Below are 144,179 nucleotides of genomic sequence, written 5' to 3' on the forward strand. Positions count from 1 at the left end.
TCATCCCAGACTGTTGACTCTAATGGTTTTTCTTCAGATGACAACAGTGACACTAGTGTAAACAAAATTTTACTTATTATATTCTTCTTTCTTGGAGGTAACTGAATTACTACATTAAGTATAGTAAAACATATTTTATGTTCCTTCATTTACTTTTTATTATCCTATGTATAAGTTTTGCATAAGTGTGGGATATTTTATAACAGAACAAACCTAAGAAACATGTGTAACTCCAAAGTTATTTGATACCAATATATCTGTTTAGAAAAACTGACCAAAATATTTTGAATATAAATAGCACCCTAACTGTAACTGCTTACAAGTTACAGTAGTAACATCCTCAGTTGTTAAATGCAAATTACTCTAAGTTTTTAAATACTTGAATGTATATCATTCTTCCCACCCAAGGCAAAAGCAGATATGCTGATATGCAGATATGCTGCTCTTTCTTCCCAGTAATATCAAGTTCTTTTTGTTAACTCACAAGGTAGTCTAAGATTAGTAAGAAATCTTTAGCAGACACAAAAGATGAAAGATGAAACTGCAGCAAGAGAGCATGGCAAATCCAAAAGATCTATTAGTGCATAAATCTACTGGAAAAAAAAAACAACAAGAACAAAAGAGATAGAATTAACAAGCTACAATAAAAGTTATGTCTTTAAAGCAGTAGATTATAACAGGGTGGGAAATGTTTAATATGTGTCCTCCTGAAAAGCAGTTACCATCTTTTAAATTAAAAAAAACCAGCTGGTATATTTTCACAGCATCTAGATTTATTTATGGTATAAAGCCATAGAATTGTAATATTATTACTCCTTTCCCACCCTGGCAGAGAATAAACATGAATTCAGAAGCACAGTGGAGTGAAAACAAAGAAGAGGAGAGAGAAAAGGCAGCAGAGAAAGACAGAAAAGGTGAATATAGAGCTACAGAAGTGTTTATTGAGCATGCTACAGGGGTAAGCAGAGTACACACAAAATGAAATTAAACAACCATCAAACCTCCCAACTTTGTTAGAAAATTAATTTTTAATTGTGCCGCTTTCAAACTATACTGAATTTTACATTTCTAAAGATGTAAAAACTCAACTAATAGAAAATATACATGACCATTCTGTCTACATAGATAACAGAATCTATGAATCTTGAAACTAAGTACATCAATTTCAAAAAGTATTGGTCATTTAAACAGAATCAACAATTCGGATTGACAAGAACTGTTCAAATTAATTTGACCTGTAGATTCTGAGCCATGTTTTTATTAAAGTCAGATCTATTCCTAAATACAAAATATTTTGAAGATTTATTAAAACTGAATATTACAATGCAAGGTAAATTAAGACTAAAGGCACATAAACTTTGGTCCCACCTGGTTGTCAGTTTTAGAAAACTGCCACAAAATTAATCTTCCTGCATATTTTCGCAGTACACTTTCTTTATCTTTGAAAAATACATGCACCAGTTCCTGAACTAGCTAGACCAGTCTGCACATGCTCAGAAATCCACAACCATATTCCAAATCTTAATTACAAACTAAGGATGGCAATATATATTTAAATGCACGTAAGTCATGTCAACTTCAAAAACATCTACGAAAAATATTCAGCCACAAACAAGACATTACTTAGTGCTGACATTTATATGATACGTCCCACAAGAGTGTGTACAAAAAGGTTAAGATTCCACAATGCTTTCCACATAGGGCTCAAACTTACAGAAATCACTTTGTTGTCTTAAGAAATTAATACTCTGCATCTTGTTAATTTTAACTAATGCCTACATTCATAACTGAATCTAGACCAGAATTGTGAGATACAAAAGGCCAATGTTGTTTTCAAAGCAATAAAGCCTAAGGTAGTAAAAACTAAAAATGCTGCTTTATTCTTTCAATATCATGTATCTTATTTGATTAAATAGAAAAAAAGGTGACAAGCCAGTAATTCAAAATAAGTTCCAAGCAGGAGAAACAAAAACTTAACCTTTTTACACACCCCTGCCTAAACATATTTTAATTCCCATATAACAGTGTGCCCTAAACAACCAATTCCTTTTTTCTAGTAAATGCACAATAGCAACACTAGTTTTCCTTTTTAAGGCACATATGTCAACTAAGTTGAAAGGAAAAAAAAAAAAAAAAAAGCAAAATTAAACTGAAATTTTAAACAGACAAAATGGCTTCCCTATAGAACAGATGAAATATAGCAGTTAACAACTCTGCCTTTACATATGCCATTTCATTTTATAACCAAGGAATGATAACAGCATGGAAAAAAAAGAAACCCCAAAAAAACAAAAACAAAAAAAATCAAACTCTGGTCCCCACTTTTCTGAACAGTCAAATAGGTGATGACATTGAACAATGTGATTCACCCCCAATCTTCATCTTCCCATTTTTAAATTGTTGACTTGGAGAAAGACACTCTCAGATGATGGTTTTCTCCAAGGTTATAATTATGAAGATCAATCAAGGCCTGAATAGCTTCTTCCACTGTTGCCATCTGAAGAAGAGCCATTTTGTGATCTCTTCTGAAACAAAATTATAAAATTAGATACTTCATACAAATTAGAAAGGGCTTATTAAATACTTGAATTTTGGCCATTCCGGAATCAAAAATTTCTATAAACGAAAAGAACAAAAACTACTTAAAGAAAAATTTTATCAGGTCACTAATTTAAAGATAAGGAAGCTTGCTTACTGAAAAAACTTAAATGCTTTCACAGTGCCCCCAGTGTTAGCGAACAGTGTTCGTAGATCCTCTTCTGCTACTGATGGACTAGGAAAATTGAATGGGAAGAAAAAGTGAAGATTAATAATAAATTTCATATTTTATCAAAATAGAATGTATCTCAATACACTCTAGCTTATATACTTACGGGATATTAGATAGGTGAAGGGTGGCAGAAGGAGGAAAAATGTTTTGAAAATTTTTGGATCCAGGTTTCTTAAAACGATGCAATGGGGAATTACCAAAATCTTTTGTTAGCCCTTGATCATCAAGTCCCTCTCGAGGTAGCTGTACAGTCTGATGTTTAGACAGAGTAACACGAATAATTTTTCCATACATTTTCTGTCCATTAAGATGATTCATGGCTATAAAAAGAAAGCATGTCTATTAACAAACAATATCAAAGCTCAAAACAAACATAATTCTTTTAACGTAACAGTTTAAAAATCTGAATTTTCTTATGATTTTAAAATAAATCACCAATTTACCCTGGCCACTGGTGATAAGACTTAAGTACATTTTCATTTGAACTAGACAAGGCATTCTGGCAAAAAAGCCAGCTACTTTCATAGAATGAAAATCCAGATTATGAATATCTATCTTCCTCAACAATCCTGCTAACAAATCGTATAGTGAGCTACACAAGAAAGAAACTTAATAAGCATCCCTAGCTCTTTTTCTCCCTTCTGTTACACATCCTAATTGCTAAATATTGTGATAGCCTTCCTCCTAATTGTCCCTCAAATTCATGATCTGTTTCTCTACTTCTCGCTGACATTATTTTTTATCTGGATAACTCAGTCTCATATTTGTCTTCCTGTTGGATATTTTTTTCCAATCCATTTTCTATACAGCAGCTTCATGACCTTCATAAATTACAAATCTGATCACGTCAATACCTGCTTAAAACCCTTAAGGACAAAGTTGAAACTCATTCTTTAACATGGCTTATACCTTTCCCAGTCTGTACAGGTTGAGTATCCTTAATGCAGAAATCTGAAATCTGAAATGTTCCAAAATCCAAAACTGAGGGCCAACATGATGCTCAAGGGAAATGCTCATTGGAACATCTCAGATTTGGGAAGCTCAATTGGTATAATGCAAATATTCCAAAATCCAAACCTTTGTCTCTACCCCAGAACATAGTGCAGTGTGTGAAAACAGAACATTACATGACTATTTCTTGACATAGCTGCTGGATCATTTTTAAACTAAATGAACTGGTCTGATGCTAGAAAGTTATATGTTTTATTCACCAGTCAAAATAACTAAAAAAGACCATTTCTAATATGTCATGCACTTTGGCTAAACTGAAGGTCTAAATGACTACAATCAACTAGATAAAAACATTAAAGTATTAACAGTAGATGCCGGGCGCGTTGGCTCACGCCTGTAATCCCAACACTTTGGGAGGCTGAGGTGGGCGGATCACAAGGTCTAGGAGTTTGAGACCAGCCTGGCCAATATGGTGACACCCCATCTCTACTAAAAATACAAAAATTAGCTGGGCGTGGTGGCTCGTGCCTGTGGTCCCAGTTACTCAGGAGGCTGAGGCAGAATTGCTTGTATCCAGGAGGCGGAGGTTACAGTGAGCTGAGATGGTGCCACAGTGCACTCCAGCCTGGGTGACAGAGCGAGACTCTGTCTCAAAACAAAAACAAAAACAAACAAAAAACAGTAGAGTTACAGATAAAGACAATGTGGAAGATCAGGAAATTAAGAATAGAACATCCACTTTCAAAGAGTTTCTAATATAAACAGTATACTACAGTATACATTTTGACACAGAAGATACAAAGAACTGGTTAAATCCATGAATCTAATCATACTTACATGTATAATAAACCAATTAAATATAAAACAGATCTGAAAAGGATAATGCTGTCAAAATATGAGGTACCATTCAGAAAAGAAACAAAAGTAAAATTCTTATTTTACCTATAACTTCCTTAAATTTTTCTTATTATGATAACCACTAGCCATTGAACTTACTTCCCTAATTTGTTTTAAAAAATTTAAAAAAAAGAGTCCACTCTTCCTGATTGTCACTCCAGTGTTATATATTTTAAGTTTTCTCAGATTTTTCGCGAAGGCTAAGCACAGAAAAAAAACAAAACAATCTTCTCACAAGTCTGAATTTTCTCATTTGTTTCTCACACTGCATTTCACATACTTAATTTCATATACTTGCAAATTTACGCTTACACCTGTAAAACCAATTATCTACAGTGACAGTACATAAAATCCTTTTACAATAAAACCCACTGAATTATAAAATTTTAAAGTTCTATAACTATTTTAAGTGAACAAACTTTTGTTTAGATAAACTACCTCAGACAAAATGTGTTATTAAGTGTGAGTTTGAGAAATTAAGTGATATAAATAAGTAGACTTCAGGTTGTCAGAAAAAAAGCTGTCTAAATAAAAAGACAGCACAAACAGCAGAGCTTTGAGATAATGGAGGGAAAGAATAAGAAAATAAGTCCCAGGCATAGTAATTGCATACAGAACAGATGAGTGATAGAGGAATGGGATTAAAATAAAGCTAAATAACCAAACAGCTACCTCAGGAAGTAGCCAGGTAACAAGAGAGTTCTAGCCAGCTGATTGCCGACAATAGGATCTGAAGTGATCTAAAGGGGAAGGGGGATGATAATTAGAATACCAAAATTTTTAAGTAAAAAAGAAAACAAAAGCTTTGTCAAAAACTGAAAGTACACAAGGAGTAAACAGAGCAGAAGGAAATTACCTGAATTACTAATTTTAAATGAATAAAATTTTAAACAATGTGAATCTTACACTTGAAGTCTCCTATTCCAAGAAATGTGGCATAAATGGACAAGGCAATAATAAAGAAGGAAAAAGTCAATGTTTCACAATTGAAATGACATTTTTGATTTAATATAATTTTTTACCTTTCCCTTAATCCATCTATGAAAGAGATTATTAACGAATAATAAAAATTTTAAAAGACCTCAAGAAATTTACAGACAGAGTGGTGTTTATATGATGTGGAAACTGGAGCTTTATCAATGCTTCTTCCCTTTATAATTCAAAAAAATTTTTTTGTGTTACCACTCTCATTTTTTAATCAATCTTTAGATGTTTGTCTATTTTTTTAGTCTTTTCAAAGAATCCAACTTGTGGCATGTTTTTTTCTCTCAACTGTCTTTTATACCATTGATTTCCAGTCTTGTCTTTAATATCTCCTTCCCTGGGGGTAACACTGTTATTCTTAAAGTTAAAACTTCCCGTCAAGACTTCTCTTTCACTGTACCACATATATCTAATTTGTATGTAGTACTTTACCGCTTAATTTTAAGTATTTTATATTCCCATTAAAATAACTTCTGTCTGGGCAACACAGTGAGAACTCATCTCTACAAAAAATAATAATAATAATAAATTAGCCGGGCAGGTGGTGCATGCTTTTAGTCCTAGCTACTTCGGAGGCTTAAGTGCAAGGACTGCTTAAGCCTGGGAGGTCGAGGCTGCAGTGAGCCACAATAGCACCACTGCACTCCACCCTGGGGGACAGAGCAAGACACTGGCTCAAAAACAAACAAACAAACAAACTTCTGACTCATGCAATACTGAGACTTATTTTTAAATCTCAGGATACAGATTTTATATGCATCTTTTTGTTATTAATTCTAACTTACTTGTGCAATGGAGAATGAGGTCTGTATGATACTCTGAAATTAGCTGAAGCTTGCTTTATGGTTTAGTATGTGACTGATTTTTCAAAAATGTTCCATATGCGTTTAAAAACTGTGTTGGATGCATAACTTAGACACATAATTCTGTTAAGGTAATTGTATTGTATCATTTGTATCTTTGTTGATTTTGTCTTTTTTTGGTCAGTTTGACATGTAATTCAGAAAAGTGAATTGAAATCCACCACTATAATAGATTTGCTCAAGTCTACCTGTAGTTTTATCTACTTATTATTTATATATTTTGAGGCTATTTCACTAGGCACACATATACATAAACTGTTATATCTTTCTAGTGAACTAAATCCTTTATCAATTCTGTCTTAATAAAGGTATTTAAGTTTTGTCTTGCTTACTATCTGTCCAGTATATTAGTATCTCTTTACATCCTTTTCCTTTCAATCTTTCATATTCTTCTGCTTTACATGTCTCTTGTAAAAAGTATATAGCTAACTTTTTAAATACCAAGTTTGATAATCTTTTTAGTACACCATACTAAATAGTACACCATAGAGTTTTGTGTGGGAGTGTGTGTGTGTGTGTGTTTGTGTGTGTGTGTTTTAAAGGAAATGATGGTGTCAGTACATACTTTTATGGTCACACAGTTCAAGAAAGCAAAATCTACCTAGCAGCAATGAGAAATGATGAATTATTTACCACTACAGATAGTCCAAAAATTATAAGCCCTACTAGCAAGTCAAAACTTTAGTGACAATATCTTATAAAATTTGGGATAAATGATTTACAAATTTAAGTACTATTAACTGAATTGTGTCCTCCCCAAATTTATATGTTGAAGTCCTAACCCCCAATGTAACTGTACTTAAAAACAGGACCTTTAAGGAGGTAATTAAGGTTAAATGTGGTCATTAAGGGTAAAGCCCTGATTCAACAGGACTAGGATCCTTACAAGGGGAAGAGACTCTTAACGTGCTTGCACAGTGGAAAGGCCACATGAGGACACATGGGGAAGATGGTTGGCTGCAAGCCAAGAGAGACCTCACCAGAAACAATCTGCTAGCAGTTTCATCTGGGACTTCTTGACCCCAAAGTTTTATTTCTCAAAACTTTGAAGAAATACATTTTTGTTGTTTCATCTACTCAGTCTATGGTATTTTGGTTACAGCAGCCCAAGCAGACTACGAGTATGGCAAAAAATTAAAATATTACATAAAACAGTCTTTACATAAAACAAAAACTATCTGGAAGATCTGAGGTAATTCTACCACAGGTAATTACCAACCATAAAGACTATGCATCCCTTATTTAAATGACACAATGCCACCCATACCTCAAACAATTAGGGAAAAAAATGACATATTTGAGAATACTCCTATTATGAAGTACTGTTAAGTGCTACTTACAACATATATGAAAACAACAGCAATGACTATTCCAACCAGAGTACAGAAGTGCACACAGAGAAAGAGGAAAATACGTACTAAGTATCTTGACATAATCAGCACTTTCATATCTCTTTAAAACACATACCACCATTTTAAAAATGGACAGCCAGATGGATAGTTTTATACCTGATCTGAGTTGCTAAGACTATTGCCAAGAAACACTAAAATTCAAACCTATTATGTGTTTGAAATTCAAAATTTTCTATGTGATGTCAAAGGCCAAAATTGGTCTAGTATAGCAAGTTGTTCATCTCTGAGCAAAAATACACTCGTCCTTACATCAAAAATGGCAAATTTACAAATTAACAATGTGAATACAATCAGTCTGAGGCACCATTATCCCTGAATCTCAATGAACAGAAATGTAAGAACATCCTGGCATTTACAGTCAATCACTGGTGTGAATGTGCAGGTGTGTTCTAGATTTATGTATTCAAGTATGTATGAAGTCAAACGACATAAGTTTAATTAAAATAATCAATTACTTATTTAAGTAATGATATAAAGTGTAACCTGACTAAAGTGCCTTTTAAGATTCCCAAAGGGATTAACAACAGTGTTTTTAGCACAAGCTTTTCATCTTCTAAGAACCTGGTATCGCAAGCCTTTAGAAGAATTAAAATAACATGGCATTAAGAAGGATTCTATGGACTGTATGAACAGTTAGCCTCTATTAACAAGGAGTAGCTAGAATAAAAATCACTATGAATCTTCAATATAAATGATATAATTCTCATGTGAAACTATTATTACAATTTTGAAGCTAAAATCTCTTCCTATTATGAGTGCATTTGAAAAACAGTAGGAGGATAGCAGAAAAATACAAATATGTTCGTCACATACAACTATTCACATTAAAATGACATTTTGAGCCCTGGCCATTAAAATAATTTCTTACTGATGTAAAGGAGTTTATTTTTATTCGCAGATTCACATTATGCATTTGAAAGCAGAAGTGAAGATGTATAGATAAAACATAGTTTAATCTTACCAAGTTGTGATTGGTTTCCATCAGCCATCTGTATTAGAGCGCTGTCTTTCTTATTGTACAAAATCTTCACACGCTGCACATCTCCATAAACACCTTTTTTGGAGCCACAGAGAGGTAATCCAAAAATGGAATTAATTTTATGTGGAAGTCACCTAAAGATTATCTTTCTGACATATCAATGAAACATTCAGACATCAACATGATCACTCAATCTCATCATTCTCACAAATGAATAAAGAAGATCAAGATTTTGAACAGTGAATTTTGAAAAGAATAATTTTTGATAAACCCTCAAAGCTATGTGAATGATATTAAATTAAAGACCATGCAAAATAAATTAGCATGCATTAAAACAAATTTTGTGTCTATGGAGAGTTTTAAATAGCAAAGAAAAATAGCAAAAGATTTACTATTCAACTTTAAGCCAAAGTGCTAGCTACAAATAAGAATTAAGGTGAAACAAAAATCAAATCAATAATAAAAGTATAGTGCTAACAATAACATACCGAAGAGGGTAAACAGACTTTGGGGCGTAACCATCTTTAGAAGGAGAGAAGAGCAAGCAGCGTAAGACAAGAAGAGAGAAGAGTCGAGGAAGAGCGGAGATGAACAGATCATCCATAACGAAGGGTGGTTCCCGCAGAATGGTGAGGTGGTCATGGATCATGGTTCAAGGCGGTTAATTGGGGCAAGTTGGTCCGAGGAACATTTGTTCAAGCACAGAAGCATGAACATAGGGAATGGAGACAGGGAATGAAGACAAGGACAAGGAAAATAAAGGATAAGACAGGGAAGGGAATGGGCATTTGGGAAAAGACAAGGAAAGGGAAGGTGAACACACAGGGAAAAGGATGAAATGGGGAAGGGAAACAGCAATGCAGAAGAAAAAAATAAGGAATTGGGGAACAAAAACAAAATAAAATATAGGTCAGTACATAGGAAATGCAGGAATTTGGTCAGAAAATGGTTGGTTTATGTACTGTACAAGAAAAACTGAGTAAAATGTAGTCATCCAAGACAAATATGGGTAAAGTACATCTATATCAAAGAGTAAATTACAGCATTTCATCTCAACATAGGGAAGGAAAGCATGCATAGGAATTTTAAACTTTGAACTTTAACTGCATAAGCATGGCTGGTTATGAAATGCAGGCAAAAGTCTTAAAATAAAAACAAAGGCACTCTGATTCAAACATTTTAGCATGCAGAACTGTGAATGATAATAGTATTAAATGGATAAAATAAGCTAATGTTCATATTAACAGAGGCCAATTAAAAATGAAACAAATATTCAAATTAGACATCATAAACTGATACACTGAGCTTCCCACATTTCATACCAGCTTTCATAGCATTCAAAATAAAATATACCAGACATAAAATGTACAACTAAAGAAAATAACTTAGCAATAAATTTTATTTAACTGGGTGGGGGGGGTGGTAAGGAAGGAAGGGGTGGGGGAATAAAGTCAAAAAATATTTTTAGAAGACAATGACTAATAACTGCAAAGAAAAAATTACTAAGAAAGACGGGAAGAGTGCCTCGTCAAGATCTTTGGAAGAACCTTCAAAGAAAAATGTATTAGAGTAGTTCACATAAAATAAGATTTAAAAAAAATGCAATGACATATAAGCATGAAATGAACAAGCAAATAATTAGAAAAGGCAAAGAGCAAAATTGTTTTACAGTTAAATTTGCAAATTAGATCACATTTGCCTTTGAGAACAACAAAAAGATAAGCCAAACTACAGTACTTCACCATATTTTTCTTAGGAAAAATAGGTTAGGTTAAAAAATATACATATATATAGATATAGATATAAAGAGACATGACTGTTTAAGGAAATAAAGTATTACCTAAACCATACGTAGATTTTATTCAGAAGTAGAAACATACAGAAAATACTTTGACTAATGAATGTACATAAAAAGAAAGGCAAGTGCAAAATGAAATAAACATGAAAAACTTTCACAAATGAAATGGAGTTAAAGAATAAACATTAGAGATTATTTTACTAACCTCTTCATTTAAATTGCTAACCAACAGGACTGTATTGCCACCAGCTGAGACTCCAGGCATACCCACTCGGCCAGCAGCAGCTGCAGCAGCTGCTGCAGCAGCATTTGGAATGGCCAAAGGACTCAGAGCTCCTGGAACAGCTGCAACAGGAAGCCCTAATTTTAAAATAAAGCATATTTTACGAAACACACACAAGTCGTTTACAAAAACCAATTTAAGCACGATGGCTGCATGGCTTACGGCTGACCATTCCAAATGGTTCCTGAAAGTTAATTTTTATAGTGTTTAGAAAAATTGTTTGCTGATGTGTAAAGAAAAATAATTGATTCCAACAAAACAATTATTTGAACTAAAGTACATACCTGTATTATGTTAAAATATCAAATATATAATACTCTATTTCCTCTGGAAAAGCAAACAAAGCATGAAGAATATAATTCCAAGTCACAGGCTTGGAAAATTCACTTCCACGATTTACAGTAAAAGGCCAAATGTAAAAAAGTATCACTTTCGACATAATGGTAATTCATTTTTTTCCGCAAGTGCTATCTTCTTCATAAACTCACACTTGAAATCAAATAATTACAGCTTATGAAACAAAGGTAGTAGTCTTTCAGCTCCTAGAGACAAATCACTCTGAACATCATTATTTAATTCATGCAAATAAAGAAAATCTTAGCAAAATGTGCTTGCCTTCTTAATTATACACTCAAGTAATTAAAATGAATACAAGTTCCTTCAACACAACACTCTCCTGGTTGAAAGAACAAGAAACCATCACTATACAACACAGATTTTGTTTCAGTATTTTCCTATCCTTTCCCAATCTATGTTATCATTTCCTTCTTATTTTATTGTTCTAATTTCCAGTCTTATTGCTGTCCTACTATCTTTAAGTCACCATATTTTCATTTATTCTAGACAGAATTCCCTTTTGTGTTAGCACCGTTCATCTACTTTTCAATTACCAATCAACTTGGAATACTTTCATCCCTTAAATTCTTACACACCCAGCTTATTTCTCATAAATACTGGTTCACTCAAGAAACGAATTATATGTTCTTTTTTATCTTCCCAACATAAAGGAACAAACACCCAAAGTAAATGAATTTGATTTCATAACATACCTGGGTAGAACAGGCCCTTACCACTCTTGTTCTATAAGTTCACATTTTATTTCTTCTTTCTTTCCAGCTTTCTGGTGCATTTCGTAAGAATCTGCTGTTACCTTTGGTTTTAGAGATCTTACTCTTTTAAGTCAAGTTTTTGATCTTTTTACTTTATAGAAACTACTATGACCTTTCATTGGCAGTCTGAAGTGCTCTTTAATATTCACAATCCTTAACCTAAGTTTTTGACTTATAAAACTTTCCCCTCCATCTCTTTTTAATTCAGCCTTTATCTCTTCTGAGAACTCTGTCAGTGGCATATGTTTCTCATTTAATACTCTTGCTCTTGATGAGTTTCTTTTCACAGCTTTTTGCCTGTACCTTTTTTTTTAGGCTCTCCTTTTTTTCTTACTTTGCTCCCTTTTTTTTATGGCTATACATTTTGTTTTGGAAGATTTCCAACATATACAAAAGTAAAAGTGACTAAAATAATGCATCTCTATGTAGCCATCACCCAACTTTAACAATGATCAACTCATGGCCAACCTCGTTTCATCCCCTTTTATTCTTAAAGTAAATCTCAGAAATTAGGGTCCAATTTTAAAATTAAGAATTCTCATGTTTAATACTTACTAATGCACAATAGTCTTCAGTGTGTCTTTGAATACACCAATGTGGATCTTTTCAACCAAATATTCTACTATATTACTAACTTTTCCATGTTAAATACTATACCCCTCACTATCCTCCCCATAAGTTGTTCTCATTTAACATTCAATGGATACGTTCACTTGTTGTCAAGTATACATTCCTAATTCCTAGGCAAGCATTCCTACACACAACAATTTTTTTTCTTGCAGTCTTGAGAAGTGACCTCCCCATATTGTAATAGTATTTGTCAGTATTTTCAGATAGCTCTGACTGAATGCACAGAATATTCGACTAAAGTTGACAATACAATTATTTATTAGTAGCAGAAACTCCAGATGTAGTCATTATATTGTTACATCATTCTATTTTCCTGCCTTTAGTTAGCTACCTTTTAGGAAAAACAGTATCTTAAAAATTCTATTAAATTCCATAGTCTGTATGAGATCCCACTGATGGCAAACAAACAAAAAACCACCAACTTCAATATGGCATGCAGAAGAAGTTCAGTACCAAGCCTCAAATTCCCTTTTTAACAATAAAAAGTCTGTTTTCAAAAAGTCCATCAAAGATACTTGGACTAGATCTTTGCCACAATAAAAAAATTAAATCACTTTAATTTCTGGTTTCACTTTTAATTCTAACAGGAAGAAGTAATTCTAAGGGCCCACTAAGCCAAAAAATCTTAACTGAGGAATTATAATTAGTTACCAAAATTAAAATAATCTAAAAACTCTAATCACTAGCATTTTCTCTGTACATCTCTTGACTCTTATAACCATCTACTGTTCATTAAAATACTCTGTTTCTCCTGCTTATTTAACTATAATTGTCTTAAACTTTGTATCCCACAGTGAAAAAGTTCTCAAACTTTTTGGTCTCAGCTCCCCTTTATAGTCTTAAAACTATGGAGAATCACAAGGAGTTTTTGTTAATGTGGGTTCTATTAATGGTTGTCATTTCCAAAATTAAAACCAATAACTTTTTTTTTTTTTTTTTTTGAGATGGAGTCTTGCTCTTGTCCCCCAGGCTGGAGTGTAATGGCGAGATTTTGGCTCACTGCAACCTCCACCTCCCAGCTTCAAGTGATTCTCCTGCCTCAGCATCTCGAGTAGCTGAGACTACAGGCACCCACTACCATGCCTGGCTAATTTTTGTATTTTTAGTAGAGATGGGGTTTCACCACGTTGGCCAGGCTGGTTTTGGTCTTGAACTCCTGACCTCAGGTGATCCACCTGCCTCAGCCTCCCAAAGTGCTGGGATTACAGGTCTGAGCCACTGCGCTTGGCCAAAACCACGAACTTTTTAAAGCACATAAACACACATACTATTAGCCTTCAGTTACCGCTGTATGCTATTAAGAGAAAAAGTAAAAAGAGGCAAAATACACTTTAGTATTACCGTGAAAAGTAATACTAAACTTTGTGGGCCCCCTATGAAGATCTCAGGAACTCTCGCAAATCTCTGGACATTTGTAAAATGCTACCAAATATTCACATGCTTTATACATATGGAGTGCTCAAAAATTACTAAGGAATTTAAAAAGATACATTTACTCACTTCAAATAAAAGAAAATGCTGTAATATATGACACATATTTTTTAAAAGAATGCTGAGTTAATTGACACTCCCAAACTTTAAGCTCTCAGTCATCTCCTACTCATTTTTCCCTCTTGAAATCTCAGGAAAAAGTATAAATTCATAAAATATATAAAAAATTATCAATCTATTTAAATACAGTATTGATCTAAACATACCAGCCTAAGGTTAATACTTTATTTTTATGAAAAACTGCTTCATATCTTGAGATACAACCCTACCGTGCCACTATACATTTTAACAATCTAATGAAAATCACTTACCAAAAAAATTTAAAGATGGTTAAAAACATGTTTAAAAGAATTTTAAATATTTAAGACATAATTGTTTTCAAAATACATTTTTTTTTTCTTGAAATCTGGGTTTTCCAGTAGAGATAACTTGGTGGTATAATACTGTTTAGAACATCAAGCCTTTTCATGGAAAAATAGTAATTGAGAATTAAAGTAATTAGTTAATAATTAAAATAAATTTATAATGGTAATTGAGAATTAAAAGTCTAGGCTAAAGCTTCCCCACCCTTTATTTTTTGAGACAAGGTTTGCTCTGTCACCCAGGCTAGAGTGCAGTGGCATGATCATGGCTCACTGCTGTTTCTATCTTCTGGGCTCAGGCAATCCTCCCACCTCAGCCTACTAAGTAGCTGGGACTACAGGCACATGCCACCAGGCATGGCTAATTTATTTTATTTTTAGTAGAGACTGAGATCTCACTATGTTGCTCAGGCTGGTCTCAAACTCCTGGCCTCAAGCAATCCTCCCACCTTGACCTCTCAAAGTGCTGGGATTACAGGTGTGAGCCACAACACCTGGCCTAAAGCCCTTTTTAGTGTGACAGATCTGAAACATTAAAAAAAAAAAAAAAAAAAAAGCCAGAGAATGCTACCTTTTACTAAATAATCTTGTACTTTAGTAAAAATAAGACTACCAATCTTCTAGACAGAAAAATTTGGGCTCAAAATAGATGAATTTACCTCTTTCTAAGGAGGTAATAAAAATCTTACCAAAAAAGAGAATACAAGGTGTGAGGTCCCCACTGTCTGAATGCTAATTCAGTGTCCTCACTTGTCGATTTACTTCCACCATTCCGGGCCACCTTGTCAGATAATCTATTATGTCCAATGATCCTTCCTTTTACACAGTTCACAGTATGGTGTAAGAATGCTTTAATAGGTAAAAGAAGCCACCACGTGTCCTTAATGCCACTCGTATGTATTTCTCTTTCATTATTTCCTTCCCGCGGCTGATAACTTAGAAAAACTACTTAGGCTATCTTTACACAGTTCTAAATCACTGGAGTAGTCTAAGATTTTCCTGGACTTTTAAAGCCTCTGAAGATTCTCCAATTTCCCTCAATATACTTTTGTCTGAAAAACTACTTTGTCAATCAGGTATTTTTAGGTTTAATCTAAATGCTGTCTGCTGCAATAAAAATATAAACACCTACAAAATATTTCATGATGCACTATTTATATAATTAATACATTCTAGAAAACAGTTCTGTTCTTAACTCCCAGCTAAATGAGAAAACAATAAACTTACCACGGGCCCTTTGAGAAAGTTATAGAAAGCATATTACACATATTGTATACACTGGCTCTAACAGATTACTTTTAGCTACATAAATTATAATTTCAACTTTAATGATTTGCATCTTTAGCTAAGGCAGCAGATATGTGGGGGAAAAACTGTTTACACATGTTGATGAGGAGGGATAAAAATACTTGATCTATCACAAGGTCAGGAGATCGAGACCATCCTGGCTAACACTATGAAACCCCGTCTCTACTAAACATACAAAAAAATTAGCTGGGCGTGGTGGCAGGCGCCTGTAGTCCCAGCTACTCAGGAGGCTGAGGCAGAAGAATGGCACGAACCCGGGAGGCGGAGTTTGCAGTGAGCCGAGATCGCGCCATTGCACTCCAGCCTGGGCGACAGAGTGAGACTCCATCTCAAAAAAAAAAAAAAAAAAAAGCTTGATCTATTCTGAGGATTGCTATAAAGATAAAACAATGTAAAAGAGCTTCATAAACGATCATGTGCTAAAGAAAAGAAGGTGTTGCAGGAATCTTTTTCATGTGAAATGGCCCTCATCAGCTGGGTCACCCAGACATTTTGAGTGACTCAGTAATCTCCTAAAATTCTCATGTTAGTTCTGACACTATTATTCCTAACCTTTCCTCCACTGAAGCTGATGGATGCCCAGTCATGTATATGACAAGAGACCCTAAGTCCAGAGAGAAGTGATATAAATTATGTATCTATTCTTTTCCTTTCAGATATTACACTGAAACACACAGGTATCCCTAACCTTGCTCATTTCAACTGAAGAATTAAACTGGTTTTGTTAATTAAATCATTTAGAAATTGTATCTATAATTTTTAGCTATTTTAAAAGGTTTAGATTTACAAACAAATTTAAGACATTACAGAGTTCTTATATAACCTGGAAACCGCAGTTCCCCCATTATTAGCATCATACATTAGTATGGTATTACAATTTATTAGTTCTTGCAATTAATCAACCAATATCGATAAATTAACAAAAGTCGATTCTTTATCAGATTTCCTCAAATTGCATCTAATGTCCCTTTTTTGTTGTTCCAGTATCTCCTATTACATTTAATCATCTTGTCTCCTTAGGTTCCCCTTACTTTAGAGAGTTTACTCTATGATTTTGAACAATGTCAAATTTATCCCTCCATCTGCCATTCTAAAAGTTCCATCCAAAGTAATTTATGATTTCTTTTGGTCTTACTTCTTTTCCCTGTTCATAACATCTCGTAGTTATTCGTCTTGTGTACTACTAAACAGAAGAGCATTAGTGGTGGGACTCTAAAGCCCTTTCTAATTATTTTTGTATTTTTGAGATGGAGTTTCACTCTGTCACACAGGCTGGAGTGCATGGCATGATCTCAGCTCACTGCAACCTCCACCTCCTCGGTTCAAGCAATTCTCCTGACTCAGCCTCCTGAGTAGCTAAGATTACAGGCGCCCACCACCACACCTGGCTAATATTTGTATTTTTAGTAGAGACAGTGTTTCACCATGTTGGCCAGGCTGGTTTTGAACTCATGACCTCAAGTGATATGCCCACCTTAGCCTCCCAAAGTGCTGGGATTACAGGCATGACTGGGATTATAGGCATGAGCCACCACGCCTGACAGCCCCTTCTAATTCTTTTTTTTTTTTTTTTTTTTTTTTTTTAGAGACAGAGTCTCGCTCTGTCGCCCAGGCTGGAGTGCAGTGGCACGATCTCGGCTCACTGCAAGCTCCACCTCCCGGGTTCACGCCTTTCTCCTGCGTCAGCCTCCCGAGTAGCTGGGACTACAGGCACCCACCACCACACCCAGCTAATTCTAATTCTTAAAGTATAGTCAGCCCTCTGTATCTCTGGGTTCCGATTCAACCAACCTTGGATCAAAAATATTTGGGGGGAAAACAATGGTGTACTGCAAATGTATAGAAAGTTGTTCTTGTCATTATTCCCTAAACAATACAGTATAACAACCATTTACATAACATTTATATTGTACTGGGTAATATAAGTAATCTAGAGATGATTTAAAGTATACATAAGAGGTTGTGTATAGGTCATATGCAAACACTATACCATTTTATACAAGGAACTTGAGCACCAGTGGATTTGAGTATCCAGGGGGTGTATGGGGTCAGAGGGTGGGGGATGGGACTGTGTGTGTCCTAGAACCAATCTCCCATGTATACCACCAAGGGGTCTGGAAGGCACATTTTACGTTTTATTTCCTGATTTGAAAATAAAAATTTTACTTTTCATAAGGATGACAACTGCTATTCTTTCTTGAAACAATTCAATCCTCTTCCTCTTCCACCAACCTTCCCTTGAGTTCTTATTTTGCCCTATGGAATCCATTCTCTTCTACCACTAACAACTACACTTTTATTCTACCTGTTCCTCAGATTAACTTTTTAATTAAAAACTTACTTTTCTTCTAATGAAACCTCTACAATCCCCTCAAAAAGTCATTTTTGGTCTCCCTCAACTTTTCTCCAAAGGAAGAATAAGGATGCATCATGCGCCACTCTACCTCACCGCACAATGTTACTTTCAAACTGCTGTTCCACCACCATCAACGAGGATGGCTTCCGATGTCAATGCCACCCAATCATACCACACTCTTTCCCATCAAAATAGCCATTGGATTACTGGAACATCTCCTCCCATTAGATAAAGACTTCAGCACCTGGCTTTATTTCCCTCTTCTCCATTCCCTGCATCATCCTATGACTTTTCCAAGACTCTGGTCTCATGATTTCTTAAAAACATCTACTTTGCCATCCATATTAGCAACTTCTTTTGATACATCTTCATTTTTCTTTCCTCCGTCTCTTTTTGTAATGGTCATTCAACACTTATATCTCCTTTCCTAACTTCATTCTTTTCTTGATCCGCCTATTCCCACACAACCACTAAACCCACTTTTGACCTTTATGGTGACCCCCTTTCTATTCTCCCTTGACTTGACTTTACCATAGAGTCAAGCTTAGGCTCAAGCTTAGGCTTGAGCCAACACTCTGCTCATTTGCTACTATTCCTTTAATGTTACACAATTCCAGACTTAGATAAATCCAGTCTTACATTCTGTCTATGCTTTCATCTGAGCTTGACAAATACTAGAGTGAAAACACACACACCCCACAAATGCTAATTCTAGAAATATTTTGTTATCCACTTTTAGCTGAATTTCCAGTCCATTTTTGAGAGTTTCCCCAAATCTAGTAGAGTCTTAAGTCTACTTTCCTACTTTCAACTTGTTAAACAAGTGCCTTATAATTTTTAGATCAGAATTCAATCAAATCTTTCAACCAACTTCAAAATCCTCACTTCTTTCATCTGTTCTTCTTTCTCCCTTGCTTCATAAAGACATATAATGGTGACAGGAAAGAATAATGACTGTAACACTGATGATTTCGGTTCTGCTTCCAGCTCTGCACCTACTTCTTTTTTTTTTTTTTTTGGTGGAGACGGGGTCTTAATATGTTGCCCAGGCTGGTCTCAAAATGTTGGCCTCAAGCAGTTCTTCTGCCTCAGCCTTCCCAAGTGCTGGGATTGCAGGTGTGAGCCACCATGCCCAGCCAATGCACCTACATTTCTGTGTGAACTTGATAAAAAATCTCTTCTGGTTCTAACAATGGTCCTAAAAAGCATCTCTATATTTAAATATTTAAATCCCAACATGTCCACTATACTCCTGATCTAATCCTTGCAATCAATTCTAGGACTTAAACTAGCCTTAGAAACAAATACTAGTTAATAGGTAGCAAGCATTTATTATATACCAGGCACTGTGTAAAGTTATTTGCACATTAACACATTTAATCCTCACAACAGCCTTAAATGAAAGGGATTATTATCATTATGTCCATTACAAACATGGAACCTGAGAGGACTCCAAACCCATGTTTTAAATGATTATACATACTGCCTCACAGCAAACACTCCCCCCACTGGGTCCTGCTTTACTTCTGATCTACCATCCTATTTCTTCTTCCTTTCTATGGCAAACTTCCGCAAAGAGTACAGTGCATACTTTCTTATCACGTTTATATCCTTAATTCCTTGTAATTTGATTTATATACTCTTGTGAATAACAGTACGTAACTACTGTACTGAATGATCACTACTAATTTTAATCCTATTTATTTGATCCCTAAATTTCTTATCTTATCTATAACATAAATATGCACTGCTTAAAGTTTAATTACAATGCTTTAATCCTCTTGCTTTCTTATACCTGGGAAATCTTAAACCAAAATTTTAAATATCACATCTCTGGCCTCTGAATTCACAACTCCACAGAACTCTTACCCAAGTCTTAGGCTGAATTTCCTACTGTCCAGTGGACTCCTCCACATGCTTCATTTTTCTCATAATCAATCACATCAATAAGATGCCAAGTCCTATTACTTTTCCATATAATTTTCCCCATATTTCTTAGTTTGCATTCTCATTTTACGTTCCTAGCTTAGATTTATAATTACATCTTAATTAGACTAATAGTCTCCCACCTGTTATTCCTAGTCTCCATTTTCACTTCTCCAACATACTCTGGAGCCACAGTCAGTTTCTTAAAACTAAATTGGTCATTTTTACCCAACTGCCTAAAAATAGTTGATGAATCCTTCACAGCAATGGTTCTTAACTCATCCCCCGCTTTGATAACCTGAAAAAAGCCAAACATCTAAAACTTGGTATATAATATCATCAAATGGTCACAGACACTCTGATGCTCATCTTCCAGTCATAAAGGAGTTTAAGAATTCCCATATAAAATTCATACTCCCTGGGTAACACTGGTTTTAAGATCTTGTCCCATAATACTTTCTGGCATCATAGCCTTTCATATTTTTTCAATTATCCTATTCGTCACACATAACTGAATGTTCATCACTCCTAAAACATGACATATACTCTATCACATTTAATCATGCTGTTTTTGGCCCATAAAACCCTCCCAATTTCTCCTTTTGTTGATGGATCACTCATTTGTGTGCTGATAACCACACTAACTCCACTATATATTTCAGTTTGCCTCCAATTAGATCTAACTCGTATGTTTTCTGTCTCTGATAAGCTTCATGAGAACAGAAACCCTGTTACTCTTCTGAATCCCTAAAGTGTCTAGCATAGTGTTAAAATGACTGCTGAATAATACAATAAAGAATAAACCAGGATGACACTGCAATGAGCCAACATCCTTCTAGGGCTATGAAATGTTCATGGCAATTATTTGACGGTAGCCTTTTAGAGCTGCTAGTGAAAATCTTCTGCATAACCTTTACCTCCCTGGAAAGAATCATATTTTATACTTTGGTCACAAACATATATAGTTTTTCTTCTACTAAATGCAGAAGCAACAGAAGTATTTTCTTTGTTTTAGCCATACAATATATATTTGTCAACTCTTAAAAACACAATTTCTTCAATAAAATCTGCAATCTGATTTGATTTAAACCTATCTTTATGCAGAAGATTTCATTACGCAAGGCTGGAGTTGATTACCATAGAATTTAGGCTGTTTGGCCTTAAAAATATTAACCCTAAGATGAATACAAGAGAGGTCTTCAAGTATCAACAGATTGTCACAGAAAAGGGGAAGGTAATGGAAAGTAAGTATTAACAAATGAAATAAATTTCTTAAAACTACAGCTGAGAACAATATAATGGGTAAACATAATGGATCCATTTAAGCAAGACTATGTGAAAAGTTTTTAATGGATGATCAGATAGTCTTAAGTATCTGCCCTGGACAGTTAAACCTTTGAAAAACATTTTATAGTCCTATAGTAATAAGCTTATTTCATTGAAAATGCTGGTCAGTATGTAAACACGAAATGACGTAGTAACATTTTTTTCTCATCTGTAGCCCGTAATACCTTCAAAGTTCCCAACTACCATCAAACATATTTCCTTTACTCAGATGATAAAAATCATTCCAGATGTAAAACACATTCATTCAAATATTATTTATAATGGAATTACGAGTTGAATAAGCTCTCTAAAAGACACAGCTTCAAATTAATTTGTGACTCAAAAATAAAAATTTTACCCAGTGTTAAAAAATTTTAAATGAGGCCAGGCACGGTGGCTCATGACTGTAATCCCAGCACTTTGGGAGACCAAGGTGGGCAGATCACGAGGTCAGGAGATTGAGACCATCCTGGCTAACACGGTGAAAGCCCGTCTCTACTAAAACTACAAAAAAAATTAGCCAGGTGTGGTGGAGGGCGCCTGTAGCCCCAGCTACTCAGGAGGCTGAGGCGGCAGAATGGCGTGAACCCGGGAGGCAGAGCTTGCAGTGAGCAGAGATCGCGCCACTGCACTCCAGCCCAGGCAACAGAGCCAGTACTCCAACTAAAAAAATAAAATAAAATAAAAAATAAACAATTTAAATGAACAACTCTATCTACTTTAGCTCTTCCAATGTTTTTTCCAAAAGACACATTTTAAGACTTCAAAATTAACATTTTAAAAATTCAGCTACAGCAAAGCAGAGGACAGTTCAATAATCCAAAGAAGTCAACATAATTTAAAATTGCACATATAAAGAGGCATGCTCCAACTATTTTTTACTTCTTAGATATTAAAACACATGAAATGAGAAAGCCGAAGTTATGGGACAGTTAGGACAGGTATTATCATGTGACCTCTAACCAAGTATTTCTGATTTATGTTGAAAATAAAATATTAATTTTTAATTTACATGTATTTTTTAGTTTGGTGTTACTATGGCATTCAGCAATGTGCTTCAAAATCTATGTATTTTTAATATTTCTGGGAAATACTAGCATGTTTAGGTATGTGTGATTACTTTGGTCTTTCTTGGGGGATAGCTTTCAAATATGTCTGCAGTAGATGAGTTTTTTGGTTTAATTTTATGGCTATTATTTGCTATAATTAGTCTTAATAAAATATAGAAAAGGATTTTGAAAAAATAAGATTGACATAAATTTTAACGTGTTGTCAAAAAGATAAAAATATAAGTTCAATTTATTATTTGCATGTTACATATCTACTCCTGTTTTGTACCCAATTTTGAATCAATGCATGAACAATACACATTTTTGGTATTTTAATCAATAAGATAATCAGGCTAAATACTTAATGGACTTGGTAACAAAAAAATCTTAGTATGTAAAAAAAAAAAGCAAGCTAAAATGATGGGACTTAAATTTTTACTATATGTATATTACTATTCTTGATAACTATTCTACAGGTGAGAAGACGACAGGCTAAAATGTCAAGCTAATCTAATTTTATTCCACTATTTATTAGTTAGGAGTACGGACTTTGGAACCAGACTACCTGGCTTTCAGTGCTAGGGCTCGGCCACTCAAAAGTTAAAGGAATCTGAGCAAACTGTTCTTTGTACCCTACTTTCCAAATCTATAAAATGGGATCGATAATGGTAACTACATTTAGAGATGATGTATTAACTTACTTGTAAAGGGCTAAGAACAGTGCCTGACACAGAACACAAAAATGGTTAATATTAGTATTCATATTCATCAAACTTTTGGCTCCTAGGATTGAGACAATTTCATTCTAAGCTACAGTATTTTAAATGTTTGCATCACAAAATAATTACATAAAAAACTCTAAGCAGGCTAGGCACGGTGGCTCACGCCCATAATCCCAGCACTTTGGGAGGCCGAGGCAGGAGGATCAGGAGGTCAGGAGATCAAGACCATCCTGGCTAACACAGTAAAACCCCATCTCTACTAAAAAAATACGAAGAAATTAGCTGGGCGTGGTGGCGGGCGCCTATAGTCCCAGCTACTTGGGAGGCTGAGGCAGGAGAATGGCGTGAACCCAGGAGGCAGAGCTTGCAGTGAGCCGAGATTGCATGCCACTGCACTCCAGCCTGGGTGACAGAGCCAGACTCTATCTCAAAAAAAAAAAAAAAAAAAAAAAAAAAAAAACACAACTCCAAGCAACAGAGGTGGAATCTAAGTAACCAGTATTGTTAATAATTTTTGAGCTATTCCTAGGGTGGCAACTATTGCAAAGGGATCTATCTAAGCATTTTGATAGTGGAGCCAAACTTTATACAGAGATCCAATGGTGGCAGAAAACATAGCGAATCCCTTCTACCAATACCAATGATCCAAAAAGATTAGTTCTTAGAAACCAGTATATATGTATCTTCAAAACCCCTCTCCTCTGGGGTTTCGTTTTAGAAAAGTCTACTTAATGGCCTACATCACAATAATTAACTAAAAGTAGCCTTACTAAACCATGAAAATACCATGCCATATTTTTGTTCTTTCTAAGTTCTGGTTCAAGAAACCCAAAAACTTAGAAGCAGCATTCTTCTTTGTAGGATACTGAAACCCTGAACAGCCTAAATTTATTAAATTATATCTAAAAGACTACAATGAATCTTGTTTAAAAACACATACACACACACAAAAGTAAAGAACACAGGCATCACCTACATATATTTTAAGAAAACATTTGGGTATTGCTCTATTACCTCACTACTGCAATACTAATTTACAATCTGTCTAGCTTTGTAGTTTTTCCCTTCATCACTGTGTATGAAATGCAATAATGTATTTAAGAAAACCACATTTCACAAAAGATTTTTTTTAATTGTACATATCATCCTATTCAAAAAGAATAAACAGGCAGACTACACAAAAGTACACATACGACAAAAAACACCTGAGAGATGTATATCCTCTCAATGAATAAATAACACGCATACCTGGATGGTTTTTTTTTCACAATTATGTATACGAGAAAAGTGACTTATAATCTATTGGTATTTACCGAGAAAATATGAATGTATCCTGGTCTTTGTTTTATGGGCATGAATTCCTTCTGAGAGAAAAATTTCTAAATTTTAATTAATTTTGTTTAGTCCTTTATCCACCCCACCCCCTTCCTTTTTTGGGCCACTGGTCAAGGCCAAATTAAATAATTACATACATCTGGGCTAAGGTCACCATTTCAAACCACTCTGGGCTACCAGAACCTGCAAACAACTGACAGTTTCAAAAGTTTAAAGCAGACAGTGGGAAGAATCTATACTGTACCTGTTCATAAGCTGGTTTAAGTACTTACCTGAAAACAAAAGCTGGGCACCAACTTAAAATTAGCAAACAAATGCAAGAATTTAACTAATTGTCCTGCACAAATTGAATTACAAGGTTGATAATTCTAGTTGATGAAGGAAAATTCTACTTTATAAAGATTTTCAGCTAATTAATGTAGAGAAGGAATATGTGAATTAGGGGAGAAAAAGCAATATTTGCAACCCACTAGTGAAATTAATTAAGGCAGCAACCATTATTGGATACTAAAATCATTAGAAAAAAAAGTAACGAAAGGATCAGAATGTCAACACCCAAATCCACAATCAGTCTTAAAGCATCATTAAAATCACTAAAAGTGGGGCAACCAGATATTAGATGTCTCCTACTGAGACACAATAGGAAGCACAAGAAACACTTCAAAAAAAAAAAAAAGGCTCTAAATCTTATCAAGCCTTTGGAACTAACTTTAAGTTTATATAAGAAACGCAGCAGATAGAGGAACAAGTTAACATGACACTCTAAAGAAACAGCCAGACTAGTCTAATCTGTGAAACTTTCTAAAAGGAAACATCACTTCATAAGTAAATGAACGAGACTGGGAGTAGAGAGAGGGAGAGGACTATTACAGACTGAAACAGACTAATGAGATATAACAACCAAATACTATGTGCGGCCCTCCATAGGACCTTGTTCTGAACAAATCAAACTTTAAAAGCATTTTCAAAATAATTGGGGAAATTTTAATGTAAGCTGGGTATTTGAGGACATTAAGAAATCATTGTCAATTCTGGTAAGTGTAATAATCATATTACGGTTTGGTAAGAAAATGTAATTATTTTAGAGATACTATGGTAATATTTGAGAAGACATGTCACAATGTCAAGGATTTGCTTTAGAACACAAAAGAAAAACTGAATAGATAAAACTAAGTGTCAGCGCTATTGAACCAAGATGACAGGTGTATGGGATTCATTATATTAGCATATAGCTGAAATCTCTAATAATAAATTAATAAATATTACCAAATGAATAACCCATACAAATGTAACAAAGAAAGAAAATCAAAGTAAGTTTTGCAGTTAGTTTTATGTATCACAAACATATAGAAAATTATAAATTCAGTTTAACAGCTAATTAAAATTGTGCCAGCAGAACTGTACCAAAATAGATTTAAATGACATTAAGTTACAAGCTCTTTTCTGTAGCAGTAATTCTCAACTCTTGCTACATAGTAAAACCATCTTGAGATCCTAAAAACACAGGAATGCCTGTGACCCACTCTTTAACTATTCTCAGCCTGGGGTAGAATCTGGTGACTTCAACGTGCAGCAAAATTTTGAGAAACAATGTTCTATAAGACCTACATGTTTACCTTCATGAATAAATGTTGTATCTGTTCACAATTATAACTATTTTAACGTCAGTGATTTCCTAAAGTCTGCTTTGCCTTTCTTTTAAAAACTTTATGATGAGAATGCCTGTTATTCAATTTGAAATACAAGGAAAGCTCTAAAATAAATACTCTTTGTACACACTCTCTCTCCTAATTTTTAGAATGTAGATAACATGATCATGAAAAATTACTTCCAGCAATTTTTCTAAAAGTGATCTACCCCTTAATAAATTAACTACACCTCTTAACATGATAAAATGATCTATTATAATGATGTCTCAATTTATAATCTGAAGGATTTTTGATCACTGTGTTCTTTGAAACAGAATATGTGAATGACTAATAGTTGGCCACATTTGTGATTATGTATTTTAGATGTCAGATTTTAAACTCATTACAAAGCACTCAGTCTCCTTTCTTTGAACAAATTACATTTTCTGAGACACTGTGATACCTAGCATTAAAGGAAACAGAAAAGCCAGACATAAATGTTAGTCTTAAAAAATTACTGTGTAAAATAAATCAATTAAAATTTATAGTACTGATTCTAAAGTAATTAAATTCAGTCAAGTAGCTAGATCTAATATAAAAATCATACAAGGTAAAGTGAAGCCCCCCACAAATTTTAGCAAAAGAGTATCACCTTATATTTGTGTTCTTACAAAATTTTTGAAATACTCTATCAATTATTTCATTTTGAACAAGTACTGTTACTGGAAGACTGAGCAGGAAGTTAATCCCACCAATATTAGTTTGCTGAAGTCATCTGATTAAATAATTAGAAGAAAGATTCAGTTATTATTCTAAAAGGCATGACCTCACTCATGCAATATTGGATATCACCGTAAACAATGTTTAAAAAGCAAAAAGAAAAGTGGAAACTGAGATCAAAATATTCACCAAATGTATGAAGAAGAAAATTGTGTCTTCATGTCCTACAAATGAATACTTTGGGATTGAGATCAATTATTTAAAAAGATAGATTATTGAAAAATACTTTTCCAAAAACTGACCTAACATAAGTGAATAAAGCTGAAGGCTTGGCTCATCCAAAATATGCATATTAATATCCTTACTATGCATTTTATAAGAATTACCATACATCCTAACAGAAAGAATGCAGGCAAACAATTTAGCGAATTGTGACTATCAAATAAACATTTAAAGACTGTAAACTAAATCTTAACAGAAATTAAAATAACAGACATTTGCCTATCAAATTAATCTTGTGAAATTAAAAAATAGTATGCTGGCAGGGGAAAAAGTAGGACACCCAGCCTCATATATAATTAATGTTAGTTTAAGTTAATATCACCTTTAGATGAAGAAATTTGCAAATAAAGTAAATACGCTTTAACATTTTCTTTGACCCAATAATTCTAATTCTAGGAATCTAGTCTAAGAAAATAATTTGAGAGGCAAAAAAGTACAAGGGTGTTTTAATAAAAAGTATGGAATAGCCTACATGTCCACTTTCAAAGGTATGGCATACCCATGAACATGCTACGCAGGTATTAAAGCTATCTTTTAAAACAAATTCTAAGTAAAATGTCAATTACAATAAAACATAATGCAAATATGCAAATACAGAGCAATTTTAATTTTGTAAAGAAACATGTATTTACATAAAAAATATGAAAATAAATGGTTATCTCTTGTGAATTATCAAAACCAGGGTCCATTATCTGATTTTTAAAACCTTTAACTCACCTACTTTTAACCTATTTTTGAGTATAGTTAAAAAGCCCAGTTATAACAAGATGCAAAAACATTAAAACAGATAAAAAAAAGAAGTCACTTAGGAAAGGCTAAACACTTTTTCCTTTTTCTTATGAGGCAGAGATGAAGAAACAAAAATGCGTTATACTAAAAAATTCAACACAGAAGTGGAAAAAGACACTAGACAATTTTTTGGCGAAGGGAGCAACTTAATTTACACGCCTTTAATGTAAAAATGTACGCTCAAAAAATGAAAAAAAGCGGCCAGGCATGGTGGCTCACACCTGTAATCTCAGCACTTTGGGAGGCTGAGGCGGGCAGATCACCTGAGATCAGGAGTTCCAGACCATCCTGGCCAACATGGTGAAATCTCATCTCTACGAAAAAAGACAAAAGTTAGCCAGGAGTGGTGGTACACGCCTGTAGTCCCAGATGCTCAGGAGGCTGAGGCGGGAGAATCGCTTGAACCCGGGAGGCGGAAGTTGCAGTGAGCCGAGACTGTGCCACCACACTCTGACACGGGCGACAGAGTGAGATTCCATCTCAAAGAGAAAAAAAATGACTTTATTATTGTTTTAAAAGTTTCAGCAAGGTCATAAGATCACAAGAAAAATGGTGATAAATTCCCTAGAAGAATCCAGGTGACTTCTAACCAAGCCTCCCACCCAGGATCCAAGCACATCTAAGTATATCCAGATAGGCAAATACACACACCTCAGTAGGGTCCAAAGAAGTGATTATTGTAGTCCATTGTTAATACTAGCTGGAGTTTCTTGGTATTTTATCTTTAGCTGGAGTTTCTTGGTATTTTATCTTTAAATTGTTTCTTTGATGAGTTGCATGTGAATTTTTCAACTTCTTAGAAACTATATGTAAAATCTTGATGAGATCATCTATTTTAACAAAGTAATGTATCTGCCAAGTGCCTAGCTGAATGAATATGACCTAGAAGCTACTCAATAAATTTTGATTCTTTCTAAAACAATGTCTATCAGTAAAGAGTTTAATAATCTATAGTAATAATTATAAGCAAAAACCATGTTTCACTCTTTCATTCCTGACTTTGCCTTTAAAAACTGCACACTGTGAAATACTCAATCTTATTAACTTGAATTACGAATTAAGCTAGACACACACAGAGGTAGAGATTCTGTCAGGAAAGAGTGTAAGTGACCTAAAGCATCTACTACAGTCATAATAAACACTATGACTTCTGCTAGGATATACCAGAAAATTCGAATAAAGGGTCAGATTTGTTTGCAGCTGCCAGAATTAACAGGTAGTTAATTCTGATTAGTTACCAGAATCAAATACCAACTGCCTTAGAGTATCTCTCTCTACATATATACCACTTACAGATTTCATATTCACAAACTGATGGCATGACTGTTATATATTGGGAAGTAAATATTTCCAATAACTACTTAATTATACTATTTTTTCTTTTTGAAATGACAGACATAAACTAAATTGTAAAAGCTAGTTTGTCAACTATCAATTTTGAGTTCCATATATATAAAAATCATGACTTAAAGATAATCTTACCAATACTAGAAATCAAGAAATACATCAAATAAAAGGAAACTCTAAAATTCCATCTTAACTTATAAATCACTTTGCACATTTTACTTACAAAGTAAGATTTTCCTTTATTTTTTTCTTCATCTTGATTTCACTCTATCAACTATAAGTTGCATATGTTTGCACTGTATTTTTATTAGGTGGCTCAAGTCCATTGTGGTACAAAGTAAAATATAAATGATTAAGACAAAATGCAAAGAAATAGCAAAATTAATTTTATAGAAAATTTCTTCTAGTTTAAATTGTTTTTTTAAAAGGCCACTACAATATGCTTCAAAAAAAATCCCATATGTCTCCACCCATTATGTATGTTTTGTCTCTTAACATTTCACTGTTTCCATGCAATGCTAAATTAAAACAATCAGATCAGCACTGAAAAACACGCACAAGAACTTTAGGCCTAGACTCAGGCATAGTGACATCAAGTTTAAAGTGTAAATATGGCATTAAGAATTCAACAGTATTTCTTCATTAGAGCTTTTCTTCTTTTGTTCTGGGAGAGTGGCATGGAAGAGAAGCTGAAGGTATTAAAAGGAACAAAACTAACATATAATTTTAATTAGACTTATAAAGAATACTTTGGGTTTTTCTTAACAGTATTCATATGCCTTCTCACTTGAGAAAAAGAAAACTCACGAAACCTAACACAATTTGGTAAGGTCCAAAATGGGGGGATTCATTATACTTACTGGTACTTTTCCATTTGGCAAAATGGGAGAAAAGTGGTTAAGACAATAAAAATCATACCTAAGAGGGATGTCTCCTTGGCAAATGCTGCAGCAATAGCTGGGTCCAATGCAGGTTGTCCATCCCCAGATGGAAGATCAGGTCGAGTATAATCCCTACTTTTATCATTGTTGTATTTTACATTCAAATTCACAAGTTTGGAAAAATCAATCCTTAGGGTACAGCAGGCATTATAAATATTCTGACCATCTAGGGCCTGTAAAAGTGAATAAAGCATATCAGCAATCTTAAACAAAAAATAAAAATTAGTGAAAGTATAATTTTAGTAATAAAACTCAACAACAAAAACTCGAACTTAAAAGCTACCAGGAAAAGGATTCAAATTTCATATATCAAATTTTGCTGTTCCAGCTGTCCATGTGTTAGTTTCCCCCAAATATTATCTTCCTTAAATAGAAAATGCTACTTCAACCTAAAATACAACCAGCTAAGCATCCATGCTAATACTTTCAATTTTTAAAAATTGCAAATAGGTTAGTTTAAAAAAAAACTAATAAGGATCACAAACAGGAAGTCCTACCAAAGTAGTACCACACTACTCTGCTCAATAAGGTTAATTTTATTATACATACATTTATTGCTGGATGGCAGTACTTATATGATTCAGTACAGTTTTAGAAGGTAACTGCTATTTGATGCCACATTGTACAAAGTTGCTTCAAACCAAATTATCCTAACACATAATAGCAATTCCCATAAAATGAGGCAAAAAAGAAAAAAACTAGTTTTTTTCTTTTAAAAAAACATTTCCTTAACCTGAAATGTTCACCCCCAATCAGATTATCTTGATGAAATTAGCAAATCCAATGTCATTCCCGAAAAGTTCTGAAACTGACGAGTGCCAGGTCTAGGATTAATTAAAAGCCTAGACTCTTTTAGGTCATCTTAAGCAAGTTATCTGACCTCTCTGAATCTCAATTTCTTAATCGGGAAAACAGGAATGATGACAATGGCTGTCATGCTTCTTCACAGGGTTATTAAGAGGAGTAAATTAAAGACAACATATGTGAAAATACATCATGAATTATAAAGGACTATGTTACCGCTATGATTATCTTGTACTTTTTCTGCTCCTATATAACCACCATTTCTAGTTCAGCTGGATATAAGCTGGAAACAAACTAGAGAACAGGTGAACATACTGTTAACTTTTCATTAGAAGAATAAACATGTCGTGTTATGGAAAAAGTAAAACTCTACAGTTGCTTAAGTATATAAAGCTTTTAATTCAAATATTCTCACCTCTGGGAATATAAAACCTTTTCTCTTAATATACGAATTTTTTTATGGACTAATCTACCTAGCTAAAAACTAACCTAGAAAATAATTCAACACAGATTCATCCACTTCAATACAGCACTGGTAAAAACTGAAAGAGAGTTCATACACATCAGGATTTGAATTACATTTGGGTTAGGCAAGGTACCTATCATCACATAGAAGTGGAAGCCATGTATCAATCAACTTTATCAGCCAGAATAACATAACTATTAATTGAATACCCTGGTGTAAAGGTGAAGAAAGCACTGAAGATAGGTATTCATTTACTAATGTAGCATTCCTATAGGGAAAATGTGAGATAAGTAATAGAACTGATGTTTCTACACAATAGATAAATATCAAAAGATAAGTAGCAAAATTCACTCTTAGGTGACTACTTCAATGTTATCAAAGAGAAAATGATACCTTATGAGAAAGAGCTGGGTTTGAGTCACAGTATCTAGGTTAATGCTAAAAGTGCTGATACAAAATTACTAAACATACACTAAGTTTTTTAGGAGTTGAATTCTTTCCCAGCAATACTGAGGTCCGACTGCCAAATTATCTAACAATGAATATGCCAATTGTTAGAAAGCCCTCCAGGACCCTTTGAAATTTTCCCTCTGAACATTAAAAACAAAAACAAAAACTTCATGTAGGTGGAAGATGCAGAAGTATACCTAAGGTACAAGAGCTAGAGAAATAAGCAAACAAGATGTAAATTAATGATCTGTTGGCAAAAGAGGAAAGAAATAGGAGCTGAGGGTGTATGAGAGCAAAAATCCAGGTATTTTAAATAGTTGGTTAAAGGAGGTGACCACAAATAAGAAAGGGAGTAAAATCAAATTTAAAAAATATATGCAAGCTCACTTCAAGCTCATGTATTTGCAAAATCCCAAGAAATAGTAGTAGCACACAAACCAGTCCTGTGGTTCAGCAATCAGGAATGTGGTGATCTTGTTGGAGCAAAGATTTCTGACATTAAAAGCTCAAGATAATTTGCAGAAAGACCTTCCAAATGTGCCTACTCACAGTGAAGGTTTAGACAGTAAGCAAAAACAATCAGAAAAAAAAGTTTTCATGTAAATTTAAAGTTTATGGCTAAAACATGGAAATCAAAACACAGGAAAGATATTAGGCACAGAAAGCATAATTAAAGCAGCACAATGAAACACTGCATATGGACTGAAAACATGAAAAGCCAAAATAAAACTATTTCCATTTTTCTCATTGTTTACTATTTATAACTTACTTTTTTGAAGAGATTGTTGGGGATCAGATTTAACACACACTGAGAGAAACCTTAACTTCCAAATTCTTTAAATATCTACTTTTTAATATTTGGCAAGTCATGAAAAATTATCAAAATCAACAACACAAAATTAAGCTTATAATACTAATGTAATACTTCAGACTAATTATTTACCAATATCAAATAACCCCACCCTGGTAGATTATGCAGGATTTTCCTAAAGCATCCTAAAACCACTGATTTCATCATAAATTCTCCATTAATATGAATGTAAAATATACAGATTGTAAATTAAGCAGATGTCAAGGAGAATCTTTGCCCAAGAAATTAGGAAAGGATAATTCCATTAGGTCTCTCAAAGAATCTGCATAAAGCAATGTGTACTCTGTGAGAAGGAAATGAATGACATAATCTTACTGCTGCAAATGTTTTATCTCATATTTATTTTTATTATCAGTTAGTGATGAAATGGAATCTCCTGGAAGAAATAAAGAATAGGAAACAACCCACTTATATGTTAAAATAAAATGATCATATAAACAGGACTTCCAGAAGACACAATATACTGTCCAGTGTCAACTAAAGATATTCCTAATAAAGACATGTTTCTGAAAAGCTGTTTCTAATAACAAAAACCAAAAAGAACCATTTCCTACTTATGTGTGTTATAATGTAAGGACTATGTAAAAACAATTTTTAAATCCCAGGTGAAAAGGAGATTACATTATATGTCTTATTATACTATTAAAAAGATTGATATTTTTATGCATCAAGTAATTATATTCCTCAACATTATAAAAGCTGAATTAGAAAGCCAAGAGAAGACGCATCTTTGCCTAATACACTACTTTCCAATACATAAACAAGATTTTCTGAAAGGTATTAAGGTGTTTTCTTTAATAAATATGAGGATCGCATAAAATACTTTTTATTGATCATTAAGATTGTTACTATGACTTCTGATTTTCACCCTGAATGTCAATGTTTAATAAATACAGCAGAAAGCAAAGCAGACATGGTACTCAGAACTTACAGTCCGACAGAAAATATACACATTTAACAAATTATAAATTTTATGTGTGATACTGAGAACTAAGAAAGGAAGGGATCTAATCTAGTTGAAATGTTACAGAAGACTTATCTCAGGAAGAGGCTTCTAAACTGATACTTGAAAGACAAAGAGAAGCAGAAGTTGGGCATAAAGAGATGAAGAGAAAAAATAGTATTAGCAAATGGAACAGCAATCTGTAAGATCGAGACATCAGAGAAAATACAGTATATGCAAGCTATTTAAAGAAGTCCAATATAGCTAAAAAGGCATGAGAGGAGAATGGAGAGGCAAGCTGAGGACTGATTTAGAGTCTTATAAGCCATGATAAGGACTGTGGACTTTATTGCAAGGACAAAAAAGTCACTAAAGGGTATTGTGATTAGAAGCAATATGACTTGACGTTGAGATGATTCTTAGTACTCTGTGGAAAAATAATGGAGGTAGGGGAAGATGTCAAAATGGTGAGTTCAGTCAGAAGGCCAAGGAAGTGGAGATATGAAAGAGAATTATTACTACATCAATGCTACTTAAATTATGATTGACGGTCCAGAAGCCCAGGCTACTCTGCATGAATATAAGAAGTCTGTGTCAAAATTTATGCCAATATTGACATTAAGCATACTGTTGCTAGAAGTATGCTGATTTCAGTTTGACACACACTACTACCTTGAGAGATCAGCATCTTGAATAACACTGGCTTAGACTGCAGTGGTAGCAAGAGTTGGAGAAAAAAGGCCAGATTCAACAAAAATTTAGGAGGTATAATCAATAATATCTGATGACAGGTTGGAAGGAAGGGGAAAAATACCATGTTTACTGGCTTGTTAATGAGACTGAAGTTGGTATCTTGCACTTTACTAACACAGCGGACACCAAAAACAGGAGCTAGATTGAACACACTGTTTGAAGATATTCATTAGTCCACCAGGTTCTTAGTGTGGGTCTCTTAGGAGAGGTCTGAGCTAGAAAATGTGATGTGAACTCTGTCTGAATCACAGAGGTTTAATGGAGCTGTGACAGCAGGTGAGGCCTCCCAGGTAGAAGGGGAGTTACAAGACAAGGAAGAAATAGAGAGGTAGGATAAATCCAGGTGAGAAGTATCAGAGACCAGGAAGAAAGAGAATTTTAAGACAATGGTGCACAGTGCCAAATATTATCTAGGTATTAAGTAAGACAAGGACTAAATCATATCACTAGCATTTAGCTACTCTACTAATCACTGGTGATGCTGAGGAAGAGCAATTTGGGTCAACAGTGCTAAAACCAAATAATAGTAAGTAGAGAAATGAGGAGATAATAAACAACAAAGATAGCCTATTTAAGAAGTCTGGTTATGAGTGAAAAGGGAGAGGGGAGGCAGGGTGATAGAAAGTATGTAGAGTTATAGATGGATGGATTGAAAGTTGAAGGTAAATTCATTTAAAATGAAAGAAGCTGAGAATGCTTGAAACTGGTGAAAAGTGGCCAATATAGAGAGAAATAAATGAGAAAGGGGACGACAGATAGTGCAGTCTCTTGAGAGGCAGAAGACGATAGGCTTTGGTGTTTATTGGTCTTAGATAACTAAACATCTATGCCTTTTATTAAAAGAGAAAGACAAGTGTGAGTATTAGCAGATTTTGCAAGAAAAGCTGATGAAGCTTCCATGTGATTTTCCTCTTCAAGCAAGTGAGAGTGAGAAGAGACATGGTAGAAGGGAAAATTTCTATCTGACATAGGCATTGTGAAAAACAGAAAAACTGTTGACTGAATAAATGGGAAGAGATTTTTAAAGTAGAGTAGAGGGCTTATTTGTAGTTGATGTTGATGGATTTAAACCGGTACCAATTGTCAGATTATGTAATATTGTGTGATATTCTCTAAGTAGAGCCCAGATGCAGGCAAGTAAAATGAACATTACTGTAGTTATCAAAAATGCAAATTTTACCAAAGGGTCTAGATTACAAGGTACTGGGGCAAAGCAAGTTTAGGAAACAAATTTCTTTTTCCTTCTGTAATAAGTGAAGTGTGAGTTCTGATACCAGAATAAGTACTTAGTAAAACAATTATCTACTCTCTTAGAATTATAACTTTAGATCTTTGTCAAGAAGACCTGAGTGCATACCTGTGCACAAACATCAATATCATAGTTGGATGCTTAGTATCTGTTCACAGAAGATTAAACAAAAATTTCAAACAGTTGACACAATTGAGGTACTTTTATGAGATTTAATGTAACTATGTATTACTTCAGACAAGATACACATATAAACAATTTTCCCCATAAGAATTATAGCTCAAACACAGTATAATCCCCACTCAAATTTCATTTAATTGGTCCTCTAACAAATACTTTTCTTTGGGGTCAGAAGAGCAAGGAAAATATTCCACACCAAGAAAAATGTAGACTATATTTAAATGTTTGAAGTTGTGAAAAATGTCACAGAAACCATGACTTCTAGATTGTCTCCTATTCATAAAACCTCATACCACATTGATTTTGGTAGCCAGGGCATGTGAAAGGAGGATAATCATTTTTTGGAAAAAAAAAAAGAATTCTAATTATTAACCTATGCCTGAAGCGGAAAGCACAGTAAGATTAGATTATACCCGAGAACCAGTGAGAAGCAGCATACTGGAGAGAAAGGCTAAGACTGAAAAAATGTCTACCTTATAGGTGGTGTTCACTGTAAGTAATTCACCTCTTTAAATCTTAGCATCCTCTTGTAACGCAGGGGAAAACCCTGTTTTGTTGACAATATAGAGTAGTGGTCAGAAAAAATGAGACTACAGCACTTGGTAAACTATTACAATTATGCTATTATTACTTGTATAGCCTTTCTGCTACCTACAACTAATTTTGCTCCCAAAATGAGGTTGTGTGGATGGAAATGCAATGAAACAATTGTAAAAAATGGTCTGGGCTCCACAGAAGTAATCTTGATCTGGAGGAAGCATTTAAGTATTAGTGACAATAATTAATCTGAAAGTAAAAGAATGAATGAAAGGAAGAAAACCAGTTAAGATAAATGTAAGCTTATTAAATGGTTTCATAATAATGGCTTAATAATGAATTTTTAATGGCTTAATAATGGAATAGTAATAATAATGAGATACTATGGCACAAAAAGTTAAAGAGACAGAGCAAAAGTAGATTTAAGATATACAAACAGAAGATTAAGGTACTTGGAAGCAAAGATGTGGTATGCAGTTTTCAGTGGCAGCCTTGACGGGAAATTTTACATCTCTCAATGACCTTACATCCTCCATATGTAACAATGACAAAAAAGATAAATGATATGAATAAAAAGTGACTAGAAACCTATTCATAAAACCTTTAAAAAAAAAAGACATTAAAGAGAATATATAGTTTTAAATAAACTGAGAGCCTATCATAGCATTTGAGCCACATCTGTATATTTCAGCCAAACTCTTTTGAAAACTAATTACTTTGAAATTCCCAGCAAAAGCCACTTCAAATCTTATGCTGGTGCACATTCACAATATAGTCCTGCTTTTTTCTTAAGAGTACAAACTTTTGTCCTTAAATTAAAAAAAAAAAAAAGTAAAATAATAGAAACCCACATTATGGTTAACTACAACTATGATTTTCCTAAAAATAAATTTCTCTTTTATGACAAATATTAAGGTTTCTTAATATTAATGCCATCAATTTCTACTATCTGTAATGCTACAAGATATCATTAAGTATACATACATATATATATATTTTTCTACATATACATTTCAATAAAAAAAAATCACCATCTCAAAAGAAAGACTTACTAGTTTTGCTTGTTGAGCATTTACTGGATCACCATACTGGAGCAAAGCTTGAAACTGGTTATTTTTTGTAAATGTGATTATCTTCAATACAGCACCAAACTTAGAAAATATCTGTTAAAACATTAAAATCAAAACATTACTTATTTACTATATTATTATTTCTCTAATTTATAGGTAATTATGCAGATTAAACTTACTTGGTGAAGAACATCAAGTGTTACAGGGTAGTACATGTTGTCAATAATTATTCTAAGTACTGGACTCTGGGCTGGAGTCACTGCACTCTCGCTAACTGTGGTGCCACTAAGAGGAGTATTTGCTGTCTGGACAGCTGTCACAGCTTGAAGAACTGCTTGAGCACGCTGGAAATTAAGATTATGTAGTTTAGAAACATACCCATTATTGTCACATACTTTGCTACCTGTTACACTACTAGTTCACTTTGTTCCTAGAACTTACACAGATTAAACAAAATTAAATGGCCACTCAACAAATATTTTTAAGCACCTGCCATGAGCCAGGTACTACCTGTTTAATAAATCAAATATTCTACTAGTATTTCATTCAAAAAAATTATCCAGGCTTTGGGATCAATGTTGAACAAGCAAAGGTATGATATGTAATTTATTCTCAAAAGAACATGATGTAGTTTTAGAAACACATGTACCATCAGAAAATGTTTTAAACAGAAATTTAGAGAACAATAAAACTTTAACATTAATCACTCCATAAAACAGGTACATTGTAAATCTCAACAAGGGGGTTACTGAATTATCCAAAAGAACTCCCATAAAGCTTATTATTTCTAATACAATCTTAAAATAGGAACATTCAGAAAATACATTTTTCATACTACACTTAACTTCTGACACCAAAATTTTTAGAATAGAAACCAACGTGTAGTCTAGTCCAAAACCACAAAATTCTCAGGTAAACTTCAAGATATAATATGAAGAATATTTCCCATACATTTTATGGTATCAAATACACCATTAATTATAAAATGCACTATTGTTTTATGTATGACTAATAAGATGTTGCCAATTGAACTATGGAAGATAGACTATTGCAGGACACATCAAATTTCTGAGATTTTAAAATGCGAAAAAATATACCCATAAAATTGAATAAACACAGTATTTGTAGGAAATCTGTCAATCAAATATTATGTTAAATGCTCCAAAAGACTGCCTTTATTACTATTATCCCTTTCCTGTTATTATTATGACAGTCTATGATAAGGAAATAATTTCTTTCTACCTTATCTGTGGTCAAAAAACATACAAAGGCAAATAGTTCTAAAATATAACAATGACAAATACCACAAATACCTATACATAGGTTTACAGTTTGAAAAATCTATATCAACAGGTTAATGAAAGAGAATATAAAAGAATTAGGACACTCAGGAGAATAAACAAGAAAAGTCATTTTACTAAAATATTATATAACCACAGATCACACGGCTTGAGAGTCCAGATATATATCTAAACAATCATTTAAATGCTACTTAATTTTATCTATAAATTTATGTATTAGCCAAAATGACTTACTAATTAAAACTCAACATTTTGAAATGTGATAGATTATTTTAGTAGACATCTTGATACTATTATTGAAAAAATAATTGTAAATTGGTAAAATTAGATTTATAGAGCAGTATCTATTCAAATGTTTAAATATATTTAAAGTAGCTCATTGCAATATTATCTTCTTCATTAGTGAACATGTTCTTACTGTATTTATCTATAATAACAAGCATAGACTACCACAACTTAGAAAAACACTAACATCTGCTTCAAATAATAAAATGTTTTCTAAAATAGGAATCCATGATCATGGTATAAAAGTGGTATTAAAGATTAAAAATTCCCCTGCAACTCTGTCACCCAGTCTATTTTCCCCTACCAACCCCTCACAGCATTATCTTTGATATCCTTCCAGAGATACTAGCTACATCTACAAGCATATATATATATAAATATTATACTTAGTCCGTATTTTTTTCAATACTATTCATATTTTTATTCAATACTATTCATACTTTTAATACTATTCATTGTTCTCTATCTTCCTTTTATGGCTTAACAATCATGTTCTCTCACATCAGTAACAAATTACTTCATACATTGCTTTATGATTTCATTTTTAATGACTTCATATATTTTTTCTTATAATTCATGGAGCAGTGTTGGCTTGCAAACCTAGATTTTAATAAAACTTCTTATCAAAATATTACACACACACACAAAAGGACACAAAACCTAAGTATAAAGCTCCATAAAATACCACAAATTGGACATCTCTGTGAAATAATTACCCAGATAAAAAACAGCATATTATCAACACTCTAGAAGCCATACTCACGCTTCCTCCAAGTTACATAAATGGAATCATATCAGATGTATTCTACTTTGGTTTGGCTTCTTCCAATAATTATGATGTACACTACCCATGTTTTGCAGGCAGCAGTAGCTTGTTCATTTTTATTACTATACAATATTCCACTAAATGAATACACCACAACATATTCTGCTGCTGTTGAACATTTGGATGATTTATAGTTTTTTGGGCTATTACATACAGTGTTCCATGAACTTTCTTGTACATATCTTTTAACATACCTATGTACATGTTCTCAGGTATGTTAACTAGGAGCGAGTTTACTACGTCAAAGAATAGCTATATGCTCAACTTTAGTAGATATTTCGAGTTTTCAAAAATGGTTGTCACCAGTATTTTATTACCTATCCTTTTAATTTTAGCCACTCTGGTTATGTGCATAGCAGTATCTCATTCGGAGTTAACACTCTCAATCCAAACCTAATCTACTCTTTGCTTATCAGGGGATAGCTTTTAGGAGAAGAAATAGCTAAAGGGAGACCTCAAGATATTTAACACTGGCCATGTGAAGTGTGAGGTGGAGGAAGGGTGGTGCAAAAGGCAGGCCAACCCACAATATTCCATGCATGAGAGCAGTGACATAATGGCAGCAAACGACTGACATCAAGAGAAAACATGCCAGGTTACAGGATGCACCATTACTTTTGGGACAGAAGCATAAGCAAATAGGGTGGGAGTAGTCATAAGACAAGACAAAAAGTAGTAAGCTCAGAAAGGGCCTTTAGCCTGAGCATGAACAGGACCTACTGCATGGGAGTAACTTAGATATGTGCATTTGAGAAAGATACGTACTGGCTGTACTAGCGAGAAAAAAATTCCAGAAGGGAAAAGAAAAAGAAAGTAGTTTATAAAGAGAACTGTCGTAGTAATATAGCCAACAGGTGAGTGTGTTTGAGCAATACAAGTAGCAGGAAAGATGGAGAAAACCAGGCAGATAATTAAAAAGTGTGAACTAATAGGACCTGGTGATTTCATGAAGGGATGTGGAAGAATTCATGGTTAATGTATACTCATTTGCATGTCTTCTATTATGAAACTCTATTAAAATGCCTAGAAGTGAATGAATATAAAATAAACAAACACTGAAGGGAGGGAAGGTTATCATTAGCTGAGAATAATTTTATCAAATTCCTGGAACACAGAAAATGAATGGAACTAAATGGACTGGAGACACAGTGAACACAGAGCAAACAGGTGTTATACTGGTAGCAGCCACAGGAACCAAATCAGAAATTGGCAGGTTCACAGGAGGAGGGAGTGGGTGAAAAACAGACGAACAGAAAGTCTAGTTCATTAACAAAAGAGCTAAATTTCTCTTCTCCCTCCTGTGACCAACTTGTACCCTCACCATTAAAAGAAGAAAACAACAACAAATCTCCCTTAAAGGAACCAGAATTTCTTCCTTTTTTTTTTTTTAAGAGACTGTTTCTCGCTTTGTTGCTGAGGCTGGAGTGCAGTGGTGTGACCAGTTCACTGCTGCCCTGAATTTACCTCAGCTTCTCAAAGTGCTGGGATTACAGGCATGAGCCAAAGTGCCCTGCTTTGGTACCTGCTTTGGTACCAGGAATTCTTTTTTTTTTTTTTTTTGAGACAGAGTCTCGTTCTGTCGCCCAGGCTGAAGTGCAGTGGCGCGATCTCGGCTCACTGCAAGCTCTGCCTCCTGGGTCTGCACCATTCTCCTGCCTCAGCCTCCCGAGTAGCTGGGACTACAGGCGCCCACCACCACGCCCAGCTAATTTTCGTATTTTTAGTAGAGACGGGTTTTCACCATGGTCTCGATCTCCTGACCTCGTGATCCGCCCACCTCAGCCTCCCAAAGTGCTGGGATTACAAGTGTGAGCCACCATGCCCAGCCTGGTACCAGAAATTCTAAAGGGAGTTTTGTTGACCCAGAATAAGAGCCTCTTTGGTATTTGGGGGGAATGGGGGTAACAGCTTAGTAGACACTCTTCATTACTTTATCCTAGAGGAAAGCATACAACTTTAACAAAATCTAATTGTCCATTCTGAAACACGAAAAGACAACAAAGGGGGGATGAAGAGAATGAGAACAAGATAAACATAAATGCTAACACTGAAAAAATAACTCAGCATATAGTGACGTATTTTTTAAATACTGTAACTAGTATCCTCAAAGTACTGTTGTCTTAAGGCATAACCAACTACAAAAAAAAGATGACCAAAGGAGACTGAAGGGCTTTAGAAAATGAAAAATAAAATTATAAAAGCATTTTTTTCAACAGAAGGAACTTTGCATTGATTATTCCTTCTGTCTGGAATAAGTGGCTTATTCCCTAACCACTTTGAAGTTCGTTATTCAAATATCCCCTCTCAATGGGGCTTCCACTAGTCATCCTAAGTGCCCCTCCCTCCACATCCATCCATGTGTAGGCCTCAGCTTTATTCTTTTTTTTTTTTTTTTTTTTTTTTTTGAGATTAAGAGTCTCGCTCTGTCACCCAGGCTGGAGTGCAGTGACGCATCTGGGATCACCGCAAGCTCCACCCCCCCGGGTTCAAGCAATTCTCTCTTGCCTCAGCCTCTGAGTAGCTGGGATTACAGGCACCTGGCACCATGCCTGGCTAATTTTTTTTTTTTTGTATTTTTAGTAGACTCAGGGTTTCACCATGTTGGTCAGGCGGGTCTTGAACTCCTGACCTCAGGTAATCCACCCGCCTCAGCCTCCCAAAGTGCTGGGATTACCAGTATAAGCCCCTAAGCCCAGCCCCCAACTTTATTCTTTACATGTTCCTTTCGTTTAATCTTTTAAAATGAGAATGTACTTGCAAATTACTTAAATAATAACGAACTAGAAATGGGATATTAAATGTCATTTTAAGAGGACACTGTGTGTGCTAAGTGAATAAGTCAAACAAAGAAAGACAAATACCACATTATCTCACTTACATATGTAATCTAAAAAAGCTGAACTCACATTAGTAGAGAGTAGAAAAATAGTCACCAGAGGCTGGGGGAGGGAGGAGTGAACAGGGAAGGGGTGATGATGGTCAAAGTACAAAGTTTCAGACAGGAAGAATAGGTTCTGGTGATCTACCGCACAGCATGGCAACTACTGTAATGCATAATATTGTATTGTGACATTGTAAAATAGACATTTGGTCCTCAACCCCATTTCCTGGCATACAACTCTAAATTCCTAATAAATCTCCAAAATGATATATTTTGTATGCTAATGAGTTGACTGATGGCTGGCAGCCCCACTTTAAGATGGGGACTGGTCACCTGAAAGATCAAGGCATGATTAGAGGCTTATGATCCTTTTTAATATCCTATATAATAAACTAGTAAATCTCAGTAAATGTTTCCTTGAGTTCTGTGTGCTGCTCTAGCAAATTAATGAAATCCAAAAAGGGGGTTGTGGGAACCCCAACTTGAAGCTGGTCAATCAGAAGTTCCAGAGGCCTGACTTGCTGGTGTCTCAGGAGATCTTGTGGGACTGAGCCCTCAACCTGTGGGATCTGATGCTATCTCCCGGCAGACAGTATTGAAACTGAGCTAAGTTGGAGAACACTGCAGACCTGACTGCTTGCTTGGCGTGGAAAAAAATTCCCCCACATTTGAGGCCACAGAAGCCTTCTGTGTTGATTGTTGTGGTGTGAGCAGAGGAAAAACAGTTTTTCCACATTCCACTGTATACTTCAAAATAGCTAAAGGAATTTTAAATGTTCTTACCATAAAGAAATTGTAAGTACTGGAAGAGATGAATATGTTAACCAGCCAGATTTGATCATTCCATAATATATATGTATTAAAACATCACATTGTACACCATAAGTATAAACAATTATTTGTTAAAAATAAGTTAAAAATGCAAAAAAATCTAAGTAAAAAGAAAGAAGAGCAGATATTTTCTTTTGGTATTCTTCCTCTTGATAAATTATTAGAAGCATACATTCCTTTTCAAAAGAAATTAAAAACTCATCATCAAATTAAAAAAACAGCTGAAATTTCAGTCCTATCTTTTAGGTAAAAAGTTTTACAAGCTTATTTTCCATAAACTAACAAAATGATTTTGTCACTTTGTAAAGTGACAAAAATCTATGAGGAACAGTTTTCCATTACATTTTTATTAAGAAAAAGTTTGTATTTTACTGACAGAGAAAGATATCATTAGTTTTAAAACTATATTAAAACAGCTAAAGTTTTAGATCATTACAGCAGTCTTATAATGTAGGTCAGAACACATTCTAATGCTATTTTTGAATACATTAATTTTAAACAATATCTTCTATATTACATTTTTAAAACATCAATACATTCACATATTCTTCATCCTTAAGATTTCTTTTCCAGGAAAACCATTAACACATCTTCAAAAAAAAATTTTCCGTAAGAAATTAAGACCTATAAAAAAAATCAAATAACCAAAGGCACTGAACTTCTTACCTTAAATTCTAAGCAGGAGAGTTGTATAAACAGTTTATGCTAATAATAAATCCTACCCGATAAGTTTCTACACAAAAATTTTAACTTGCAACAAGAAAAAGAACATTTGACCAGGGGGTTAAAGGAATTCAAAATGACATAGTATTTAATACTTAGAAACATTCTGCATGAAAATACCTTAAAAATAACAAGAAAATGCCTATAAGGAACATCTGAACAGGTAAACATTTCCTTCCTATTAATGTTTATGAGATTCACAATATGTTCTAGGCCATTTTATTTATGTACCTACACATACTTACTTGGTTTAATGTATTATCTGTCTTCAGTTCTTTGTGATTCGAGTACTGGATATATATTGGTTGGTTACGAAGATGAGGTGTCACAGCAGAATAGTAATTAACCATGGTAATAGCTGCTTCCTCGGTTGCTAGTTCCAAAAATGCCTGAAAATTTAAGTAGCACAATTTTTAATACTATAAATTCAAATAAAATTAATATCTAAGCAATCTATTCAGATGATTTTAATCAATTATCTAGAATATAATCCTTCAGGTTACTTTTAAATGTTCTAATAAGTAGAATTAGAAATCTCTTGTTGAAGTTTAGGTATACAGTTAAAGCTAACCTCAGAAGAAAACCGAGTACACGCTGCTTCTGCCTTCCACCTATGATTTTTCACACCCACAAATCTATTCTTGCAACAAATGCTAGAGAAAATGTAAACATTTTCTAGCATCAGAATTTTACCACTTCTACCCTAGAGAATGTAAGATTTCCAAGTCATTTTAAAAGCAGTATAATTATATAGAGACAAAGAACAAAATTACAAATTAAATGTCAGATTAACCTCAAGTATATAAAAGGGAGTGTTAAATTTCATAAACTCTTCTAAATGGTATCATTTAACATTTTTAAATAAAATTTCATATTCTCATAAAGCTTAAGGAAAGATGCGACTAGTACCCCTACTGATTTCTGATATCAAAGAACAGAGCCACAGTAAAAGAAATACTTCATTTGTATTTTCCACAATTTCATAACAATTATTCAATTAGAGCCCTAAAGTCAATTCAAAAGACAAAGTTTAAAAACTATAGTGATTCATTCACTTTGGCTACCTAGCATTAGTTTCCCACAGACATCTACTCGAAAAAGTGAGAATAAGACTTCTGTTCTTTAAGAAAAATAACCTACTATTTTCTCCCTTTTACAATTAATTCACACCTGCTGGGTAGTTTGGGGTTTAACATTTCATAAACCCTGAAAGAAGTGTACCTGATTTTTTCCTTTCAGCATAAGGATGTTGGTCACCTTACCAAAAGGTAAGCCTAAAGCAATAACTTCAGTTTCTGTTACTTCCCCAGGTAATTTTCGAATATGAAGTACACGAGAAGGAGCACCATCCATTTTATCTTCTCCTTTAAATTTTTTACTATCATTACCATTGGCTGAAAGACATTAAAAAACAGTCCTTATATATCAACAATAAAAGAATGTATGAATTTTCCTATTTGTGTAAAAAAACTACAAATTTCCAAAAGGAACTTAAAAACATAGCTGAGACTACTTAAATAATTCTTGAAAATTCAAATGCCAGCCTTTCAAAGGAATAAAATCATATCCACCTATTATTAAATGAAATTATCAACTATTTAAGATTGCTGTTAATGTTTCTTAACAGTATTATAAAGAGTAATTATTAATAAGCAACAACATTAAAATGTAATCTCATAAAGAAACTGTCCAATGACTAAAGAATACAATCACAGTCATGTGCCACATAACTACATTTTGGTCATTGACAGGCCACATATACAATGGTGGTCCCATAAGATTATAATACCATATTTTTATTGTACCTTTTCTGTTTAGATACATCAATACTTATTACTGTGTTACAACTGCCTCCAGTATTCAGAACAGTAACATGCTGTCAAGTTTGTTGCCTAGGAGCAAAAGGCTACATATACCATATAGCCTACATGTGTAGCAGGTTTGTGCAAATGTACTCTATGACATTTATGCAGTGACAAAATTACCTAACAATGCATTTCTGCGAGAGTATCCTCATCACTATCCCCAAGATTTATGACTGTATCTTGTAATTTAATCATCTTATAATGAACTAATATGAACATTTTTAAAAAGTGAAAAAACTGGTTTGACCAAAATTAGGAAGATTATAATTTTACCTGAGAAATTATAAATTGTTTGATTTGAAAAATGTACTTGAAGGTGGGATCAAAGAATGTAAAGTTTATAAAAATGATAATGCAGTCAATCCATATTATGGCTTATCTACAATGAGCCTCTCCTGATATATTACTATTACCGTCTAAACTACCTAATATTTTGTGACTATTAACATCAATATACTCTAAATCACTCATGAACTTAGTTACCTTATTCTGTTATCGTGAGATTTAAAGTAACATAATTCAATCAACAAATTAGTTAACTGTCTTCATTCCAAAACTTCACCAAAAAATAAAAATATTATTCAAAATGCCTATAAAATAGGTAATATTTAAATACAGTTGTTTGAAGGACTTGCAGTATATCTACTACGCCAGATCAATGGTTCTTAGTCTTTTAGGATCTCAAGGATATTTCTGAGACTTAGCTAAAATGAAGGATCTTGACACATTCAGAAATATACATGTATACTCCATTTTGTATAAAACTTTAGGTAATTTATGGTATTTCCTAAAACATTCAACACAACCTATAAACTATATAATGTGTTTGTGTATGTTCAACAACATCTATAAGACTGTCAGATTATCTTGGTCTCCAAAGTATCTTCAAAATTAATTCACTCATTAATTCCTTAAACATCTACTGGGTATTCAGGGATGTGTCTAGCAATGTTTTACGTTCTGAGGGTACAGAGAGTGAACAAGATGATTATATGATTCCTGATACCTTATAGTAGGGAGCTGGACTAACTAGTACCTGAACCAGATACTTTCTACGGTATGTGCTGTGAGGTAAAACAGTGATGTGCTTAAAAGTTACTTTGTCTAGGACTGGAAGATTGATAGTAGTAATGACTTTATTGGATGATCAGAGAAGGTATCTCTAAGAGATAATATATGGACTCAAGCTATACTTAAGTCATATTTTACTCTAGGAGTTTCACTTAGGTTTATATACTTGAACGGCAAGCCAATGCATTTAAAAATCCCCTTAGGTTGTCTTTGTACAGAAGAGTAGGCTCTGGCTTCTGAATATATTACCCTGAAAATCTTGTCTGGGTAGCTCTTCACCACTCCAGAAATATGAAAAAACTACAGGAAGCTATCACATGTCCTTTCACTACTGACAAAGATTTGTGTGCGCACAGGGCACCTGAATTTGTCAAAAGGAAGAGGCTGAACTTTGCATTTTGTAGTATCTTATCTAACAAAATCATCTCTAGGCCCATTAATTGAAAATGTAAGCTAAAGCACAGAATCCAAAAAATACACATATGCTTTAAAACACATAATGGGCACACACAACAACCGGCATCAGTCAACAAGGAACACTTATTATTCTGATACAGGACTAAGACCTTTTTTTGACAAAGCAGTCTGAGTACAGAAACTTGATAATTTGTTCTTGTTCATTAGTTTGTTTGAATAACGAGAACAAATACTTCACAATCCAACCTAAAGCCCCATGTGTTATAGTTATGGTATCAGGATACTCAAAAAAGCAAATTTCAGTTTCTCCTAATTTGGTCTGTCCTTTTCCTTCTGGGAGAAAGACAAGGGAAAAAAAAAGACCAATAAAGATACTACCTATCACTGTACCCATAAGGAGAAAAAAGGCGTCCCCTTTCAAATGATTTTCCAAAAATAATTCCCAAAAGGCAAAAGCCTGCCTAAATCTATTATTAAGGAAATTAAATAATTTACTTTGGATTTGTGTTGGATGTTTTCTGGATAGTGGATATTAAGCAAAAGTAAAATAGCTGAATAACACAGAAAGAACGTAGGAAACTTCTGAGAATCAAAGGATAAGACAAAGATCTTGACTTCTTGGAAAAAATATAGAAAAGATGTAATTTTATTTTGCATCAATATTTAATATTCACTGCTAATTAACTACATGCCAGGCAATTTACAACTCTCAGATTGCTATCATTATGACCTATCAACCCCATTTACAGGTAACAATTAGTTAAACGCCCAAGATTAGATAGTTACTAAGTGGTATAGACAGGAAGTAGTAGAGAAAGGATTAAACTCAGGGAGCATGATTCCATAGTCTGTGCTCTTCAACAACTACACCATAGTAGGATCTCAGAAACAAACATTACATTACATACAGGTTGCCTAAAAAAGATCTGTCCTCTTCTCCCAAAGACCAAGCCAGTTACTGTAGTAAACTATCAACATTTACACTACCTGACACTCCCTCAGTTAATAGCTTCCATGGGGTGACTACTAAGTATTCATATCTTAGTGCCAAATATTATAAAAGTCTTCATTTTAAATAAATGATACTATGAGAATGTGAAACTGGGAATGGGGGCTCCTTTAATAATATAACAAAGCCTATTTTCAAATATAAAAACACTCCAGCAACATCGAAAAAGGGTCCAAAAATGGAAACATTAGCTTATGAAGCATTAGGTCTGCCTGTGTTACAGTTCTACAATTCTTCAGCATCTTCCCATGATCCTGAATGGGAAAGGTTTACTGGGGGAATGAAAGAGATCTTTCCCTTCCATTCCTCCAGTAAACCCAGAACTTTTGTTTGGGCGTGTAAAACCAGTAATAATTCAAATGTTTATGTTCAGTTAAGAAGGCATGAGGTAATGCTTTTATTTATGCATATAAATTTTATTCATTGTATATGAATGTAAAAATCTTTAAGCACACCATTTTCCATATATTAAACTCTTTCAAAGCCTCTTGCTTAGGGAAGATATTCATGTAATCACGGATTCAAAGCAAATAAAATTTTAAAATGGTTTCTACTTGAATACTTCTCTTCTAAACTCAAAACCAGTTTTTCACCTCAATTCTAAAGCCAGCATCTTCACCTCTGATCAGTACATCACTTTTCTCCTGCTGACTGACCTTTGTTCTCCACTAGCTTTTACCTGCAATTTTTACATAAATGGGTGTCGGCAAGATCATGGGTAATTTGTTAAATCACCACATCCATCAGTCAACAAGGAACTGTGAACCTTCTCTTCCTCACTGAATTTCTCTAATAGCACCCCTAAAAACTTCAATTTCTACTTTTCTAATTTCCCCTGACTCATCTGATACTTGCTTTGAATCCTGATTACTCATTCATTCCCCCAAACTGTTAGTTTCCCATGCTGTTTTTGTTCCGATACTCTACCTATCTTTACTTATTAAATATAAACACTCTAGCACTGGGTTTCACAGTATCTATCTATCTATCTATCTATCTATCTATCTATCTATCTATCTATCTATCTATCTATCTGAGACAGAGTCTTGCTGTATTGCCAGGCTGGAGTGCAGTGGCGTGATCTTGGTTGACTACAACCTCCACTTCCCAGGTTTAAGTGATTCTCGTGCCACAGCCTCCCATGTAGCTGGGAATTCAGGTGTGCACCACCACACCCAGCTAATTTTTGTATTTTCAGTAGAGATGGGGTTTCATCATGTTGGCCAGGCTGGTCTCAAACTCCTGGCCTCAAGTGATCCACCTGCCTCAGCCTCCCAAAGTGCTGAAATACAGGCATGAGCCACAGCACCTGGCCTACTTTCTCATATAATTTGTAAATTATTTTAGTCCTACTCATTCACCGTTATACTTTCAACTGTGTACAAATATAAAATACAACACGGCAAAACCTTATACTTCTGTCCAATGAAAACCAGTGACAAAACTTAGGTACATCTTCATTCTCCAAGTCTTTCAGAGACACACATTTATGAAAGTTTTCCTAACTCTCTTTATCAAATATGAAACTGAGAGGCAAAGCAGTTTTAATTCTAAGCAGTTTTAGACTTCAAGGCAAAGCAGTGTTTTCTAGCTTTAGAAAAACAAAAAACAAAATAAAAAGACTCTAAGCTAAGAAAAAAAAATGAATGCTGCTACTCTTTCCTGTATGAGAAACAAATTCCAAAGAAGAGTTAAAGAGAAAAAAAGCAGGTAGATGCAGATAGGTGGTACTTCTGCTATTCTGTTGGCTGTTTCTGCAACAGCCACCACACAAAAAGCCTCACTAGGTTTCCGTAAAAGGTAACTATTAACTCTTATATTTCCAAGTAGTTGTGTGGCGTAGTTGTCAAAAGCATATTAGGCATGAGCTGGAAAAACACAGAAGGCACCTAGAGAAGGCTCTCACTACCTTTATATACAAGAAGATAAGTTGTTAAAACCCTCATAAATAGTAACACTATGAAATAAGGCTCTCACTACCTTTATATGCAAGAAGATGAGTTGTTAAAACCTTTACAAATAGTAAAACTATGAAATAATCTACTGGAATACTTTCAAAACATTATAGCAAAAAGAATGACATCACCTCAAAAATATGTCTGTAAAAGTTAAAATGAAAATCTTAAAAGAGTTCTAAGTAAAATGTTCCAGACTCTATGGAATGGTTTAACTGCTTTCAGGTAGAGCAAAATGTCATGTTTAGCAATAATTTTCAGAAAATCCTGCTATTACAGAGTAACAATCAGCATTGGCAGAAATATGTATACCTAAAGGGATATTCCAGTTCCGTAGCTACAAAGAAATCACTAGAAAATTATAGAGACTGTACCTTAGAATTGTCAAGCCTCACAGTCACTGCTAAATAGTTACAAATTTAACAAAATCAAATTCTAATGCTACTTAGGAACAGTTGTATTTTTGAAATATTTCACTTTAATATCTCTTGAAGGAACCAATTCATTAGAAAATGTCCTTACTGTATCAATTTATTAAACATTTATTTACCTGAGATTAAGTTTCTAATAACATGAAATTTTTTCACCTGTAAAATTAATTTTTTCTTCAACAAAAAGCACCTAATTCAACAAGTACAGAGAAAGAAAAGTCTGCACAGATAAGGGAAAGGCTGTTGAGACAGATGCCTTAGGAAACAATTCTACAGTAAAATCTATTACAAGAAATATTTTAGATAAAGCTGGAAGCTGCAACATAAAAATGAAATCCTGTACTATATCTGATAACCATAAAAGTGTCCTTGTAACATTGTCTACCAACGTCCTTTTGAGTCATCTGAATTACATGGAGTATTTTTCCAGGCAAATATAATCACCAATTTTTAAAGGTCTTTTATGCTATTTGCTCTTATAAGCAACAGTATTCAAATTGGTGTCTCTTAGAATATATGCAGACTTTCATCTTTGTCAGAAAAAAAAATAGAAAAATCTTAAAACTCAGTATTTCCTCTGTACATGGAGGTTAAATAAACTGACTTCTTGTATTAAAACAAGGCTTAAAGGAATTTTATGCCATCATTACAAAAAGATTAGATTGATTCCTTGGTCATGAAGTACATTATATATCATCTCTAAAGCACAGTTAAAAAAACAGAACAGTAGCAGATTATTCTTTTTTCCCACCAAAAACGAGTCTCCTTTTCCTACTTTCCCCCCTTTGTTAATGGCATCATCTTCTCTTTAATATTATTCCAAACTTGTCTTCTTCCAGATAACTCGTTTTATCATTTCCTGCATATTATCCTTCCAAGACCCTAAAATTCAGGACCTTGGTATCTTTGGAATGAACTACCGTAATGTTTTAAAACTATTCTCCCCTCTATACAATACTGATCCTACCTGTGAAATACAAATGGAACAAAAATCTTTCTAAAATGTAAATCTGTTAAAGTCCAAGCTATACGCACACACACGCACACACACACACACACACACACACACCAAATCCCACATCTAGGCCCCTGCTACATGGACTCACCTAGTCATTCCCAATCTCATATTTCTCATTACAGCATGACACAACTACTGGAAATTCAGAGTTCTCAGAGATAATCTACTGCTTCAAACAAATTTTGGATTTGTTTTGCAACTTAGTTTATTAACATAGGACGTTTCCATCACACCAGAAAATGCCACCGTTTTCCCTTTCTGTTAATCTCCAACATTCTGGTTTCTAAACAAAAAATTAATGATCTGCTCTTAAACTTTCAAGAAATGGAATCACACTATGTACTCTTTCAGGTCTGTCTGGTTTCTTTTGCTTCATACAATGCTTACTATTCACCCATGTTTTCGCATGTACTACTAACCATTCTTTTGTTATTAGTAAGTAGTAATATACTATATGATTATACCACAATTTATCCATTTTCCTGTTGATAAACATTTGGGTTATTTCAAGTTTGGGACCATTATCAGTAAAGTTTTTGATACACATACAAGTTTTACAGCAAACAGGTTCTTACTGGGTAAAAAACTAAAAGTAGAAGTTATGGACCATAAAGTAGGTTAATGTTTAACTCCGTAAGAAAATAGCAAACTAGGTCAGACGCAGTGGCTCAGGCCTGTAATCCCAGCACTCTGGGAGGCCGACGTGGGCGGATCACAACGTCAAGAGAGCAAGACCATCCTGGCCAACATGGCGAAACCCAGTCTCTACTAAAAATACAAAAAATTAGCCGGGTGTGGTGGCGTGTACCTGTACTTCCAGCTACTCGGGAGGCTGAGGCAGGAGAATCACTTGAACCCAGGAGGCGGAGGTTGCAGTAAGCTGAGATCATGCCACTGCATTCCAGCCTGGTGACAGAGCAAGACTCTGTCTCAAAAAAAAAAAAAAAAAAGCAAACTATTTTCCCAACTATGTTATATACTCAGCAGTAATTAAAGACAGTTCCACATCTTCATCAACATTCGGTGTTGCCAATCTATTTAATTTTAGCCATTCTAGTTGGTGTAAATTCTATCTCTAATGGTTTTGACTTGTGATCACCTGATGACTAACATTATCTTTTCATGTGCTTGTTACCCATCCTTATAATGTCACTTCTTTTGCCACTTAAAAAAAAATTGGGCTGCTCATATTTATTGATTGGAGGAGTTTTTTTTTTTTTTACAAGTCCTTTGGGATACAAGTCCTTTGTCGTTGATATGGTTTGGCTGTGTCCCCACCCACATCTCCTCTTGAATTCCCATGTGTTGTGGGAGGGACCTGGTGGGAGTTAACTGAATCATGGGGGCAGGTCTTTCCAATGCTGTTCTCGTGACAGTGAAGTAAGTCTCACGGTTTTAAAAAGGGGAGAGTTTCCCTGCACAAGCTCTCTTTTCTTTGCCTGTTGCCATCTACGTAAGATGTGACTTGCTCCTCCTTGCCTTCCACCATGATTATGAGGCTTCCCCAGTCACATAGAATTGTAAATTCATTAAACTGGTTTCTTTCATAAATTGCCCGCCCAGTCTCGGGTACGTCTTTATCAGCAGCATGAAAATGGACTAATACAGTCATATGTATGTATTGATACACAAATATTATATTCTCCAAGTCTGTGCCTTGTCTTTTCAGTGTCTTAACAATGTCTTCTGATTAAGCAGAAATTTCCCATTTTGATGGAGTCAAGTTTATATATTCCTTTAAGATTTTTCTATTTTAAGAAATCTTCATTTATCCCAAAGTTGCAAGTATATCCTATGCTTTTTCCTAAAAACTCTATATATTAGTTTTTATATAATTAATCTCATTGTTTTATACAGAATGATGTAGGGTTTAAGTTTCTTTTGCTTTTTTGTATGTATATTCAGCTGTTCTAGCACATCTGTTCTAGCACACCCTTCTCTTTCTTCACTGAGTGATCAAGGCAACTTTAATGCATGAGTTATTCCCTGAACGCTATTCTGTGTCACTAACTATGCTAGTAGTAAACTGTTTTGGATTAACTACAGGTTTGTAGTGAGTCTTGAGAACTGTGGCAAAATTTACTTTTTCAAAATGGTTTTAATTGTCCTAGCTCCTTTTTATTTCCACATAAATTTTAGAATGTACTCTCAATTTATAAGTCTTTATAGATTCAATGCCATCCCAATTTAGGGAGAACTGGCATGTTAACATATTGAGCCTTCTAATTCATGAACATGGTCTACATCTTCATGTAAGTCTTTTTAAAACTTCTCTTAGCAGTGTTTCATATTGGTGTAGATGTCTTACATATCTTTTGTCAAATTTTTTTCCTGATATTTTGTCTGATACTTTTATAAACAGATTTTTTAAAATTTCATTTTCTAAGAATTTGCTGCAAGTATAAGGAGACTATTTCTGTACATAGAACTTGTATCCTATAATTATTCTAAATTCACTTATTAGTTCTACCAAATCTGTTGTAGAGTCTTCAGGTCTTCTACTTTAAAAAGCATGTTGAATGGTGAATAAGACAGTTTTCTTTCTTCCTTTACAATCTTTATGTCTTTTATTTCACCTGCCTTAATGTAAGCAGAAAGCTAAGGGGAAAAATTGAGAAAACAGACATCCTTGCTTCATTTCTGTTTTTAAGAAGAAAACATTCAATATTTCTCCATTAAGTATGAAATTTGTTGTAGGTTCTTAGTAGATACCCCTTATTTACATTGTAAAAGCTCCTTCTCTTCCTAGTTTTCTGAGAGAAATTCTTCTTTCTTCATTCTATCATTGTGACAAATTACACTGAGTTCATTTTCAAATGTTAAACAAACCTTACAATCCTGCTTATGATAAGTCTCAGAATTGTCTCTCATATTCTACCGGAGGTGATTTACCAACATTTTCTTAAGAATATATGCATTGAGGTTAATGAGAAATACTAGTCTGAAATCTTGATATATTACCCTTGTCAGGTTTTGCTGTCAGTTATAGTGGTTTCATAAAGTGAACAGGGTAGTATTCCCTCCTCCATTTTCAAAGACAGCTAGTATTCCTTTAAAATTTCATAAAATTCAATAGTGAAACCATCTATGACTAGAGTAATCTTTGTGGAAAGATTTTTTTAATTATAAATTCCAATTTGTATAATACAGTAGTATATAGCTGTTAAGCTATATACTTGTCAGTTTTGCATTTGTCAAGAAACTTTTCATCTAAGTTGCTGAATTTGTTAGCCTTAACAACATTAGTAATATTGACTTATTTTCCTATTATATTCTATATATCTCTGCTTTTATTGAAAGTGCTATCTCCACTTTATATTATTTATGTTATACTATTATACTCTGCATATATCCACTTTCTCTGAAAGTGATTATCTCGACCTTGATTTCCAGTATTGGTAATTTATGTCTTTTTCCTTGGTCACTCTTAAATTGGGAGTTTTAAACCTTTTTTTGTAATATAGGTATTTGAAGACATACTTTTCACCATACATACCCTTGGGTAGTATCCAACAAATTTTGATATATTTTCATTCAGTCAAAAATATGTCCTTGTGGTAACACTTCTATAATCCATGTATTGTTCACGATTGTGTAATTTCTAATATTTGGTACTTTCCTAGATGTCTATTTTTGATTTCTAATTTAATTCCACTATAGTCAGTCAGATACTACATTAGCTGTCAATCATTTGAAATTTATTGAGTTATTTTATAATCCAATATAAGGTCTACCATTGTGAATGTTCTATGTACACTTGAAGTTATTTTACAGTTACTGGGTATAGTTTTATAAATGTTAGTTAAGCCAACATGATAGCACTTTTCAAATTATGTATCTTTTTATTTGGGGGCTAGGACGGTACTATCCTATCAATTACCATAAATTATGTTTTAAAAAACCAGGCTATGATTGTGGATTTCTGTTTCTCTACTTAGTTCTGTGATGTTTTTCTTAATATACTTTAAGTTGTTATTATTGGCATACAAATTAAGAAATGTTTTCTGATAAACTGACCCTTCAACATTGTGAAATATGCTTTTTTATATCTGGTAATATTTGTCTTAAATTTTTCTCTGTCTAGTAATATAATCATATCAACTTTCTTGTGCTTACTGTTTGCACAAAGTATCATTTTCCATCTTTTTACTTTCAACCTGCATCTTGATATTTCTACCTGACCCTCGTATTGACAGTGTAGTTAGGCCTTGCTTTTTAATCAAGTCTGACAATCTTTGTCTTTTAACTGGACTACTTAGACCAGTAATATCCAAAAGAAATGCAATGCAAGCGCATGAGTAAATTTTCAATGACATTTTTCAGAGTAAGTTTAGGTACACAGCAAAATGGAGAGGAAAGCAGAGAGATTTCCCTGCCTCCTGCCCCAAATAGCCTCCCCTTTATCAACATCTCCCACCAGATGGCACATTGTTACAACTGATGAACCTACACTGACACATTATAATCACTCAAAGTCTGTAGTTACCTCCAGGTTCACTCCAAGTGTCTTACATTCTATGGGTTTGGAAAAATGTATGACATGTATCTATCATTATAGTATCATGCAGAATATTTTCAGTGCCCTAAAATCCTCTGTACTCCACCAATTCATCCCTCCCTCAACCCCTAAACCCTAGCAACCACTGATTTTTACTGTCTCCATAATTTTGCTTTTTCCAGAATGTCATATAGTTGGAATCACATGGTATGCAGAATTTTCAGAGTGGCTTCTTTTATTTAGTAATGTACACTGAAGGTTCTCCATGGCTTGATAGCTCATTTCCATTTAGTGCTGATTAACATTATACTGTCTGAATATACACCACAGTTTATTTGGCCATTCACCTCCTAAAGGACTTCTTGGTTGCTATGAAGTTCTGGCAACTATAAAGAAAGGTGCTATAAACATCCATGTGCTACTTTCTGCGCAGACTAAGTTTTCAACTCCTTTAGGCAAATACCAGTGAGCACAACTGCTGGATCATACAATGAAAGTATATTTGAGATGGAGTCTCGCTCTTGTTGCCCAGGTTGGAGTGAAATGGCGTGATCCTGGCTCACTGCAACCTCCACCTCCTGGGTTCAAGTAATTCTCCCGCTTCAGCCTCCTGAGTGGCTGGGATTACAGGCATGCACCACCACGCCTGGCTAATTTTGTATTTTTTAGTAGAGATCGGGTTTCTCCATGTTGGCCAGGCTGGTTTTGAACTTCCGACCTCAGGTGATCCGCCTGCCTTGGCTTCCCAAAGTGCTGGGATTACAGGCGTGAGCCACTGTGCCCGGCTGTATAGTTTTCTAAGAAATTGCCAAATTATCTTCCAAAGTGGCTGTACCACTCTGCATTCCACTGAGCAGTAAGTGAGAGTTCCTGTTGCTCCACATCCTTGCCAGCATTTGGTGTTATCAATGTTCTGAAGTTCGGCCATTCTAGGATGTGTACATGTATTTAAATTATAAAATTTGACAAGTTTTGACATTTACATACATCCATAAAACCACCATCACAATAATTTATATGTCCATCACCCCCGAGTTTTCCTGTGTCCCTTTGCCACCCCTCCTGCCTGTCCTTTCCCACTCTTAAACTCCTAAGAACCATGAATTTGCTTTAGATTAGTTTGCATTTCCCAGAGTTTTATATAAATGGAATCATACAGGATGTAGTCTTTTTTTCTCCCATCTTTTACATAACATAATTGTTTGGAGATTCATTATTGCTGTTGTGTCTATCAATAGCTCATTCTACATGGCTGTTTTATTCCACTGTATGGAAAAGCATATGATGCCAAAACAGGAATCTACTTATTAGTTCATCTGTTGATGAATGTTTGTTTCACATTTTGGTGATTACAAATAAAATGGCTATGAACATTAACATGAGAGTTTTTTAATGAATAGATGCCTTCTTTTCTCTTGGGTAAATGCTTAGGAGACAAATAACCTGGATCATGGAGAAACTACCAGATTGTTTTCCAAAGTACTACGATTTTACATTCCCATCAGCAGTATTGTGAATATTAACATTCTTCCACATTCTTCCCAACTCATGCTTTCCAAGATGGCACTCTTTTTAATTTTAGTCACTATTAATAGGTTTGTAATATTATCTCACTGTAGTTTTAATTTTCATTTCCCTAATAACTAATGATGCTGACCAGCTTTTTCACGTGCTTACTTACCATCTGTATATCTTTTGTGCTGTACTACCTGTTCAAATATTTTGGCCAATTCATTGAGTAGTTTGTTGCTTGACTGCTGATTTTACATATACTGAATCTTTTAATATTCTGGATAGAAGTCCTTTATCAGCTATATGCTTTGTTATGATGTTCTTCCAGTTTATGGTTTGTCTTTTCATTCCCTAGCAGTTTCTTTTGAATGGCAGAAGATTTTAATTCTGATGTCAAATTCCATTTTTTAATAGATTGTGCTTTTAGGGTCATATCAAATACATTTCTGCTTAATCCAAAGTCACAAAGATTTTCTGTATTTTTTTCTAGAGATTTTATAATTTTTGGTTTTACATTAGGCCATGATCCATTTGGAGTTAATTTTCATATGCAGTGTGAGATACAGATCCAAGATCATTTTTTTGCATACGGATAGCTCCAACTGCTATAGCACCCTTTGCTGGAAGTCTACTTTTTCTCCACTGAATTGACTTTGCACCTTTGTCAAAAATCAGTTATCCATAATTGTGTGAGTTAACTTCTGAACTCTCTGCTCTGTCTCACTGACCTATTTATCTTTATGTTATTATGATGCTATTTTTAATTACCGTAGCTTTGCAGTAATTCTTGAAAACTGGTAGTCAATGCTCCAATTTTTCCTCTATTGGCTTTTCGTTATACTTCTTTATATCTTTTTAAATGAGATTACACTTAGAATTTTGATATGCAACCTTAACGGAATCTTTTTATGTTAGAGTTAACACTGTATCACTTCAGGTAAAATATAAGAACCTTACCACTGAAGAATTCCATTTATCTTCACTTTGTACTAACTGTTGTCATATAAACATCCATTTACATAATAAACCCCATAATACAAAGTTGTTGTTTACATAAAGGCTTTCAAAGAAACTGATAGGAAAAGAGAGAGCCCTTTTAAAATTTATACACATATTAACCATTCCCAGTACTCCTCTTATCCCCTGTAGAGCCAAGTTATGCCATTCAGTCTAAAGAAATTCGCTTTTTTTTCCCCCTTTAATACAAGGTGTTGGTCTCCTGTTAGACGTTTTTTTCGCAGCTGTTTAGCTTTGCTCTTCATTTCTAGTTTTCAATATTTTGACTACTATGTGTCTAAGTGTGGTTCTTTTTATTTAGCCTACATGAGGAGTTTACCTGAGCTTCTTAGGAATGTAAGTTGATATATTTTATTCAAATTTTAGAAGTTCTCAGTCATTACTATCTCAAACAGATACATGTTTTATTCCCCCACATTCTCACTCTGAAATTCAACTTACATGTCAGACTGCTTCATTGTCCATTAGGTATACTTTCTCCTCTCTGACAGATTTAATCACTGTATTCAACAGTATTCAAGTTCACTAACATTTCTTCTATTGTCTCCAATCTGCTATTAGTTCCAACCAGTGAATTAGTCCCAACTATTTCAAAAACTGTATTTTTCAATTAGAATATTTCTACATGCTTTCTTTATAGTTTTTTATCTCTTCAACACACTCCTCCATCACTCATTATTTCAATCTTTTCCTTTACAGCTTAAAATACTTATTGTCCTTGTCTGCTAATTCTAACTCTAGGTCATTTTGGAATCTGTTCCTATTAAATGTGTTCTTTATATTTCATGGGTTACTTTCCTGCTTCTGCACATCACTTGTAATTTTTGATGGTATACTAGATATTATGGAAGATAGTTGCAGGACAACTATATCATGTCTTTCTTGGGGGTGTTGTTTTGTTTTGGAAGGCAACTAAATTACTGATTAATCCTTCATCAGTTACTGGTTAGATTAACTGGTGAATCCTTCACTTCCTATCGGGCTAGGTTTCTGGTTTTTATCTCAGTCTTATAGATGGCACTTCCTATAGGGTGTGATCCTTTCTATTCAGGTCCAGGCTTTCTGTAGTCTAAATGGAGTGTTTGAAGTACCCTGCAAGATGTCTGCATTCTGACTTCTCAGAACTCCAATGTTTCAGAGTACCGTGCAACCTATGGAATCACCATTTAGCCCCAGAGCAGACAATTTCTGATAGACCTGGCAAAGCCTCAACCTGCACACATGTAACCCAGTCATTATCCAAAACTGTGAATGAAGTGAAATGACCATACTAAATTCTGCCCCCTGCTCTATTCCTAAACCCCTAGACAGCTCTCTTTTCTCCAGGACTTCTCCATAAATTCCAAATGATTGGGCAGCCCTGACACCCACTCTTGGTCTCTTCAGCTCAGTGAGACCTGTATACTCTGGGCTCTCCACTTCTCTGTGGTTTAGAGCAGTAAAATAGTCCAAGACAGAAAGCCAGAGTGTTCATGATACTTACCTCACCTGTACCCCTTCTCTCAAGGATGATCTTATACTGTCTGCTCATCACTTCCAAACAACAGTTGTTTCACGTATTTTATTCAGTTACATACTTTTTGGTTTTGGGGGGAGACTGAAAAAGGGGCCAAGGCTGCTACTAGTTACTCTGTCACTAGCCCTAAATATTTGGAAATTAATTCCAAATTAATTTCCCATTATCGATCACAGTATGCATTGTAAAAACAAAGAGAGAAACCGACAAACCAGAGTTACACACTTCTGCCTATTTGTTCAATTATGTGTACATGGTACTTTGACTATCAAAATCAAGGCCCAGTGATTTTGCTTTGTAATCATTACATAGCAAAATCAATGATAATGACCTGTTGACAAATTTATCTTCACATCATGACTATTATCTGTTAAGTCCTTATAATTTTTAGTTAACTGAATTGTCAGAGATGTGTGTTTGTGTTTGTGTGTGTCAAGATGTATGTATACATTAAGCACAGCTACCTAAGGGAAACCAAAATGTCTTCTAGTCTTTCATGATCCTTTTATTGCCAAATATAATTTGTTCTTCAAGCAAATAATTCAAAGTTAAAATACAGAAAAAGGAACTTTGGTTTCAGGTAAATAATGTAAAATGTGGAGTTGTGAGGTAAATTCATTTGATAATAATAATAGTCAAATTCAAAATTTGGCCCATTCAGATGAGAACACGTCAATTCAAGCAAAACTAAACAAAATACAAAAAAAAATTTGGCCCATCAGCCATAAAACTAAGGTCTAAAATTTGGTCTATATTGTTTTACTGACAGATGCTACAAACAACATTATTTCAGACATATACAATTTTTTTAAACTCTAACTTTGAAGATTAAAACAAATCATCTTAAATATGCAGGTAGACAACATAAAAGGATCAACTCAGAATTAAAATACTGTTTCAGCAAAAAATTAGTTAAAACCATAGCAACTATGGTTGCAATGGTTTTAAACAACTATGTAGCTGAATTCTTCGGTTTTTACTTAAAATTTGGGTTTTAGGGTTTGTGGCATAAATACTTAAAGTAAAAATATTATATGACACACAAACACAAAAAATAAAAACAAAATAAAAATACCAGAGGGGCAGATGAAGGGGCTATAATGTGAGACAGAATTACATTTGTGGTTCAAAAATGAAAAGCAATCAAATTTAAGAGTAACTTGTTCACCAAAGTTACCAGCTTCAGGTTTTTTTTTTTTTCACTCGGCTCATATATACTTTAGTAAAATTTACTCTAAAATGTTTCAATACGCATTTAAAAAGAAAGGCTTTCCTGGTATAACAGGGTTAAATTTGAGTTTTAACATTCTGCCCCCTAAAATGGCAAATGACAGACTGCTAAGAGAGTAACACTTACCTGTAACTACCATGCTGCTCATATTAGAGTTCGGACTACTGAGAACACTGCCTGAGAGTAGTTCGTCAGATCCTCTCTATGAAAACAAAAACAAATTAGCATAAGACATCTTTAAATTTAAAAATATTAATCTAAAAGCCTTTCACTTAAATGTCAAATGTTACACTATTGGGAATAGTTAAAAATGTTAATCCCTATAATAAAAAATTAACTTCATCCTTCTACTCTCCCATCTATCCCTCTCCCATTCTCACAAAGGCAACAGTGTTCCCTTCCCTTCTTTAAGCCCAAAAGACAATAAATAGAAAAAGTGATTAGATTTTATAAGCAAAAGCTTTGGAAAGCTATCTCAATTGTTTACAAACAAACCAAAGCCACAACAGCTAGACTTTCTCAGAAACGTTCTATAAATCCTCCATCCCAATGGTCCTTTATTCATCCAGATAATTCAGGTCTTTAGAAAATTAGAACTTCATTCTGGTGAGTTAGATATCAATATCATCATCATTATTAAAATTAAACAGGTATATACTTCAGTGGCTAGAACACTGAAAGCAAAGGCAAAATCTTTGGAATGAAGAGATTTCTTTCTGCAAAAAAATAAGGTCATGTCTTAAAATTCTTTACAGAAAAGGTTATACATTCATCTCTTCGGTAACTGCACAGTTGTTCAAACCAGCCAGTGACATTTTAGCTATTTTGAAAATGTTATGTATTTACAAAAATATGAATGGACTAATATTTAAACTAGCTAAAATCAACTGTTTTGACTTAGTTATGGATATTTACATACATGGATATTAGTATTTAAAATAGGTTAAATTAATACTGGCTGATTTAAAAAATCAGTACAAAGAAGTTAAATGCAACCATCAAAATGAAAAAAATGTGCAAAGGAGGCAATGAATTATCAAAGCATTTCAGAAAGTCCAAAAAATCCAAATTAACCATAAGCTTTACGCTAATTTGTATTTAAACTCATAATGAATAAACTGTATTACAACAAATATGAGAACAGTAAACAGATATCCATAGGTTGTCTCCCTTAAATATTTTAAGAGCTTTCTACTTATTAGCATCAAATGCACAAAGAAAAAAAAAAAAACAGAAAAATACAACCAGTTTCAAGCCACATTGATACTGTATTTACACCAAGCCTAATTTCTTAACCAATTTCTAATCAAGATATGGAAGATCTGGCATGGCATAGTTTTATAAGAACATGATGAGCAGAATTGTATACATTACTGATTCTCACAGTGTAGTCCCTAAGATCTAATTGAATACTCTAATGATTCTCAAAGTGTGGTCCCTAATCCTAAGATTAGACCTGGAAGCTTACTGACAGTATATGTTCTCAGGTCCAATCCCAGACCTACTGAATAAGAAACTCTGAGGGTGGGATCTAAAAACCCAGGTTAAAAAAAAAAAATCCCCAAGTGTTTCTGATGCATGCTAAAGTTTAAGAACCACTGATACACATTATTGGCTCATTATCAACACAGAAAATGTTTCCTAGCTTTCTTCATGTTTTCATGACAAGTAGAAAATACTGTATTAAGAAAGGGTGCTCTGGAGCTCAGCTTCCACTTATCAGTTAGGTAACAGTACTTAATCATTCTAAGCCTGAAGTTCTTTATTTGTAAAACAGGGATAACATCTACATCACAGCCCTTAGGATTAAATTATACACGAACAGTGATTACCAGGCAAAGTGCCTGGCTCACATCAGTAGTGCTCACTAGAATATTCCCAAGTGTCAACCAAGTACAATGTCCCCACATATTTATTGACTAAGTAAGTGAATTACGTTATTAACTGTTACATATTTTTTGGCCTTTGTTCTCAGACCAAAAAAACTGAAGGTCAAGTTACTCCGCATACAAAATCAAAGTTTGCCCCTCCCACAGGATAGAGAAATAAAGCCAGCCCTTCCATAAATCCACAGAAGTCCAGATCAGATATTCTAACAGTAACAAACAAAAACAAAACTTAAGCTTAAAGTTTTACTCACCTGAACAAAATTCCTAATCAAGTAAAATATTGTCAATGCCTTATTTGTTCCTTAGTTCACAAAAACACTTTAACTCTCCTAGTTTTCAAAAATATACTTGACCTCTTTTCAAATGTATTATTATCAGCTTATTCTTCTGATGTTTGACTATTTGTGAATTCAAATCCTTCCATACACCTAGAGTATAACACTGTAAAACTTGTGATTGCAGTGGATCACAAGTAACTTTGGAAGACGATAGGTGGGGAATCTTGGGTCTACTCAAGTAGAAAAGCAAGCCTCTAATACTGACTTGTGGTGTGCTATGAAGGACACTCTTCCTCCTTCCTGCAATGCATCTTTTTGCATGGAAAAGTCTTTCCATTTTTTTTTAAGTTTGTATTTATGAACTTTTTTCTTCCTCAAATGATTTCATACCTGCCGTTAAGAGAGGAGATTTAACAGCCTTCATTACTGAGAATAACGTCAAATTATTTGCAATTTTGAGATTTTACAAAAATTACTGGAGTATTTTTACAAATTACATTTTTATTTAAAAAAAGCAATTATGCCTGTCTTTGCATTGAGCAAAAAGCTTACCACTATTATGCCCAAAAGAAGTGATTCAGCACTACTGATAAATGTTAACATTACCACATTAACTGACAGAATAATTTCATCTGAATTATTTCAGCCTGGTCATTTAACTTACAATGTATATGAAATAAATGATCAATGGTAGTGATTGATGACTGCCCCACATTAATGACTGTTGAAACAAGTCAAATTAGTGGTACTTAGAATCAAAATACTAAAGAATACATGCTCTTTAAAAAATTTTTAATTCATCTAAGAATGATATCAATTTTAGATTCAACTAAAAGAAATTAAATGTTAAGACTAGCATAGATATCTCTTATTAAATCTGACCACAGAAACTTTTCTTCCTGAGTAATATCAATGACCATTTCAAGAGAAACTAACATCCCATAGAAACAAGAAAATTCAGAAATAAGAAGATACACTCTACACGTCAGAGAAAGAAACCACTTAAAAAAAAAATGTGCAAAAGCAAGTACAGATTAAAGGCCATTTAGCACTCATTTCAATGTTACAAATTTCTTGTTTTTTATTCTCATGGTTATTAGATACTCTGTTTATCATAACAGTCTAGTCCAACTATTAATACCATGTATCACTTTCAGGTGGAAGAGCTGCCAGGTCTGCGAAGAAGGCAACCAAGGACTGAAGGCTGAGGGTGACAAGAGTCTCTGGGCTCTGCTATGGTTTGGGACTGAGAACTAACCAAACATTTTCTCCTGTGGAGATGGCAGCCTAGGGAACCATGACAGAAAGACACAGGGCAAGGACACAAATATTAAGTTCCTGAGGAAAAACAGATTATCAGAGAGGAAGAAAGGTACGTACCCAGGTGAGTATTCCTGGTCTCCTTAAACAGAGGTGCCACCAAGATGATGAAGAAGTGGACTGAATACCACCTACCTATTAAAGACTTGCAAAAGCCCTGACTCACGCAACCAATAAAAATAGAGAAAACAATGGTACAATGAAGAGGATCAGTAAAATCAAAAGCTGACTTTTTTTAAAAAAGACAATGAAATACACAAATACAGGGAAAACTTTTTTTTTAAACAAGGAGAAGAGCACAATCACACATCAACAGACCACATAGCCAAGAACAAAAGCCTAGGGATCAGTGAAGCAACAATATGAAAGAAACTTGGCCCAGTGAATAACCTTATGGAGCAGACTGATACCACTTTCTTATACCAACAGGACTTTTGCTATGACAGAAAAAGAAACAAAAATACTCTTTTATTTATGCCACCATATTCTGCATTTTGTTATGATAGTTTTTTCAGCCTTTGCCTTACGATATATATACCTGTAATATGAAAAAGTCATTACAGAGATTTCAATTTAATTGACTATCTTAATAAGGGCAAAAAAATGAAACCAGATCCCTACTAAATACAATACACAAAAATAATTTTCTGATAAATATAAAAAGCAAAATTTTTTAAAATTTCAGAATATAGTATCTTTATGAACTCTGAGTATGTAAGGATTTTTAAATTAAGACACAAGAAAACTGAACATGAAAGAAAATACTGATAAATTCTACTACAAAAATCTCTATAAGAAACCATATCACAGCAACAGTTGAAAAGCTAAAAACTGTTATTAGGGATTGCCTTCAAGACTTCCAGCAATCAACATGGAAGATGTCCAAAAGAGCAAAGGAAAATTTGGAATGTGTAAAGAATGGGATCATATAAATTATTTTTATCTAAGATGCAAAGGGAATTTGTGGTCACATTAAAACTCTATACATTAAGAATCTGTATTAATCCGCAACAATATGCACTGGGAACTAGTGGTGGGGGGAGGGAGAAAGGATTGTAAATCTAACTGTTGGGTACTGAGCTCACTCTCTGGCTGACAGGATCACTTGTATTGCAAACCTCAGCTTCAAGCCATATACCCATGTAACAAACCTGCACATGTAACCCTGAATCTAAAGTAAAGTAGGAAGGAAGGAAGGGAGGGAGGGAGGGAGGGAGGGAGGGAGGGAGGGAGGGAGGGAGACAGACAGACAAGACAGCATAAAGAAGTGACAAGGCAAGCTACAAACTGGGAAAAGACACCAGCAACACAAATAACCAAAAGACAGTCAGTAACTGTAAAACACACACTTTTTTTTTTTTTTTTTTTTTTTCAGACAAAGTCTTGCTCTGTCACCAAGCTAGAGTGCAATGGAACGATCATAGCTCACTGCAGCCTCAAACTCCTGGGCCCCACAAGCAATCCTCCTCCTTCAGCCTCCCAAAAAGCTGAGATTACAGACGCAAGCCATCGCCCCCAGCAATTTTTTAAAACTACAAAATCAGTTAAATAATAAGCTCACATTTTATCAAGCAAAAAACACAAATACGCATTTAACAGAATTTCACAAAAGAGAAACATCCATGGCCATAAATATGGGGGGAAAAAAGATGTAAGACCTCATTAATAATCAGGGAAAGACAAAGGAAGACGAGAGAATATACTACACACCAAATTGTTAAAAATTAAGAAATTAAATACCTAGCCAAGTGCTGGTGGGGATCTGAAACAGCAAGAACTCCTACGCACTACTGGTGAGAACATAAATAGGAACAATACACTGGAAAATAATCTAGTACTGTCTCATAAAGTTTATTTTACACACTAGTAATATATACCTATACCTTTAAATATACCCTCTCAAAAACGCTTGCATAAATGCACCAGGAAACAAGTACAAAGAAGTTCACAGCAGTATTGTTCTTAAAGTCAAAATCTTTTTTTGTTGTTGTTGTTTTTGTTTTGTTTTTGAGATGGAGTCTCAGTCTGTCACACAGGCTGGAGTGTAATGGCACGGTCTCAGCTCACTGCAACCTCCGCCTCCTGGGTTCAAGCGATTCTCCTGTCTCAGCCTCCTGAGTAGCTGGGACTACAGGCACCCACCACCATACCCCGCTAATTATGGTATTTTTAGTAGAGATGGGGGTTTCACTATGTTGGCCAGGCTGGTCTCGAACTCCTGACCTTGTGATCTGCCCGCCCTGGCCTCCCAAAGTGCTGGGATTACAAGCTTGAGCCACCACGCCCGGCCTAAGTCAAAATCTTTAAATATTCAAATGTCCATCAACCCGAATGTCCAATAAAAGATAAAATGGGTATTTTCACAAAAGAGTATATCACAGCAATGAGTATTATAAAACTATCCAAAAAATACGGCTTATTAGAATCATTATTGAATTAAAACACAAGACATGGAAAACATTATATGGGCATACCATTTCCATAAACTAAAAAAAAACTAAATATATTTTTGTCATTTACATGAATAATCCATATTGAAAAAATAAGGCAAAAGTTGTGGCAGCCACCTACCCATGACAGGGTAAGAAGGGGGATTAAAAAGCAATATTGGGCTGGGCGCAGTAGCTCACACCTATAATCCCAGCACTTTGGGAGGCCGAGGCGGACAGATCACGAGGTCATGAGATCAAAACCATCCTGGCTAACAGGGTGAAACCCCGTCTCTACTAAAAATTCAAAAAATTAGCCGGGTGTGGTGGCAGGTGCCTGTAGTCCCAGCTACTCGGGAGGCTGAGGCAGGAGAATGGGGTGAACCAGGGAGGCGGAGCTTGCAGTGAGCCAAGATGACGCCACTGCACTCCAGCGTGGGTATCACAGCAAGACTCTAAAAAAAAAAAAAAAAAAGCAATATTGCTGCATATGGAATATACAATAGTATTGGTAACATTCAAGTTTTTTTATTTGAGTGGTAGGTTCATGATGTTCATTTTCTTATATTTCATAACATTCTCACAAATAAACTTTGATTAATATAACAAAAAAGATTCTAGGGAGAAAACTATAAGGATAAGGTGATCAGGTATTTTGTCACCCAAAATGGGATACATTTGTGAGAGGACAATTACACCTGAAAACAGACATAAAACATGACAATAAGAAACCTGAATAAGAAAGAATAACAATCAGAACGTTTAAATAAGATATTTAAGTAAAACCAGGCATGTTATAATAATCATTTTTATCATAATTTAATAAGTATAAAGGCTTTACTAACAAGCGGAAATAGTAAAAGAATGATCAAACCATAATCAAAATGATAGATTAAGATGATCACATTATTTTATAAACAATGTACACAAAAAGTAAGAATAAGGATAATTTAAAGAACTTAAGACACTACATAGATAGCCAATACTATCACCTACAAGAAAGATAAGATGCTCTCTGAAAGACTACAAATGATTTTTAATACATGACATACTAAATGACACCTCCCACAAATAAAGCTATCCCTAAGTTATGGTTGTTTTGCTAGCTAATCTTCACTGATCAAGACGTAAGACGTGGAGAGCTAGTATTCTGGTCTTCTTTTCTATGTAATAAGACATTTTTAAAAATAGCATTTATTGCATATTTTAATACAGGTATATATACAACAGGGGGACTCATGGACTACAATCTTTCTCCCCAGATAACCCCATTGACATTTTCTACGTTAAAAAAATTCAAACATTAACTGAGAAAATTAAAAATATATATATATATAAAGAAGTTCTCGTTTACTTTTATTAATTATCCTGAATTTTCATACAACTCTTTTCCTCAAACTTACATATATACACGGTTTTGTTTTTGAGATGGAATCTCAGTCTGTTGCCCAGGCTGGAGTGCAGTGGCGCAATCTCGGCTCGCTGCAACCTCTGTCTCCCGGGTTCAAGTAATTTTTCTGCCTCAGCCTCCCCAGGTTCAAGCAATTTTTCTGCCTCAGCCTCCCGAGTAGCTGGGACTATAGGCGCGTGCAACAACAAAGGGCTAATTTTTGTATTTTTAGTAGAGACGGGGTCTCACCACATTTTATTTTTAGTAGAGCCAGGCTGGTCTCAAGCTCCTGACCTTGTGATCCAACCACCTTGGCCTCCCAAAATGCTGGGATTACAGGCTTGAGCCACCGTGTTTTTAACATTCATACAAAAAAAAAAAAAAAAACCCACACACACACACACACACACACCATACAAGCTGCTTAGCATTGTTCTCTTTTCATTTAATAAAACAGCTTAGAAATTAAAAAAAAGAAGAATGATTACTGCAACACACTAGAAAATAAATGTTATTAAACTCTTTGCTGTCGCGACGATACTAACAGCAACAAAAAGGAACTCATATTGATTATACTGGAGGTTTTAGGGTAACAACTCATCAGAAAACTTAAGAAGTCAAATTCTCTCCTGCTTTTCGTATAAAAAGGGTACTTACGTATGACCAAACAGTTGATGGATATAATTCTTAAGAATTCTAATATACGCAGAAAAAAAGAATAGCGCCACTTTTGCAATACCTAATAAAATTATGCAATCATTAGCTACTAAAATCTATTAGGTGAAAGGATGATGCACTCTGTAATAGATGGAGCAAGCTGACATACAACAGGAATTACATAGAGTACATCTGCAAAATATTCTTGGTAAAAATTACACCAGAGTCTGATCAACCCCCTGTATTTCAGGTAAACTTGTTTACATGAAGAACATATGAAATGACAACATAGCGGTACAATCAGCAGAATCTAGAAAGTGGAATTTTTTTTTTTTTAAGACGGAGTCTTGCTCTGTCACCCAGGCTGGAGTCCAGTGGCGCCACTGCAAGCTCCACCTCCCGGGTTCACACCATTCTCCTGCCTCAGCCTTCCGAGTAGCTGGGACTACAGGTGCCCCCCACCACGCCTGGCTAATTTTTTCGTATTTTTAGTAGAGACAGGTTTTCACTGTGTTAGCCAAAATGGTCTTGATCTCCTGACCTCGTGATCTGCCCGCCTCAGCCTCCCGAAGTGCTGGGATTACAGGCGTGAGCCACCATGCCCAGCCAGAAAGTGGAAATTGTACAGATGACTCAGTTTATCTAACAACAACAAAATAGAAAAGGCAAGAAAAATAAAATAATGAAAAAAAAGTATTCTGAATACTGGAGATTAGACGACATTAAGAAATTATTTTAAACTTTATAATGGTACCAATGTCACATTTAATAGAGAGACACACATTCTGATATATCTGCAGATTATACGAAATGATCTGAGATTTGCATTAATATTATCCAACAGAAAAAAAGTGTATTATATACCATTCCCTCTACTTTTGTGTAGCTTAAAACCTTTATAATGAAGTTTACAATAAAAAGAGAACTCTAAAAGTAAAAAAAAAAAAAAAAAAGGCCAAAGCTATCAGCTGATTACCTTTAACCTTGAATGCATTTTAAAACAAGAAAATAAAGGAGTTCAGGATCAAATTAAAGTGAATCCCTCCACTGCCCCCAACAAAAAAGAAAACAAGTAAAAAGGCTGGTTCTTTGAAAAGACCAGTAAAATAAATTCTGTGACAAGACAAATCAAGAAATAGGAGAAAACATAGGTGCTTGATATTAGTAACAAAAGAGAGAATTCAAAAATGCTATACAATTCTGAGAAATTTGAAGCTTTCAATAAAACAGTTTTCTAGGAACGTACTCAATAAATCAATAATTTTAGAAATATTGAAATATTAGTCCAAGTATCCCTGTTCCCTCATCCCTTACATATAAGCTGTTTAAAATCCTTTTAACATATTTTCTGCATTAAGCATGTCTCTTAGGGAAAATACCATGAAGAAGAAAGTGGAAAATTCTTCAAAGAAATGTTATAGTTCTCTGCCTTTCAGCTCAAAAAAAATTGCCATTTTATTTTGATAATGCAGCTATAATGTTCTCCCAATTAACTACTAAATTTAAGGCAAGTATAAATAAGACCCAAAGAGCCTTCACAGAACTTAGCCAAATGATCTTAAAATAAATGCAGTGAAGAAAACACCAAGACAATTTTGAAAAACAAAGTTTTGACACTCACTGTACAAGATTCCAAAACTTAATGCTGATGCCATAAGTAATTAAGACACTGTTGTACTGCTACAAGACATAGCACAGAAATGGTTCTGTGAATATACGGAAACCTGAAGAGCTGAGAAAGCAGATCATTGGAGAAAAGCTGAGCTATTCAATCAAGTACATACTAAACTTGCTATCCATATAGAAAAAATAATTAAACCTGTAACATACGCTACACAAAGAATAAATTCCAGGTAGATTAACGCCATAAATGTGAAAATCAAAATTTTAAAACTTTCAAAATAAAATACACAAGCCTATACGTAAGGCCTTAGGTTAAATGTTTTTTTAAAAGAAAAACATAAATGTCCCATTAAAATTTACAACTATTCATCAGTGTAAAAAAAACAGGTCAGCGAGAGGAGAGAGTTATCTGTAGGACATGTAACTAACAAAACAGGCCAGGCACAGCGACTCACGCCTGTAATCTCAGCACTTTAGGAGGCCAATGCGGGAGAACTGCTTGAGCCTGGGAGTTCGCAACAAACCTGGGTAATACAGTGAGACTCCATCTCTACAAAAAAATTGAAAAATTAGCTGGGCATAGTGATGTATTCCTGTAGTCCCAGCTACTCAGGAAACAAAGGTGAGAGAATTGCTAGAGCCTGGGATGTCAAGACTGCAGTGACTGTGACCGAGCCACTGCACTCCAGCCTGGATGACATAGTGAGACTCTGTCTCTCAAAACAAAAACAAAAACGAAACAAAACAAAACAAACCAACCAAAAAAAATAACAAAACAATTAGTCTGCACAGTATATAAAAACTCCCAGGAATCAATGTTTTTTTTTTTTGCATTAATAGGGAATGCAAATTAAAACCACAAGATATCCTTCCCATGTACATTTGATCAGCAAAATTAAAAAGTCCAACAATGCCGATTTTCAAAGAATGTATAGAAACAAGAATCTACATGCAGCGCTAACAGTATAATTAATATAATTACCTATGAAAGCAACATGTTAATATTCAATCGATTTGAAAAGACACAATCTATGAGAAACTCTAATATTAACACGTTAGAATATGCATATTAATGCTTACAGTAGCAGTTTGTGATGGAAAAAAATTTAAAATATTTGACAAATCAATCTCGTCAAATATTAACTCATTTGTCAAGATGATATATTCATATATCATATAATATATGGCAATGAAAATTATATATATATATAAACTTAAAAAACAAAAATAACACTGAACAAGAAAAGCAAATTACAGAATACATACAGCATGATAGTACATCTATAGTTTAAACATGCAAAACAAAACCATATATTGCTTAAGATAAAAATACATAAACATGTAGTAAATGAGAAATTTATGGGAATGGTAAACATCAAATTTAGTATTGTAATTACCTGGAGTGGAGAAGTATGGGTCAACTATATGCAGGGTATTATCAACTGAATGCTTATGTTTCCCCAAAAATCACATGCTGAAGTCCTAACCCCAAATGTGATGCAATTTTGAAACAGGGCCTTTAGGAGTTAACTGGAGGATTTCATGAGATCATGAGAGTAAGGCCTTCATGATGGGATTAATGCCTTTATGAGAAGAAACACCAGAGAGCTTCTGCCACCCACTCCCCCAAAGTGTGCTCACAAAGAAAAGGTCATGTGAGGCACACAAAGTAAAATGGTGGCCTCACTTCAAGAGAAGTGGCCTCAGAAGGAAAGTTGCCTTGCTGGTACCTTGATCTTGGACTTCCCAGTTTCCAGAACTGTGAGAAAACAAATTTCTGTTTTTTAAGTCACTCAGTCTATGGTATTTTGTTATGGAAGTCTGAGTTATGACACAGGGGGCTTCAAATGAACTTTTGTGTACCACAATGGAATGCTATGTAGCCTTAAAAAGGGAGGAAATCTTGTCACATGCTACAAAATGGATGGACCCTGAGGACATTATATTAAGTGAATATAAGCCAGTCACAAAAGGACAAACACAACCTGAGCATTCCTAATCTGAAAATCTAAAATCCAAAATGCTCCACTAAGCACTTCCTTTGAGCATCAAGTAAGTGCTCAAAAAGTTTCAGATTGGCCGGGCGCGGTGGCTCAGGCCTGTAATCCCAGCACTTTGGGAGGCCGAGGCAGGCGGATCACGAGGTCGGGAGATAGAGTCCATCCTGGCTACAGTGAAACCCCGTCTCTACTAAAAAAAAAAATATATATATATACAAAAAATTAGCCGGGCGTGGTGGCGGGCGCCTGTAGTCCCAGCTACTCAGGAAGATGGCGTGAACCCGGGTGGTGGAGCTTGCAGTGAGCAGAGATCGCGCCACTGCACTCCAGCCTGGGCGACAGAGTAAGACTCCGTCTCAAAAAAAAAACACACACCAGTTTCAGATTTTGTAGCATTCAGACTTTGGATTTTCAGATTAGGGATGCTTAACCTATACTGTATAATTCCACTTATGTGAGGTATTTAAAGTAGTCAAATTCATAGACACAGAAAATAGAATGCTGGTTACCAGCGGAAGGACAAAAGAGGGAGTTTTAAAATCAGTATAGAGTTTCAGTTCTCCAAAAAGTTCTGGAGATGGGTTTTGCAATGTAATATTATTAAGTACGTATAAGAATAATTAAACAATTTAAGTGTACACTTAAAAATGGTTAAGATAGTAAATTTTATGTGTTTTTTGTACAATTAAAAATATTTATATCAAGTTATGCAACGTTTTTTAAAGAAACAAGAAAATATCAGGGTTTAATCAATTAAGCAATATTAATAACTTTATCAATATTAATAACTTTATCATAAAATACTTAAAATGTGGAATATAGAGAAAATATATAAAGAATTACAAAAAACTAATCCCATCAACCTGGAGAAAACTACTCTATTTTGGTACACTGCCCTCCAGCTTTTGGGGACACATATAAATTGTATGCATTTGTCAAAGTTATTTTTAATCCTACTTTTCACACATATGAAAAATATTTAAAAAACATTTGTAATGTTTATGAACAGAATTTATTGTCTTATCACTGAACAGTTATTTCTACTATTTAAATAATGCTGTAATCAGCATCTAAAAAATATACTTATCTGATCATTTTTTCCTTATGAGTTACTAGACATAAAATACTAGGAAAAGAATATGAAACAAAGCATTATTTTCTAAAGCACTACTCCTACATTAGAAGTGTCCATTTCAGCCCAGATTTTTTAAAGTGGTATTTTGGTATTTAAACCGACATATATTTGAATTGTACATAAGAGAGAAAGATTATAAAGAGCTCCTACCAATATCATTGTCTTATTTAATCTTCACAACAATCATGCAAGTTAGGAATTATTATCCTCAATATTACAAACTAGGAAAGGGAAATTCAGATTATAAAAGACTTGTTCATAATCACTTAAGTACAACAGGGGCTCAAACCCAATCAATCCAACAATGCAAAGTATTTCCGAGGCGGGCGGATCACGAGGTCAGGAGATCGAGACCATCCTGGCTAACACGGTGAAACCCCATCTCTACTAAAAGTACAAAAAATTAGCCAGGTGTGGTGGCAGGCACCTGCAGTCCCAGCTACTCGGGAGGCTGAGGCAGGAGAATGGCCTGCAGTGAGCCGAGATCCCACCACTGCACTCCAGCCTGGGCAACAGAGCAAGACTCCATCTCAAAACAAACAAACAAAAAAAACTCACCTTATTAACTCAATCAAACCAAAGCCAAGCAAGAGTTTATACATATATACCACTCCTTTTTATAATAGTTGAACTATTAAGACAAAGAACTGGAAATGGGTGTAGTAGATGTTTGCTACAATTTGAATAAATGAGGGAAGAGTTTGCTTAAAACAAATAGCAAACACATGTCTTACCTGAAACCCTGCTAATAGCTTGCCTAGACAACTATCTGTATCAAATAGCAAAGTATCTTTCTGAGAAGTTAAGGAAAGTGGAACTGTGTTTATTGGAGTTCAACACTTACAAAACCTAACTCTTCCTCAAAAGTTCATCACAAATGAAGATTAGAAGCCTTAAAATGGCCCATAAATATTTAATCAACAGCGTGGCATGAAAGCAAGCTAGTAAAAAAAAGAAACGTTACTACAACAGTAGTTATGAAAACATATATAACAATACTCACAAAGAATCAAGTTTATTTAAACATAAATACTGATAGGAGAAAGCAGGTTCAATTTTCAAAGGTCCTCACTGCAAATCCTTTGCACTCAAAGCTCTCCATATTACTGTCAAAAACTACTTTTTAAATTTTGTCTTCTGCTACTCTAACTCAACCTACATTCCAAAAAATTACTTACTTCCTCAACATGTCCCAATTTTCCTCATCATTACTTGTTTTTGTAGCTTTAAAAGTGAACAAAAACAATGCCACTCTTTCCTGCAACCAGACAAGAAAATTCTACCTTTAAAGGCTCTAAACAACCCTTCATAGAACCTTTCCACGCTATTAACATATAAGCTCACTTTGTGTCTTTCCTTTTTTTTGCCTTCTTTTGGATTATACATCTTTAATTTCAGTCAACCCCCCTCCCCAATTATTTGCGTTCTATCTCTATTGCATTTACCCTTAGGATTTTAAAATGCAAGCTTATCTGATTCACTCTGGCACTGTCCAAAAGAAACGTAGTATGAACCATAAATATAATCTCATAAATTTCTGTTAGCCACATTTTTAAAAGTAAAAAGAAAAAGTGGGCCGGTCGCAGTGGCTCACGCCTGTAATCCCAGCACTTTGGGAGGCCGGGGTGGGCAGATCAGGTCAGGAGATCGAGACCATGGTAAAACCCGTCTCTACTAAAAATACAAAAAATTAGCCGGGTGTGGTGGCAGGCGCCTGTAGTCCCAGCTACTCGGGAGGCTGAGGCAGGAGAATGGCGTGAACCCAGGAGGCAGAGCTTGCAGGAAGCAGAGATAGAGCCACTGTACTCCAGCCTGGGCAACAAAGGGAGACTCCGTCTAAAAAAAAAAAAAAAAGAAAAAGAAAGAAAGAAAGAAAAAGGTGGCCAGACTCAGTCCTGTAATCCCAGCACTTTGCAAGGCTAAAGCAGGAGGATCACTTGAGCCCAGGAATTTGAGACCAGCCTAGGCGATATAGCGAGACGCTGTCTCTACAAAAAAAAAAAACTCAAAAATTAGCCAGGTGTGGTGGCACACAACTGTAGTCCCAGCTACTTGGGAGGCTGAGGTGGGAGGGTCACTGGAGCCCAGGAGGTTGAGGCTGCCATGATCATGCCACGGCACTCCAGCCTGGTGGACAGAGCAAGACCCTATCTTAAAAAAAGGACAGGAAAAAAGAGGAAAAGGCAACACACATAATGTATTTCATTTAACCCAAAATGCCAAAATATTATCAGCTGTACATGTAACCAATATGAAAACTTGGGATATTTTACATTCTTCTTCCAGACTAAGGCTCAGAAGTGTGTATTTTTCAATTAAGTAGAAGATCAACTTAAACTACATACATGTCAAGTGCTCAGTAACAAATGACTAGTAGCTACTGTAACTGACAACACAGCTCCAATCAATACTAGATCATCAGAACTCAAACTCCAGTGTCTCTACCACTCTCTCACATATTGTTATGATTTAATATTTTTAATTCTATTTTTAAACCCCTTATCAATCACTGCTATTACATTCTTATATGGTCAGTAATTAGATTTACTCACAGACCTACCAATTTCTTGATTAGCCTCACTTCTATATCAGACTTCCTTTCTGGTGTCATTGGCTTTCTTCCTGAAGTACAAACTCCAGAAATTCCTTCAGTGGGTCTGTTGATACATTTCCTAAATTGCTTTTTTGGAGGCAGAATGACGTGTTTCAAAAAGTGTCTTTATTTTGTTCTTCCCCTTATATGATAATTTGGCTGGCTATAAAATAACAGGTGGGCAGCTATTTTCACTCAACACATTGAAAATATTATTCCACTATCTTCTGGATGCCCATGCTGATGAAGCATATTGGGACTTTCTAGTTCTTATTCTTTAGGGAATCTGATTTTCTCTGGCTGCTTTAAAGATCTCTATGTCTTTGGTGCTCTGCTCTTTTACTGTTATGTGTCCAGGTTTTCTTGTGCCTCCTAAATCTAAGAACTCATATAGCCCACCAATTCTGAAAAATTATCAGCCTTTAGCATTTCAAATTTTGCCTTTCTGCAATCTTTAATTTCTTTCTGGAACTCTAATTAGATGTTTGTTAGAACTTCTCTTCCTTTCCAACACATTTTTAACCCTTCTCCTATTTTCATCTCTTTGCTTCTCTGTGCTAAATTCTAAGTTATTTTTATTTTTTTGTTCACTAATAAAGATATTTAGTGCTGTCTGAGGCTATTTTTAACCTGAACTCCAGGATCTCTTAGAAATTAATTTACTGTATTTGATTTCCATAAAAGTGTTCCTTCCAAATGTAGATTTACAGATTAAAGAACTACAACAACAACCATTCTCATCCTTTCAGCATAAGTCTTTTCCTCATCTCATCTAACATTCAAAATAATTTTGGAAGTAGGTACAACTGAAACCATTTAAAAATGTATAAAACTGAAGCTCAGAGGTTAACCTGTTCAATGCTATAAAAGTCAAACCCTCATCTTTTCATTCTAAATCGTATGTTCTTGACAAGAAAACATTCTTGTCCACCATCAATAGTTCCAACTTACATTAAATGTTAACACTGTATAGTATTACTATTATGTGAATTTTAAGTTACATTTCTTTTTAGATATCCTTTAAGAATACTCATTAAGAGACACTTATTGGCCAGGCACAGTGGCTCATGCCTATAATCCCAGCACTTTGGGAAGCCAAGGTGGGCAGATCACTTGAGGTCAGGAGTTCGAAGTCAGCCTGGCCAACGTGGTGAAACCCCATCCCTACTAAAAACACAAAAATTAGCCAGGTGTAGTGGCAGGCGCCTGTAGTTCCAGCTACTTGGGAAGCTGAGGCAGGAGAATCACTTGAACCCGGGAGGCAGAGGTTGCACTGAGCTGAGATTGGGCCACTGCACTCCAGCCTGGGCAACAGGGCAAGACTCTGTCTCTCAAAAAACAGGAAAAAAAAAAAAAAAAGGAGACAATTATTGAGCACAGACTATGCCTAGCACAAACAAGGTAAAGTATAAGAAATGTTCCTGGGAAAAACATGACATACACGAAAAGTCAGAAACCATGTCTAACAGAAATAAAAACCCACCACTTAAAAATATTACCAAAAAAATAGAGACCCTGAGCAAGTCTCTAGATCTAACTACCAATTTACTGGAAATATGGAGAACATACTAAATTACAAAATCATAACGCAATCAGTAAATGTAGTCTATAGGCAACTGTGTAAGACCAATAACCAGTTTTCTTCAACAAATGAAATGCAACTTAAAAAAAAAACAAAAAACAGGAATGGAGAACTTGTACATTAAAAGATATTTAAGAGGTAATAACAACCTGTTAAATTTGCTGATCTTATTTTATCGTGACTCCTTCCCCCACTAAAAAAAAAAAAAACCCTATAAAAATACTATGACTTTTATGAGACAATTGGAAATTTTAATACAAATTTGACATTTTATAATATGAGGTAACTTTGTGTGTGTGTCCTAACAGTCTTTTGATTATATTTTAAAAAGAAAAGAGAGGAGAGTCCCTATTCTTTAAAGATATACACTGAAGCCTTTACAGATAAAACAATATGAATATCTGAAATTTATCTCAAAATAACAGAAGTGGAAAAGCAGAGTGTGGATATCATCATTTTAGCTATGGGTTGCTAATGGTTTTGGGGACTGAATGATAGATACACAATGGTTCATGATACTATTGTGTCTAAAATTCATTATAATAGTTTTAAAAAAGAAGTACTGCTCAAAAAAATCTCGTGATAACTTTCTGTGACACCTTATTACTTTTAAAGTGAAAATATCACTTAACCACCTTATCCCCTAATGTAGTATGCCTAGAACTAAATTAAGAAAGCTACTACAGTTTAGGAACACACGTAGACCAAGAGACTAAAATAATTAACAATATAGAGACTCAGGATTCTAATTCATAGCACTCCATGAAATATTGAAGCCAATCTTTTTGGAGATCAGTCATAATAAAGGTCTTCATCCTGACTGTCTTCACGCTAAGTAGGCTAAGGAGGAAGAGGACGAGTTGGTCTTTCTGTCTTGGGTGGAAGAAGGAGAAGAAAATTCTGTATAAGTGGATCTATGAATAAGTGGACCTGTGTAATTCAAAATCATGTTGTTCAAGGGTCAACTGTACTTCATTTGACCCTCAGGAAAGCCCTTTTCCTTTTTTTTTGAGACTGGATCTCCTCTCGCCCAGGCTGGAGTGTAGTGATAAAATCATAGCTCACTGCCGCCTGGGCTCAGGTGATCCTCTTGTCTCAGCCTCCCAAGTAGCTGGGACTACAGGCCCATGCCACCAGATCTATCTAATTTTTAAAAGTTTTTGTAGAGATGGGGTCTTGCTATGAGGACCAGGCTGGTCTCAAACTCCTGGGCTCAAGTGATCTGCCTGCCTCAGCCTCCCTAAGTTCTGGGATTACAGGTGTGAGCCACCATTCCAGCAAAGCCCTTTCTTGAGAATAGGTTAAAACTTGTTTCAGTTGCCACTTCATTAATTTGTAATTTAAACATTTATCCTCTATTATGTAGTTGGGCCCACTGTAATCACAAGGTCCCTGTAAGTGGGAAATGGAGGCACAAGAATGTGTCGGAGTGATGTGATGTGAGACAGAGTCTTCTTTGCCATTCCTTCTTTGAAGATGAAGCTAACAGCCGAGTTATGTCAAGGAAACAAATTCCCCCCAGATCCTGCAAAAAGGAACACAGCCCTGCTAACACCTTGATTTTAGCCCACCTGTGTCAGATTTCTCACCTACAAAACTATAAGATAATACTTTGTGTTGTTACAATAAATTTGCTATAGCAAAAAAAAAAAAAAAAAAAGAAAGAAAGAAAGAAAGCAGAATAATGAGCTACTTTTATGTGGAAAATTACAGGTATATAGAATAATGCCTACCAGATGAAGTACAAATTTCACTACCTGTAATTGAGGTCTTCTATATAACCTATCTGCCATTCTATCTTTTCTCTCATATCCATATACAAGCTGTTAGCCATAAAGGCCAAACTATTCAACTCACTGATCAATGGCTGTAAATTTATGCCAACCTATAGACACAACTTTGGTTACGTCATTCTCTCAACGCCTGTTGCTCTCCACTCTTTCTCCTATCTCCCAATCTAGCTAGGTCACAGACCACTATTCTGAGCCTACCAACCCAAACCAATCTTTCCTACTGTAGCCATATAGCACTTAATTAAAACCTTGAGTCCTTATTTCTCTAACTAAAGTCCTAAAAGACATAGTCTTGGTATTTATCTTTTTATTGATAAATGGCTCATTAGAGTATGAGCATATTAAAGCCTATGACACTTCTAAGAGTTATTAAGTATTAAGTGTATATGCACTATTTAATATGTGTACTATTAATGATTGAGGAACAAACATAACAAATAGGGTCACTGCCCTCAAGGAGCCAATACATCAATTTCTAACATAGTACTGTCATTTCGCAGACATCAAAATACCTGTTAATTGAAATTCTAATAAAAATACCCTAGAGAAAGCATTAAGTAGCATTTAAGGAAAGTATTTTAAGGAAAGTCAAAACCTAAAAACCCAAAGTTTTGAATAACACATCTATAATGAACAACCAGTTACACACAACTATTACCAAAAAAGTTACATTTAGCATTATTTGATTGTAATTTTCTATGCAAGCCAATGATGATGAATTCAATAGTCATATCATAATTTAAATTGTGAGTTCAGCAATTTACAACCAGTACTTTCAGAATATTTAGAAAAAGCTAACATTTTAAGAAACAGGTTATTTATTAGTTGTCCAGTTATAGGTCTTGATATATTAATAGTTAACTTACTAAAGAACACTGCTACAAATTTCACCATACTTAAAATCTACATCTAAAAAGTTAACATTTTACTGTATTGGGGACCATCCTGAATTATTCTACAGTCATTTCATACAATTCTGTCTTCCCAAGTAATAGGCCGATTACTTTGCAAGGATTTCACATTGGCAAAATGGTTAAGAGTACAGAAATGACACCCCTGATATTACAAATTACGAAGAATATAAAAAGCCATTTTAAAGAAATGCAACAAATCTCCTATTACAAACTCACAAATATTCTTTCTTAATAGTCTCACTGAGCTAACAAAAAAAAGTCTAAAATCAAGAAAAGCTGAATACAGCAAATTTATAAAATAATGGAAAATGAGATTTCATTTGTATCCTAAAGCCATAAAAACTTGGATATTCTAAATGTAAATACATTAACATTAGACCTAGTTTGTGGAACTATTAAAATCCTAATTTTAAAGGTGAAGAAGCTGAGGCTAAAAATGTTTACACATCAAATGGACTTTAAACAGTGAAATCACTTAATTCAAATATATATATATATATATATGCCTAAAACTATACAAAGAATATCAAAAAAGCAAAAAAAACCTCAAAGAAAAAATATCTACAATGCATATGAAATCAATTTTTTTACACAAAGAACTGTGATAAGATAAAGATGACCATTAAACTAGGTCCAGTACACAAACAGGCAGTTCACAGAAAATGAAATATAAATAGCCAAATTTGAAAAACCTCACCCATTTCAGAATATAAATTACAAAATAATTTTTAGTGTAAAATAAGCTAGTATTCTTAAATTTTGATAAAACCTAGAATTGCCAAGGGTATGGAAAAATAGGCACTCCCATACACACTTGTGAAAAACAAATGAGTGTTCTGGCATTGTGGTTTTCAGTAACTCTTTAAGTATAAATTTCATTTGACACAGCATTTTTACTTCTATTCTAAATATGTCCACACGTTATAACAACAAACTGGAATCAAACCTAAATGTCCATCAATGTAGGAAACTAAATTGTGGTATGTCCAGTAACTACACTGTGGTGCAGCCACATGAGTATCCTCCATTGTCATTAACAAAGAATGAGGTAGATCTACAACTGCTGAGACCATATTATGTAATTAAAAAAAACAGTGGACTTCTACTTCCAGTCAAGACAGAATAACATGACCCAGATTTGCCTTGCCGAAACACCACCAAACAATCAAGCAAATATACAGAACAATTGCTTTTCAAGACACTGGACATCAGGAAATGATGGACAATAATCCCTGAAAGTTAGAAAACAAATGAGTCCATGTTTGCCTCAGCTTATACTCCCTTGAGTGTCCAGGCCATAGCACAGCTATGAGGAAAGCAGGCTGAGCCTCAAAGACTACTTTAATTGTGAAAGAGCCAAGAGCCTGAGAAGACCAAAGTAACTAGAGTTTACATACAGGTCAAAGTACCAGAGAAAAGAGCTGCACAGAGATTTCTCCAAATCTGCAGAGAATCATCAGAGTATTCAGTGAATACTTAACAACATATATATTTGGACCACAAAACAAGTCTCCATGTTTACAAAGATCCAAGTCTTAGAAAATATGTTCTCTGGCCAGAATAAAACTAAAATTATGAATACGTAACAGAAAGATATATGGAAAACTCCAAATATTTGGAAATTAACATAAATAACATACTTTCCAATAACCCATGGGTCAAAGAAATATTTAAAAAAGTATTTTGAAGTGAATAAAAATATACGTGTCAAAATTTGAGGAATGCCGTGAAAGCGGTACTTAAAAGGGAAACATACAGCAATAAATCCCTATATAAGTAAAAGTACCAAGTTAATGACATTAACTTCAATGTTAACTAAGTAGAAAATGAAGATCAAACTAACCACAAAACAAAATAAAAATAGCAGAAATCAATAAAATAGAAAACAGAAAAACAGCAGAGAAAACTCAAACCAAAAGCTGGTATTTTGGAGATTAATAAAATCAATAAACTTCAATCCAGACAGACAAGGAAAAAAGATGACACAAATTATCCCTATTGGGAATGAGAGAGCTGACATCACTAAGGATTCAACAGATATCAAAAGTGTAAAAATACAGTATCATGGCTGCGCGCAGTGGCTCACGCCTGTAATCCCAGCACTTCGTGAGGCAGGGCGGGCGGATCACAAGTCAGGAGTTCGAGACCAACCTGGCCAACATAGTGAAACCCCGTCTCTACTAAAAATACAAAAAATTAGCCAGGTGTGGTGGTGTGTGCCTGTGATCCCAGCTACTTGGGATGCTGAGGCAGGAGAACCGCGTGAACCCGGGACGTAGAGGTTGCATTGAGCCGAGATGGTGCCACTGCACTCCAGCCCAGGTGACAGAGCGACGCTCCGTCTCAAAAAAAAAAAAAAAAAATAGTAGTATCATGAACAACTCTACACAAATACATTCAGCAACTTAAAGGAAATGGACTAGTTCTACAGAAGATACAAATTACCAAAGTTCACTCAAGAAGAACTAAACAAACTGAATAGCCCTATATCTATTAAATAAGTTGAATATGTAGTTTAAAACCTCCCGACAAAACAAACATCTGGCCCCACATGGCTTCACTAGTGAACTGTATCAGTTAAGGAAGAAATTTTAGAGTTCTCACCCTAATATCAGGAGCAAGGAAAAGATATTCTCTCAACACTTCTATTAAACATTGTACTGGATACCATAGACAAAAAAAGGAGACAAAAAATGGCATCCAGATAGAAAAGGAAGAAAACTATTTAAGAACAATTGGGTATAAATTGTCTATGTAGAAAATTTAATGGCATAGGCTGGGGGTGGTGGCTCACGCCTGTAATCTTAACACTTTGGGAGGCCTAGGTAAGTGTATCACTTGAGGTCAGGAGTTCCAGACCAGCCTGGCCAACATGGTGAAACCCTGCCTCAACTGAAAATGCAAAAATTAGCTGGGCGTGGTGGTGTGCACCTGCAGTCCCAGCTACTTATGAGGCTGAGGCAGGAGAATTGCTTGACCCAGGAGGTGCAGGTTGCAGTGAGCCAAGATCACGTCACTGCACTCCAGCCTGGGTGACTGAGACTCCCTCTCAAGCAAACCTGATGAAATATATAAAAAAAACTATTAGATCTACTAAATGAGTTTAGCAAAGGTTCAGAACATATGAGCAATATGCCATAATCATTTCTATACACTAGCAAACAATTGGAAATTAAGTTTTTAAAATATCATTTACAGTACTTCAAAATACATAAAATACTTATGGGTAAATCTAATCAAACAATGCACAAAACGTGTGCACTGAAAAAAAAAAAACAATGCTTAAAGAAATTAAAGACCTAATAGAGACATCAATTGTAGTCATGATGCCAATCTTCCCCAAATTTGCTCTACAGATTCAAGTCAAATCCAGTAAAATCCAAGCAGTTTTTGTAAGAACTGACTCATATGAAAATACAAAGGACTCAGAAGAGTTAAAAACAACTTTGAAAAAGAACAGAGTTGGAGGGCCAAGACTAAGTAAGTGGTTTCAAGACTCAATATAAAGCTACAATGATTAAGACAGTATGTTTCCAGCATCTAGATAAAGGAAAATGGGTCAATACAAAAAAGTAGAGTACAGACATAAAATCACACATACAGAGATAACTGATTTTTCATGAAGCTGCAAAGCCAAGTGAATGGAGAAAGGATAGTCTTTTCAACAAATGATGCTGTAAACACTGGATATCCCCATGCAAAACCAAATACTTCTGACCCACACTTTGTACCATATTCAAAACATTAAGTCAAAATGAAAGAGACCCAAATGTTAAACCAAAGTATAAAACTTCTATTAGAAAACAAAGGTGGCCAAGTGTAGTGGCTCATGCCTTTAATCCCAACACTTTGGAAGGCTGAGGCAGAAGGATCACTTGAGGCCAGGAGTTCAACACCAGCCTGGGCAAAACAGAGAGACCCCGGGTCTATAAAAAATTTAAAAATTAGCTGGGCATGGTGCTGTGTGCCTATAGTCCTAGCTACTTGGGAGGCTGAAGCAGGAGCCCTTGTGTCCAGGAGTTCAAGGTTATCATGAGCTACGATTGCACCACTGCACTCCAGCTGGGGTGACAGAGTCAGGTCCTGTCTCTAAAAAAAAATTATTATTATTATTAACAAACAGAAGGAAAAAAATCTTCATGGCTTACAGTCAGGCAAAAATGGCTCAGACAAGACCCCAAAACTACAATCCATAAAAGAAAAAATTGGTAAACTGGAGTCCATCAGAATTAATAACTGTTGCTCTTCAAAAGACAATGCGAGAATAAGAAGATGAGTGGCAGAAAATATTTGCAGGCCATATAGCTGATAAAGGACTTGTAACCACAATGAACACCTCTCAAAACTCAATTTAAAATAACCAAATAAAAAATTGGGCTAAAGATATAAACAGACACTTCACCAAAGATAACAGCTGACAAAAAGCACACGAAAAGATGTCCAACATCATAGATATTAGAGGAATGCAAATTAAATCCACAGTGAAATATCACTTCATATACACTACAATATCTATAATCAAAAAGAGAAGATAACAGGCATTAAAGAGGATGTGGAAGGACTGGAAATTTCATACCGTGCTGATGGCAATGTAAGATGGTACAACTACTTTTAAAAAGTTTGCAGTTCCTTAAAAAGTTAAACATATGCCTATCACATGATCCAGACTTTCCAATCATAGCCTGCCCCACCAAGAGAAATGAAAGCATATGTCCATACAAAGACTTGTACAGTAATGTTCACAACTATATTTTTATTAGCTCAAAACGGAAAACAATACAAATGTCCCTCAAGACTTGAATGGATTAACAAATTGCTGTATAGCCATAAAGTGTACTATTACTAAGCAATAAAAGAGAATGGACTATTGAAACACAACATGGGTGAATTTCAAAATAATTATTCTGAGTGGACTAACCCAGACCAAAAATGTACATACCATATGATTACATTTATCTAAAATTCTAAAAAGTGTGAACTAATCTATAGTGACAGAAAGCAGATCAGTGGTTCCTTGGGGAAAGAAAAGCAGAAAGGAGGGACTATAAAGGCGCAAGATGATACTGTAGGGAGTGATAGATGTTCATTATCTTGATTGTGGTGGTTTCACAAGGGTATATATGAGATAAAACATTGTATATTTAATATGGGTAGTTTATTTTATGTCAAATTATATCTCAATAAAGCTATTTTTTTTAAAGGCAAGATATGGGCCGGACGCGGTGGCTCAAGCCTGTAATCCCAACACTTTGGGAAGTCAAGGCGGGCGGATGATGGAGTCAAGAGATCAAGACCATCCTGGCCAAAATGGTGAAACCCTGTCTCTACTAAAAATACAAAAATTAGTCTGGCGTTTTGGCTAGGCGCGGTGGCTCACGCTTGTAATCCCAGCACTTTGGGAGGCCGAGGCAGGCAGATCACGAGGTCAGGAGATCGAGACTATCCTGGCTAACATGGTGAAACTCTGTCTCTACTGAATATACAAAAAAGAAGCCAGGCGTGGTGGCAGGCGCCTGTAGTCCCAGCTACTTGGGAGGCTGAGACAGGAGAATGGCGTGAACCCAGGAGGCAGAGGTTGCAGTGAGCAGAGATCGCGCCACTGCACTCCAGCCTGGGAGACCGGGCGAGACTCCGTCTCGAAAAAAAAAAAAAATTAGTCTGGCATGGCGGCGTGTGCCTGTAGTCCCAGCTACTAGGGAGGCTGAGGCAGAATTGCCTGAACCCAGGAGGCAGAGGTTGCAGTAAGCCGAGATCATGCCACTGCACTCCAGCCTGATGACAGAGGGAGACTCCGACTCAAAAAAAAAAAAAAAAAAAAGGCAAGATGTGGGCCAAAACAAGTTTGAATTCAATCACGTAAATAAAGATGTTTATATGTGCGCTAATATATAAATTAATAATTTCAAGAAAAAAGGCACAAAATTTTAACACAATTACCTACACCTAAGAAATAGCAAAAAAAGCTGTGAAGCAGTTTGAATTATTATTTTTTTTTTTTTTGAGATAGAGTCTGTCTCTGTCGCCCAGGCTGGAGTGCAGTGGTGCAATCTCCGCTTACTGCAACCTCTGCCTCGCAGGTTCATGCCATTCTCCTGCCTCAGCCTCCCGAGTAGCTGGGACTACAGGCACCCGTCACCACACCTGGCTAATTTTTTGTATTTTTAGTAAAGACAGGGTTTCACCGTGTTAGCCAGGATGGTCTCAATCTCCTAAACTCGTGATCCGCCCGCCTCGGCCTCCCAAAGTGCTGGGATTACAGGCGTGACCCACCGCGCCCGACCTGAATTTTTTTAAATATGCACATGCATCAGTGTCTTTAAAGCAAATTCACAAATGTTTTAAGTTTTAAAGAACACTTAATTACTTGTACACAGGCCTGACACCAAAGCAAAAATTCTTAACCATTATTCCAGAAAATTAAATTAACTTTAATTATTCAGACTTTTATATTAAACAATGGATTTTTAAAAACGATTTGCAATTTTTTTTATCATCTTCTAAAGTGTTCTCCTCAAACAACTAACAAAAAACTGGTGTAACCACAAGGTCAGGAGATCAAGACCATCCTGGCTAACACGGTGAAACCCGGTCTCTACTAAAAATACAAAAAATTAGCCGGGCGTGGTGGTGGGCGCCTGTAGTCCCAGCTACTCGGGAGGCTGAGGCAGAAGAATGGAGTGAACCCGGAAGGCGGAGCTTGTAGTGAGCCAGGATCGTGCCACTGCACTCCACCTGGGCGAAGAGTGAGACTCCGTCTCAAAAAAAAAAAAAAAAACTGGTGTAACCAATACATTACACCTGGACATCCTATTCCAAGTCTCCTCAGTTTTTTCCTGTCTACTCATTCTGAGCCTTGTCTACAAACTCCTCTCCTTTTCCACTAACAGTCGACAACTCACACTTGTATCATTTATTCTTTTACAAAATTTACAGAAATCTGTTTGGATGGAACCTACAACATCTACCATTTTGCACTCTTTAGCTATTCCTGATTTTAAATCCCATGACTAACTCAACTTGGAAAATACTATCACCAAAAAGAGCGTATTATTCCTCCTTTAGTCTGTACAAAATGAACTCAAGAAACAAGCCTAAAGAATGGGCAAATATCTATTTCACTATAGGTAAGAGGACAGAAAATAAGCAAGAAAACACAGTACCATCCCCAAAAGTATTTGAAAGAACATCACATCATTATGGATACAATTATTATTATTATTATTATTATACTTTAAGTTTTAGGGTACATGAGTACAACGTGCAGGTTTGTTACATATGTATACATGTGCCATGTTGGTGTGCTGCACCCATTAACTTGTCATTTAGCATTAGGTATATCTCCTAAAGCTATCCCTCCCCCCTCCCCCCTATATCTCCCAATGCTATCCCTTCCCCCTCCCCCCCATTATGGATACAATTTTAAGAATTCGAAAAACTGTTTGAACAGTCAGCATCACTGGACTAAGCAGATAGCCTCTCAGGACAGAGAGGCTTGCAAATGAAAAATGACAATACAGGCCGGGCACGGTGGCTCACACTTGTAATCCCAGCACTTTGGGAGGTCAAGGCAGGCAGATCATAAGAGGCAGGCAGATCATGAGGTCAGGAGTTTGAGACCAGCCTGACCAACAGGGTGAAATGCCATTTCTACTAAAAATACAAATTAGCTGGGCGTGGTGGTGCGCACCTGTAATCCCAGCTACTCAGGAGGCTGAGGCAGGAGAACTGCTTGAACCCAGGAGGCAGAGGTCGCAGTGGGCCAAGATCGTGCCACTGCATCCAGCCTGGGCAACAGAGTGAGGCTCCGTCTCAAAAAAAAAAAAAAAAAAAAAAAAAATTACAATACATCATGACATTAAAAGTTGCAAGTACTCAAGAAAATGTTAAGCATTAGAACTAAAGTTTAAACGATGAGTAGTTTTCTTAGCCAAAAAGGAAGGATTCCAAAGGATCTCTACCATAAAGACTTTCTTTAATAGACAAACCAGCTCTTAACTTCTAATTCAAATTTGAAGCTAACTGCCTCAACAACTTCCTTTTTAAGGATCAGTATAATTCATTTCTAATGTGCTTTATTATTAACCAAAATATATTCATTTTCATGACAAAAAGTAACAAAAAACAAAAAACTTAGATTAACAAAATTATAAGATATAGGTCAAACCACTTACCATCCATTTAAAATCATTATTTCCCCTCAGAAAATTGGGGTATCGTTTTATATTACAAGAAGCCATGTGTGAAAGCATTTTCAATTTCTTGATCATTCATACTTACTTTAAAAGGTTATTCTTACAGACTGACAGTTCTAGAAAAACTTATGGTGATTACAAACTGTTTATATGGTCCAACTTTACAAATGAAAGGAAACATTTTACACTTGGGTTTTGTTAGCTACGTTATAGTTTTCAAAAGCAAAAGCTGAAATTTTCCAGTAATTATGATAATAGATCCAACAATCCCAGTTTCAAACATAGTATTTTCCTACCTTCACGCCAACTGCAACCTCAGTGACGATTCTGCAAAGAAAAAATAAGTAGTTTCAACTTCCTGTTATTCTTCTAATCACTCGCTCTTTGGCTCTAAAACTTTTTAGGATAGTCCATCATTCATAAATCTTCCAGCCACTCACACACAGATGGGGAAAAAAAATACCACAGATGATCAGTGACTTACCTGTACTGTTACCAACCTGGTTTTCTAAAAGTAACTTTCAAATGTGAGACAACTTGTGATATTTTTTAACAACACATTCAATAGCCAAAAAGAACAAAACCCAAAACACTATGCCATTTCTACAATGCCAGTATACTGAGATTAATAATTTAACGCTTAAACTCTTTAGTAGTCTCCACAGGAACCAGGAATCAGGAAACATGAATTCTAGTGCAAGTTTTGACATCAATTTCCGTGTTGATCTGGGGGGAATACTGAACTTCTCTGGATCTGTTTCATCTGGAAAATAATCTTTAGGTAACATCTAGGATGATTTGAATTCTGTAAGACTGTGTTAACTTTTATAAAATCTTGTTTTTAGTACCTTTTAAAACACACCAAACTCTAGGCGCTTAACCAAATTTTTGATTCTTCAAATACTCACTGATTTTGATAAATGTACTTGTTAAATGATACTATGTTTACACTCCCAAAAGAGCTGCATACTGCTGTATTTTTGACCTTAAGCGTGCCCCCTTTCTAACAATGAGTTAAATTACTGAGTCTTTTCAGGTGTGAAGCGTATGAGAGAGACATCGGTCCCTACCATTTCACAGTCTTGCCTCTCACCTCACTCAGCATTCCGTCTTCACTCAGGTTCGCAAAGATGCAGCATGGTTCTGGGTTTTTATAGTCGTTTTTCCAGAAACTGACCAAAGTAGCTAAAGAGATAGCCCTTTGTTGACTATCTGCTCTTGTTTCTGCCATTGCTGTTGGCCTTTGCCCATGTGACTGATGTCGGCTTCAAACACTTCGTTTTTTAGATGATTTAATTTCTGGGCCCTTTTGCCAAGCCTTGAATGTTTTCAGTCCCCACAAAAAGGCATTTTTTCCTCCCTCCCGCCCCCACTACCAGACTCAAATGAAAACAAAGGAGTATGACATCTGCCCTCCCCCTTCCTCCCGCCGCCGCACGCCCTCCCCCCTTCCCCAGCGGCTCCCACTAGGCTTTCCCCGGAGCTCCCGCCACCGGCATCTCTCCCGACCACGGAAGGCCGGGCGAGGCCGGAGAGGTTGCTCATGGCTGGGATCCACATGGGGTGCCTCTCTCCTCTTCCCCTAGAGGCTCCCCCAATCCAAAGGCCTGTCTCTGCCCATCCCACTCGCTCTCACAGGCACCGCTAACCCAAGGGTCGGGTCCCAGGGTACGGATCGAAATGGCTCCTAGAGGGGGCAGGGACAGACCGGCGAGACGTTACGGGGTTTCCACCCCATCCCCCGCCGCCAAGCCGGTGCCCGCTCCCACTCCGGGATCCTCACCCCCGCCATCGCCCCAATGCCTCCCCAGCCTCCAAGCCCGCTTTCTTCTCATTTTCTCGACCAAAGCTCGCCGGGGGAAGCAAAGGGAGGGGTGTGTGCGATGGGGCGGGGGTTGGGTAACGGCAGCCCAGCCCTGGGAGGGGCCGCGGGAGGGTTTCTCCCCGGCCCGGGACCGGGCCGAAGGACGGTCCAACTCCTCTCTCACACACACCTTCTCGCCGGCCCGATTACATACCCGTCCATTGCCGAACCGGACAAAGCTTCGCTCACAAGAACCGAGCCACGCAGCCAGCGAGCCACACAAGCGGCGAGAAAATGGCGGCTGGGGCCCGACGGAAATTGCCGAAGGTGCCGAGGCGCACGGGCCACCGCGCGGCAGCAGCGGCGGCGGAAAGAGCCGAGCGCGCCGGCGCCCGGCAGCGGGAGGCGAGCGGCGGGGCGCTGGGACTAGGGGGAGTGGGCCCCGCAGCCGACGCCTCCTCCGCGCCTCCGCGCGCCTTTCTCCCTCCGCCCTCCTCCTGCCGTCCTCTGGAACCTGGCGTTCTGCTGCAGACCGCGGCGTCCCGGTTTCCCCTCCTTGGGGGGGCGTGGGTGGGACACCTCCCAACAGCTCTCCACACTCTCTCTGCCCTGACTGCAGGACGCCCCCAGGCAGCCTCCACTTTTCACTCCAAGCCAAATACCAGCTTGGCTACCGTCAACCTATGCGGGCCAACGAAAAAACATTGGATAGCTTTTCTCCTAAGCCATCTTTTATTTGCAGACCGGCTCCAGCCTCTAAAACAAAAATCTTTACCCCACTGAACGAGACCACTTGGTAACAACAGTACTTTCTCAAGCAAGTAGAACTCCTCAGACTGAAATACAGGCTTTTGCTTCAAGACCTGTAGTACCAAGCCAAGTGGAGGAAAATGTGATTCTCACTTCAGTTGGTGATTAGTGTGCGCCTGTAGAAAATATTCACAATACGCTAGGTGGAAATAGACACAAATGGAGCCATGTGTTAAAATGCTACAATAGTTGGAGTTTTAACATTTGGAGGCATGAAAGGGAAAGTGGAGATGGGAGTGGGAACAACTGAGTCTTCAGATTGGTTAGAGAAAGTAGAAGCATTAAAATGGGCTATGCAAATTGACTCCCTTTGCTATATCTTACGGTCTCAATTTTTACTTGATACTATAGTGGACATTTTACTTCAACGTGTTTTTATCAGACGCTCAACAAAATTGGGAAAGGCACCCGCTTGAAAATTTGCTCAGTGAGTAGCGACTTTGCCAGTACCCATCCTTCTCCTGCACCCTTCACCTCCACCCCAACACTCACAAGCACAAATGCACTTCTAATTCTGAAAAATGACAAATACTCCCTGTGTCCCTCCAGTTACTCTCAATACTCACTCTGGGTTTTTCTGTATCTCCTTCAGGCAAAGCTCTTATCCTTTGCTAATTGGAATTTCATATACTAAATGATATTGTGTATAATTTTTAGAATTTTTTTTTTTTGAGACCGAGTCTTGCTCTTGTTGCCCAGGCTGAAGTGCAATGGCGCAATCTCGGCTCACTGCAACCTCGGCCTCCCTGGTTCAAGCGATTCTCCTGCCTCAGCCTCCCGAGTAGCTGGGATTACAGGCACGCGCCACCACGCCCAGCTAACTTTGTATTTTTAGTAGAGACAGGGTTTCTCCATGTTGGTCAGGTTGGTCTCGAACTCCTGACCTCAGGTGATCCGCCCTCCTCGGCCTCCCAAAGTGCTGGGATTACAGGCGTGAGCCACCGTGCCCGGCCATAAATAATATTACTTTTAAATTGGATAGACCCTTAAAGAGCATCTTGTCCAAACACTTTGCTATAGAACTCTTCAAAGCACCCAAATTTTTACAAATTCTTGATTTGCCTATGGGATTGTCAATCGTTAAAAAAAAAAAAAGCCCGGGCACGGTGGCTCACGCCTGTAATCCCAGCATTTTGGGAGGCCGAGGCAAGCAGATCACCTGAGGTCGGGAGTTCAAGACCAGCCTGACCAACATGGAGAAACCCCGTCTCTTTTAAAAATACAAAATTAGCCGGGGTGGTGGTGCATGTCTGTAATCCCAGCTACTCGGGAGGCTGAGGCAGGAGAATCGCTTAAACCTGGGAGGCCGAGGTTGCAGTGAGTCAAGATCGCGCCATTGCACTCCAGCCTGGGCAACAAGAGCGAAACTCTGTCTCAAAAAAAAAAAAAAAAAAAAACCACATATCAAATTTCCTACAATAACCACTTCACCTTAAACCTTAAAATAAAGGATCTGTTATTAGTGCCACTAATAATCACTTTTCACATATTTGTGGTTTCATACATGTGTTTTCACTCAACAATTGAATGTGCAAGCTACCAAAGGGCGGGAACTATGGTATTAATTCTCGGTATTCCCCACATTCGCTCGATCGATATTGATTGATTGGTTCTCACTTTATCTTGGCAAAGACAAACCATTCTATGAGGAGGGAAGCTTGTCCTTAGGCAGCAGAAGAAATTACAGTGTTCACAAAAACACATTTTTCTTTATTTTTTTTTCCTAATACCGTACAAGACCACAAACATACAATAGTTAATCTGCTTGCTTATTTAAGCTAACAGTTTCTTGGAAAAATGCAAGGTAATTTACAAGTCAAGGCACATAAAGTACTAGATTAAGACATGAAGTGAAATAAGAATAAAACAAGAGGACAAAGCATAGCATGAGTCAGGAATGAGGCTAATGCAACAGTGTACACAAAAGCATATTGATTAAAGCCTGGATTCAGATTTGAGCTCTTTCGTTTAATACCTGTGTGACATTAGGCATGTTCATTAACCTCTCCAGGAAACTTTCCTTTGCTGAATATAGGATTAAAAATAGGGCCTTTGGACCTGGCACGGTGACTTAGGTCTGTAATCCCAGCGCTTTGGGAGACCGAGGCGGGCAGATCACGAGGTCAGGAGATTGAGACCATCCTGGCCAACATGTTGAAACCCCACCTCTACTGAATATACAAAAATTAGCCGGGCGTGGTGAAACATACCTATAGTCCCAGCTACTCAGGAGGCTGAGGCAGGAGAATCGCTTGAACCAGGGAGTCGGAAGTTGCAGTTAGCCAAGATCGCGCCACTGCACTCCAGCCTGGCAACAGAGAGAGGCTCCATCTCATAACAAAAAAAAAAAGAAAAAAATAGGGCCTTCATCCTAGATGACTGTGAATTAAATACCTTAACGTATCTAAGGCACCTCCCTAGCTCAGTAACTACTTACTTACAGTAAATACTTAGCAAAGAGTGTTATCATCATGCTTATTATTTTTGTTATTACTATTATTCGTTTGAGAAGGAACAGGCCACAAATTTGTAGCTTAGATTTTAACAGCCAACAATATTCATAAAAATAAATCCATATAGAGATTTTTCACAAAGGTTAAACGTGTCACTGAAGTAATTAGATTGGCTGGTATCTACAGGAATAAATCTGGGAAAATGTCGTAGATAAATTTCTAAACCTCTATCCAAATCTAAATTTGTATGATTTTATGAGTTAACCATGGGATAGATTATTAATCTCAACATTAGCAGATGGCCAACCTTTGTAATATATGACAAGATTCTATTAGTGTTTATGGATTCCTAACAAAATAAGGCAATAAAAAGTGAAGTGCCTGTACAGTATTATTTTCATACCCATATCTTTTTGCAGTATAATGATTTGTTCTTTCCCATCTGAATGGTAAATGTTTTGACCTTTTACAGAGATTTACACTTATGTGAACAATGATTAAATTTCAGTGTATACTAAGCCAAAATGAGGCCTAATATTTATGCAATAAAAATAGGAAGTAGGATTTGGTTCATAATGTTCTGATTTTATTCTTAGTCCCACCTCTTGACTGCTTATACTACCAAAGACATCATTTACATTTTTCATCCTGTAGTTTCTTCATTTGAGAAGAAGGAATCATAATAAGATCAATTAGATAGTATTTTACTTTTGAATAAGTGATCAAAACACAAAATAGAGGAGAACAAATTCAAAAGACATGAAATCACATACAACATTTCCAGAAAAAACAAATATGTAGAGATAGAAAGTGAAGTGGTCACCTAGAGCTGGGAGTGGGAATGGGGAATAACTGTAAATGGGCACAAATTTCGCTTCAGGATGATGGAAATGTTTTAAAACTAGATTGTGGTGATGATGGTACAACTCTGTAAATATATTAAAATTCATTGAATTAAACACTTAATACTGATAAATTTCAGAGGATGTAAATTATGTATCAATAAAGCTGCTGTATAGCTATTGGCTTGGGGCTTCTTTCACCAATATGTAATTCTCTCCTATATTGGATCTCTGGTTTCCTAGATCCCATATCTTCTTTCCTGATATATTCCCTCATTGGGAAATACACCTTCCAGAAGGTTCCAGAGAAAAAAATCCATAGGAAACTTTTTTTTATATATATTGTGTATTCAGAGATATGTTTATTCTATTTTCACATGTTACTGATAGTTTGGAAAGGAATGCTTTTTCTCAGTACTGTACTTGTAAACTTTATACTATGTCTACTTGGAGGGGGTGTCATAAAGATAAAAAGCATATACTTTTTACTCCTGCTCTCCAGCTACTGAGTTCCATGTTCCAGAGGCAAACCATCTTACCAGTTAATTACATATTTTTTCAGAGATGTTCAAAGACATATATTGATTATATATATATATAGTTTTTCTTTTGATTCAAAAGTGGTAACTATTATGCACACTATTCTGTAACATTTTTTCAACTTTAAAAATTTACATCTTAGAGATCTTTCCTTATCAGTATGTTTAGAGCTGCCTCATTCTTTACATACACCTGCATAATATTCCACTGAATAAGTAAATCATGATTTATTTATCTAGATCATATTGAGGAACATTTAGATTGCCTCCATTCTTGCTATTTACATACAATTCTGCAATGAATATCCTTGTTTCTGAGATGTTCCCTGTAAGTGTGAATATGTCTTCCAGATAAATACTATAAATAAAAATTACTAGATACAGTATATTTTTTATTTTAAAAGAGGCTGTCAAGTTGCCTACATGAGCGTGAGCCTTGGTGTAAAATATTAGCAATTCCTACCATTTAAAAAGGGAAGCGTACTGATTTCTTTAATACATAAGGAGTTCCTACAAATACAAAATCAAAAGCCAACAAATAGAAAAATTGGTAAAGCATATGAATAGATTATGACATATTACAGGAAAGTAAAAACAAATATGCTCAGCCTCATTTTAAAGCAATTCAAGGTGAAACTGTACTAAGATACTTTTTTCTCTTGTCAACACCCCTTGTAGGCAGACTAGCACAAAGCTTCTGAGTGCAGTACTGAGAAAAAGTATTCCTTTCCAAACTATCAGTAACATATGAAAATGGAATAAACATAAATCTAGATACACCAAATGTCAAAAATTTGTTTTCTATGGATTTTTTTTATTTGGAATTGTCTGGAAGATGTATTTCCTAATGAGGCTAATACACCAGGAAAGAAGATGTTGGACCCAGGAAACCAGAGATCCACCATAGAAGAGAAGAAAATTGTATGTTGGTGAAAGAAGCTTCAATAGCTATGCAGCAGTCCTATGGTTACAATGGAATATGAGACCAGAAGGCTCAAGGAAAGACGTATCTGAGAAAAATATGGAACTTTTATAGATAAAATATAATATGTCTGTATATGTTTAGTACAGGTTTGTGGTGCTATTGGTAAGCTTAGGGAAAGCATTAATCAAAAACACATGAAATATGTTTTAAATTAACTACAGGATAAGGAAAAAGTTGTAAAGAAATATAATTATAGCACACTCTGTGGCTTGGTTTGTAAAAGTAATTACATCTTCATAATAATATAAGCACTGAATACTAATAAAATTAAGATTGTGAAACAACTTTGTCAGAGAAGGAAGAGAAATACGGATGTGCACATATGTGTATGTGGTAGGGTTATAAACTCTCATCTTCAGAAGTAGGAAGTCAGCAGAATATGTCTAGAATTAATAGGTGAGAAAATGGCACATGAACATATTTTTCAGAAGTATGGAGGTAAATATCAGGATGATTAGGGAGAATTGAAAAGTATACTCTTCTATCTCTTATGCTTCTGGGGCATCGCACCACAGGATGAGAAATAAAAAGAAGAGTATACTTTTGAATTTTGTTTTTGTTGTAAGCCAAAAATAAAATTTGAAGCCCCTCCCCTCCAACTGAATGGACTCCTCCTCTTGGCCAATGGCATTCCAAAGTTAAGCCAAAACACGTGTTCAGGCCCTGATGGGAATGGGTGGCCTCACTATACCCTCCTGTCTTCAGAATCCAGGAGCTGACCAGCATTAACATCAAAACAGAGATCTTAACACAATCTATTCTCTCTGAAACCTGCTACCTGGAAGCTTCATCTGCATAATAAAAACTCTGGTTTCCACAAGCCCTTATCTTAAACCAGACTCTCCCTTCTATTGATTCCAGGTCTTTAGATAAACTCTTTCAACTAATTGCCAATCACCAAATCTTTGAATCCACCTATGACCTGGAAGCCCCTGCTTTGAATTATCCTGCCTTTTCAGATAGAACATGTATTAATTGATATCTTATGTCTCCCTAAAACATATAAAACCAAGCTGTAGCCTGACCACATTGGGCACATGTTCTCAGAACCTCCTGAGGCTGTCATAGACATGTCCTTATCCTTGGCAAAATAAACTTCTAAATTGATTGAAACCTGTCTCAGATACTTTTGGTTTAAAAATGTCATGTAAATCTTCCAAAACTATTTACTTTTTAAGCTATGGGCATGTGTTACTTTGATACAAATAAATTTTACATTAAAAAAGAGAAGGAATTAGATGGCAGTGAGCAAAGGACCGTTTTAGCACAAACATTGCCTCTTTTGTATTCAGCAATAGTGACTGCTTATCTCCATGTTTACTGAAAAAAGCTCAGCATAGCTGGCTGTCCTTCCTATATTGCGCACATAATAAAGATTATTCTTGGAAGAGAACACAATAGTTTGAGTGGATCAGCAGTTTTTAGAATGATCATACATAAAGACCTAAACTAGGGGAGAAAATGAGAAAAGTAAAGAAAAATACACAGAAAAGTAAAAGATGGGAAAAAATGCTAAATACCCAGGAAACAACATCATTTTGCTTTGTAATATTATCAACTATGAAATACAAAAATCTTATACAATCCACATCATAATGTATGTGGCCTTATGCAAACAGCCACATAGATGAAAACAAAGAAAGTGATTTGCAAATAAAAATACTGTAGTTGAGCCAGGCACGGTGGCTCACGCCTGTAATCCCTGCACTTTGGATGGCTGAGGCAGGTGGATCACCTGAGGTCAAGAGTTCTAGACCAGCCTGACCAACATAGTGAAACCCTGTCTCTACTAAAAATACAAAAAATTAGCTGGGTGTGGTGGTGGGCACCTGTAATCCCAGCTACTAGGGAGGCTGAGGCAGGAGAATCACTTGAACCCAGGAGGTGAAGGTTGCAGTGAACCAAGATTGTGCCATTGCACTCCAGCTGCCCGGGCAACAAGAGTGAAAAAACAAACAAACAAACAAACAAAAAACTGTAGTTTAAGTCAACATACATGTTTTAAGCTCATACCTGGAATGAATAACACTTCAAAACTAAATTCTTTGAAAACGTCACAAAGAAAGGAACTACAACAAATGAAAGCCATCAGCCTTTTCAAAATCTTTTAATATTTCTAAAGTTTTCAAAGTAGTTTTAATTCTTTACAGTGGCAATGAAGAACTAAGAAATGAAGCTGAAAATAGTTCCAATTTGGTTGTCTCTTAATTGTTTTGTAACAGATGTCTCTGTTCAAGGATTGTCACTTCAGACTATGATCCCCTCACCCCCATACCCATTTTCAATTATAGAAATAAAGTATCATTTTGAGGAAGGGGAAGGGAATATAATTTTGTTCTTATTTAATATTTACAGTGACGTATGTTTACCAAATTTGCAAATGACAAATAACTTATATTGGGAAGATAGAATCAGCATTCCAAATGATATTGAAAGGAATATAAAATGAATATAAATGGAAAGTCTCTCATAGGTTAAAAAATCGAGCTACTCTCTTCATAAAAGCAAAGACATAGAGTCAACCTAAATGCCCATCAACTATAGACCGGATAAAGACAATGTGGTACATATATACTGTAGAACACTATACAGCCATGAAAAAGAATGAGATCACGTCCTTTGCAGGGGGAGGAAATTATCCTTAGCAAACTAACATAGGAACAGAAAACCAAATACTGCATGTTCTCACTTATAAGTGGGAGCTAAATAATGAAAATATGAACACATAGAGAGGAACAACACACACTAGGGCCTTTAGGAGAGTGGAGGGTGGGAGGAGGGAGAGGGTCAGGAAAAATAACTAATGGGTACCAAGCTTAATACCTGGGTAATGACATAATCTATACAACAAACCCCCATGATACAAGTTTACCTATGTAACAAATCTGCACTTGTAACCCTGAACTTAAAAGTTAAAAACAAAAACAACACACACAAAAAATTGCAAACTAGTAAGTATGCTCAATTTTCTATAACATCAAACAACTTTTGTTATTTCCCATTTTTATAATGTATATGAATTATTTCTTGAGATTGTAGTGGTCTAGCCATAGCATTTCTATTCATTTATCCATTATATAATTAATTCATTAATTCAGTCAGTACTTACTGAGCACTTAGTGTACGCCAGATACTGTTCCAGGCACTAAGGATACAACAGTAAACCAGAAGTAAAAAAGCCCTTCTCTCACGAACCTTACATTGTAGTGGAAGAGATAAACTATGAGCAAGTAGACAAATTAAATGGTTTTGAGGATGGTAAGAGTTATGAAGGAAATATAACAGGTTAAAGAAATCGTCGCTGGGTGAGGGTACTGTTTTATAAAGGTGGTTAGAGAAGGATGTTACAGCTCTGAACAACAAAAAGGATTAATTTTTCTTTAAAAAATTGAATGAACTTATAGAGAGAGACAGTATACTACTGTGGATTTATACACCCATTCCTAATTCTGGTTTTTAGAAATTCTCCTGTTCACTTAACTTAAATGGGAACTTGCCAACTAGAAAGTCCATTGATGTACACAATGGCCCTATTGCTTTAGTCTTTTGTTTTTATTTCTAATTGACAAATAAAAATTGTACGTATTCACAGTATTAAAAAAAAAAAAGCAAGCTGCATAAATACTTTCCATATAAGGAGATGTGTGGCTTGATAACAGTCCCTGTAAAGAAATCATGAGGCATTGACCCAAAGCAATTACAATCTTAGGTTTTGTTAATGAAGTAAGCATTCAGTTAAGGTTGTCATAGTCTCATCGTGTTCTACTAAATTTTGCCCACAAATTATGTTGAGTAAGAATAAATATGAAGAAAACAATTCTCCTTATACTAGGATGATTAGGGAGGGCATTCTGATCAGTAGCTTAGTGTTCATTCTGTGCTCTTGTTGTGGAGTAGCCATGCAAGTTGGGTAGGTTTGACCCTCTTTCCCAGCTCCAGAGGTAAACCAATCAAAGTAATCATTCTCCTTTCTTGGTGATAGTTTCAGGTAATTCAGAACTAAAACCAATCAAAGCATAGCATTTCCTTGAATCCAGGAGTTGGTTCAAAGGTGAGTCAACAAGCATGAAATGTATGTGTGATGAGAACACAAATGTATCCAATGGAAGCATATAGCTCTGATCAATGTTGGCAGCCACACTAAAACGCAAAAGTTGCTTACCTAAACATAAAGCCTACAGAAAGAGAAAGAAACTCGTGTCCCAACAATCTATTCTTTTTTTTTTTTTTCTCCTGAGATGGAGTCTCACTCTGTCACCCAGGCTGGAGTACAATGGCTCCATCTCAGCTCACTGCAACCTCTGCCACCCGGGTTCAAGCAATTCTCCTGTCTCAGCCTCCCAAGTAGCTGGGACTACAGGCACACACAACCACGCCTGGCTAATTTTTGTATTTTTAGTAGAGACAGGGTTTCACCATACTGGTCAGGCTGGTCTCGAACTTCTGACCTCAGGTAATCTGCCCACCTCGACCTCCCAAAGTGCTGGGATTACAGGTGTGAGCCACCGCACCCAGCCCCAACAATCTATTCTTAATAGGAGAAAACCAGGGAGATTCATTTAAAATTATAAAATCATGTTACTGCTCTGCTCAGAATCTAGATATGGAACCTGCTTGCATTCTAAGCAAAAGCCAAGGTCCTTACAAAGGTTTATAAGCCCCGTCATCTCTATGACCTCATCTCTAACATCTCTTCACTCATTGCTCACCAATACACTGGCCTATTTTGCTATTCCTAAAGCATGCCTGACACTGTCTTACCTTAGAGCCTTTGTTTAAGCTCTTTCTCTGCTCTTCCCTCAAACTGCCCTGCTTCCCTCTTCGCCTAGACAACTCCCACATTTATAGGTCTTTATTCAAGTCTTCCCTTCTCAATGAGAAATATCGTGGTCACACTATTTAATACAGCCACTTGCTATTCCTCCCTGACAATCTTAACCCCCCTTTTCTTGCTCTATTCTTTTTTCAAAGCATATATTATATGGTAATATGCTATATAATTTATTTAGTTTTACATTTATTGTTTACTGTCTGTCTCCCTCCTCTGGAATACAAGTTCTAGAACGACAGTTTGTTTTGTCCTTGATGTCTCTCAAGTGCCTAGTACAAATGCCTGGCACATAGTAGACACTCTCTAAACATGTGTTGAAGGATGAATGAGTAACTGAGCTGCTGAATCATCCACTTTCTGAAGACTGACTCTGATATGAGCCAAGGTATTCCTTTACTGCTTTATACATTTAGAGAACAAATTTTTTTTTAGACAAATGAAAGCCAACTGACTGCTAAAATAGTGAAGGATAGGGGATCCATGTCCAAGAAAGAATGTTTGAAGGAGTTGGAGATGTTTACCATGGGGAAGACTAGTGAAGAACATGTTATCTTGTAATAAATAAAGGGCTGACATACAAAAAAGAGGAACTAGGCATGTTTTTATTGTTCTACAAAGCAGAATGGATTAAAGTTATAGAGAGGCAAATTTCAGCTCAGCTTAAGAATGAACCTTCTAACAATAAAACTGCTTCATACTGGAATGAGCTGCCTCATGCTTTAGTCAGCTCTCTACTATTATGTGTGTTCAAGCAGAGGCTGAATGCATCTGTTAGAGAGATGGCAGGACAGATCACTGTACTGGGCAGTGGATTGGATTTGGTGATTTTTTAAGTCTGTTTCTACTCTAGAATTTACTGTGAAAGATTTTGGGCTGGGTGCGGTGGCTCACGCCTGTAATCCCAGCACTTTGGGAGGCCGCGGCGGGCGGATCATAAGCTCATGAGTTAGAGACCAGCCTGGCCAACATGGCAAAATCCCGTCTCAACTAAAGATACAAAAATTAGCCGGGCCTGGTGGCGGGCGCCTGTAGTCCCAGCTACTCGGGAGGCTGAGGCAGGAGAATCACTTGAACCCGGGAGGCAGAGGTTGCAGTGAGCCAAGATAGTGCCACTGCACTCCAGCCTGGGCGACAGAGGAGTGAGAATCCATCTCAAAAAAAAAAAAAAAAAAAAAAAGATTTCGATGTGGCCACTTACGAGGTATCGGCTTAGCCCATAAAAAAATCCTTTTTCTGTATGAATCTCTTTCCTAATTCCTTGACCCTCTTCAAACAGATGGGCTTTCAGCAGCCATATTTGTTCTGTGTGAGCCCAGTCTTTTAGGCCATAGCTGATTAGATCAGGAATGGGCTGCTTATCAAAGTGTGCCAGTCAGATTCTTCCACACGGAAGTTAAGAAATAAGAGAAAAGACTCTGTTGGCCCTCTTTTTTGATTAGAAAGGTAACATGTCAACTCAGAAATAGTGGATAGCCAGTTTCTACAATGTGGGCTAAGAGGAGAGATAACTGATCTAAAGAAGGGATAAAAGAATGAAGCTGATGTAGAGAGAACAAAACTAAGTGACAGAGACTATATCTACAATGGCTTTCCAGTTCCTAGTTCCAGTATTTCCTAAGATCCAAAGCTAATCTTTCCCTTGAGTCTCTCTCTCTCTTTGTCTCTGTCTCTGTCTGTGTGTGTCTCTCTCTTTTCTTTAAGCCAGTCAAGTTATTTCTATGACTTGCAACCAGATTCATAACCAATAAAACTTTTATTTTGCTTTTAACCTCTTTTTATCTGTATTTAAGTATCTGAGTTAATCAAAGAAATCTATCACTTATATAAAAAAGTAAAAATAAGATTCTCTCTACACATTAATTGTAATTGCATACACTGTGAATTAATTGAAAACAATGAAGCCAGGTGCAGTGGCTCACACCTGTAATCCTAGCACTTTGGGAGGCCAAGGCGGGCAGATCACCTGAGGTCGGGAGTTTGAGACCAGACTGACCAACATGGAGAAACCCCGTCTCTACTAAAAATACAAAATTAGCCAGGCGTGGTGGTGTGTACCTGTAGTCCCAGCTACTTGGGAGGCTGAGGCAGGAGAATGCTTGAACCTGGGGTGGTGCGGAGGTTGCGGTGAGCTGAGATGGCACCATTGCACTCCAGCATGGGCAACAAGAGCGAAACTCCATCTCAAAAAAAAAAAAGAAAACAATGTCATATGACATTTTTTGCAATGCATTACTTGCTTTACCATCACTACCATCACACTCATAGCTGACAGGAAGTTCTAAAAAAATTACGATAGCAGTTCTACGATGCTGAGTATTTTAGGGCTGCACGAAAGTACTATATCTTTCTATTTGGGTATTATGAAACCATTATTATGTCCTACTCACTTTGAGAGGTATTAGTATTTTTGATTCCTAGCCTTTCTCTAGGCTGTTTTATGTTCTTTCAGGTTTAGATGGTGGTATTGTGAACACGATAAAACCAAAGTTACAGATCAAAGGAGGCGGCTAAACATTTTTGAAAAGTAGAAATGGCACATAAGTTCAAGGATAGGGAAGAAAGACTTTTTTCTTTGACATTGTTTGCAAATAAGAAAAGCAGTAACTATCAAGTTTACTTCAAGTTTTGGGGTATGGGAGTTTATAAGGATTTATAAGGAAACAAGCACAATCATTTGACCAGGACTCCACCATGTGAATTGGGCTCACAGAAGTCAGATCTAAATCCTAACGAGATGATTTTGCCTTTACTAATCTCCCCTTCTTCAGTGCACTGGAACAAAAACACTGGTGTGCTGGCAAAAGTTTAAGAAACGGCTCTTTGGCAGAGAAGCACTGCTTTGTTGTGTCTGCTGATTTGCTTAATGTAAGTACTCCCACTATGGCCAATTTCAAGCTACAAATATGATAAACACAGAGTTGGGAAGAGATGCACATAATTAGTCCTCACGGGCCAGTACTAGCTGGCTCCAGCACACTGCTCATACAGGCCACCTTGTTATATCTAGAACATGCTGTCAAACAGACCAGCCTCCGGCTCTACTTTTTGCCTTGAATGCCCATCTCCCACATCTTTGCAGTTTTCTCTCTTATTTCATTTAAGTATTGCTCAGAAGTGACCCCCTCAGAGAGGCCTTTCCTGATGGTTATATTTAAAATCATAACTATCCCATCACTATCCCCTTCTGTATTTTAGTTTTCTTCTTAGGGATAATCAGCCTAACATTACATTGTCTATCTATGCTTAGTTGATTATTATTTGTCTCACCTCCCATCTCTTAAAACGCATACTACGTAAGAGCAGTGACTGCATATTCTGTTTTTTGCTGCTCTTCCCATATCTAGAACAATTTCTGGCACAAAGTAAATAGCCAATAAATAATTATGGAATGAATTAATAAGTGGGCTTTGTTAAATTATCCAGTGGTGGCCGGGTACGGTGGCTCATGCCTGTAATCCCAGCACTTTGGGAGGCCAAGGTGGGTGGATCACGAGGTCAGGAGTTCGAGACCAGCCTGATCAACATGGTGAAACCCCGTCTCTACTAAAAATACAAAAATTAGCTGGGCATGGTGGCATGCGCCTATAATCCCAGCTATTCAGGATGCTGAGGCAGGAGAATTGCTTGAATCTGGGAGGCAGAGTTTACAGTGAGCCAAGATCGCGCCACTGCACTCCAGCCTGGGTGACAGAGCAAGACTCCGTCTTGGGAAAAAAAAAAACAAATTATCCAGTGGTAATCATCTCTGTATTCTCAGTGCTTAGCACAGTGCCTGAACCAGCCCAATAAAAATCTTTGAATATATGAAACAAGTAATTAGATATTCAAGATAAATGAGCTAAAGTTGGGAGTTAGAAGTTCACATAGCAACATTATTATTTCTAGCGATATGCTCACAAAGCAGATGGCAAATTTTTTCCTCCTTATCCTTTTTTATAGCTTAGGAGACTGAAATACAGAAAACAAATTGACTTTACCTAGAGACATAACATATGTTGAATTTATACAAGGCTAGTAGGTCAACTCAGAAATGAAAATTTGGATTTGAATTGCTCTGATACAATGGAAAGAACACTAGATTGGTAGTTTAGGAGATTTGGCTCTTCCTCTAAAGCCCTATCTGAGTGAAACATAGCACAGCTTTTTTTCAGTGAAAGGAATGACATCACTAGGAATTGTACAAATGTATTTCCAACACAGATGTCCTATGATCAGGTTACCTTATTTAAGAATATAGATTTCCAAATTATTTTTACATTAGCTGAAATATCTAGTTCAAACAAAAGTAAGTTTCTATTCACAAAATTTTCATTCATGTTGTTGTTGTTAGTGAGCCAAAGTTATTTAACTAATTCAAGTTTATGTATGTATGTATGAGTATATATTCTGTTTGGTCAGCTATTTTACGTACATATAAATGTTGTATGTCTAATTACTTATTGTAATGTCTAATTACTTATTTCAACCACTGCACTGAGGATACAGAGATGATTACTACTGAAAATTTAATGAAGTCTATTAATTCATTCATTCCATAATTATTTATTGGTTATTTATTTTGTGCCAGGCATTGTTCTAGATAAGGGAATATATATATATATATGAAATAGCTGATCAAATAGGAGACATATTCATTCATTAAACAAATATTTATTCATTCATATAATACATACTTATTTATTCAATAAATATTATTTATTCCTAAATATTTATTTGACCACCCTATTTAACAGTGTAATCTGACTCCTTAGTACACCTGATCCTCTTCACTGCACTTTATTTTTTCCATATGTCTTCCAATATAATACATGATTACCTTGTTTATTATATTTATTTTTTATTATCTTTCTTTTGCCCTCCTCACTCCTCCACTCCAGCAACTCAATGTAAACTACATAGGCAAAGTGCTTTGTTCACCAATGTATCAGAAGCACTTAAAACAATACTGGACTCTCGATAAATATTTGTTAAATGAATGAATTTTATACTTTCTGTGTTTCAAACACTATTTTAAGAACTAGGGATACAGCAGATAAGAAACCAAATACTCTGACTGCTCTGAAGGAACTTACTTTCCAGAGAAAAAAACAAGGAGAAAAAAAAATATATATATATATATATATCAGGATATGATAACTGTTATATAGAAAGATAGCAAGGCTGGCTAGAAAGAGGGTAATAGAGTGAGGATCGAGTGATTTTTTTTTTTTTTAATGGGGAGTTTAGAGAAGGCCATTCTGATAAGGTGGCATTTAAGCAGAGACTTAAGGAAGATTAAAAAAAAAAACAAAGCCAGTATGAGATTACAGGTATAATAATCCAGGCTGGTAAAGATATGGAAATATATTAACTGTGGTTCTTCAAAATTTTTTAAAATTAAGTTATTTAACATATACTTATTAAAAATCTACCATGTCTGGGCCAGTCACAGTGGCTCACTCCTGTAATCCCAGCACTTTGGGAGGCCGAGGCGGGTGGATCACCTGAGGTCAGGAGTTTGAGACCATCCTGACGAATATGGAGAAACCACGTCTCTACTAAAAATACAAAATTAGCAGGGTGTGGTGGCGCATGCCTGTAATCCCAGCTACTCAGAAGCCTGAGGCAGGAGAATTGCTTGAACCTGGGAGGCAGAGGTTGCCGTGAGCCAAGATCCTGCCATTGCACTCCCGCCTGGGCAACAAGAGCGAAACTCTGTCTCAAAAATAAATAAATAAATAAATATCCACCGTGTCTCAATCCCTGTGTGATATCCTACAGTCATATAGATGAAACGATAACAACAGTCCTCAACCTCAAGTAAAGCAACTTCTGGCAAAGAGAAAATAAAATCAATGATTATAATTCAGCATAGCCCCAGTATAACCAGGAGAAGCACAAAGGAGAGAATCCCTGCGCAATTTTTTCAGAATGTGAGTTGGAAAAATGTTGGGAACACGTGATCAGCTTTTATCAGTGATTGTGGATTCACGTGTCAGGTTGCCAGTAGGTACAGCAGGGAAGGGCATTACCAATAGAGAAAGCAGCGTGTGCAAAGACAGGGAGTCATGAGAGAGGATGCAATACTTGGAGCCTATAGATAGAGAGATAATAACGGCATAAAGAATTTTGGCAAGGACTGGACAATGAATAGGAAATCTGTCCCTCAAATGTCTGTATATGCCATGCTAATAAATGTAAATTGCATCCTAAAGGCAATGCAATAGGTAGGTGCTGGAAGATTTTAAGCAGCAGAAGGACAACCATGTATACATACATCAGTATATGAGATATTTAGGTAGAGATTCAAAATAGGCACATGAGATCTTAACTTTTTTTAAGCTATAGGATTATTTCATAAAACAATTGGCCACTTGAGGTTCTTGATATCTCAGAAGAGGAGGGAAAAACCAGTATAATGTTTTAGAGTTTCTCTTTAATATTGACAGGATAGAGGATATTTAAGTTCCAAGATATTTGTTAGTTACTTTTTAAGGATGCTTAGTATGGCCTGGAAACTATCTTTGATTCAAAGCTTGAATAGTAGGCCAATAGGATATTTTCCCACTGATATTAATGTTAATAATATTATAATAACTTTACCTTGGTTAATATAATGGATTAATACATTTTGATAGTAACCAGAGACACAGCTTATTTACATCTCATCAAAAGCTATCCTTTTCTCATATCTTCCATTAAAATAGAAAAGTTTTGTTGGGTTTTGGCAGTAGTAAGCAACACACTATCCCATTGGTTACATGGCTATAGCTAAATAGAAGATACCAGCCTGACCACTTTGATGTTACATGTGCTTTGGAATGCAAAATGAGCAATTATGGTATATTTTAAGATAAACTGTTAATAATTTATAATTTTATAAATTATCTTTGGACTCTTTTTTACTCATGTCAAATATAGGCACATCTTCTGGATTTCCTTCCCTATATTACTAAAGGAAGAAGGAAGAGGAGGGAAAGGAGGAAGAGGAGGAGGAAAATATAAAAGCTACAATAAAATCTTTTTTAAAACTGCAGTATTCAGATTTCATGATTGTTTAGGATATCTGAGGTTGAACTGGACTTAAATAAAGTTTTCTTTGCCAAAAATAATTCTTTGCTTACAGACAGTACAATTTAATTATAAGCAGGTTTAAAATAATGTAGACTATAAAGTGTTTCTAAGCACCTTCAACATCCTCAAGTATAATACTTCAGAAGTAGTAGATTTACATACAATTGATATGCTAATTATGATTATTTTATGAATAATTATTATCTATTCATTAAATCAGTTCCCTAAGGATTTTTATTAGTCAACATATTGTTAGCTTAAAGAGTTTGACTTATTTAAGACTTGATAGCTGAATGTGTAAGACAATATTGTAAAATATTTTCTGTCTACATCTTCATCAAATGAACTTAGACATTTTCCTTTTTCCCCTTCAGTGACTGTCTCAATTTATTTGGTATCTCTTTGTTTAAGAACCAACACCAATATGTCTGCCAATAATACCCATCTTCAGAAGTCACAGAGTAATTTTTGAAGATATAATTACTGATAAAAGTATGGTTTCTACCTCTCCAGCTCCCAATATAATCCCAAATCAAAAGAATTCCGAACCTTGCCCAATACGTTTTCCTATAGTGATTACTTGGAAGCATTTCACCGGGGGAAAAAATGTGGCAGCCCCGCTTTGCTGACCTACTAAGCACAAATTTAACCTGATTATTGATTAATCCAGCATTAGCCATTATAGTGACCAACCTGACAAGCTGTTTCCAGACAATGTCTTTTTTGGATCAGCCAGAAGAGACCTGGGAGCCAGCATTTACCTTTAGGAACAGATACCTATGGCTTTTGGTATATGGTTGCTTTTAGAGTGGTTTTACTTTTTAGCCCAGCCACAGGAAGGTACAATAAGTCCTGAATGCACGTATGTTTTTGGTTACCCAGTCTTGCTCAGAAAATTTTCATGTGCTATCATAGTTCTTTGATGTTTGAAAATGTCATGCCCTTGTTATATGAAAATGACAGTACTGAGCTGTGCTTTGAGTTGTTTATTCAGAGGCAGTGAAAGGTCAGAAATCCAGTCACTTTTTTCTTCATTTCCTCTTATACATCCTTGAGGGGATGCCTCAGAATAGAGTTTATCTATTGAAGACTTCCTATGTATAAGGCATATAGGCAGTCAGAGGACATGGAGAGAAGAGTTTGAATCTTGTTCTTGAGATACTGTAGTGTGAGCCTTCCTGCCAATGAAGGTAAACAATGTGAATCATCAATGTTCACCCCTGAGAGGTTAAATTCTCATGATCCACTGTGCCTCCAGTTCCTGTATCTGTATTTTGCAACTGTATCCCTTGCAATGAAATATCCATTGCATTAGTTTCTTGTCTAGTTTACATGATAAATTAGTTTCTATTAGGTATTTATAAGTATGTGCCCAAATACTTAGGGGTGGTGATGAGGAGTTATATTGTACAGGAGTCAGACTTCTGCAAACTTCTTCTCTTTCTTCCATTTTTCTTGTTTTTGTACTGTGTCCTCTCTCTGTTGATCAAAACAAAATCCCCCCTCTATGCATATCATTTCATTTGCATATCATTTGGAGAACTATTCTAGAAATAGTTCTTTCAAATAATAGTGTACATCGTTCTTCCCAAGAGAAACTCCGATAAATGCAATTTTCCTCCTTGTCATAGGAGTGCTGGACAGACATTTTAAAAAGTAGGTTTTGCTCACCTAAAGAAAGCTTTTGACTACTACTAAGAGAAACTCTGAAACTTTATCCTCTCAACTTAGTCCAACAAAACCCCCAATCAGGGCTTTAATCTCCTCTTCCCTACACCCTAACAATTGAGTGCTGCTAGTGAGAAATCTCCTAGTCTTTTAGATGCTGCCACAATAAAGTCATATTTTCCAACCTCAGCTGGATCCTCAGCGCCCATCAATTCTTTGATTTGTACTTAGCCTCCTCTCCCTCAACTAGTACTCTAAATCTGCACACATCTTATGAAATACTCCACTTACTTTCAGACTACTTTCATTGAGAAAACCAGAGCCATAAAGTATAATCTCTCTTAACTTGCAGACCTTTTCCTATGAAATAATATACATAAACCATTCAAACCCCTTTCCTCTAGTCTGGCTACCTCTTCTAGTTCCTTGATGGTATATCATCTGTGTCATTGATTCGTCAATTACTCCGTCTCTTCTATCGTTAACCTTTGTTTAGGGGCAGGCATCATCTCTGAACTCAATTACTATAATAATCTTTTGACTCTTCTAACCTCTCTTCTTGTCCATATTAACTCCACACTCCACCGTATGTGAAACACGGATGTGTTTATGAGTACAATTTTCTTAAAGTCCTTTAATGATTCCCCTTCAAGGTAGGTAAAGTTCAAGCTTGTTAACATGGTATGAAAACTACTTATAGTGTTGAGCCTCATTTCCAGGCAATCCCAGTCTCTTACTTTATGCCCCAGACAAATAGAACATCAATAGTTTCTGCACCCACCATGCCATTTCTTGTCTTACTGCCCTTGTTTATGTCTGTTTATGACCTTCCCAACTTTCCCACACTGCATTACATCACATCACATCACCCATGCCCTTTGCCTAAATAATTTGTTTACTTTATTAGAGTCAGTTAATGAGCCATTTCTACCTAAAAATCTTTCCCTTTGTGCTCTAATAATATCCTGTGACTCTCCATCACCCATTCTTATTTGTTATTTCTTAATTATCTCCTTAAGCCTATGATCTGTCCCCATTCCCCTGACTCTACTACCATACACACCTTGTAGGTCCTTGAGGGTAGAAACTACATTTTATTCACCTGGATTGACCAACTTTTTAATAGTACTACAATACTGAAATATAGTTAATCAGGTTCCTCATAACAATTAATAATTTTCCTCAGACATCTTGTTTTTAGGATTGATAGAACATTGCCAAGTAGGTTTTTATTTCTTGGTTTGTTTGCTTGGTTGCTTGCTGTTTTCTGATCACAATATGTCCACAGGAATATGTTCACCTCACAAATGCTAAAACACAAAATGTGAACTTCATAATTCTAAAGTTTCAACTTTACTGTAAGCAAAACTCTTAATTTTTATTGTGAAATATTTCATGCATACCATACATAAATGTTCACAAATACTTTAAAGAATATTAAACTGATACCACCTGGGTTAAGAAATAATGACCAAAATCCTGAGTGAGTCTCTAGTAGTATAAGGTTCACCACAGTATAGGCATCTGGGGACAAGGCCCTTTAGCTACAGAAAACATAATAGGCACAGGGAGTAGTCTGCTGTGTATTTTTTCTTCAAAAATCACTATGCTCTATCTCCAACTCTCAGGAGTAGATCAAACTGAATCCACTTCCATGTGGTAGAATCTGGGTTCCTAGCTAACACAGCAGCACTGCATGCAGGGGGAAGCAGAAACTTTACCAGTAAATAGTCAAGACAAGTTGACCCCAGACAAGAATCTAGACCACACTCTAATGAACAACATTGTTGCTCTAATGTGCAATTAATCTGTCCTTAGTCATTAGAAAGTAGCTGGGATTGGATCCTCCTCTAAACGTTAACATAAAAAAAACCAGAAAACTTGAGAAAATATAAAAAAAAATTGTGTATTATTCTGCTTTCACCCTGCTATAAAGAAATACCTGAGACTGGGTAATTTATAAAGGAAAGAGGTTGAATTGAATTACAGTTCCACATGGCTGGGGAGGCCTCAGGAAACTTACAATCATGGTGGAAGGCAAAGGGGAAGCAAGGACATTCTTCACATGGTGGCAGGAGAGAGACAAGAGAGTGAAAGGGGAAGAACCCTTTATAAAACCATCAGATCTCATTAGAACTCACTCCCTACCACGAGAACATCATGGGGGAAACCACCCCCATGATTCAGTCACCTCCCACCTCCCTTGACACGTGGGGATTATGGGGATTACAATTCAAGATGAGATTTGGGTGAAGACACAGAGCCAAACCATATCAAACTGTTTTCATACATTGGGCAACAAGCAGTGCAGGGCTAAGAGAAGGGAAAAAAATGAGATGAACTCTATGTTCTCTCTAGCTTTGTGTGTTGAAGGCATTTTCTGGTGAGGTGAGGAGACAGTTAAGAAGAGAAGACTTGATATCAAATATCAAATTTAGGTGAGGCTAAGTCACCTGAAATTTGAAGTACTGAAAATTAAAAGGAAAAGAGAGCACAGAAAGAGCTCCAGAAATCTGCTAAAAGGGTTACCTTTAAGTCTGATGGTGAATAATGAGCTGCATATGCATAGGGTGAAACTCCATAAGGCTGCTAAAGAATGATTGAGGAACTGTAAACTGAGAAAATCCCACTGCTCGCACAGGGTTGGGAGGTATTTGAATTCCAGCAAGCCATAGTAGAAAGTCCTTGTTGAACTCCCTAGAAATTCAGCAGGGACCCCAGAAAGGTCATAGCTTCATGGTAGGACTAATCTTACCATCCTGACCAGGCTACAAAACAGATCTTGAAAGAATCAAACTGATCCAAAAGTAACTTAGATGTCTACAAAACAAAATTCAATACTCTAAAAAACAAAAACATGCACACATACAACATTTGCAATGTCCAGAACTTAACCCAAAATTACAAGACATGCAAATAAGCAGAAAATGAGACTCATGTGCAAGAGATGTATCAATCAGTAGGAATATGTCCAGAAATTATACAGATGATAGGTTTTAGCAGATACTTTAAAACAGATATTATAAGGCCAAGCATGGTGGCTAACACCTGTAATCCCAGCACTTTGTGAGGCCAAGGTGGGTGGATCACTTGAGGTCAGGAGTTCAAGACCAGACTGGCCAACATGGTGAAACCCTGTCTCCACTAAAAATACAAAAATTAGCTGGAAGTGGTGGTGCACACCTGTAGTCCAACTACTTAGGAGTCTGAGGCAGGAGAATCTCTTGAACCCAGGAGGTAGAGGTTGCAGTGAGTAAAGATCACGACACTGCACTGCAGCCTGGACAACAAAGCAAGACTCTCTCAAAAATAAAAATAAAAATAAAAATAAATAAAATAGATATTATAGGCTGGGCGCGGTGGCTCACACCTGTAATCCCAGCACTTTGGGAGGCTGAGGTGGGTGGATCACGAGGTCAGGAGATCGAGACCATCCTGGCTAACATGGTGAAATCCTGTCTCTACTAAAAAATGCAACAAAAATTAGCCAGACTTGGTAGTGTGCATCTGTAGTCCCAGCTACTCGGGAGGCTGAGGCAGGAGAATGGCATGAACCTGGGAGACGGAGCTTGTAGTGAACTGAGATTGCGCCACTACACTTCAGCCTGGGCAACAGAGCGAGACTCCGTCTCAAAAATAAATAAATAAATAAATAAATAAATAAATAAATAAATAAATTATAAATATGCTCAAAGATTTAAATAAAAATACAAACATAAGAAGGACAGACATAAAAGATATAAAAAGATTACTGTATATAACATTATTACATAATATATATGACTAAGATATTAAAAGAAATAACATGAAACTTCTAGAGCTGAGAAAGATAATATCTGATATGAAAATTTTGCTGGGATGAGCTTAGTGGAGTTTAGAAACTGCAAAAGTAAAGATCGATGGACTTAGAGAGAGCAATCAGTAAAACTATGCAAACTGACATGAGAAAAAAATTGAAAATAATGAACAGAGCCTCAATGACCCATGGGATAAATATTAAACAGTCTAAACAGTATAATTAAAATACTGGAGTTGGAAGAAAGGGCTAATCATATTTTAAAAAATAATGACTATAAGTTTTCCAAATTTGATGAAAACAGTACACCCAGATCCCAGAACTCAAATAACATTAAGCCTGATAAACACAAAGAAAACCACATGAAGCCACATTATAATCAAATTGTTGAAAACCAGTGATAAAGAGAAAATCTTAAAAGCAGCCAAAGGAAATAAAGATAAGAATGATCGCAGGCTTCTTACCAGGAGAAAAAAATAATAATAATCCAGAAGACATGCAATGACATCTTTAAAATGCTGAAAAAAAATTCTGTCGGGCCAGGGGGTATGGCTCACTTCTGTAAACCCAGCACTTTGGGAGGCTGAGGTGGGTGAATCACTTGAGCCCAGGAGTTCCAGACCAGCCTCAGCAACACGGCCAAACCCCACCTCTTCAAAAAGTGGGAGGATCACTTGAGCCAGGGAAGCAGAGGTTGCGGTGAGCGAGATTGTGCCACTGTACTCCAGCCTGAGTGACCAAGAAAGACACCTTGTCTCCAAAAAAATCAATAAAATAAAATAAAATTCTGTCAAATGAGAATTCTATATTCAGAGAAAATATCTCCAAAATGAAGAAAAAAAAGTATTTTTTTCCAGATACAAGCTGGAAAAATTTATCAGCAGATATGCACTGTAATAAAAATGTTCTTCAGGTAAAAGAAAAATTATACTAGATGAGAAACTGAATCTTCTTAAAGGAATGAAGAGTGCTGGAACAAGTAAATACACAGGTATATATGTATTTTTTTCACTTTCATTTTTATCATTTAGAGACTGGGTCTTGTTCTTTCACCCAGGCTGGAGTGCAGTGATGCAGCCATCTCTCACTGCAGCCTCAAATTCTTGGGTTCAAGGAATAACTTCCGTCTCAGCCCATTCAGTAGCTAGGACTACAGGCATGTGCCACTGTATTCAGCTAACTTTTTGATTTTCATTTTTTCTTTCTTTCTTTTTTTGGAGAGATGGGGTCTTGCTTTGTTGCCCAGGCTGGTCTTGAATTCCTGGCATCAAGCAGTTCTCCCACCTTGTCCTCCCAACTTGTCCTCCCAACGTGCTGAGATTACAGGTGTGAGCCACTACACCTGGCCCTAAAGGTATATTTAAAAACATCTTTTTCACTTTTAAATTTCTTCAAAAGATAATTGATTGTTTAAAGCAAAAATAAACAACTATTTATTATGAGTTGAAACAGAAGAAAGTAGCTAGTATTGGTTAAAATACTATATATAAATGATATATAATATTTTCATCTCTTTTATTTTCCAAGTAAAATTTTTTTTTAAATGGTGTAGTGAAAAAATTTAGTCAATGTTAAAGTAAACGTATGACAGCAATACATGGAGTGGAAGGGGACCATGAAAAGATAATGTTGTAAGGTTCCTTTTTTTTTTTGAGATGGAGTCTTTCTGTGTCACCCAGGCTGGAGTGCAGTGGCACAATCTCCGCCTCCCAGGTTCAAGGGATTCTCCTGTCTTAGCCCCCCAAGTAGCAGGGATTACAGGCACACACCACAACACCCGGCTAATTTTTGTATTTTTAGTAGAGATGGAGGTTTCACCTTACTGGCCAGGCTGGTCTCGAACTCCTGACCTCAGGTGATCTGCCCACCTCGGCCTCTCAAAGTGCTGGGATTACAGGAATGAGCCACTGCCCCCAGCCTAAGGTTCTTAAATTATATATGAAGAGATGCAATATTATTTACAGTGAGATTATGATCAGTCAAAGGCGCATATTAAAAAACCTATAAAGAATTATAGCCAAAAGCCAAAGAAGAAGTTACAATATTCTCAGAAAAATACTCAATCCAACAGAAGGCAAGAAAATTTAGGAAAAAAAAAAAGGTGAAGAAGCAGATAAGATAAATAGGAAAAAAAAAAGAAAAAAACTAAGGTGAGGGATTTATTTATTTATTTATTTATTTATTTATTTCAGACAGAATCTCGCTCTGTCACCCAGGCTGGAGTGCAGTGGTGCGATCTTGGCTCACTGCAAGTTCCTCCTCCCGGGTTCACGCCATTCTCCTGCCTCAGCCTCCCAAGTAGCTGGGACTACAGGCGTCCGTCACCACGCCTAGATAATTTGTTTCTATTTTTAGTGGAGACGGGGTTTCACAGTGTTAGCCAGGATGGTCTTGATCTCCTGACCTCCTGACCCGCCAGCCTTGGCCTCCCAAAGTGCTGGGATTACAGGCTTGAGCCACTGCACCCGGCCAGGTGAGGGATTTAAATGCAATTATAGCAATACTTACATTATATATAAATAGTGTGAACAGTCCAAATGAAAGGCAGATATTATCAGTTTGGATAAAAAGTGGAATCAACTATATAATGTCCACCAGTATACAAATAGTTTATATTTAACTTTAACTATAAATATATTTATTTAAATATAAAGACCCAGGTTCAGAAGGGAAAGAAAAGGAAGTAGTTAATATTGGTTGAAATGTTACATTAAAGTGATTACATTTAATCTTTTAAAATCTATTTTATTTTCCAAATAAAATTGTTTTTATAATGTTGTAATGAAACAAATAAAACACTGTTATTATTAAGTCACAGTTAAACTACCTTCTCATTTTGTAAGCAGATTATCATTCACATAAATGAGAGATTACTTTTTCCTATTTTCCTAGAATTAAAATGATAGTAACTATTTTTGCAAGACATTGCTAATTCTATTAATAAAAGATGCAGGATGTGACGACACTCTGGCTGTGACATCTGTTACCCCACTGATTACCTGGGCTGGTTGGGCTGATCTGGCTGGCTAGGCGGGTATCCCCTTCATGTGCATCTTTCCTGTGCTCAGTCAAAGAGGATGACCTCCCTCATAGAGGGAGGACCATTCTTTGGTCAAGGGTATACCAGCAGCTGCGTTCCCCTGCTAGACTTTCCAAGTAAGCTTCCAAAGATGCAAATTCAACCATCTCTTTGACTGACTGTTAAAACACATGGGCCTGTTTTTAATCTGCAATATTCAATAGAGATACATCCTGATGTGCCAATCTTCAATTTGTTACTCAACGACTTTCAAAGCTCTGGCCAGAGAAAAGTTATTTTTGAAGAATTGACTGAAAGCAACACCATCCATCTGCTTCTTTACATACTACAAAATCTATCCCTATAGTATGACAGACATCAGAGAGCATATGTCCCCAGACCACATTATGTTGGTCTCATTTTATGCTCTTAGCTTACATTAAGGCACATTGTGGATTATACAGTGACCATATACCCTGATTTGTTTGGATCAGTTTTTGTTTCCACCTATTGTCCCATTGTAATTGTCATTAGTGCCCTTTTCACTCTTGAAAGTAATGTGCCCTTTTCACTCTTAAAAGTATATCAGTTTGGACAATAAATAATATAGTTATCCTAGTTACAGGTGATTTTTATTTTCTACTTTCCAATATTGTCAGTTTTCCCTAGTGCTCTGTCTTAGTCTGTTTGAGCTTCTATGACAAAATACTGTAGACTGGGTGGCTTATAAATAAAAGAAATGTATTTCTCACAGTTCTGGAGGCTGAGAAATTCAAGATCAAGGTGCCAACAGATCTGGTGTCTGGAGGACCTGTTTGCTGATTCATAGATGGCTGTCTTCTCATTGTGTCCTTATGTTTCAGAAGAGGTGAAGGAGCTCATAACACTATTACCTTCCAAAGGCCTCACCTCCAAATACTATCACATTGGGAGTTAGCATTTAACATGTAAATTTTGTGGGAGACACAAATATTCAACCTATAGCATGCTCACATACTACATGTGACTATTTACATTTGAATTAAGAAAAATTAAATACTATTACCAATTTGTTGTACAAATTAGCCACATTTCAGTATTCAATAGTCACATGTGGCTAGTTGCTACTATTGGGCAGTCCTGATATGATATTTTCTCAACTACGGTAGTTTAAAATAGTAAAATTTCCAAGCACCAACAAGAGTAACTTTGAGGGGCATATATGTGCACATGAAACTCATCCTTTAGTAGCCCTAAATCTGGCTGCATAGGTCAATCATTGCATTAGTTAGAATTCTGGTAGATATGAGAGATAAGAAACTAAGCTCAATAAAAAAGTGACTTTATTGGTTCTTATAATTGAGACATCTAAGAATAGAACTCACTGTAGGCCCATGTGATAGATTGATTTTAAAACTATCCCCAATTCTTCATCCCTCTCTGTATTCGCATGCTTTCCAAGGTGACTTAGCAGCTCCTTCCATCAAGACAGTCTATTTCAGTAGCATTTGAATCTGGGTTTTCCTTGTGACTACTCTGACCAATAGAATTTGGCAGAAGTAATTGTCATTGTACAAGAGTAAAGAGTCCTTGTACATTTCTGCTATCCAATACATACTGTAATTGTCATGTGAATAAACATACATTGGTCTGCTAGATGACAAAAGACCGGTTGTCTTTGCTCCACCCTACAGGCAACTAACCACCAGGTATGTAAATGAAGCCATCCTACACTAATCAGTCCCCAGGTGACCACATACAAGCCTAATCGAAAGGAGTCAGCCTGACCAGATCAGCAGAACCACCCAGACCCATAGACTCACGAGCAATAATAAATGCTAATTAAGCCACCGAGTTTTGATGTTATTTTTACACAGCAACAGATAACTGATATAACACAATTGAAAAATTTGAGCAAAGCAACTTTAAACAGTTACACTAAGATCTGCTTTTCCGACCGGGCGCAGTGGCTCACGCCTGTAATCCCAGCACTTTGGGAGGCCAAGATAGGGCGGATCACGAGGTCAGGAGATCAAGACCATCCTGGCTAACATGGTGAAACCCCATCTCTACTAAAAATACAAAAAATTAGCCGGGCGAGGTGGCGGGCGCCTGTAGTCCCAGCTACTCGGGAGGCTGAGGCAGGAGAATTACTGGAACCCAGGAGGGGGAGCATGCAGTGAGCCGAGATCACGCCACTGCACTCCGGCCTGGGTGACTCCATCTCAAAAAAAAAAAAAAAAAAAAAAAAAAAGATCTGCTTTTCCTTCTTTAACTCTTAGTTCTGATTCTTCTGTGTTAGTCTTATTCTGAGACAGGACCTTCATTAAGTGTGTGAAGATTATTCTGGCCTATATTCTTCCAACTTCACATCCAATGGCAAAAAGTAGTCTCTTTTTCAGTAGCTTCTATAAAAGTTTTGAGATTTACTCTGATTGCATGGCTTGGATCATGTAACCATCTTTGAACTAATCATTGTAGCTATTGGAATTTGTTATATTCATTGGCTCAGGCTTGAATCACATCCCTGGAATAGGGACTGGTTTTCCTGCAGACAGTACTTTATTCAGCCAGTATATACGATCACTGCTGTGCCAGTGTTTATGATCAGCATCCATTAAAATTAGTTGGCGTATTAGTTTTCTCTTGCTACTGTAACAAATTACCACAAACTGAAGGGCTTATTACAAATTTAGTAGCTTAAAAACAACCTAAATTTATTATCTTATAGTTCTGGAAGTCAGAAGGCCAAAATTAGTCTTGAAGGGCTAAAATCAAGCTGTTGGAAGGGCTGTGTTTCCTCTGCAGCCTTCATAGAATCCATTTCCTTACTTCTTGTAGCTACTAAAGGCTAGAAATGCATTTCTACTTGCATTCTTTGGCTTGTGGCTCCTTCCAACACCTTTAAAGCACCTCACTCCGAGTTCTCCTTTCTTTCACACCTGCTTTATCTCGCTGACACCCCTGCCTTCCTCTTATACAGACTCTTGTGATTACATTAAGCTCATCTTCATAATCCAGGATAATCTTCTCATCTCAAGATCCTCAACATAATAAAATGTGCAAAGTCCCTTTTGCTATGTAAGGTAACATATTCACAATTTCTAGAGATTAGGACAGGGACATCTTTGGACAGGCAGTGGGTATTGTTGTTCTGTCTACCACAGTTAGTACATTTATTTCTATACTCTAGTGATGTTTAGCACTTTGACTATTACTTTCCTAACCAATGGAATGAGTGTCAGGAGAGTGGGTAAAACCATAAAAGAAAGTCAGTAACTAATGTTAGATATAATTAGAATAAAAGCCAAAACCTATATCCATCATATTCAAGTTGGCAGAAAACACACCATAATCGCAAGAGCCTCCTGAAAGGGTTCTCCACTTGCATGTTAGATCAAGTCTTCTTAATTATTTATTGTTTTATTAACACTGGCTCATACACCTCCCATTCCATTTTCCATTCCAGCTCTCTTTTCCTTTCACCTAATCACCCCACAACTACTTCTCTATGATTTTCCAGGATCTTCAGTGGGGAGGAGCAAGAATAAAGCAACAGGGATTTAATTAGTAAAATTTCCCAACCACCTTATTAAGGGACTTCCTTGACAGTAAATTCTTTCCCTTTACTTCCTTCTCCTCAGTGATCTCAAGACTTTGGGGAAATGAAAGCAGCTCCTACTTGGTAAAATTATCTGGACCCTTTGTCAAACATGATGCATAATCTTGGTCAATTTATTTGCCCTTTTTGGCCTTCGAAGCTCTCATAGTTCAAATGTGAGTTAGTTATTACTTAGCCAAGCTTCAGAACATAAAACCCTTTTATAAATGGCATGTAATAGTTTAAAAATTAAATGTAAGTGCTCTTAAATCAGAACCTTTGACTAATTATTTATTGAATCCTTAGTCTTCTCCTCTATAAAATGAAGATTAATAATAAACTACAACTTTGAAGATTTAATGAGGAAAGTATATGTCCTTAGCACAGCCTGGCATAGCTTCTTAAAATAATAGCTATTGTTTAAAACATTTAGTTCCAATTCAGTCAACATTTATTGGACTCCTACTATGTGCCATACCTTGTGCTAGCCTCTTTGGTTTTGAAAAAGAGATATTTTAGCAAAATAAGGCATTTTGCAGTGAATTTATCTTGTCTTATTAGTTGACCAGAGATTTAATTAAAACATTGTAATAGAACACTTTCAAACCCAAGTAGCAGAAAACTAAATTCAATTGGCTTCAACAATAAAGAGAACAACATATCGATGCATGAAAGTAGAGTAGAATTGATTAGGAATTAGACTCTGTTTCTCTCTGAGCTTCAAAGCATCATCTTTCTGTGTGTGTTGACGGTCCTCAGACTGATTTTCTTCCTGGTAATGTGTCCGGAATTGGTTCCTTCTGGTGGGTTCTTGGTCTCGCTGACTTCAAGAATGAAGCTGCGGACCTTTGTGGTGAGTGATACAGCTCTTAAAGATGGTGTGTCCGTCACGCCTGTAATCCCAGCACTTTGGGAGGCTGAGGCAGGTGGATCACAAGGTCAGGAGATCGAGACCATCCTGGCTAACACAGTGAAACCCCGTCTCTACTAAAAATACAAAAAAATACAAAAAAAAAAAAAAAATTAGCTGGGCGTGGTGGCGGGCGCCTGCAGTCCCAGCTACTCAGGAGGCTGAGGCAGGAGAATGGTGTGAACCCGGGAGGCAGAGCTTGCAGTGAGCAGAGATTGTGCCACTGCACCCCAGCGTGGGTGACAGAGCCAGACTCTGTCTCAAAAAAAAAAAAAATTGTGTCCGGAGTTTGTTCCTTCAGATGTTCAGGTGTGTCTGGAGTTTATTCCTTGCAGTGGGTTTGTGGTCTCCCAGACTTCAGGAGTGAAGCTGCACACCTTCACAGTGAGTGTTACAGCTCATAAAGGTAGTGCGGACCCAAAGAGTGAGCAGCAGCAAGATTTACTGTGAAGAGCCAAAGAACAAAGCTTCCACAGCATGGAAGGGGACCTGAGTGTGTGGCTACTGCTGGCTCTGGTGGCCAGCTTTTATTCCCTTATTTGTCTCTGCCCACATCCTGCTGATTGGTCCATTTTACAGAACACTGATTGGTCCGTTTTTACAGAGTAGTGACTGGTGCGTTTACAATCCTTTAGCTAGACACAGAGCACTGATTGGTGAGTTTTAACAGAGTGCTGATTGGTGCATTTACAAACCTTTAGCTAGACACAGAGCGCTGATTGGTGTGTTTTTACAGAGTGCTGATTGATGCATTTACAATCCTTTACCTAGACACAGAGGGCTGATTGGTGCATTTATAATCCTCTAGCTAGACAGAAAAATTCTCCAAGTCCCCACTCGACCCAGGAGGTCCAGCTGGCTTCACCTGTCAGTAGCAAAATGGCTGCAGCAATTCCAGGCCATATATCTGCACACCACATCATTCGGGAGAGAGTTTTTCTTCCCACAATCATTAAAATAAAATGCTGATTTTTGCTCTGATTGGACCAACTAAGGTCATGTGCCTATCCTCAAAGTAATCACTGTAGCCAAAGGATTCCATGTGCTTACCTGAACAGAAATAGATGAAAAGGTTACTCCTACTAAAAATGCATGGCTAATTCACAGTGTAAAGCCATGCAACATTTTCTGGAGAGAAGACCAACAATGTTTGCTATACAGTTAACACACACACACACACACACACACACACACACACACAGAGGAAAATTTGAGGGTTAGTTAAAATTACTTTGAAAATGAGAAATTTTGCTTATAATTACTACTGTTTTTCATATCAGCCATCTACTTTAAAACTTGCTACTTCAGGCAAGACTCTTATTTGCAAGTAACAGAAAACTCAGACTCTTTTAAACAGTGAGAGGGAATACAATAACTCATGAAACTGAAATGCGCAAAGATAGAAAAGGTCAGGCAGAGTTGGATTCAGAAATTCAGAATTTGTCAGGAGGCCTCAGTCTGTCAGTTCTGTTCTCTTCTGTTGGCCTTATTCACAGAGTGGCCCCTCTAAGCTCTGGGTTTATAATTCCTTAGTTTAGCAACCCCAGACAAAGAAAGCTTTCCCTTTTCCACAAGCAAAAAATCTAAAATTCCTTTTGATTTTCCCAAGTTTGGATCATATTTTCACTCTTTTGCTAATCATTGCTGGGGCGAGGTCAGGATGAATTACACAAAATGACCACCATTATTAGATCACCTGCACACCTAGCTGTCACTTCTAGAAGAAAGAGAAATAGAGGCAAAATTGGGAAAAATCAAATAAACTATTACATTCGTCTAGCCCGTTTATTCACTTAAACAGCAAATATTTCTTGAGAGCCTACTATGGGCCTGGATTTGTAACATGGAATTGAGGAAGGAACAAGAGGGAACACAAAACAATCCTCATGTAGTATGTAGCATAGCACAGAGGAGTAAACTGTTAAACAAGCGCCATAAGATGTGACGAGTGTCATCACAGGCAAGGTACAGGGTGCCATAATTGACTTATTTTGCACAGGAACAAAGGAGACGTTAGTATGTGTCTCTGGATTTTCAAGTGGGGAAGAAAAAGAAAAAAAAAAGAAACAAACTGCTATTATCTTTCTCTGATCTCTCAAATTTAGATCTTTGCCCTTTGAAGCCCAAACTCAAATTACTTGATATTTACCTTGAATAGTTCCCTAGCAACCATCTCATATATATGGAGAATGGCATAAAATTGCTTTAAGAGCTGAAAATCAAACAAATCTCAGCTATATAAAAATATTATTATATAAACATATTTCAAAAGATTTTTAAAAGTCTTATCATGGAATTAAATGTACAGTTACCCAACATGACTTCAAAATGGCCAGTGATGTGTCAATGACTATACATTTTTCAAAATAATACAAAAGAATTCAATTCATCTTAGCATATATTTACTGCAATTGTTTACTGGATATGTTGTAATGGACTATCACCCCAGTACATGGCAGCAGTTGCAAAGAAAGCTTTGGAAGGATCTATGTTGAGACAATGTGTTAGAAGTTCAGGAAATTTGGCAAAGCCAGAGGACTCCGGTGGCTGGCTCTGCAAGGACTGGGCTGATAAGCTCCTGTGTTTAGGAAATGAGGAAGCTGTGACAGCTAGAGGCAGCATCACACAGGGACAGAACAAGAGGATGTGTTTGTTCAATGATTCTATTGCAGGTAGTGCTGCCCTCTGACCCCTATATACTCCTTACAGGGGGGTGGAAAGCTGTTGGCCTGTAAATGGGCAATAATAAGGATCAAAACTCCAACCCCCAAAGGGCTGGAATTGGGGTAAAGCTTGAAAGACTATGTGAGGATTATGAGGCGTCTTTATACTCACATTCTACTAAGATGCTGTAACAAAAACACATATATTCAGCCTTAAAAAGGAGTAAAATTCAGATACATGATAAAATACGGATGAATGGTAAAACATTGTGCCAAATGAAATAATTTAGACATAAAAGGACAAATATTCTATGATTCTACTTATATGAGGTACTTAGAATAGGCAAAATCATAGAGACAGAAAGTAGAATAGTGGTTATCAAAGTAGAACAGTGGTGACCAAAGGGAATGGGGAGCTGTTTTTTAATGGGTACAGAGTTTCAGTTTGGGATGGTGAAAAAGTCCAGAGAGGGATCACACTAATGGTTGCACAACAATGTGAATGTACTAAATGCCATTGAACTGTACACTGGAAAGTGAATAAAGTGGTTTTTTTCTTTTTTTGTTGTTTTTTTTTTTTGTTTGAGACAGAGTTTCCCTCTGTCACCCAGGCTGGAGTGCAGTGGTGAGATCTTGGCTCACTGCAACATCTGCCTCCAGGGTTCAAGCGATTCTCCTGCCTCAGCCTCCCAAGTAGCTGGGATTATAGGCACACACCACCACACCCGGCTAATTTTTGTATTTTTAAGAGACACAGGGTTTTGCCATGTTGGCCAGGCTGGTCTCGAACTCCTGGCCTCAAGTGATCTGCCTGCCTCAGCCTCCCAAAGTGCTGGGATTACAGACATGAGCCACTGCGCCTGGCCTAAAGTGGTAAATTTTATATTATATATATTTGTTCACAATAAAACACATACACATATAAGCATTCACTCATTCATTTAACATTACTGGACACCTAGTATTAGAGTAGTCAGATAAAACATATGACACAGTGAAACCTGAATTTCAGAAAAATAATAAATAATTTTTTAGGGTAAATAGGTCCCATGCAATATTTGGGGCATATGCATACTAAGAAATTATTTGTTGTTTATCTGAAATAAAACATATTTGCACCAAAAAAATGCATTTTTTGTCTGACATTCAAATTTTACTAGGAATACTGCAGTTTTATTTGTCAAAGATGGCAACCTTACCTATTATGCATCAGGCACTATGCTAGGGCCTGAAATACAATGAGGCATAGACATAATCTGGCCTTTTCAAGGGTTTTCTTGAGTTATGGTAATTCTTAGACATATCAGTAATATAAATTCTACCTATATTGGTAATTTACTAAACATGAGAGTGCTGTAACTTCAAAGGAAATCTCTGAGTTATAATTTTTGCATGCCTAGGAAAAAGAAAGCCTAATGCTAATATTAAGAAAACAGAAAAAGGCCTACAAATTAATTCCCAATTTTTATACTGTTTGTATGTGGTGTTGCAATAGTGTCACTATCATGTAATTTTTATTCTTTTTATTTGAAAGAACACAATTAAAGGGGAAGGTTTTTTAAACTTTAATTTCTTTATAAGAAAACAAATCTCTATTTGGGATAATAGCAATGATGCTTTATCCTATGTTAGTGTTTACAAATGTATAAAGTATTTTTCATATAGTTATGTTTTATTTTTGAAATAACAAACATCACTCTTGTTCAGTCAGTATTATAATACACCACTAGTCTCTTGCCCAGGTCTAATTCCTACTTCCTGCAATCTATCACTGATGGATTAATCTTCCTAGTACGTATCTCTGACACTGTTACTCCCCTGTCCAAAAATCTTCAATGGCTCTCCTCTACATGAGAACAAAACCTGAAATCTTTGGCTTGGATTTCAAGTCCTCTGTACTTCACCACTTTTCTCACCTCATCTTACTTTTTCAGGCTTATCTCACTCCTCTCGTGAACACTCTTCTAGTTAGTGAGCTAGTTTGTCCTTCAACATGTTTCCATCTTTCCAAAGGCAGAGGCCTTTACAAAATATGCATTCATTTTCCTAGCTCATTTTTCTCCTTGGACTCTTTTTTCCATCTTTTAACATAGTGGTTTTACTGAGACTTATTGTAAGAAATATATTACATTGTAACCAAACATGCATACACATACACAGAAATTAAAAAATAAAACACAATTTTCATTAAAGCACATTTTCCCACTTTCTGTGATGAACATTCTTTTTTTAAACTATATTGCATTCTATTCTCCACCATTCTATTTTACTGAAAGAAAATGCTAGTCTCATCCCATCAAATTGTTTTCTTGACCCAATTATGGATTATATGCTCCAAATGGAAGCATTGCTTTAATGCTTATCTATTGATGGCAAAAACTGCAATTAGTTTTGCACCAACGTAATAAAATATCCCTTCCTTTACAAAGACTTTTACGCCCCTAATCAGAAATAGCCTTTCCTTTCTCTAAGCTCTAAGAGATTTTTTTCTACTGAAGCACCTATTAACACAAGACATTGTGTTGTAGATATCTGTGTGCATTTTAGACTCCTTGTAAGACTATACACTTACTGCTTGTTAGACTATCCAAGTAAACCCCTAAACTATTTGAAAGTAAGTGTGGTATTTTATTTGTGCTGTGTCTTCTTTGGCACCTCGGAAATAAAACACAGTCTCACTAGAAGTTAGGCAGATGAAAGAAACCTGCTGTTAGTCAAGTTATGCCTCTCCCAATCTACTCTAAAATATTTCTTTCTCTCTTCTTTAGCTGGATTTGATTTAGGAATATGATAATTAAATTATTCATTGAGGTATTCTCTGTTACCTACAATCAAGTTATGATGCTCTTGAGTAATTCACCAAATACCAACAACTCTTAGAAAATCTCCTATGTTAGGTCACATCTCTACATTGGTTACTTATAGGAGGTAGTAATTTTACAGTGTTGTTGAGTCTGATCTGATGCAGGGAGAAGGTGGGAAAGCCAATCTTAGTTTTACAGTACATACGAGGAGCCCTAGCATAGTAGCGTCTTCAGTCTCTCTTAATAGAACAAAATAATTAAAGCTATAGTAATAATGAGGGGAAATGAAAAGAAAAGCAAACCACCTGAGTAGAGAGTCATATTTTGCAGAAAAACAGAACTCAGGAACATGAAAGTATTTGAAGGGGGAAATCCTTTAAATATTGTTTTTAAAAAAACTTCAAAGAGGATACCCAAGTCATGCAACTGTTTTTTTAACATGAAAATCTTCAAAGAATACATTTCCCATGCAATGCTTAAAATTCTCAAAGGGGGCTCCCTCTGGAGTAAAACTCTTTGAAGGTGAAATCTCTTCAATCATCTGAGTTTTTTTTTTTTCAAAGAGAAAACCTTTTCCAAATTTTCTTTAAGCCAGGGACATTATTTAAGGGGGAATTATTTCACAAATAGAAAACTGCCTTCTCAGTAATATGTGCATTTTTGAATTTATCCAAGTAAACCCCTTGAGAATAATGAAAATGAAATACTGCCAATAATATATACTACACTTAAGTTTGGCAACAGAAAGAAAATTCTTGTCATCTTTGCCCACAATACACTTCATTTTAATGTTATAAAAAATGTAATGACTTAAAGTTGTTACATACATATATCCAATTAAAATAATGGAAAGAATAATTTTTTCTAGGATCTTCTTTTTGGTTCAAAAAAGAAAGCAGAAATGAACTTATTTTGTGTGGTTCAACTTAATTTCTAGCTTTTATACTTATCATAGCCTCTGATGTGATCCTACTGGCAGTTTCTCTTCAACTATCTATTATAAAGCTAATCTTGGCAGGTTATTGTGACATCTAAAGAGAAAAATTGCCAGACATACTGGGTCAAATCCATTGTCCCCAGAGCCCAATATTCTGTCATTGGTACCAGTAGATGTGCCTTGGGGACTTGCCATTCAGTCATTTATTTATTCATCTAACAAATATTTATTACAATTAGTATGTGCCAAGTACTGTGCAGTGTATCATCCGCCATGACATCAATATAAAAAAAACTTGGGTGTATGCCCACCAGTCTATTTTTCTTTTCCTATTCTCTAGTGGCTGCTGGGGTCAGTAATGAAAGGGGCAAAACAGGAGTAGATGTTTTTACTCAACCATCTAATTTAGGTCTTGACCCTCCCACCCCCAGATTAGACTCCCAGACTACCTTTGTATATCTAGAATATGCATTAAATTGTTCCGGCAAACAAAAGAACTATTTACCAAGATTTCTAGATTTTGCACAACCAAAAACTGGCTTAAGTTTTGATATGTGTTGTATGTGATTTGAAATGCTCACACTGCTTTGTAAAATAGCATTATAATTTGGAACATTAGAAATTTATGGACAAGTGCACTTTTCCCCTGGGACATTGTTCCCCAAAAATCTATAACTTTAGTCTAATGATGACATAATAGACATACCCAAATTGAGGAACACTTTGTGAAATACCTGACCAAGAATTTTAAAAACTGTTGATCAGTCAAGATCATAAAAAACAAGGAAAGAATGAGAAACTCTCACAGGTTAGTGAAGACTAGGGAGTCTTTGTAATTAAATTGGTATCATGGTATCCTGAATTAGATCCTGGAACAGAAAAAGGATATTTGTGGAAAAACTGGCTAAATACAAATACAGTGTAGCTTAGTCAATAGTGTTTTACCAATGTTAATTTCATAACTTTTGACAAATGTACCATGATTATGCAAGATGTCAACATTAGGGGAAACTGGGTAAAGAGCATATGGGAACTCTCTGTACTATCTGCACATGTACTATCTCTTTGTAAGTCTACAATTATTTCATAATAGTTGAAAATCATATTGCATAGCAGTACAGCGAGGCACAGGGCAAGCAGCAATGCTAAAAGTGATATTTGAATGCTTGAGGTCTAGGAAATGGCACCGTAATGTGTTTCCTAAGCATTGCATCAGCTTCTGTGTGGATTTCATAAAAAAGTGAATTACATTCTCATTCTTATCCTTGAACCTCATAGCTGGCTAGAAGAGTTTGCAGGACACCTGCTAAACAAAAGCCACATACATGTGACCCAAAGATACCTTCCCATGTACTATCTCTGGATTGGAAGGAAATTGTTTTCTCTATTAGTTCTATTTCTAAATAGTCAGTTTATTAATGCAACAAGCCTTCACTGATGCCAAGGAGGTCTCAGTAAGCTGGATGCTGGATTTACAAACACCAATTAAACACAGATCTTGCTCCCAAGGATCTCACTATTTCCTGAAGAAGGATGATCTTTTATTCAATACACAGTTAGTTTTTTGAGTGTTTACTCTGTGCCAGGAACTATACTTGGTGCTTGGGATAAAACAGTGAGCAAAACCTGCAAACATGTCTGCTCCTGAGTTCATATTCTAATAGAACTGGCTTTGGGGGAGATACTTGATTTACAATTAGGAAAACATATTAGTAAATTATGGATCGTCTCATTTAAACCCAGAGTTTATCTCTGGCAGTAGTCTTTGGAAGGGAGTGTGGCTGGTCTATGCCATAACTCCCCTTCACATGCTATAGTTCCACTATGCCCCGCACCCCCTACTTTTTTATGGCCAAGCAAAGGCATTGAAATATGTAGGCACAATGTGATGTACTTGTGATTACATTTCTTTCAAAGGACACTCCTGTTGGGACAAGGGAATTCAGCCTTGTACTTGCGAAGGAAACACGCGATGTGGCTGGAACCTGGGAATCTGTTACTTTGGGGGGGTCTTTGTGGTGGCTCCCTTCACAGGCTACCAAACACCATGTATACCCTCAGCAAGACTAGGTGGCCTTTTCATTTATTCACATCTTTCAAAATTCTACAACATTCTACTCTTTTTCTCATATGTCTTACAGATGCCTCAGTTGTGTCCCTTGATAGTTAATACTAAAACCTTGATTCTGTACAGGTATGCAGTTATAATCACTGCAAATAATGTTTTCTCTGTTTTGTCAACCAATTCATGGTAGTTATTTACTGTAGTTTTTATGTTACATTTTAATGTTTTTACAGGTCATACAACTTATTACTCTTCTCTTCCAGACATTCTTTCACAAATATTTTCCTGTTTGTAATAAGAAAACAACATTAAAACAACGAAACATGCTTGATATGAAATTATACATGTAGAAAAAGAATCATTACATTGGATAAACAAGGACACATCTAGAGAATTGTCAGCCTAGTGGTGAAGGTTAAATTGGAGTAAACTGCGGTGTTTAAAATTAACTAACATGCAAGCATATGTTTGAGAGCTCTTTAAATATAAGAATACTTTTTTGACCAAAAAAAATCACATCTTTTTTTTTTTTTTTTTTGAAACAGGGTCTCACTCTGTTACCCAGGCTTGAGTGCAGTGGCGAGATCTCAGCTCAGCGCAACTTCACCCTCCCAGGCTCAAATGATTCTCCTTTCTCCTGCCTCAGCCTCTCAAGTAGCTGGGATTACAGGCATGTGCCACTTCGGCCTGGCTAAGTTTTGTATTTGTAGTAGAGAAGGGGTTTCACCATGTTGGCCAGGCTGGTCTTGAACTCCTGACCTCAAATGATCCACCCGCCTTGGCCTCCCAAAGTGCTGGGATTACAGGCCTGAGTCACTGCGCCCAGCCCCCAAAAAGTCATATCTTAACATTTTTTGTCCTCTACTAAAATAGGGAAGTTTTATAAGATCTTCAAAGCTAAACTTCGCTTTAATTTCACAAATCAAGGCATGACTCACCACTAAGACTCATTTTTTTAACCACAATTGGATCCTAAAGAAATGTTATAATAATTCTTGAGTTCCAAGACATAATGGCAATATCTCCTGGATTTGGTTGACTGCCTTTCATGTTCAACAACCTGAGTTTACTTTAGAAGCATTTCAGAAGCACGGTCAACAATGGGCTAAATGAGAAGGAGGCCATGTTTCTCTCTTTCTGATTTTCAACACCTTTCTCCAGTTCCAGTCCAGGGGCCTAGCATCTCAGGCAAACCTAACTGAACAGCTATTTGGGGCTTGCCTTGTCCTGCTATCCTTCCCAGTCTCAATAAAAGCTCCATACTGTTAAGTCGAATTCTATACATATATTAATGGTTAATATTAGTATGTACATCTATACTGGATAGGATAAGACTTCTATAAAAGCATGTATGATCCTCAAATCCCAGAGAAGATTTTAAAGAGAAAACAATCAATAAACTTTCTACTAAACTGAATTATTCAGCTTTGTTCTTTAGATTGGCTTGAGAAACAGATACAAAGGTGGGGTTAGGAGTGCAGGAGATTTATTGGGGGAAATATCTGTGAAATATAAAGGGGAAGGAGCCAGAGAAAGTGGAAAGAACATTCAGATGGTGTGCAATGTAGATTGGCTCTCTGTGAGGAAGAGGAGGAAGGAAGGAGTCAGTAGTAGGAGTTGCAGACTAAAGCCATATTTAAGAGTTTTGGTCAGGCCAATAAAGAGTTCTTGAGCCAAAGCAACTCATTTAAGGAATGCCATGCCTTGCAGGACTAAGCTCGTCCCCCACCGTATCCATTTTCTGGGAACGTGGTCTTGCCATGATCAGGCTGGGGTTGGGGGTAGATCTTGAAGGGCATGAGCAGCCGAGGCTTTGGTGAATTTTGCTCTCCACTGCAGGAGATCTGAGAAGCACATTCATATAATCATATCAGCAAAACTCTCTCATTGAATATTTCAAAAATAATTGTATTTATTTATATACTCATAAAGTTATAGAAAATGCTATTTCATGGTGTGCCTGCATAAACACCTCTCACAAAACCTACTTTAAATGTTTTCATGAATTATACTTCAATGGCAAATTAATAATTTAAAACAGTAGTGATAGTGAACCATCTTTTTTTATTAATTAATTTATATTTTATTATACTTTAAGTTCTAGGGTACATGTGCACAATATGCAGGTTTGTTACATATGTATACATGTGCCATGTTGGTGTGCTGCACCCATTAACTCGTCATTTGCATTAGGTGTTTCTCCTAATGCTATCCCTCCCCCAGCCCCCCATACCATGACAGGCCCTGCTGTGTGATGTTCCCCTTCCTGTGTCCAAATGTTCTCATTGTTCAATTCACACCTATGAGTGAGAACAGGTGGTGTTTGGTTTTCTGTCCTTGTGATTGTTTGCTAAGAATGATGGTTTCCAGCTTCATCCATGTCCCTGCAAAGGACATGAACTCATCCTTTTTTATGGCTGCATAGTATTCCATGGTGTATATGTGCCACGTTTTCTTAATCCAGTCTATCACTGATGGACATTTGGGTTGGTTCCAAGTCTTTGCTATTGTGAATAGTGTCGCAATAAACATACGTGTGCATATGTCTTTATAGTAGCATGATTTATAATCCTTTGGGTATATACCCAGTAATGGGATTGCTGGGTCAAATGGTATTTCTAGTTCTAGATCCTTGATGAATCGCCACACTGTCTTCCACAACGGTTGAGCTAGTTTATAGTCCAACCAACAGTGTAAAAGTGTTCCTGTCTCTCCACATCCTCTCCAGCATCTGTTGTTTCCTGACTTTTTAATGATCGCCATTCTAACTGGTGTGAGATGGTATCTCATCGTGGTTTTGATTTGCATTTCTCGGATGACCAGTGATGATGAGCATTTTTTCATGTGTCTGTTGGCTGTATAAATGTCTTCTTTTGAAAAGTGTTTGTTCATATCTTTTGCCTACTTTTTGATGGGGTCGTTTGTTTTTTCTTGTAAATTTGTTTAAGTTCTTTGTAGATTCTGGGTATTAGCCCTTTGTCAGATGGGTAGATTGCAAAAATTTTCTCTCATTCTGTAGGTTGCCTGGATAGTGAACCATCTTTTAAAAAATGGTTCAAGAAATACATCCAGGACAAATTCATTTCATAAATTTATTTAAAAATTTTTTGGATATTCATGTAGAAGGAATTAAACGCACTTTCTCTTTCCCTAAGAGACCTTTCCTATGTTTTTGAGTTGACATTTTGTGAAAAGAAAAAGATCCACGTTGGTTTTTCAGTTCCTGGTTTTATAGAATTCATTCATTGAATAATTCAACAAAGATTTATTGAGTATCTACTGTGTGCTAGTCATAGTTTGCTAAGCATTTCACTTTCCCTATATTTGTACCAGGAAATATCACCAATTTGGCCTGGTTTTGGAAGATATGGACTAACCTGAATTAGTGGCATTCAAATTATGTACTTATTTTAAATTAAATATTTAAATATTGCAATTATAGGAATGAGAGATTTTACTAGTAGAAAGACCATTAAAGACAAAAGTTTAACTCAAAAAACACTTGAAAGATCATTTAGTGAAAGAGATCACAGATATCTGCATTTAATTCCTTCTTTTAAAAATTCAAATACAAATTTACCCCATCTCTACTAAAAATACAAAAAAAAAATTAGCCGGGCGTGGTGGCGGGTGCCTGTAGTCCCAGCTACTCAGAAGGCTGAGGCAGGAGAATGGCGCGAACCAGGGGGGCGGAGTTTACAGTGAGCCGAGATCACACCACGGCACTCCAGCCTGCGAGACAGCGAGAATCCGTCTCAAAAAAAAAAAAAAAAAATTCAAATACAAATTTAGAAAGTGAATCACACTTGGATATATTTCTTGGACAATTTTTTCCCCCACTGACTCTACTGCTCTAAGTTATTAATTTGTCATTAAAGTACAAGTCAGGAATATATTTAAGGTAGGTTTATTGAGATGTTTATATGCCTGAAATATCATAAAAATGTGTATTGTATAAGTTAATGGAAAAAGGGCTTTGCTAAATTATTTAATTCAGTTGAAATTTTATTAATTTTTTCTTTAGTATATTCCCTCATGTTTGACCTTAGAGGATCATGCAAGCCTTTGTAGGACTCTTAATCTATGCAGTACAGGTATGCATATTAGTGTTAATCCTTAAAGTATGTATAGGTTTCAATTTAACAGTTTGGAAATTCTGTTACGGCTGGAACAGCCAGGAAGCTAGGGTAAGCTCACATTAACTATTCAACTGGGTTTGCATTAGGGTGCTATTTCCTGCATTGGAAATGAAGAAAGGAGATGACAACAAGAAACAGAAACATCAAGTGAAAAATGGCCTGATTCTCATTTTGCCCTTTGCGGTCTCTGCATGGAGTTTTAGTTGATAATTAACTTGGAATCCTTCCAAAGTGAATTTAGGTTGTAGAATATGTTGCCAATCAACCAAATCAGAAGGTAGTGCCATAATGTATCTGAGCCTCAAAATCGATGTTCTTTTTAACAATGCCTAAATAATGTAAAAAAATCTTAATGGTTAGCCACATTTAATTTATGGGATTCAAATCAAGGTTTATCTTAAAGAACTATAACAGGATGAAGAATTTCAGTTTCTGGTTTCACATGTAAGGAGCTTAGAAGCTGTCACGTCATCCTAACATCAAGTAAAAAGCTGAGCAGACTGAAAAATAGTCAACTCTTCTAGGATCCATAAGATAGGGGAGGAAAAAAGGCAAACTGCTTCCCTCAAGATTGGAGAGACAGATAAGCCAATACAAGGAGTCATGTCTACCAGAGTAGACACTCATGAGCGGAAATGCTGCAAGAACCAGAGCCTGAGTAGGCAAACCAGAACTGTAAACTATAAACATATTGCTGGAGGCTCAGTGTGGACAAGTCTTAGAGTTAAAAACTCCAGAGCGACCCAGTCATGGAGGGTGCTCAACACTTTTGTGATATTTACCTCCAGGGATTCAACCAGTTTAACAGAGTAAATATTGGAGAAAAATTCACTCATATCTATAGCAGGAGGGAAAACAAAAACATTTTTAAATGTGCTAGAACACTTTATTCTTAAGAAAGCTTGCCCTCGGGAGAAACTAGTTAACCAGAGCTTAACGTGCTAAGGTATTATCAGAGCCTAATTGACCCAAGGAAGGGAAATACTCAGCTCCACACAGCTCTAGCCATCCTCTCCCACTGAAGGAGACAGGAAAGAACTGAGAAACACTTGTGAAGTTCACAGTCTAGAGGCATAAGTTCACAAAAAGACTGAGACTTGCTCATAGGACTATAGAACACTTCTCCTCTCCCCATATCTTAGCACCACATTACTAGAGACCTATTTCCAGCAGTTCCTTTTACCTGGTACACCATGCCCAGCTATCAGTAAAAAGTTACAAGGCATACGAAGAAGCAGGAAACACACTTTGAAGAGATAGAACACACATCAGAGTGAGACATGGCAAGGATGTTGGAATTAGCAGACTGGGGATTGAAAACAGCTATTATTACTATGCTAAGGGCTCTAATGGATAAAGCAGACAGCATGTAAGAAGAGATGGGCAATATAAGCAGAGACATAGAAATCCTAAGAAAGAATCAAAAAGAAATGCTAGACATAAAAACCACTGTAAAATAAATAAAGAACAATGGTCTTATTACTAGACTGGACACAGCTGAGGAAAGAATCTCTGAGCTTAAGGGAATATCAATAGAAACTTCCCAAACTGAAAAGCAAAGAGAACAAAGACTGAAAAAAACAGAATAGCATATCCAAGAACTGTGGTAGAACTACAAAAGGTGTAATATATGTGCAGTGGGACTGCCAGAAAGAGAAGAAAGAGAGAAATGAACAACAACAAAAAATACTTGAAAAAATAATGGCTGAGAAGTTCACTAAATAATGTCAGATGACAAACCACAGTCCCAGGAAGTTCAGAGAACACCATGTATAATGAATGCCCAAAAAAGTATACCTAGGCATATCATTTTCAAACTACAGAAAATCAAAAAGAAAGAACAAATTCTGAAAGAAGCCAGAGGGAGAAACACCTTACCTACAGAGGAACAAAGATAAGAACTACATCAGCCTTCTCAGAAACTATGCAAGCAAGAAGAGGGTGGATTGAAACGTTTAAAGTTTTGGGAGAAAATACCACCAACTTAGAATTCTGTAAACTGCAAAATTATTCCTAAAAGTGAAGGAGAAATAAAGACTTTCCCAAACTAAAATTGAGGAAATTTGTTGCCAGTAGGCTTGCCTTGCAAAAAATGTTAAAATACATTTTTTAGAGAGAAAGAAAATAATATGTCAGAAACTCAGATCTACATAAAGAAAGAAAGAGCATCAAAGAAGGGATATGTGAAGGTAAAATCAAAACTTTAAACAAATTTTTAATTGATATAACAGGTAACAGTTTGTTCAAAACAATAATAGCAATAAGGTATTTATGCTTGCTTATGTATACATATATGCTTACATATGCTTATATATGAGTGAAATGAACAACAATAATGATACAAGGGATGGAAGGGAACAATTAGGTTTATTTTGTTATTATAAGGCACTCACACTATTGATAAAGTTATAACGGTATAATGTTATTTGAGAGTGGACTTGGATTAATTGTAAATGCATATTGCAAATTCTAGGGCAACTACTAAAAAGTAAAAAGGGAAAAGTAACTGATATGCTAAGAAAGAAGAGAAAATGGAATAATGTAAGATACTCAACACTACATAAAGCAGAAAAAGAGTAGGAGACAAAAATAGAAACAAAGAGCAAGGGCAAAAAATAGAAAATAGAAATAAATGTGGTAGATATTATTCTAACTATATCAATAATCCCTTTAAATACTACTAGTCTAAAGGCACCAATTAGATTGGAGGCAGAGGGAAATGGCCAAATAGAAACCTCCACTGATTGCCCCCACCACAGGAACACCAAATTTAGCAACTATCTACACACAGGAGAGAATTAATCAGAACCAAAAATCAGGTGACCAATTACAGTATCTGGATTTAATTTCATATTGGTGAAAGAGGCAATGAAGAGGGTAGAAAAGATAGCCTTGAATTGCTGATGCCACCACTCTCCCACTCACCCTGCAGTGACCAGGTGGTGTGGAGACAGAATGAGTGAACTTGGCGGGGGAGAGCACAGTGATTGTGGAAATTTGCAATGGAACTCAGTGCTGCCAACACTAGGCAGAACTCAGACGATGCTCATGGAAGGAGCATTTAGGTGATTCCTAGCAAGAGGAGATTCATCCATCCCAGTGGTCAGAATTTGAGTTTTAACAAGCCTTGCCACTATGGGCTGGAGTGCTGTGGGGTCCTAAATAAACTTATAAGGCAGTCTAGGCCACAAAGACTGCAAGTTCTAGTGCTGTGCTGGGCTTGGAGCTAGTGGACTTGGGGGACATGCAACCTAGAGAGATATCAGTTGGGGTGGCTAAGAGAGTGTTTGCATCACCACTCCCTCAGTCCTGGGCAATGCAACTCATAGCTCCAAAATAGACTCCTTCATTCTGCTTGAGGAGAGGAGAGGGAAGAGTATAGAGGACTGTGTCTTACTACTTGGATACCAGATCAGCCACAGTAGGCTAGGGCACAAGACAGAGTAGTGAGGCCTCCATTCCAGGCCCTAGCTCCCAGATGACACTTCTATACACACCCTGGGCCAGAAGGGAACTCACAGCCTTGAAGGGAAGGACCCAGTCCTGGCAGGACTCACCACCTTCTGACTAAAGAGCCCCTGGGCCATGAATAGTCAGCAGTGGTGATGAGGTAGTACACATCATGGACCTTGGGTGGGACTCTGAGACACGCTTGCTTCAGGTGTGACCCAGCACATTCAAAGCTGTGGTAGCTATCAGGAGGGATGCCTTCTGCTTGAAAAAAGCAGAGGGAAGAGTAAAGGGGACTTTGTCTTGTAGCTTAGGTACCAGCTCAGTCTCAAAGGGAGAGAGCAATAAGCAGGCTTTTGGGGTCCCTGATTCCACGACTTGACGCTTAGAAGGCATTTCTGGACCTACCCTGTGCCAGAGGGGAGCTCACTGCCCTGAAGGGTGAGTCCCAGGCCTGGCAGCATTCACCGCAAGCTGACTGAGGAGCCCTTGGGTTAAGTAAACATCAGAGGTATCCTGGCAGTACTCCCCATGGGCCTGTGGTGATCATGGATGTGGAGAAGACTTCTCTGCCTGGGGAAAGGGAAGAAAATAATGGAAAAGACTTTGTCTTGTGGTTTGGGTGCCAGCTCAGTCACAGTAGACTAGAACACCAGATAGATTGCTAAGGTTTCCAACTCCAGGCCCTGGCTACTGGACAGAATCTCTGGACCTGCCTGGGGCCTGGGGGAACTCATCACCCTGAAGGGAAAAACGCAAGACTGGGTGGCTTCACCACCTGCTAATTATAGAACCCTAGGGCCTTGAGTGAATATAGGCAGTAGCGATGTAGTGATTAGGTAGTGATTACATTGGGCCTTGGGCAGGACCCAGTGCTGTGCTGGCTTCAGGTCTGACCTAGTGCAGTCCCAGTGGTAGTGGCCAGAGATGCTTATACCACTCCTCCCCCTGCTCTAGGCAGCTGAGCACAGAGAGACTCCATTTGTTTGGGGAAAAGTAAGGGAAGGGAACAAGAGTCTGCCTGGTAATCCAAAGAATTCTTCCAGATCTTATCCAAGACCACCGAAGTGGTACCTCTATGAGTCTGTAAGAACCACAGCATTACTGTGCTTGGCATACCCCTTAATGCAGATATGGCTGCAGTGACCAAAAACTTACATCACAACGCTCAAGTCCCTCTGAATATCTGGAAAGCAATCCCAAGAAGAATGGGTACAAGCAAGCCCAGACTGTGAACTTACAGTACATACCTAACTCTTCAATAGCCAGACACCAAAAAACATCCCCAAGCATAAAGACAATCCAGTAAAACATGACCTTTCCAAACAAACTAAAGTCTCTGAGACATGAAAGACCAGTCCCAGAGAGACAGAGATATTTGACCTTTCAGACAGAGAATTCAAAATAGCTATTTTGAGAAAACTTAAAGAAATTCAAGCCAGGCATGGTGGCTCATGCCTGTAATCCCAGCACTTTTGTAGGCCGAGGTGGGTGGATCACTTGAGATCAGGAGTTTGAGACCAGCCTGACCAGCATAGAGAAACCCTGTCTCTACTAAAAATACAAAATTAGCCGGGCGTGGTGCCGCATGCCTATAATCCCAGCTACTCGGGACATTGAGGCAGGAGAATGTCTTGAACCCGGGAGGCAGAGGTTGCTGTGAGCTGAGATCACACCATTGCACTCCAGCCTGGGCAACAAGAACAAAATTCCATCTCAAAAAAAAAAAAGAAATTCAAGATAACACAGAGAAGGAATTTATAATATTATCAGATAAATGTAACAAAGACACTGAAATAATTAAAAAGAACCAAACAGAAATTTGGGAGTTGAACAATTCAATAGACATACTGAAGAATGTATCAGAGTCTCTTAATAGCAGCATTGAGCAGGCAGAAGCAAGAATTAGTAAGCTTGAAGGCAGGCTATTAAAATACATAATCAGAGGAGACAAAGGAAAAAATATAAGAAGGAAGGAAGCATGCCTACAAGATCTAGAAAATAGCCTCAGAAAGGCAAATTTAAGAGTTATTGACCTTAAAGAGGAGGCAGAGTAGAAAGTTTACTCAAAGGGATAATAACAGAGAACTTCCCAAGCCTAGAGAAAGATATCAGCATTCAAGTACAAGAAGGTTATGGAACATCAAGCTGATTTAACCCAAAGAAGACTACCTCAAGGCATTTAATAATTAAACTGCCAAAGGTCAAGGATCATGAAAGGATCCTAAAAGCAGTAAGAGAAAAAAAAAAGAAATAAGATACAATGAAGCTTCAGTATATCTGGCAGTAGACTTCTCAGTGGAAACCTTACACACCAGGAAAGATTGGTGTGACATATTTAAAGGGCTGAAAGAAAAATCTTACCCTAGAATAATATATTCGGTGAAAATATCCTTCAAACATGAAGGAGAAATAAAGACTTTTCAAGAGAAACAAAAGCTGAGGGTTTTCATCAACGCCAGACCTGTCCTACAAGAAATACTAAAGGGAGTTCTTCCATCTGAAAAAAACAAATGTTAGCAAATGTATTAGTCAAGGTTCTCTTAGAGGGACAGAACTAATAGGATATACATAAAAAGGAGTTTATTAAGTATTAACTTACATGATCACAAGGTCCCACAATAGGCTGCCTGCAAGCTGAGAAGAAAGCAGAGCCAGTCTGAGTCCCAAAACTGAAGACCTTGGAGTCTGATGTTCAAGGGCAGGAAGTAACCAACACTGGACAAAAATGTAGACTGAGAGGATAGGCCCATCTCTCCTTTTCATGTTTTTCTGCCTGCTTCATATTCACTGGAAGCTGATTGGATTATGCCTACCAGATTAAGGGTAGATCTGCCTTCCCCAGCCCACTGACTCAAATGTTAATCTCTTTTGGCAACACCCACACAGACACACTCAAGATTAATACTTTGTATCCCTCAATCCAAACAAGTTGACACTCAGTATTAACCATCACAGTGAACAATAAGAAATCATCTGGAGGTACAAAACTTATTGATAATAGTAAGTACATGGAGAACTATGACTATTGTAACTCCATAATTGTGGTGTGTAAACTACTGACACCTTAAATAGAAAGATGAAAAAGTGAACCAACCAAAATAATAATTACAACAAATTTTCAACTCATAGACAGTACAGTAAGATGTCAATAGAAATGACAAAATGTTAAAAGGCAAGGAGCTAAACTTTAAAGAGTAGAGTTTTTACTAGTTTTCTTTTTGCTTGTTTGTTTATATAATGCCTGTTAAGTTGTCATCAGTTTAAATAATGGGTTATAATATTTTATAACCCATTATTTATGCAAGCTTCATGGTAACCTCAAATCTAAACATACAAGAGATACACAAAAATTAAAAGCAATAAATTAAAACATACCACCAGAGAAAAATCACCTTCACTAAAAGTAATCCCCATGTGTCAAGGGAGGGACCTAGTGGGGAGGTAATTAGATATGGGGACAGTTTTCTCCATGCTGTTCTCATGATAGTGAGGAAGTTCTCACAAGATGTGATATTCTAAAAGTGGCAGTTTCCCCTGCATGCTCTCTTTCTCTGGCCACCATGTAAGATGTGCCTTGCTTCCCCTTTGCCTTCTGCCATGATTGTAAGTTTCCTGGGGACTCCCCAGCCATGCAGAACTACAAGTCAATTAAACCTCTTTCCTTTATAAATGCCTCAGTCTGAAGCATTTCTTTATAGCTGTGTGAAAATGGATGAATGTAGAAGAAGGAAGAGAAGACCACAAAAGAAACGAAACTAATAAGAATATGGCAAGGTTTAGCTCTTACTTATCAACAACAACACTAAATGTAAATGGACTAAAATATCTAATCAAAAGACAGAGTGGCTGAATGGATAAATAAGATCCAATGGTCTGTTGCCTGCAAGAAACACACTGTACGTATAAAGACACATATAGACTAAAAATAAGGGGACAAAAAAAAATATTCCATGCCAATGGAAACCAAAAAATGGCAGGAGTAATTCTACTTATATCAGGCAAAATAGAGTTCAAGACAAAACTATAAAAAGAGACAAGGAAGGTCACTATATAATGATAAAGGAGTCAATTCAGCAAGAGGATATAACAATTGTATATGTGTGTGTGTGTGTGTATAATTGCACTCAACAATTGAGAAGCTAGATATATAAAGCAAATATTATTAGTGCTAAAGAGAGAGATAAACTCCAATACAATACTAGCTGGAGATTTCAACACCCCACTTTCAGCATTGGACAGATTGTCAAGACAGAAAATCAACAAAGAAACATCAGATGTAATCTGCACTATAGACCAAATGGACCAAATAGATGTTTAGAGAACATTTCATTTAATGGCTGCAGAGTACACCTTCTTCTCCTCATCACATGGATCATTCTCAAGGATACACCATATATTAGGTCACAAAACAAGCCTTAAAACATTTTAGAAAATTAAAGTAATATCAACTGTCTTCTCTGAGCACAATAGAATAAAACTAGAAATCAATAACAAGAGCAATTTTGAAAACAATACAAACACCTGGAAATCAAACAGTATGCTTCTGAATGACCAGTGGCTCAATGAAGATTAAGAGGGAAATTTAAAATTTTCTTCAAACAAGTGATAATGGGCACACAACATACCAAAGCCCATAAGATACAGCAAAATCAGTACTAAGCAGGAAGTTTATAGCTATAAAAGCTTACATCAAAAGAAGAAAAACTTCAAGTAAACAACCTAATGAGACATCTTAAATAACTAGAAAAGAAAGAACAAACCAAACACAAAATTTGTAGAAGTAATAAACATCAGACCAGAGATAAATGAAATTGAAATGAAGCAAACAATACAAAAGATCAACAAAACAAAAAATTTGTTTCCTTAAAAGGTAAACAAAATTGACAAAACTTTAGTCAGACTAAGAAGAAAAAGAGGGAAGACCCAAATAAATAAAATTAGAGATAGAAAAGGGGACATTACAACTGAAATTCAAAGGCTTGTTAGAGGCTACTATGAACAATTATATGCCAATAAATTGGAAAACCTAGAATAAATGGATAAATTCTTAGGCATATTCAACCTACCAAGATTGAACCATGAAGAAAACTAAAATCTGAACAGACCAAAAACTGGTACCAAGATTGAAGCCGTAATAAAAAGTCTCCTAGCAAAGGAAATCCTGGGACTTAATGGCTTCACTGCTGAATTTTACCAAACATTTAAAGAAGAACGCCAATCCTACTTAAATTATTCTGAAAAATAGAGGAGGAGAGAATACTGCCAAATTCATGCTACAAGGTCAGTATTACCCTGATACCAAAACCAGACAAAGACACATTAAAAAAAAAAAAGAAAGAAAACCGCAGGCCAATATCCCTGATGAATATTGATGCAAAAATTCTCAACAAAATACTAGCAAACGAAATTCAACAACACATTAAAAAGATCAGTCATCATGACCAAGTGGGATTTATCCCAGGGATGTAAGGATGGTTCAACATATGCAAATTAATCAATGTGATACATCATATCACCAGAATAAGGAATAAAAACTACATGGTCATTTCAATTGGTACTGAAAAAGTTCACCACTGTTATTCAGCATAGTACTGGAAACACTAGCTAAAGCAATTATACAAGATAAAGAAATAAATTGGCATCCAAATTGGAAAGGAAGAAGTCAAATTACCCTTGTTTACAGATGATATGAACTTATTTTGGAAAAATCTAAAACTGCACCAGAAAACTATTGGAACTGATAAACAAATTCAGTAAAGTTGCAGGATACAAAATCAACATGCAAAAATTAGTAGCATTTCTATATGCCAACAGTGTGAGCAATGTGAAAAAGAAATAAAAAAGCAATCCCATTTACAATAGCCACTAAAATTAATACCTAGAAATTAATTTAACCAAAGAAGTGTGTATTAGTCAAGGTTCTCTAGAAGGACAGAACTAATAGGATAGATGTATATATAAAGGGGAGTTTATTATGGAGTACTAACTTACACAATCACAAGGTCCCACAATAGGCCATCTGCGAGCTGAAGAGTGAGGAAGCCAGTCTGAGTCCCAAAGCTGAA

The 144,179-nt window shown here is 36.1% G+C and overlaps 1 protein-coding gene across 4 annotated transcripts; it reads right to left on the minus strand.

The window, feature by feature from the left end:
* Positions 1 to 919: 919 nt before the first annotated feature.
* PTBP2 (polypyrimidine tract binding protein 2) lies at positions 920 to 92,184 on the minus strand. 4 transcript variants are annotated; one of them, XM_003808454.4, is made up of 14 exons: positions 91,782 to 92,184; positions 90,060 to 90,090; positions 62,095 to 62,170; positions 45,650 to 45,822; positions 44,674 to 44,817; positions 37,761 to 37,925; positions 37,564 to 37,674; positions 30,236 to 30,431; positions 10,860 to 10,999; positions 9,345 to 9,378; positions 8,839 to 8,931; positions 2,874 to 3,090; positions 2,696 to 2,773; positions 920 to 2,522 (listed from the first exon to the last, which is right to left on the minus strand). In XM_003808454.4, the coding sequence occupies exons 1-14, from the start codon at positions 91,787 to 91,789 to the stop codon at positions 2,393 to 2,395; spliced, it is 1,596 nt and encodes a 531-aa protein (XP_003808502.1). In that variant the 5' UTR covers positions 91,790 to 92,184; the 3' UTR covers positions 920 to 2,392. The 4 variants fall into 4 exon arrangements, with proteins under 4 accessions (XP_003808502.1, XP_008958788.1, XP_008958787.1 ...); XM_008960540.4 differs by having other exon boundaries at positions 920 to 2,525; XM_008960539.4 differs by having other exon boundaries at positions 10,860 to 11,014.
* Between the last annotated feature and the right edge of the window lie 51,995 nt (positions 92,185 to 144,179).

This window comes from Pan paniscus, chromosome 1, assembly GCF_029289425.2.
Source record: "Pan paniscus chromosome 1, NHGRI_mPanPan1-v2.0_pri, whole genome shotgun sequence".
In the NCBI taxonomy this organism is placed as follows: domain Eukaryota; kingdom Metazoa; phylum Chordata; class Mammalia; order Primates; family Hominidae; genus Pan; species Pan paniscus.

Bases quoted from the DNA above. Each gene is read 5' to 3' on its own strand.
- PTBP2 (XM_008960538.4), bottom strand. The intron at 8,932-9,344 runs GTATGTTATTGT...GCTCCAAAAAAG, and splicing joins AAGTCTGTTTACCCTCTTCG to GTGTTTATGGAGATGTGCAG. The intron at 3,091-8,838 runs GTAAGATTAAAC...TTCTTTTTATAG, and splicing joins TGGAAACCAATCACAACTTG to CCATGAATCATCTTAATGGA.